Genomic DNA, 144,179 nt, shown 5'->3' on the forward strand with positions numbered 1-144,179 from the left:
ATATACATATATTATCTAAACATCTCGCGACATTTTTTTTTTTTTTTTAAATATATGAAGAAACAATTTCAAAGGGGGGAAATGAGACGAAAGAGATACATATACAGCAATTACCTACACATGAACAACTGAATTTAGTGAATTTCTAAAGCTTTACCAGTGGGAAATAGCATACAGCTCAGTAGTGACTTTTATTATGGTGTGTATTCTACGACCAACCGGAACAAGCTTACTGTGATCAGACTTTAAGTAGCCTACCTTAACAAAACAAATAAGTATCAGTCCCGTTTAAAATGAACCGAATTTTCGGTCGGAGCAAACAAACGCCTACTCCTAACCTTTCTGACTGCGTAGGCAATGTAAGTGGTGTAATGTTGTGACTGTCTCAGGGAACATGGGTGCAGCATCCTAACTGGTGTTTGCATGTCAGACATGAATGTACTGTGGATGCTGTGTGCTGTTCCCGTTATAGGTGGATACGAGGATCGAGTCAATCGATAAGAAAATAACGAGAATCGACGCAGAGCTAATGAAGTATAAGGACCAGATGAAAAAGATGAGGGATGGACCCTCAAAAGTGAGCATCTGAGATTGGGGTTGATATAATTTAACATGCAATAATAGAGTCTCTCATTCTATCCACACAGGCTGCTCTACAGTGAGATCCAAAAGTCTGTTTTGCGTTTTCAATACATTTATTTTATTTAATTAAAAGGAACATTATCAGCAACTTGTGAATCATTTTTTATTGACAAGTTAACATGAATGACTTAGTTTTGTAAGTCCTCCCTCTGATAGCAGCACTTTAGTTTGGGTAAATAATATATATATATATATATATATATATATATATATATATATATATATATATATATATATATATATATATACACCCGTATTTTCCGGACTATAAGTCGCACTTTTTTCATAGTTTGGCTGGTCCTGCGACTTATAGTCAGGTGCGACTTATTTATTAAAAATTAATTTGACATGAACCGAGAGAAAACATTATAGTCTACAGCCACGAGAGGGCGCTCTATGTCTTTAGTGTGGACAACAGGAGCACTGAGCAGCAACCTCTGGCGGCTGGAGACGGTAATGTTTTCTATTCTAAATAAATGCGACTTATAGTCCAGTGCGACTTATATGTTTTTTTCCTCATCATGATATATATATATATATATATATATATATATATATATATATATATATATATATATATATATATACAGTATATATCAGCTTAATGAACAACATAAGTTTATGTATAACCTGATGATCCAAAGAGCAACTTGTACATCATCTGACCTTTAGAGTTTCATGAATATTTTTTGGGTATTTTGAATGCCAGATTTTCAGTGTGGTTTAAAATGTTTGGGTCATACACAGTTCTGTAAGTGTGAGATGAACAATCTGTTTACAGAATACAGTAAAACAGAAGGCGATGAGAGTACTGAAACAAAAGAGAATGTGAGTTTTTTCCCTGTACTAATATTCATTTGTAATGAATGAAATGTTTAGTTTAATATCTAAGATTATGTTTCCATTTTAAATTGAAAAAGGATAAAAGTGATGCAAATATTTTATAATATAATGTTATATTCTATTTTTGCTTTTCTTTTCACTGTATTATGCAGGTATGAAGGTCAAAGAGATCAGCTTTCCCAGCAGTCATTTAATATGGAACAAGCCAACTATACAATCCAGTCTTTAAGGGACACCAAAACAACAGTAAACTCTTGTTATTTTTTAACTTTACAGCTGCCCATATTATTCCCAGCACTATTACATTTTGTCATTTTTTAATTCATTACATCTATTTATTTATTTTGATGAGATGCCTCATCTTCTTATATGGTATTTGCCTAATAAAATAAATAAATACAATAACATATAGATCATTTTCTAATAACAGTTTATTTCTTAACTTTCTAAAATGTCATTCTGTTTTGCTGGTGTCCATATTGGCCCAATCATTATTGGATTTTTAATTTAATTTATTATATAGAATATATTAATTCATTTTAACTGTTCGATTCTACAGATGTTTTATATGTTCTGTTGTAGGTGGAGGCTATGAAGATTGGTGCAAAAGAAATGAAGAAAGCATATAAACAAGTGAAGATGGACCAGATTGAAGTATATACACTTATCATATACACTTAGCTGTCAAGCAATATTTTTGATGAATGATCAGTGGTAAATAATGTACACTTTTCATTACCAATCTTTGTGACTGATAGGACCTGCAGGATCAACTGGAGGACATGATGGAAGAGGCCAACGAGGTGCAGGAAGCTCTCAGTCGCTACGGCACACCAGAGATCGATGAGGATGAGTTAGAAGCAGGTGTGTGTGTGTGTGTGTGTTTGTGTGTGTGTGGAGCTGAGAGATTCACTTTTTCTCTCTGTTGCAGAGCTGGATGCTCTGGGAGATGAGTTACTGCTGGATGATGACAGCTCTTACTTAGATGAAGCCTCGTCTGCACCCTCCATTCCTGAAGGAATGCCCAGCGACACTAAAACCAACAAGGTGCAGATTGCATAGATAAAATTTTCACTGACAATATATTCATATTTGTTATTATTTGCCTTTGTGATTTTATTCAGTGCATATTTGAATTTGTATCTTTCAGGATGGCGTTCTGGTCGATGAGTTTGGTCTACCACAGATCCCTGCCACATAAGAATCTGTTCTCTGATCAGTGTTTTGTTCACTGGTGGAGGACGTTTTTCTTGTGCTGATGGTATTTAACATGTTGTGTTGTATTCATTGCAGGTAGCACGTGGTATTGTACATGAAGCGTGATTTGGTCATCTAAACATGTTCGCCTGATTTCCATAACCCCCTAGATTCCGCCGGGATTACAGTTTTTAGATATCCAATTAAAAACTCCTGGCATATCTGTTAGTAATCAGAATTTTGGATCACCTACTGTACTTTCCCTTTTATCTGAACGTACCTTTTTATCAATGCACGTCCAAGCAAAAACAATTTTGGATGATAACCTTGGAGATATAAACGGTTTGGGAAAGTCTAGTTATTGAACTTATTTAAATTTATTTATTTATTTATTTTAACAAAAAATGACAAATATTAAAAAATCTCACTCTTGAGTGTTGTTACATATTGCATATAATCTCATATTATTATAATTATATTTTATATTTGCCAGTTAATATTTATGTCTATGCTCTTGTTAAGACGAAGTGTGATTTGTTTCACTCCAAACTGCTGGTTGAAATGCTGACAGAATTATTGTTGACACTGATCAAGTATTTCAAATCTATCGTTCTGGTTAGCATTAGCATGAATGAAGAACTTGCGTGGAGCGGCCATGAACTAGTCTGAAAAATGGTTTTCTTGATAACAAACATTATTAATGGACATACATCACAATTTTGAAATGCATCACTGGTGTCTGTAAGAGATGCAATAAATGGTGATATTTGAAAAAATGTTTGTGGAAGCACTGGGCTATTCATGCAGCAATAACACTTCAGAAGAAAGACAGATTGAACAAGAGGTATTACAAAGTCACATTATTTACAAGATTACCTACTACAAGCCAAAAAAAAAAAAAAAAAATACATTTTGGTACCTTGAAAACAACACTTTTAGTAGTTTATTTCAAAAGGTTTATGTATAGCCAACTTTTTCCTGCGTATATGGTATTTTCCTAATAAAATTAATAATAATTGCATAATGTAGATTTTTTTTCTTCCAAATAAATAAAATAAAATAATTAGACACACACACACACACACACCGGTTTTCTATTAATATAGGTTTTTAAATCCTTCCGAATGATTTCTGAGTAAATGCAAGGACAAAATACAATGATACAGAAGGACAGATGAGATGAGGCGCAGAAAAGGGGCGTGATGTAAACACTCGCGTCGTTTCCGGTTGCATGTGTACTGTACACACACTGTAAAGTTGTGAAGCGTTAGCTAATACTGTGCTGATATGGCGGAGAACACTATGACAGTAACAGTCGCTTATGGTAAAGAAAACTGACCACCATTTTACATTTTAAAACATTAAGATGTATCGAAAATAATTGTACGTTAGTCGGTACTTTTTTATTGAGGCTTTACGGTTCGACAGTTTTGAAGCTAGCTAACGTTACCTGTAAATGATCCGAACATCCCTCTAAATCCCCAGACGTTTATTTTAATATTCGTTACATATAACGTTAATTACGGTTAGTTAAATGGGAAATGTCAGTGCTGGACTTGCGGATACAGTGCCGGTTAGCTCTGAATAATTTTGAGTATTAAACCTGTCTTGTTGTTCTGTCTGTGATAATGACTGTTCTTGTCTAAGGCTCAACCAAACACAACATCACTCTAACAGCACAGGATGGACATGAAGCACTGTTAAAGGATTTGTGTGAGGCACTTACAGAAGCCACAGGAGTACCAATACCATCCCAGAAAGTCATATTTAAAGGTAATACAGTATATACTCTGCTTCACGCGCAACTGCTTTTCAGCTTCCTGTGTTATTATTACTCAACTGTAAATGGGCATTTGTGTTTAAGGCATAAAAAACAATAATTATCACTAGTTGAACTCAACAGAGCAATGCAGTGTTTGAAATAAAAAGCTTAATTAATCTGTGCCATTGCAACAGTAAAATTGTTGAATACAAGAATATCTGGATCACTAGTATTGTAACGTTGTTATGTTGTTCTGGCTGTAGGGAAATCACTGAAGGAGATGGAGGAGCCGCTGTCCAGCTTTGGAATAAGGCAGGGTTGTAAACTGATGATGATTGGAAAGAGGGTAAGATTTGTCATTCATTCATTTGTACAGATAGAACTGTAATTATTTCTGAGTCTGACAAGCTTCTTTATTTTTATAGAACAGCCCTGAGGAGGAAGGTGAGCTTAAAAAGCTCAAAGACATTGAAAAGTCAGTGGAGCAAACTGCCAAGAAGCTCGAGAAGGTGGATGGTGAACTAACAGGACTGAAGAATGTATGTGTGATATAGATAAAAATAAATCTCTTTATTTTTCTTCTTGAACACTGTACTTGTTATGAGGCTTGGCAATATGGTCATTTCATAATTATTTTCAGGGTTTTCTTGCAAAGGAGTTGCAAGCTGAGGCTCTTAACAAACTGGACCACAGGGTGAAAGTTGCCGCTGAGCAGTTCATGAAAATCCTAGAGGAAATAGATGGAATGGTAATTGATTTTTATTATTGTTATATTGTCTCGTAAAGTTATCATGAAATTAAAATCTATTTTATGCATGTGAACTTTTATGCATGTGAACTTACTATTAAAGATTTGTTCATGCATGTTTCATTTTCAATTTTCATTGTGTAATTTTAATCAAAATATTATAACAGTCTTTTGGTGAAATGACAGTCTTATCTCTTGTGACATACTGTAAGTTGTACTTCTCCAGTCATTTAGTCGATTAAACCCTGCCCCTTCACAACCAACTCCAAACGCACATTCATTTTTGAGTGCAACAGCCACATCTCAAAATCCAATCAACAACTGATGGATAAAATCAAGTTCCGGTCGACCGTCTTTTTTTGATAATCTGTAACACTCAGATGTACAACACAGTAAGGATGATAAGATCTGTTGTTTCATTGTGAACTGATTATTCTTATCATTAGTGTTTAAGTATTTTTGTTCTTAAAATTAAAGTATATTGGATATAGTTAAGGACCATTTTTACAGTAAAGCTTATTCATGCCTTTTTATATTGATTATTTACAGAACTTGCCTGAGACTTATAGTGATTCCAGGATGAAGAAAAAAGGACTTGTGAAAACTGTTCAGGTACGATTATGATTTATAAAAAGAGTAGTTCACCCCAACATTTAAATGTGCTGAAAATGTACACACCCTCAGGCCATCCAAGATGAAGATGAGTTTGTTCACATTGGATCCTCTCGATTGAATCGTTGCCATCAGAACGAGTCCAAACTCCAGTCCATCAGTTTACATGCTGTGAAGTGAAAAGCTGCGTTTTTGTTAGAAACAAATCCTTCAAGGCATTTTCATTTTGAACCGTCACTTCTAGCCAAAATTCTAGTCTATAATCCATCCCAGTTTTCACTTGTAACACAGTTATTTATATGTGCATATTTCTCTTCTGATTTAGACTAATTTTTCACTGGCGAATGCAAGATTATTTGTATTTTAGCAGCAAGCAATGGTTTCAAGTTGCAAACTTTCTAATAATAGTTTTTTTTTGTTTTTGCGTCAGCATTTTGCTTCACAAAATGTGGATTACCTTGTGGATCATTGTGATGTTTTTATCAGCTGTTTGGACTTTTATTCTGACGGCACACATTCACTATAGAAGACCAGTTGTGAGCAAGTGATGTAATGGCAAATTTCTCCAAACAATTCCGATGATGAAATAAAATTACGTCTTTGATGGCCTGAGGGTGAGTAAATGTAAATTATTGGGTAAACACTTCCTTTAGTATTGGGATATAATAAAGCACCTTAGACTTAAGCATACCCATGACCATTATTATTCAAAAATATTGTTCTCTTTATTTTCCTCATACTCAGGGTTTCATATCACAGTGTGACAAAATTGAAGCTGGAATATCAGACCACTTGGCTAAGATTCAGACAAAAAACTTAGCCTTAGCAGAATGATCATGAATTAAGACTCCTGATCTCAGTAGTTACTGGTGCTGCAAATGAAGAACCTCACTGAAAGCTTTGGCACTGGAGGCGGTCCTGCAGTTCAACTACACTCCACAACCTACACATGCACCTGTTCTACAGAGAAGAACAGGCAGCACTCCAAACATTTTGAAATGGTTTTCTTATGAGTTTAGATTTTTCATGCTAATTATTGGAAATACTTATGGCTAGGTGTAGGGAGTTTTGACCATCTGGACCACACTGTTCACTATTTAAACATCATCTAGTCTGACAGATGTTGGATTCAGTCTTATTTTAATCAAAGAAGGGGGGGGGGGTTAACGATGCTGGAGGAAAACCCTTTAAGGATCTAACGTAAATTATAAAATTCAATAAATCGTTTATTTATTTATTTTTGCAGTAAATTTTGGATATTTTTTGTTCTATTTGTGAGAAGATTGTAGAATTGATAGTCCTTGTTTTGTTTTTATTATGATTAAATCTCTAAACCACTGGTGGTTTTCCTTATCAATTTCTGTTTCAAATGTTGTTGTCAAGTTATTGACAGAAATTAAACATTTGAAGACAACTTTTGTGTCATCTCAGTAAATCTTTGCCAATTTGTCTTGTTCTGTACAATTCTAAATCTACTTGGTTTCAATTATATTATGTATTAAAATACTAAAATCTTGTTTTTCATAAAATGTTCCACATTCTTTAATGAAAATTTGCTGACTTATTTCAAATAGTTTATTACAAGTGTAAACATCCAGCAACTGCAGGCTACACTGAATAATTCCAGAATTTATTTCCCAACATTTACATACCAGAACAGCATTCATTCACTTTGAGGTTTACCACAGATTACATGTCTATATATTTCATAGTTATGTACAAGCCTACATAGACTGTTTAAGAGTACAGTCAAATGACTTTGCCTTGCTGATTAATGTATCCCTTTGCACGATCCCAAGAATGTGGGGAAAAGAAGGAAGTTAAATATGTTGTAGTGTTACAGTAGAGTTTTCATTAGTTTCAGTAATGCTGGGCCTTGTCCTAATCATCCTTATCCTTAGCACCATGTTTCAGGATGCGAGTGAATTCTACGTAGTTGAAGTTCCCTTTCTTGTCAATGGGGGCCTCTCTGAACAACTCATCTACTTCTTCATCTGTGAACCTGTCTCCCATAGTGGTCAACAGCTCCCTTAGGTAGTCCTCCTGAATAAAACCTAGTACAAAGAAGGCAAACTGGTTATCAACTTTGAAAATAACTTAAATGTTTATCAAATTAAGCATACATTCCTCTTATTTTGGTCATTAAGACTAATTTTACAGATCACCAGTCTTAATTGCGATTTTATTTCAGTGGTTTGATCATGCTTACCAGTCCCCTCCTCATCAAAACAAGCAAATGCATTTTTGATAACATCTTCAGGATCTGTGCCATTAAGTTTCTCTCCAAACATTGTGAGGAACATGGTGAAGTTAATGGGACCAGGGGCTTCATTCATCATTGCCTCCAGGTATTCATCTGTGGGGTTCTTACCTGCCAGTGAAATAACCTTTCTGTCAAAAGAAGTTCTTACCCAATTAAATGTAGCTTTTAAAGAGACAGTTCACCCAAAAATAACTATTCATTCATCATCACCAAACCTGTAGGAGTTTATTTATTCTGTTGAGCACAAAGTTGGCAATCAAACAGTTAACAGTAGCTATTGAATTCCATAGAAAACAGTACCACAGAAGTCAAAGGGGACCAGCAACCGTTCAAAGCCTATTCTTTTGTGTTTATCAACCGTTCAAAGGATAATCTTTTGTGTTCAGCAGAAGAAACTCATACAGATGAAAAAGGAATGCCATAAAACTAAAATGACAATATACAGATTTTCTAAAGATAAAAAAGCTTATAGTGAATTCTACGTAGTTGACGTAGATTATATGTCATTCTACGTAGATTAAGACTTCTCAACCTTTCCACTATATGTATTTCATCTATTTATTTGTAAATATTATTTAAAAAATAATGTGTCTAAAAACTGACTTTTATTTAGAGTTTAGTTTAAGTTAATATTTTTAAAAGTATTTGAGAAAAAAAGTGATGTGCTTTTTTCTCAGAAAATGGGCCAAGGACAGAAGAGAAAACCTTTCTGCTTTGCCAGTTCTATATTGTCCTTACCTAATGAGGCCAACATATCATGCAGATCTTCCTTATCAATGAAGCCATCACGGTTCTGATCGATCATGTTAAAGGCCTCCTTGAACTCTTGGATCTGGGACTGGTCGAACATCGCAAACACGTTGGACGTGGCCCGCTGGGGGCGCTTTTTGGTGGTTTTCCCCTTAGCCCTTTTGCTAGACATTTTGGCAATTCTTTCCTATTGAAACTAAAACAATAAAAGACATAGTGCTTGTTAGGCTTGCACATTAGTGAAAACCTTTCAGCAAAGATACGAATAACGTTACATGAGCGATTAAAAAGAACGACGAAAACCACATGAAGTAGTTTTCACGTAGTACACAACCACAATGAAGTTTTGCTAAATTTTGTACAACATACTTTTGAGACAAACAGACCACTGTGTATATAAAACTGAAGTTATGAGTTTGTTAAGCTAGCTGCGTTAATATTAGGTGAGCAGCCCACCAACGCTAGCTAACTATGTCAACAATTATATAAAGCCGACGTTGTGTATATTTTGATACACAATTTCATTTCCTTCGTACACATTCAAACATACTGTTTTTGTAAGAGCACCAAGTTAATGGTCAACAATAAAGCTTGTTGTGTTGACAGGAAGCAGCTTAACAATTATAAATAACGTTAACTTAGCTAGCAACGGAGATGGCTTGTTTGTAGTCTGTGTCATGTCTAATACAAATATAAAACTATAACGTCAGATAAAACGCATACGGAGATTCTGATGCTGTAAATTTAGTAAAATTGTACATACCTATTCCGGTAAATAAAAAGGCAACAAAGACCTAAACAACAGCTGCCACGCTTGTTATTAAAGCCCCACAGGACCCCCCTGTAGATAAGTGCAATGGGAAAGTCCCGTCGACAGGTCATTACATCATCGACTGGAATAGACCATGACTTATCCTGTAGGGGTAGGTTTAAATGATCAAACAGGAAGAATGCCAGTGACTGCTAATTGCTAAAACGAGTCAATTGTTACAGTAAGGTAAATGGGTGTGTTTATTGTATTTTGGTTTCTATATATTAGCTGAGGTCTATTTAATTCTAATTTACTTTGATTAAATTAATTAAGCTAAATAAAAATTATCAATGTAATTAAAATGCCTATATATATATTCTTTTGGGATTTTTCTTTGCCGGAAAAATGACAGTATTTATGAGATAAATTACCAACTGTGGTAAAATAGCAAGATTATCATATTGTTTAATGGAATGTAAAAAAAAATAAAATAAAATAATAATATCACACTCAAACACTTCTGTTCTTCTAGAGTTGATTACGTTCTGCACGAGGCCTATAACAGTACCTAGTCTTGTGATATTAATTTAATAAAAGATTGTTGCGTTGCCTTTGTTGTCTAATTGTGAGGAATTGAATTACGCGCGTTGCGAGTTTGTCCCTTCTTCTTTTTGCAAAAGCAACTTTAACTTGGTAAGTTACTTTGTATTTCTAATCGAGGCTAGCCCCGAAAATAATGTGTTACTCATCCAATTGTCTGTAACAGCTTGGTTTAAATGTATGAATAAGTTACCATCACAACAGACAAAAGAAGTTGCTTATATAATTGTATGGTGTCTGATATTATACTTTGAATTGCTGCTAGGAACAGTGTTGTAGGACCATGTTGCCTATTTAATTTTTGTTGTTGTTGTGATATTAAGTCATTTATGTCATTTTCACTTGAACAATAATTTGTCTATTACCATTTTGGAACAGTAAACAAAGATACATAGACAACTGTTTTGGATATGTGTGTTGGCCCATACAGTATTCGTGAAAAAACTTGAATTTACACTCTTAAAAAGAACACAAAGGTGCATAAAAAGTATGCATTTGGGCGTATAGCTTTTGACTGGGGGACCAGAAAGGGACATCAATGTACCTCAGTGTTTTTTTTTTTCTCCCGGTGTACATTCATGATTAAAGTTGTAAGTGTTTGGAGTCATGTGCATTTGAATTAACATTCATTGGGAATTGTACTTGAGACTGCAAGCGGAGAGAGAAAGGGGTCCTTGGGGTGATCCAAAAACCACTTCAGGAGGTCAGAATCCTTTAAATTACAAAAGGTACAGCAGCAGCGGGACCTCGAGATGAACTATGAGAGCACCTATCACCAAGGCTCCATGTCATCTGTTAGCCGCCAGTCTTATGCTGCTTATGTGAGCAGCCATGGGTAAAAAGACATAGGGGACCTTGTCCCTGTGCTCATGCAGCCCTAAAGAGCAACCCACTCACCCACAAGTGCTGCTTTTTATATACCAGTGCTTTTATAATACATTCCATGCTGCTTACTTGAAAATGTGTGCATCATATGAAGTACCTACCATAACCCTTTCATTATAACCGTATGATGTTTGTTTGCTTTAAAAACAGATCAACAAAGTACACTAATGAACGCTAATGCATTTTCTTTCATTATCTGTTATCAGTTTCAGTTTGTGATGAGCACAAATGACGTCAGAGCTTAGCGGTCGCAATTACAAAACAATAGCTATAACCAATGACAACATAGATTCTAAAATCAAGTCATCTACATAACTTTTTTTCTTTTGTGGCAAATGCAAAGATATGTATTTTCATTTTTGTTATTTGGATATTTTTGTGTAAATAAGCACTGGTGTTGTATGCAGACGCTGTTGTGTGCTGCAGTTTCAAAAATGTCATTTTCGTTATAGAGAATTTTTTAATGATCACGTACAAACCTTTTAAACCATGATATGTGCTTTTGTAGAAACCTTAAGTCACTGTCATTTAAGTTTAGTTTTTTAAGGTGTTTAATAGCCAAATTCCTGTTGAATAACTTAAATTCAGCATCACTTCACCAATCAGAGAAGTTACGGTTGCCATGGGAATGAATATTGCTTCTAAAGTGCTCAGCAGCGAACACCCACTCACTCAAACCTCGTATATATTTAAATATTGTATATATCTGTATCTAACTGTACAAACAGATGCACTGCCTCACACTCACTTCATTGGTTGGGCAAATGTAGCTGTCTGACTGATTCACCCTTTGTTCACTATAATTGGTTTGTAATGTTGTGATTTACCTCTTTTTTTTTTTTTTTTTTTTTTTTTTTTTTTGTAATCCTTATGGAAAGCATCCATGGAAAAAAGAAATAAGCCAGCTGAGTTTGCAGTGGCTTTTGTGCTTCATTGATGCTCATATGCAATGGTACTATGTTTATAAATGTTTAGGTCAGAATACATTGTTATAGAGGAACATATGTGCTTTTGAGGACTGCATGATGCCATGAACCTGTGGCTGGAAGAACTTGAGCTTCTGTGGGAGTGAGCCAAAGTTATTAATGGTTTAAGAGATTATTTATGGTCACTGAAACTTGAAATCACAGTTGAGCTGCACTGTAACTATACAAAAACTGTACAAGTTCATTCAGATATGAATATTCTGCCATCATATACTCACCCTAGTTTCGTTACAAGTCTGTATGATTTTCTTTATATTGTGAGGCATAAAAGGAGACACTTTTGAAAGTCATATAGGCTTGTAACGACATAATGCTAAATTATTAAACAATTTTCATTTTTGTTGAGGTATCAATTTAAGGCAGAACAGTAATGGTGCTCTCAGAAATCTAATATTGTCATATTATTTACCAGTTATGTCAAGTTATTAGTATTTCTGATGGTTGTTATTTGTGCAGAAATTGCCACATGTACTCTTTGAATGCGGCAAACCAAACCCTAATATGGTTAATATAATTTGTTGTAAAATATGTTCCTGACATTGTTTGCCTATAATTGTTCAAGGAAACAATTTGCAAAATATGCACTTTGTATTGTTGTATTACTTTTGGAACAGTCCACAGATGAATTGGAAGCTGCTGTAATCCCAAAATATTTTGTTACAGTATAAGACATAAAAGGATCATCCTCTCAAATAGCAGACAGAGCTCTATGTTTTATCTATAAATCAGTCCAAAGCTCATAATGCCAGTGGCAGTTGTGACTGAGTGTCAGGAGGATCATATGCATACTAAATAGTTTATCTCTGGCTGACATGGCATTTCAAGTAATGTTTGTTTCCAGCTGGTCATGATCTTTCTTGATCAAAATTTACATTAAAAAAATAAATAATAATAGGCCTAATGTAGTATTACTTTTTTGGAATATTTTTGGTGTGCTAAAGAGGAACGTTGTGACATTGATGATGTGTGCATACACAGGAACAATATCCAGGAGTAATTTATATTGATTTAATTGCTTCAATAATCTACAGTGCTGCTTATCTCAGGCTTTTTGAGTTAGTTTTTTTTAAATAAATTCGTAATATAGTGGATGTCTCTGCTAATATTTACTTTTCAATAACACACTGAGATTGACTTTTTAAAGCAACTCTATTTCATCCTGTTTCATTAACCTTGCTGAAATATTGAACATTTTGTTCCATTTGCATTAGGAAGATTTAAGGAAATAAAAAATAATTAACATGAACTTTTTTTTTGATGGAATAATGGAAAACAAGTATTTTCAGTCATATGCAAAATCTTTGCTGCATCTTGCCATACAATCCAGCTGTTTGTTTTTTGGTGTTGGTGGTGTTCACTGTTTTTTAGGCACAAAATTACTAAGAAAGAGAAGAAACTGAGCGCTCGTATCTGGCTGTGGACAAAGAAGACGAAATCATTGGATATGTTGTGCCAGTCTTCAGAAGCAGGTTATTGGATAGTTTACTCAGGAAATCTGTAACAATGGAGTTTACATTTTATAATTCCAGTTGATGTGTAATGTCTGTTTGTGAATGTTCTGTTAATTAAAAATGTAATAAATTAGTTTTGGCACATGGAAGAAAACATGCCTTTTTAAATATGTTTAAATAGTTTTTTATTCATTTTTATTTTATTTTTATTCATTTTAGTACATCAACTAAAGGAAGATGAGAAATGTTGCCTTGGCAACTAGTTAAATATATATTTTAATTTAATTTAAGTTAATGTAATGAATTTTATCTATTTTGTTAGGTTTTTATCTTAATTAGCTATATTAACTCTGACTGAAAGTTCTGTCATCGTCTATCCTTCATGTTTATAAAAACTCGTTGGACCTTTTTTAAATTAAGGCAGGAGTTGAGCACAGGTCCCTTTGCTGACTAATTAAAAACTGTACGTCTAGACAAACATGGATCTCATATGTCAAACAGTATTAGTCAATATTGGGTCAGGAGGCTGCTCATTAACTTAATCTTCTCGATTAGTCCTTTGGCTACCCAGGATCTGATGGAGACTTTTTATATGAGTACAGCTGTAATATTTTGGTCTTACCAATAATTTGTAAAGGTAATTATAACAGTTTTTTTCATCTGAATGTGTATAATAGAAATGATTTGACCTTGCGATATTCTGCTCAGATGGTTACAGCCTTGAATATGGTGTGACCTTCAACACTACCATCATTGATAAGTTTGACGTTTCTTTCGGACGTGAGGGAGAGACCATGAGTTTGGGCTGTACAGTCATTGTCTACCACACTGTGAAGCGCTACCAGCCAGAGATAGTGTGGTACAGAAATGGTAAGTATGAGTGCTAAGTGCACCATGAAGTTATTGTGCATTTTATAAAGCTACTTGCGAATTAACTGAAGCATAAATCACCATCTCCTAACAATTGTCCTCCTCTGTGCTCTTTATATGCAGGAGCTATTAATTAAAATGCAGTTTATAGTCTATAATAATGCCTTTTCTTTATCAGGTGTTGTCTTGTCTCCTTCTAAGTGGGTGCACATGCACTGGAGTGGTGAGCGAGCCACTTTGACACTTGTGCATCTGAACAAAGAGGATGAGGGTCTTTACACGCTGTGTGTCAACACCAAGTCGGTCATCATATTAAGAAACAAATCAGAATATTAGCAACAAATCAGCATATTACACAACTGTTCAAAAGTTTGGAGTTGGAAAGATGTTTAATCATATTTTTAAAAAGTTTCTTCTTGCTCAACAAGGCTGCATTTATTTGCCAATAAATACAGTAAAAATTTTAATATTGTAAATTAGTATTACAATTTTAAATAACTGTCTTCCATTTGAAAAATATTTTAAAGCGCAAAATATTCTTGTGATAACAAAGCTGAATTTTCAGTAGCCATTGCTCCAGTCTTCAGTGTCATGATCCTTCAGAAAAACCAGTCAGTATCTGGTGTGAACACCATTTTCTTCACGCAGTGCAACACATCTCCATCGCATGGAGTGTTGGTCCACTCCTCTTCAATGGCTGTGTGAAGTTGCTGGATAGTGCCAAGAACTGGACACGCTGTCGTATACACTGATCCAGAGCATCCCAAACATGTTCAGTGGGTGACTTGTCCGGTGAGTATGCTGGCCATGCAAGAACTGGGACGTTTTCAGCTTCCAGGAATTGTGTACAGATCCTTGCAACATTAGGTCGTGCATTATCATGCTGGAACATGAGGTGATGGTAGTGGATAAATGACAAAACAATGGGCCTCGGGATCAAATCACGGTGTCTCTGTGTATTCAAAATGCCATCAATAAAATTCACACATGTTCATTGTCCATAACATACGCCTGCTCATACCATAACCCCACCGCCACCATGGGCCACTCGATCCACAACGTTGACATCAGCAAACTGCTCACCTACCGACGCCAAACACGCTGTATGCCATCTGGCCTGTATAGTGAAAACCATGATTTATCCGTGAAGAGAACACCTCTCCAAAGTGCCAGATGCCACCGAATGTGAGCATTTGCCCACTCAAATTGGTTACGACGATGAACTGCAGTCAGGACGAGACCCCAATGAGGACGACGAGCATGCAGATGAGCTTCCCTGAGATGGTTTCTGTCTCTTTGGTTATGCAAACGATTGTTGCAGCAGCTGTCAGAGCAGCTAATCTCAAAAGATCTGTGAGGTGAAGATGCTGGATGTGGAGGTCATGGACTGGTGTGGTTACACATGGTCTGTGGTTGTAAGGCCAGTTGGATGTACTGCTCAATTCTCTACAATGCCTTGGGAGACGGCTTATGGTAGAGAAATGAACATTCAATTCACCGGCAACAGCTCTGGTGGACATTCCTGCAGTCATCCCAATTGCAAGCTCCCTCAAATCTGCGACATCTGTGTCATTGTGCTGTGTGATTAAATTGCACATTTTAGAGTGGCCTTTTATTGTTGCCAGCTTAAGGAACACCTGTGCAATAAGTGTGTTGTCTAATCATCATCTTGATATGCCACACCTGTGAGGTGGATGGATTATCTTAGTAAAGGAGAAGTGCTCACTAAAACAGATTTAGACAAATTTGTGAACAATATTTGAGAGAAATAGGCCTTTTTTGTACAGAGAAAATGTCTTAAATCTTTTAATTTAGCTCATGAATAATGGGGGCAAAAACAAAAGTGTTGAATTTATAATTTTGTTCAGTGTAATATTCGTTTATAGATTTTCTACATCAGATTTAACAGTGGTATTCAATTATTAACTAAAGAGTAACTTTAAGTAAGTGTTAGATGACAACAAAGATAATCAAAATGTAAAAAGAGAGGAGAAATTATGTATAGAAGTAACTGCAGCAATATTTCTCTGGTCTCTTTCAGTGGGGGTTGTCCCTGGTTCACCCACTGACCTGGCTGTCACTGAGGCTACTAAGAGTCATGTGGTACTGAGCTGGATGCCACCCATCCAGAGAGCACATGAGGGTGTCATGTATTATGTGGAGAAGGTGAGGTACTGTAGATATTAGATTTTTACCTTGAATTGAGTTTTGCACATTTTCAGACTATTGAATCTTTTCCCAGTGTTTGGCAGGTACAGAAACATGGCAGAGGGTGAACACCGGGATGCCAGTGAAGTCTCCCAGCTTTGCCCTGTTTGACCTTGCTGAGGGCAAATCTTACAGCTTCCATGTCCCTAGCTGCAGCTCTGCTGGAGTTGGAGAACCGTCAGAAGAAACTGGGGCGACTATTGTGGGAGACAGATTAGGTTAGTATTAGCACTTGATACAAAAAAAGAAAAAGGGTTAGTGGCACATGTTCTGAATTGCATGATAGAGAGTATGTTTCAAGACCTCTCAAAGGGGTCATATTGCACATTTTCTAATCCTATGTGGCATGAATTTGGGATGAGACCCACAGTGCCAGTTCAGGAAATATTAAAGTATCCTGAAAAAAACATGTATCATGGTTTCCACAAAAATATTAGAATAGAATAGTTTCTTGAGCAGCAAATCTGCATATTTGAATGATTTTTGAAGCATCATGTGAAACTGAAGACCAAAGTAATGATGCTGAAAATTCAGATTTTCCCTCACAGGAAAACATTTTTATTTTTTATATATTAAAATAGAAAACCGTTCTTTTAAATTATAATAATATTTCACAATATCAATGTTCTTACTGAAGTTTGATAAGAAATATATTCTGATAATAAATAAATACAGATTTAGTGAGCATAAAAGACACATTTCGAACATATAAATCTTACCGCCCCCAAACTTTGAACGGTAGTTTATATCCAAAATGGCAGAAATGTTTTATAAAAATAAAAAAAAAAGTGTGATGGGTATGATCCTGTAAATGAAAGTGTGAGTATGACTTGCCTTGAAATCAAATGAAAACCATTCTCTGTCTTTTATTTTATAAATTCTTTTTTTTAGACCTGCCCTCTGTCCCAGGGCCTGTTATTCCCATAAGAAACACTGACACATCTGTGGTTGTGTTCTGGGGGGCATCTGCGTTCCCTGCCCTGCTATCTAAACTCTTTTAATTCCCTCAAAAACACACAGTAAGTACTTGAGTGTATCCTAAGTGACACAAACATCCAGGTACTAAGATTAACAAAGCAGTCATGTGAAAGAGACAATAGAGGAGTCTCATTATCCAAGACTGCAAAATGCACGTTGACTGAAAATCAGACATTGTTCCTCTGTTGTCATGCAGGTATGTCTATGATGTATGTCTGTTTGGTGCATAACTGCTGGGTGTGTGATGCAAACCCATGCATGAGCAGGGTGGGTGGTAGAACAAGTTGAGCGAAGGTCATCCTACGTCCTGAGCACTGTAAGTATAGACCTGTTCAGATTGTGGATGATCCCTGTATAATTATGTGTCATGGGCAGGTGGATGAATCTTGGGCTCAAGTTTTGAATTAGTTTATTTTTCAAAACAATAAGCACACCCAATCTCATTCATTCACTAAATTACTGTACTGTATTTCAGTTACTAAAATGGACACGTTGTATAATATATTAAATAATAAATAATATTTTTGTACTCCAGTTTATGGAATGAAGTTAAGATATTTTTGTATTACAATTTAAAACACTGTCACACTTAAAACACTGTTGTTTTTTTAAGTCTTAAAGAGCTTTTAGTAGTAGACTTCATTTTTAAATCCAAAATATAACTTTTCTTTCCTACTGATTTTGTGGTTAAATTTAACTTAGCCAACATATGATATAACAGGATTTGTTATATAACAAGAGCAGCATGCTTACTGTCTGTTTGTTTGCAGTCTGAACAGCATGAACATAATTATTGTTATTTTGACTCTGCATTGTTCACATAAAATGCAGAATGTGTGTATAAAATAACATGAATTAGTATTAAGAGAACATGACAGCTAAATTTCAGGTCATCAGGCTTTGATTTTCTATGCTGATGCCCTAATATGTCCTACATTAGTTCTTTGTTTGGATAACAAAAGCATGTAGCCCATGTTTGAATGTTTTGTTGGGCTAAACTAAGTCCTGTCCTTCTGCAGCCATCCCAAGTCCCAAAATTAATTTGACATGAACCAAGAGAAATGAACCGAGAAAACATTACCGTCTAGAGCCAGGAGAGGGCGCTCTATGCTGCTCAGTGCTCCTGTAGTTTACACTGAGCAGCATAGATCGCCCTCTCGTAGTGGCGCAATGTGAATGTGAATGCGACTTATAGTGCAGTGCGACTTATATATGTTTTTTTTCCTCATCATGGCGTATTTTTGGACTGATGCGACTTAGGTGCGACTTATAGTCCGAAAAATATGGTATTTGTATTATTTGTGTTATTTATTATTGTTAAGTGAACCATGCATTTTCTTTATGCAGGTCCAGAGCCATCTTTAATGACCCATCGTTAGAAGACCTGGGCACTTACTCCTGTGTTGTGACCAACACTGATGGCGTCTCTGCCAGCTACACGCTCACTGAGGAACATAAGTCATTTTCCGGTTGCAGACGGTGATATTCCATCCATTACATTTCTTTGAGAGACATTCATGCATAAGAAGGAAGCACAAGGAGATCACTACTTCTTAAGGTCAGCTGAGAGCACAGCAGCTGCTGATTTCTTTTCCATAAACAATAAATAAATAAATGATTCTACACAACAAATAATTATTGTCAATTTTTTTCCTCATAGTCGAGTAAAAAAGCACATGACATAGGCTTTGTTGATTACATGCAATGTTGTTCACTTTTTGTAGGACTTAACCGCTTGTTGGATATCAGCCGTGACCACCAGTTCCCCAGTAAGTACTTTTTTATTATATTCATTATTCATACTTAATATGCATTTACCAGTCAGTGTGTTGTTGTATGTTAATTGTGAGCAATTTTCTGCAGTAATTCCATTTAAAAGTGAAATGGCCATTGAGCTGCAGGAGAAGGGCCGTGTGCGTCTCTGGTCCGAAGTTGCCAAGTTCACTTCTAACTGCCAAGTGGAGTATGTATTCAATGATAATATCATCCATGAATGAAAGATAAGTCATATCACTACATTTTAGCTCCAGTGGACTTCAAAAGCTAATATTAATTATCATGCAAACTTAGACTTTTTCAGAAGTACACATTGAACTTTAACAAAACCACTGGCATTATTGAGATGTTCATGGACTCACTGGAGGTTTCTGATGAGGGAACCTTCACATTAAACCTTGTTGATGGTAAAGCCACTGGTCGCACCAGCTTAGTGCTTATTGGATAAGGTGAAGTTATGTTTTAATTTGTTTATTTTTTAGTAACATAATCTTTAGTATCCCTACAACTTATAAGTACAAACTAATATATGTATATACAACATATATTTGTGTTCAACCCATTATGCAAACCAGTGAACCACAGTACATCTAAAAAAGCTTTTTATCAGTATGTCCTGTGGAGGGCAGGAGAGTACCGTTTATAACCCCAAATCCAAATGAACTAGACCTGTGGGGTGACAAGAAATGTGTTTTAGCTTTAAGGAATGCTTATGAATGGACTCTAAACAGAATTCAACGCTCAAAATAAGCTGTATTCTGCATGCTTTGATAATTTTCTTCCATTTATAATGCTGTTTTACAGAGTTTGCGGAGCTTCAGAAGAAATCTGAGTTTGAGAGAGCAGAGTGGGTCAGAAGGCAAGGTACGCTGTCTTCACACTGTATTTTTGGTGTTAAATCTCATTTTAGTTGTTGAATGACTAAAAATATTCTCCCACACACAGGTCCGCACTTCGTGGAGTATCTCAGTTTCGAGGTCACCCCAGAATGTGATGCGCATCTGAAATGCAAGGTAAGGCTCTAGGAATCAAATATGGGAACATGAAACTGTCTGTCAATGCCTCAGGTTGAAAAGATACTTGTTAAAATCCCCTTTTCCATCTTTCTCCTGCTATAGGTTGGAAACATCAAACCTGCCACTGAGATTGCCTGGTTTCAGGATGGAATTGAGATTGAAGAGGATGATGAGGATGCTAAGAAGATCAGAAAATCAGATGAAGTGTTGACCTTTGGCATTGGCAAGGTCAGACTTGGTTGGGCAAAGCTGGGACAGTTTTCATGCTGGGATTTCAGCATCCATTTGATTTTTATAATGAATGCATTTTTGCTTGATGCAGTATTATACATATGCTACAAGCTTTGCTACGCTAAAAGCCACTCTCCTCTCACACACGGATTCATAAATGATGAGATATTTGCATAGTACTGAAGAATACATTTCTTTTCTTTATTCCTTTAGACATGAGGAGATATAAGTCATTTTATTACATCTCAAAAGCCTTCCTGAAAAGTAATAGTCAGTGTTTAAAATCAGCATAAAATGAAAAAGTACTTTCTTAATACATGTTCCCGATTCATCTGTATTTTTCAGTGAGAAAAAAAGGTCTCCGTAATCTTTTATCCACATTTAATAACTTGCTCTGCCTTTAAAATTCCTTAAATTTTCGTCCGACATCACCTACATTATTAACTAACAGCCAAATAGCTACTTAGCTACTTAAGCTTAGGTTTAGGCTTGTTTTAGGCTACTTTTTACGTAATGCATCCCTTCAAAAATCTTCACCATAGTTAATGCAGCAAATGTGATGTTAATGTAATGAAGGATACAGCAATCTTAGTTATAAAGTAAGTAAAATAGCCCTTAAAGAAATATATAATGGCATATGCACCTATGATGGATTCTATATTTATCATGCTTATCATACCCTGTACTTTTAACAGACAGGTTGCAAAACCTATTCAATTATTTATGACTTTTAAACATTTATGTCCATATATCATAAATATATGGTCCTTCTGTTTGTGAACCTTGTTTTCTAAAGGAAGCCATTTCCTGAATTCAGTCAGATTTGGATGGCAGTTTTGTAAAGTAATGCAAACTATTATATTATGTGCAATCTGGCTTTCATTTTGTAATATTAATGTGTTATACAGTATTAAAAGCCATCTTAGTTTGACTGAATTCAACTACCAATAAGATGCCAGTCCTGTTGGACTGATAGAAGGGTGGATTTAATGCATGCTGCAGAAGAGAGGCAAACTCCCTTGCCACTCCTGTAGGGGGCGCTGGCACAGTTTATTAAGAGCGAAAAGGCACAATGGAAACCTGCAACTGAAGAAAGTCCAAGCAAGCCAAAAGTCTGGAGCTTTGATTTTATAAGTTGCCATCAGTGTCAGTGTGTTGTTATTTGTGATGGTGCAGTCTTTTCCTCTCTTAGCGTGTTGGCCTGCAGAATCCTCTGCAGCAGAAAAGCTTTGCTTTTCAGTCTTTAGGTGAAAGTGACGTGACATCCAGCCAAGAATGGTGACCCATACCCATAGTATTTGTGCTCTGCATTTAACCCAGCCAAAGTGCGCACACACACAGCAGTGAACAAACGCACACCGTGAGTAGCTATTTATGCTGCGGCACCCGGGGAGCAGTGCCTTGCTCAAGGGCACTGAAGTTGTGGTATTGCCGGCCCAAGACTCGAACCCACAACCCTAGGGCTAGGAGTCAAACACTCTTATCACTAGGCCACAACTTCCCATTTAAATGTTGTTTAAAAATGTTTTAACTTTAGATTCGTATTGATAACACTAGTGTCCAGTGTCTGTCCCTCACTGTTCCCACAATTCCCCAACAGATTTCAAAGAAAGGTGCAGGAGTATATGAGGTCAAACTGAAGGATGAAAGAGGAAAGGACAAAACTTTGCTGAACCTGACAGATGCAGGTAGGAGCCACTTTGTCACCGGGCCTGATCAAAATTCTGAATTTAAGGATTGGCATCCTTTCAGTTTAAATGGAATTTGCATTGAACTGGCCCCATGATGTTGATTTGAATTGCAATGACTGGTTGTGGAATTCCCTGATTTGCAATTCAAAGAAATTTAGCAAAGACATACAACGGAATTTCATTAGTCAAGCACTAAAACAAAACCAGAAAAACGACTCCTTTAGGTGTTTTGCTTGTCTCTCTTCATATTATAATTAAATATTAATAATAATTGATTTAATACATATTTACAGTTGTGGTGAAAATTTTACATTCACTTTGCAGTTTCTGCAAAAAATGTTAATTATTTTTTATTTAGCACTGACCTGAATTAGACCCTGTTCAAAACTTTACATCAGCACAAATCCGGTCCTGGAGGGCCACTGCCCTGCAGAGTTTAGCTCAAACTCGCTTACTTGTGATTTTCTAGGGATCCTGAAGACCTTAATGAACTTGATCAGGTTTGATTGATTAGGGTTGGAGCTAAACTCTGCTGGGCAAGATCTGAGAAACACTGCTTAATACTGTGTTGTTACCTGGATGATCCACAGCTGTTTTTAGTTTTGTTTTGTGATCTGTCCCTTTGTCCTGAGCAGTTAAACTGCCCGCTGTTCTTTAGAAAAATCCCAGACCAAATTAATTGTTTTTTCAACATCTTTTGCATATTTGAATCCTTTCCAACAATGACTGTGTGATTTTAAGATCCATCAACTGAGGGACTCATACACAAAGGTACAAACACTCGCTGATGCTCCAGAAGGAAAAAGAACGCATTAAGAGCCAGGGGTGTAAACTTTTGAACAGAATGAAGATGTGTACATGTATATCCCTTTTTTTTTTTTTTTTTTTTTTTTTTTTGTATACTGTCCTTTAGAAGCTACATAAGATACTGACATGTTTCCCAAAATACAAAATAAGTTAAATCTTCAAATTCAAAAAGTGTTCACTTCCAGGCCCTTAATGCATTTTTTAAAGGATTTTTCTGAAAAACAGCAGGTAGTTTAACTGTTCAGGACAAACAAGGGACGCATAAACAACTATCGCATAAAAAAAAAGCTGTGGATCATCAAGGTAACAACACAGTATTAAGAATCAAGTGTACAGTATGTATACTTTTGAACAGGGTCATTTTTATAAATTCGACTTATTTTCTTTTGTAGACTATGTAAACATATTTGATGTGAAATATCTATTCAGGTCAGTACAAAAAAAATAAAAATAACATGCATTTTGTATGATCCCTCTTATATTGATAAAATATTTAACATTTTGACAATACTGCAAAGTGTAGAATTCTGACCACAACTATAGTATATAATTCTATAATATAGGTTTCATATTGAAAGATGAAATATATAATGTTTATTCTTTAAATTACTGTGTCATTTCATTCCAATTTCAGTCACCCATCAGTATCATTATTTTTACTTTTTTTTTCTGTCTCCTTAAATGTGATTATTATCTTTTTTCCCTCATATCAGGTTATCAAGCAGTGCTGAATTAAGTATTTAGAGTTATTGGTGAGTGTCTTTCCATCAGTCCTCCACCACTCAGCATTATTGAATGTACAGTAACATGACACTCCATTAGGAATGTGCTCTCAAACACTTAAATCGGATCAGTGCATGTCATGTAATTTTCATGCATTTCTTTCTTTGTTCTTGAAGCCAATTCTTCAACCGAGCTCAAGGTTATGAGCACAGAACATGGAATCATTCTCTACTCATTCGTTGTGCACTATAGTGAAGATCTCCGCATTGGCTGGCTTCACAAGTAGGCTTCCTGCCGCCCTTCTCTATCTACCAGTGTGTGTGGGCTGTTTTAATGTGACTTCAGTGTCACGTTAGCCACATGAAAGAGTATATTGAAACAGTTTCAAACAAAATTTCTTCCCAGGACTAATACAATCCAAAGTTTTGCCAATTTGTTTGCTCACTGTACCGTATCACCTCAAGAGACCATGGCCAATGACCTTGTGTGTTTTCCCTTTGTTTCTAACTGGTTCCAGAGAATCAAAGATCTCCCACTCAGACAGAGTGCAGTGTGGAGTCACCAGAGAACAGCTGTGGCTCAAAATTAACGAGCCCACCGAGAAGGATAAGGGCAAATATGCCATTGATGTCTTCAATGTCCAAGGCAGTGTCGAAAGTTCTTGACCTGTCAGGGCAAGGTAAGAGCTCAGGTGTTCCAACACAAGCAACCTCGCGGTACTTCTGCATTCATTATAGGATATCGTGAACGTATTTTGTTATAGTTTACTGTAATTTCTTGCATTTGTTTTTATTATATATTATATATATATATATATTTTAATATACAATTTCATTTTTATTACCTTTTTATATTATTCTGTTTTAACGATTTGTTCCCCTGTTATTCCATTACATAGTGTGGATTTGCTAATTTTCTACTTTTTTATGGTCAAGACCTCCTTGCATAAGCTGTGAGAATAACACTAAAATAGACTGCCCATGAGTGCGTCACAGGAGGCTTGCAATGAAGCATTTCCTGATATTGAAAAGTGTGAGAAGCATGTATCAACTTTAAAGTCACTATTTAAAGTCACTATTTAAAGACTTATATACAGTAACTGCATGCTTATCTGTCTTTCCTTCCTCAGGGCAGCGGCCATAGCAGAGAGAAGTAAGTGATTGTCTCTGCTGTTATTATTGTGCTCTGACATTTTGTACAGATTCACAATGTCACTCCATTAAAGCAATCCAATTTAAATGTTTCAGTTGCAGCATTATTATTATGTGTTCAGTAGATGAAATTAAATGTTTGTTCAGGCATTTTAATCACAATTCATTTCTTTAGAGAGAACAAGTATTGATTTGGTTCATTGCTTATTAAAACTTCTTGAACAGCTTATTCAATGGTTTGTTTATCTGCAGATCGTGCCCGTGTGGTGGGCGGCCTACCTGATGTAGTTACCATTCAGGAGGGCCAGGTAATACAATCAATCATATATGTGCATCATATTTCGTAAAGAGTTTATTTATATTTTTTCACCCTTTTCAGTCCCTTAACCTCACTGGCAATGTATGGGGTGATCTAGTTCCCGAGGTCAGCTGGGTGAAGGATGACTAACCGCTGTCACCTGACAATCACTACACGCTGAAGTTTGAGCACGGAAAGTTTGCCAGCATCACCATCACTGCTGTTGCAACCATTGACTTGGGCAAATACGCTCTGCAGGTAAAGAAAAAGTATGGCACAGAGATGGCAGAGTTTACCGTCAGTGTCTACATCCCCGAGGATGAAGCGGAAAAGAAGGAGTAAAGACACACACAGAGGAAGAGGGGGGTTTAACAGATGACCAGTATACCTTCCAAAGCATTTGAATTCAAAGCATGCCCGCCCACAGTGCAGTATTGAATGGTTTTCCCTTAGATAAACAGTGGTGATTAAAAAATTAATAATCATATTAAATAATTTTCCTGAATAATTTGACTGATATATGCAATGCTTCTAGGCTTTTCACACTATACTTAACCCAAAAAAAAAATATTTTGAAGAATGCTGGTTACCAGTTGGCCATAATCATTGACTTCCATAGTTTTTTTTTTAATATACTGTCAATGTCAGTAGCTACTGTCGACTCTTGTCTGTGCCACGGTATGGACAGGCCTGGCCACTTTGGTCTTTGAGCCCCCCACCTTACTGTTTTCTACAGGGGGACAACCCCACCAGGCATGTGATTTCTACCACGACTGAGGCGTGATTTTTGGGTGAACTATCCCTTTAACATTTTTTTAATTATGAGTTAAGTTTACTCTAAATCATTAAAAGCAGGGTTTCACATTTGGAATTTGGAGAGTTAGGTCATGAAGCCTCGCTGCCATTCTGGCTTCAAAAGTGTACAGTCAGTGTGAATTTCTAACCCAGACTAATGTATAAACTGTATGGAAGAGTAAACATATTGAGGTGTTAACCTTACAATTGTTGTATGAGGATTTCTAATGTATAAGCCTACTGAAATATGGGCATTTTCTAATCTTGGGTTATTTTTTTATTTTTTTTGCAAATCCCATTTAACAGTTTATAATAAATCCATCTCATTGCTTTATGTAATTGCAGTGTACCTGCAGGTAATAAAGACATTTGGGTAAGACACTATTAAGTATAAATATATAATTTTTAATGAAAAAGCTTTGGGTGTTGCTTATTTCTAAGCATAAACTGGAACACAGTGCAACATTAGCATGCATCTCAATTGTCTGATTTTAATTCAAATTGGTTGTGTAGTTTCCTACTGCTTTGTGGAAAATTATCATTTAACAGTAGACAACAGAATGTTAAAGGGTACTAAACCAGAATTGTGATTTGGTAATGATATCAAAGAAAAATAAAATAAAATATATATATATATGATTTATTGTTGTATATCTGCCAAATCTTGATTTGTGCATTTTGTATCTTTAAAATATGTAAACATATAAACAGTAAGTCAGTTGGCACTGTTGCAAGGTGTGTTGTAATGTGTGGTGTAATCTGTGTTGATCCTTTGGATAACACAGGCACAACTATTGTTAAGGTTTTATGTTTTCTGCTCATATCAGTTGAAACATCTTAATTACAAAAGCAACAGTCAGTGCTAAGCAATAAATGTAACCAGTTGCGGAGCAGAAAATGTGTTTGACTTGAAAACCCGCCAAACCTAGGGTGTAAAATCCTGCACTGTGAACATAAGCTATGTAACTTCATCAAATGGATAAATATGAGCACAAATAAGTCAGGATTAGAAAAGGAACTCGGTTATTTACTGACAAGGAACTGAACAAAACGATCACAAACAAACTTCTTAAAGGAAGTGGTTGTGGTGGTTATCTCGCGAATTCTAGACTGCTTTCGGCGGAATTCTACTTTAGCGTGTCACGTGTGAGGCCTCTTTTTGAAGTTCCTCAGTCGCGTCACGCCACGGCCAGCCTCCGCCGCTGCGTGTCAACCACTGCCTGACCGGTTCGCGGTGAAATGACCCTCTGAAGAACTCCCCACTGTTATGACACTCGAGACAACCAGGAGGCACCCGTTTGGCGCTGAGAGGCGTAAATATACACTGCCGTCAGCGGTGTTTGTTCAGAAATGAATGAATAGCATCGTTGCGAGAGAGCAGCGGACGAGCAGACGGCGACAGAACGTCCATTTCTCAACAACAACAGCATCTGAAAGGTAAACATTACACAAGACCTTTTCTAAATTGTCAGTTTTGGCCGTATAAACGTGTACAATAACCATTTTAATGACACAAACATGTCGTAATTTGACAGCGTAGAGATGTAAATGTCAGTTTAGCTGGTCTGCTAACGTTAGTCGAGCTAACCAGAATGCTGATTCTGTGACAGGAACATTTCCCTAAAACCAAACATGACGTCACTATTTTATCTATTTATTCTTTTAGAGGTGGCGAATGCTATATTTTGTCAAAAAAATAAATATAAATGAAACGTTTAGTTGCTGTTGTGTGTATCCAAAACACTAGAGTTTAACTTAACAGCAGCGTAATGTCATTGCAATGGCCAACAGGAGTTTTGCACACTGACCATTAGTGTGTGAATGGTTGCTTTTTGAAAAAGAACATTTTATTTTGTTTAAATACAGTTATTTTCGACTCCTTAATAAGACAACTCTCAATAGTCATCACTTGCTTTCTGTCAAATAATCTGTTTTGCTGTAATAACTGCTAGCAATGAGGGGTGTTTAGCAATAACAGGCTTATACTGTGCAGTATTAGTGAGCATTAGTGTTGATAAAGACAGCTGTACTGAAGCTTGTCTGAACTTGTTTACCACTGTGAGCCAAAGCACTTTTGATTTTAACTATTAGTGTGTCAAGACATGCACGTGACCAAGTTTTTACTTTTCCTTGCAGCCATATTGAGTTACCTTTATACCCTTCAGTTATGTAACATGACCATTTGGAATATAGTACCGGTAGTATGAAGCTGCTGTTACCATTTATGCTTGATGTGTCTCTTCTGGTTTACAGCTATCATGTTTTTTTACTACTGAATGTGAAAGAACTGAAAATGAAACCTCAAGGGTGTCTGAAAGATTCAAGAAACTGAATTCTTATAGTGCGTATTTTGACGTTTGTGATTTGCTTTGGCTTTGATTTAAATCTACAACTCTTTTACAGTAGGAGGAGATGATGTGTAAGACTGTCTATTTCCACTGGCTTTGTTTGCCCTTTGTAACTGAACTTGAACTGAATCACCTTTTTGTTACGCAAGTGAACGACTTCTTGCTGGGCATGTTGCCTGTCTCACACCTTATGACACAGCAAAGTACAAGAAATCGAAAGCAAAGTGGGTGGTTGAACACAAGAGTTAGCTGCCATTTAGTAAATGCTCCATTCAAAATGACTCCCATTACATAATAAGAAATAGAATAAGCTTTATTGCCAGGTATGTTTACACATAGGAATTAGATTTAGTGACAGAATGACAGTGACAAGACAGGACACAGATAAAAAGACTATAAAAAAAATAGAGTAAACTGGAGTAAAACGCACTAAAGGCATTTCAAGATGTAGACGAGTTTGTTTGTTTGTATATTGGAGAAATGTAGCCTTTTTTAACTTCAATCCATTGAAAATTTGAGTCTATTTTTCTGTAATATTGCTTTCCACAGCGAAAAATTGAAATATGCACAGATGAAGCCCTGCATTTACTTGCAAAAACAGTTCTAAAATATGTCAGTGGATTTTGATATGAGCGGACAAAATGAGATGGACTTTTTCACTTGAGGAAGCGTATTATTATGGGTTCTTTATTTGTATTTTGGCTAGAATGCCTTAAAGATCAAATGTCTTAATGGTGGATTTGTTTCTTACAAACACACAGCTTTTCACTTTATAATGCATTACTTGATGGACTGGAGGCACGTGGATTACTTATGAATTATTTGATGTTTTCATCAGCTGTTTGGACTGAGGAAGTGATGTAACGTTAAATTTCTCCAAATCTGTTTCGATGTAGAAACCAACTCTTCTACTTCTTGGTTTTCCTGTGTATAAGAAAAATGTAAGCAAATTTTGTTGGAGCTATTCCTTTAACTGACTCCGTTTCCTTAGTCACGTATTAGGACTTAACATACAACTTTGTGTGAGCAACACAGTACAATATTAATTTGGAAATCCCCACAGTAGCCTTAAGTTCCTGCAGGTTTTTTAATGTTTATTGTAAAGAAGTCATAATTAGTCTAGTTTAAAAATAACAATTAGTGGCATTTCTGTGTACAGCTTGTAATGACTTTGCAATAGTAATGTAGCCTTTAAGGTTGATATACTTTGCAACCTGGTCTGCTGTCACGGCAAATAACAGCCATTTTGTACTACACCCAACTAATATTTTCATTATGTACAGCAGGACTGATAACATGAACCTGACAAATACACGTGCCCTCTGTAATTAGAGGCATTCCTAGAGAGACCACAGGTACACAGACCAATTTGCTTCTACACTAGGTCTTGTTTGTCAGTTAAACAGAGCAGGTGAAAATGCAAACCTTTCAACATCTTGAATTAGAGTGCTGGGCATTATGTGTGTGTGTGTTGTGCGTATATATGATGTTGGTTATTCAGTTTTAGATTTTGATTACTTGTATCATCATTACTTCATACATTTGCACAGCAGAAATTTGTGTAATTAATTTTTATTAAAAAAATGGTTTGTTTATCCATGTTTTTGCATTTCACATGTAGGTGTAAAAATGACATTTAACTCTTTAAAATTCAATATTAATATTTTTGTTTTGATGCAATCAGTATTTAAATTTTTTTTTGATGCAGTGTTCATCACATTCTGTCCTAAGGTGACATAGTTATTATTTGCAATGTAATCATTATTTATTTCTAATAATGTTTACCCAGCAGTAACCTGTTTGTTTAATACCTAACTAATTATTCAAATCCATTATGACAGTGTGCTATATTCTCTAACCAGAGGTTTTTTTAAAGACTAACTAACTCTGTTTATAATAATGACTTTTTTATGCCTTGTTATATTTTATGCCATATTTTATTCTAAATTGCTTTATTTTATTTTTTTTACAAAATTGATGCATTTATAATATTGCACATTTAATTAATTATTTGCTGTAACATGAAAATAGTGTCATGAAAATAGACTAAGAGTTGATGTGAAATAAACTTCACTGTTGTGTCTCTGTGGGCTCCTAAGAAATGATTTATTTTTTTGTTTTGTTGAATCCTTAACTAAAGTAAGTTAGAATTAGCATTGAGAACGTTCTCCACGTGATGCCCCAGATGGGTGGAATACAACTACTGTTTTCCTCCAGCCCCCTTTTTCAAGGCCCTTATCAGCAGGCAACCTCACTGGCCTCCTCTTATCTGTGTTTAGAACTGCTTACCCCTTACTTTTGCCTTATTGGTTACAGAGAGTATATTCTTAGACCCAGTTGGTTGATTTGTTAGGTCTTCTTTAATATAACGTGATTTGACGAAACTAAAAAGCAGTTTATGCAGTGTCAGAAAGGTAAAATACAGTAGTTTATAGTTATGCCCTGCCAGGTCATTGTGCCAGACCAGGTAGGCGGACCACCTGACATAGTGTTTAGGATGACACAGGTAAAGAGATTATTTCTAAGGGAGGAAAGACTAGAGGTAAACAGTGATGAAACGACTCCATCCTAGGGCAGAACCAGAAGCCACTGGCAGCTACACTGAGGAGGACAACAGTGAACAAGATGAGTCCTCATCCCTTAGGGCATCGTGGTCTTGGGTGAGTGAGAAATGCAAATGAGATAGTTCATTGGGATCTACGCCTAGAGTTAAGAGTCCAGTACAGTTAAGCATTAATTAAATGCTATTATTTTTAGCAAGTAACTCCATAAATGACCGCACAAACTTTCATTGAGTATGCCTAATGAAATGACAATGTGTTAGGTCATGTAAATGTTTTAAAACAGTAGTTTTATCAGGTAAAGCTCATAAATAGTTTATGAAAAATAGACTGTCACACCTGTTTTTATCTAATTTTGCATTGCATGACTTTTTACTGTTTACATTTTGAGTTTGAAGGGGTCATATGACGTTGCTAAAAACCATTATTTTGTGTATTTGGTGTAATGCAGTGTGTTTATGCGGTTTAAGTAAAAAAAATAAAATAAAAAAAAAAAACATTATTTTCCATATAGTGTACATTTTTATTATTTTATTGTTGCTCCTTTATACCCCGCTTTTCTGAAATGTGTCGATTTTTTACAAAGCTCATCGTTCTTAAAAAAGTGAGGTGTACACTGATTGGCCATCCATCCAGTGCATTGTGATTGGCCGAATACCTCGAGCGTGTGACAGAAATGTTACGCCCCTTAACATACTGTGATACCGTTGTCTCCCAGCACAACGAGACAAAACCAATAAAACCCATTAAAAACGAGGCATTTGTTTCATCCAGTGGGGACATAATTACTGATTATAGTGACTTATACTGTATTTTTATGGGTTGCATTATGTATCGTGCTGTGTAAACATAAAACCATGTCTGCATTTGTGAGTGCCAAATTATTTAAATATTAAAAACGTATTTACAGGCTGTGAGTCCGAAGCACCAGACTGTACTTGCAAATTAGATCTGCCCCACTTTACTGAAACAGCCTTCATGTGTAGACGCATTGTAGGTTACTGGTTCAGGAAACGGTCCTCATCTTCCATAAAATGTTGCACACATCGGAATATTTGGGTTGAACTGTTCTGGAACGGTGTTGTAAATACAACTTAACCACTTGATTTCCAACTGATTAATATTAGGCAAAGATTAATATTATTTCTTAGCATTACGCTGAATGCTAGTGGCTGAAGATTGCATTGAAGTGGATTTTACAAATGAAGATGTTTAGTCAATAAAATTATTGAATGATTTGCTTGTGTTAAGAGGCCTTAATTAGACTGAACTAAGATGTCATTATTGGGATTGGGATGTGATTTGCAAGCTTTTTATTTGCTTAATTGCTAAGACATTTTCAGCCTTCAAAAACTTCTGGATTCAACATTGGAAGATGAAAAATATTACATTTTTCAAAATGAAGCTATAAAAAGATATTGGCACTACATAATTCAGTTCAGGGGCTTTTTAAGAATTTGAAATGACAAGTTATGCACGTATCAAGCTCTGGTTGATTGTGGATGTCATATGTTTGTTGTTCTGTCCAGGCTGTTTTCTGATAATCAAATATTTAACTTTGTGGAGATTGCTGATATGAGTGTCACGATGACCCATGCTCACAGTGTCCTTTATAAATTGTGCTACAGATAGTTATGCGAGGCTGAGGTTAATTGTTCAGTTTTGCAGAATAACACTATTTGATAGGATATAATGCAGTAACCAAAGTTACAATGTCAATTTGCAACAAGTGTCCAGTCTTTATATATATATTACTGTTCAAATGTATAGTGTTAATAAGATTTTTTTTTTAAATAAACAAATACTTTTATTCAGCAAGGATGCATTAAATCGATAGTGAAAACACTTATATTTTTACAAAGAATATATATTTCAAATAAATACTAATCTTTTGAACTTTATCTGTTAATCAAAAAAAAAATCTTGAAAATAAAGTACAGAATTGTTCACTAAAATATTAAACAGCACTGCTGATTTCAACATTTTTAGCAAGAAATGTTTCTTGTCCACCAAATCTGCATATTAGAAAGATTTCTGAAGTATCATGTGGCACTAAAGTTATGATTTAAAATGCACTAAAGTTATTTTAACTAAAATGTATCTAAAATGTATCTTTGCGATCACAGGAATTACATTTTTAAATATATTACACACAAGGTACTGTTGTGAATGTAAAACGTACATTTTTATGATAATGTGCAGCATGATATAAATTATACTTTAAATGCACTTCCTGTTAGGTCAAGTGTTGTTATGCTTTGCTCAGCTTTTTGCACATCCCTTTTTTTTCTCTTCTTAAAGGCAATTGCATGTTTAAATGGTTCAAAGAAAATAGTTGATGTAAATAGTGACTCTTGTGCTGGAGAAAATGTAGGTTGGCCATGGCTGCAAGGTCTGTTAAGACCTTTAATGGCTGCCACTATGGTTAGAGAGAATGCTCTACTTTATTTATTTGCCTTTTACTCCCAGGCATTTATACAAGCTGTGATAGTATTTATTCATGTGGTTTCCTTGATCTGATGTTTAAAAATAACTGAACTATTTTCACATTGTTGGCTCTCATAAATACTCAAATAAGTAATAAAATGTATATAATTTTTTTGTTTATCCTGTGTCCTTTTTTGTTATTACTTTGTTCTCTTTGCTCACCTATTTGACTATGGTTTTGGAGCACATTCAGACCACTTGTGAAACAACATTAAGCCGTCTGCAGGTCTGCTGATAACAGTTTCAAAAAGGCAGGCAGCCAAAGAGAACTAAGAATTTTGCTTTTATAGTGCCACATTTGCTATGTACATATACAGTATTGGGAAAGATTTGCTGTGTTTACTGATGACTTAAGGTTAAGTTTTTTGCTTTCTGTTCCTCATTTTAGGTGGACACCATGAATTACGTGGGGCAGTTGGCGGGTCAGGTGCTGGTTACCATGAAGGAGCTATATAAGGGCATTAACCAGGCCACGCTCTCAGGATGCATTGATGTGGTGGTGGTCCGGCAGAAGGACGGCACCTACCAGTGCTCCCCTTTCCATGTGCGCTTTGGAAAACTGGGTGTGCTGCGCTCAAAAGAGAAAGTGGTGAGTGTTGAAGTGCAAATAGTATGTTAAAGGGGTCCTATTATGCTTTTTCCCTTTTTCAACTTTAGTTAGTCTTTAATGTTGTTGTTTTATCATACAAAAAGCTCAAAGTCCACTTTAAAATGAGATATTTTATATAACAGATATCACTTTTCAAAAACTGCAACGAATGACTCATTTGGACTACAATGCATATTTTCTTGGATTTGTGATATCACTATGTCAGAGACACACTAGCTTTCCCAAGGCAGATGAACTTCGAGTGGTTACAATCATCTGGGTTTAAAGGGGTCATGACATGAGTTTTTTTTTATTTTATTATTATGGTCCCCTAGGTGCAATTATAGTATTACTATAGTTAAAAAACTTTTAAAATGTAGTGGATTATGACATTTTCCCACCCTGTTTCTCATCCTTTGATTCAAACAGTCTGTTTTGGGTTGTTTCCCCTTTAAGAGTTCAGTGTTAACGCCCACTGTTATGATTGGCTAACGACATTTGACGGAACATTTGCAGATTGAGCGTAACTGTTTAGTAGCGAGTGATGCATTCGAAGCGATGGCTCTTGCAATGATAAAACCTTATATGTTTGAGCCGGAATCAGATGAGGAATCTGATTAAAGTTTTATTCTATCAATTGTAATTGCAGTATCATAAAAATATGGACTATAAATACTTCATTTTAGGCAATAAAGCTTTTAAGCTTCTTATAAATATAATTATGATGACACAGGTTAGGATTAAATAAATAATACCTTTGCTACGACACTTGTGTCATCGTTAAAATGTATAGAACAAACACTTAAATTAGCACTGCCGTGACTGGGACGTCCGCAAAAAATAAACTGCATCCATTTTTCCCTGACGTCAGGATCTTTCGGCAGCGTATTCAAAGATGTTGTTTGTCCACAGCCAGGAACAGCACATCTGCGTGGCATTGTAATTTTCCTGTACACAGACCCACTCGCTGTCCGTCGACTGAACACTTGTGAGGCGTGCGGCTCGACAACGATCCGATATGAGCGTAGTTGTCTTGTGCTGGAGGCAGTCATATGCAAATGGTTGGAACGTTACTTCGCACCGTGACGTCACTTCTTACCATGGATCCAGAACGAGCTGTATTTAGAGCTTGATTAAATAAATGGCTCGTTTATAATGGGGAGGACGTCTTAAGCTATGAAACTTGCAGGACGTTTTAATGGTACAAAGACCTCTTATATTCCAAAAGATCAAGGCAAATTTGGTTTCTCATTTCATGACCCCTTTAAATCATGTTCAAATTGATTTGATTTTGATGCAATATTTACACTGAAGTTCACAGCAGGTGACTATGATAAGTGGCGTAACATTTCCACACCAGGCGTTGAGTGCTGCCAATCACTACACACGTTTGCCCAGCTAACCAATCACAGCACATTTTGTATTTCAGAAGGCGGGCCTTCGTTTGATACAGGAACTATTCGAGCCATTCATGCCAGACTGGGGAGAGAATTGTTGTTATAATGTAAAATATGTGAAAAAAAATTGTTTTTCGAAGAACCTAGTATGCGAGCCTGTTGTAGTACACCTCCAAAACAAAATCAAGACTTTGTAAAAAAGCATAATAGGGCCCCTTTAAAACGAAAAGTTTCTGAAAACTTTTCAGAACACAGACAGAAAAATCCACAGACTGTCAATTAAAGGCGACCGAGAGTGTATTTTACCAATACCGATAGCTAGGTTGGACCACACTGGCCGATACAGATTAATCAACCGTATTAATATTAAATAATAATTAGATATTGAGCATTAAATTTCAAAATTGAAAAATGTACAAATTTTCCGATTATTCGGCAAAACCGATACATCAGTCGACCTTTGCTGTCAATATAATTGATCTGAGCTTTGGACAATATTTGATTTTCTGCTTTCCAGTCTTGAATGTATGACAGTATTAATCTCTGTTGTCTTGCACAAAGATGGCTGGATGAAATAGCAAACACAAGATTGATCAAAGAAGCTTAGCTTTAATCCACCAATGTCCTCATGATTCTGCTATCTCTAAATATGCCTTCATCTGTGCATGTCTGTGATGGTTCAATTGAAAATACTCAGCAATGGGTAAAAAGGACTGTGCCTTTGTAGCAGCTCTGTCAGGGTGTCTGCTGGTCCTTAAAGTCTTAAATAACGTTTTCCTAATATAAAGCCTTAAAAAGTCTTAAAATGTCTGAAATTCAGATTTGATTGGTCTTAAATATTTTTGGTCACATTACCGCTAAAATATCTTCAGTCGGACGGACCTAATGACTGTTTACAATCATTGGACAGACCGAAAAAAAAATTCTTCCCTGCTGTAAGTTACTGCATCATCAGAGAGAATTGCGATAAGTTAGCAGACTACAAGTTTGCGCTGAGGCTCACTCTGCTTGTGTCTTTGTGAGAGTCTTTAGAACAAATGAGCGCAACAGCACACATAAACTTGGAAGAAACACAATGAAGTAAAAATTCAAAATGTTTAGTTTATTCGTAACATGATATAGTTAAGTAACACTACGACAAGTGAGCTATTTGCTCAATATTCTCACAATGCAACAAAACAACAAAAGATACATTCAAAACGCCTACACATTAGTGCACGCATTACATGATGTCTAGTGAGTGTGCGCATTTACAGTGCACTCTTTCACTGCATGATTCAATCTATTAAAATTCATTCAGAATGATCACAAGTTCAAGACATGGGGGCAGAACGTGTGTATTTATGCAAAGTCATATTGTTAAATCAATTTCCGCCAATTTCTCACAGAAGAGTGCCTTTTTTTCTCCAAAAACAGCCCTTTACAAATGTAATATTGATTTTATAAACTTGTTTCTGTGCTGGCATGTTCATGACTTAAGATTCCAGCAAAGGGTACTACATGTAAACAGATGTAGTTTTCTATGTGTAATAGGCTCTATGAGCATTGATCGAACAGGCTAAAGAAATGCTTGAATTGAAAGACCTGAAAATCATTATCTATTACCTTGTGAGAGAGGAAGTGGTATGCTCAATTCCTCTAAGTTAAACAGTGAAATGTTGTAGTTGTTGAGGAAATGGGCTGTAGACATGATTAGTGAGAATTGTTCCTTTGAAATTGCGTATTCTGTGATATTCTGTTTATCTCCAGCAGTCAATATATGCAATAAATAACACATTTGAAAGCATTCTGGTCATATTGAAGCCATTCTGATGTTTTCTGATCTTTTTGCACAAACAGAATGTGTTAGTGTTTAGTATGAAACATTTACCAGTATGCATGAGAAAAAACAGTAGATGGATGATTCTCACTATCTACAGGATGCGTGAAGAGGTTTAGAGAAAAGTGGTCGCTATGGCAACAGGTTTCTCTGAGTAAAAAGAGATAGGAATGGAGGCAGAAGAGTGAGAGTTTTGTCAAGGTTGCCTCTGTGATTGGGAGATGGTCGTAGACTCGCTTCAACAACCTTTGGAAATTATCTCAAGCTCAGTTTAGCCATTTTAATCCCAGTTTCTCACTGGAGTGTCTGTCAGAGTGTGGTGTAACACACTCGCCCACAGTACAGATGAGAGACCGTTGACCTCGCTCTCTCACCACCATTATGAAATAGATCTGAATTATTAAAGTAAGCAAATTAGAGTCATTAAGAGTCAGAACAACATTCCTCCCTCTCTTCTTGCTATGCCGTGAAATGAAATCCAGATCTTTTTGTCCATGCACATGCAACTATGAGAGCTCTCTGTTCGAGGGTCATGATTTATACCAACATTAAAATTCTGGCCCATTACTCTGCAGCATAAATCACCCAACAACCCTGAAGCTGAGGCTCAGAAGCCCCTGGAGAGACAAAACGGTATGGTATGAGAGCAGTCTTAAGAAACCTTGTGAGAAAAAATAAAAAAAAAAAACACAGGGGATTAAATGTGTATTTCCTTGGAGGTCTAACTGAAGGGTAATGTTTCTGTGGATGTCATCTGAGAATCAAACGGCTCAATATCAGGCTGGTGTTGTGCTGGGTCGTGGTATCAGGTGTGTGATGCGATCCTTATTGCGGGTCAGCTGGCTGCAGTGCTTTCAGAGCGGCACAAATTCACTAATTATGTTTGGTGGCTAGATCCCCCTCCAAGGGTATTGTGTCTCCTGTGAACAAATGATTCAAACCGCATCGGTAGACAGCCGAGTAAACCTGCTTGCTTGTCTGAGTTTGGATGAGCACCGGTGGCAGGGTGAAAAGCAATGAGTTCAGATGGGAATCGCAGGGTAAATGTCAACAGATATTGTATTTTTAAGGTCATCTAACACATATGGTGTTCATAGAACATTTTTAATAAGATATAAAGGGACAGGATCTTACAACAAGTTATGGAGTTGAACTCTTATTGAAAGTTTGAAGCTACATCTGTTGGTGGCTTCTATATTAAGGTTGTGTTTTAAAATAATCCTCTACAACTCCTTCAGATTGACATAGAGATCAACGGGGAGCCTGTGGATCTCCATATGAAGCTGGGAGATAATGGAGAAGCCTTCTTTGTGCAGGAAACTGAGGAACAAAATGTAAGTGTCCTCTAGTTCACATAAAAGATAGCTGCATTACTAGTGTACATTACTGGCTGCACCAAACATCCTCATATTTAATTATGAAAATGACATTTTGTTTGAAAAACATTTGCATTGCACTCAATCTTCCATGCTTTAATTGTCTTAATTATCTTAAACTGGTGGTGGATGAGGAGATACCATGAGTGACAATGTAAAGCGCTTTTAGTGCCTAGAAAAGCGCTATATGAATGTAAGGAATTATTATTATTAATTATTAATTGGAAGTTTTTTTTTCTTTGTAGGAGATTGTACCAGCTCACCTGGCAACCTCACCCATCCCCACTGAGAGTCACCTATTTTGGATCGCAGGAGATCACAGGCCAAGTCAGAAGCTGGATGATGATCCACTGGACCCGGAGGACCCTCCTGATCCCCCTGTTGCCAGCACAGGGTCAGCCAAGAAGAAGAAGAAACGGAGAAAGAAGCATAAAGGCGACCCACGCAGAGAGGAGCTGACCCCTCCTGCCGTCATTAGCTCGACCCCTTCAGCAGATGACATATTTGAGATGGACCTGAGTTCTGACGAGGACGCTGCTTCTAACACCAGGTACTAACAGATACTTGCACATCGGACATTTTATATCGGATGGAGTGGACATGTGGGATGTGATTTCAAGGAAAATCTTTCTTTCAGATCATCTTCAATCAGTACAGTTCGAGAAATTGAACCCAAGTTACCAACAGTTCGTCATTCTTTGGATAACTACCCATACTCAGACGGAGACTGGTCTCCATCAGATAGGTTTGTATCTGTCTCTCTCGGACACACTTCAAACTATGTTTTTGATACTTATCAAAGAGATTTGAAGACTTTTTGAAGATTTTCTCTTTAAGTTTTTATCAGTTTCTGTGTGTTTCTGTTTGTTATTGTATTTTGAGCAGTCATGCTATGTCAGGGGCCTGTTCTCCCAAGAGTGACTCTGAACTGGTCATTCGGCCCTCAGAGAGCCTACTCAAAATGGAGTCACACATGCAGTGGACATGGGGAGCGTTTCCAGAATCTACCAGGGTAAATTACGTCTGAAACATTTTTTGTGTGTGTGAATTCCTTGTCATACATTTCTGCTTATTTAATTCACATTGGGCCTAGTAATAAGTGAATATAGAATGCAAAAGTATTTTCTGTTTTATGCTATGACTTCGAGTTAACTGGTATGATAAAAGTTCAGCTTATCACCACCAAAAATGTAATTCCCAGGTGTCTAAGAAAGAAAAGGTGGAGCTGCCGAAGACCGTGACCATAACGCCTTCAGAGAACACTCACTTCAGAGTAATCCTGAGCTCAGAGGCCATGGAGACAGATGAAAGAGAACTGGCCTCAGGGACTCCTGGCTGTACCATAGTCAAGCCTGAACCCCGTACCCCTGTGACCCCCAAAACTCCCACTGAGTCCGAGCTGGAGACGGTGCCTAGTGGAGTGCTGACCTCCACTCCTTCAAACAGCCTTCCTGCTGCTCCAGCTGCTTCCTCTGCAGCTCATATCGGTGGGGACTTGGGAGATGTTGGCCCCAAGACTGACTCGCCATCCAAGAAAAAAGGTGGGCCTCTTTAGCACCACATTCTAGGAAATTCTGTATTGTAGTTGGTTTGATTGATTGGCATGCCATGCCAGTGCCCATTATCTTTATTCTATAGTGGGGAGTGTGGGAGTAGATCAAGTTGAAAAAGTTGTGGTTGATTCATGTTTAACAAAGTTATGTGAACGTGTTCTAGAAATAAAAATCATGCACATAAATTAATTTAGTGCTGTCAAGGTAAAGCACCTCAGTGCGGAGAGATTGTTGTAGAACCTTAGATATTGCTGTTCTGGTATGATTACTGTTTGCTGACTGTAAATTTGTTCAGGCGTGCCAAAAAGGAGTCAGCACCAGGGTCCAGAGGACATCTATCTGGATGACCTGAATGTGCTGGAGCCTGATGTTGCTGCTCGCTACTTCCCTAAGAGGTAGAAAAAGAAACCAACACCTGTCTTATATTGAGTTTAAGATTAGATTAATGCACTTGGAAAGCAGTTCATAACAAGTTTATCGGGCATCAGGTGACCTTGATGTGTTGTGTGTATTTGCAGTGATTCAGACTCGAGCACCAAGCACTGGATGGATTCTGGGATGCACTCAGGCTCTCAATCCCCACAGTCTGTGGGCAGTGCTGCGGCCGACAGTGGCACTGAGTGCCTGTCTGACTCTGCCAGTGACCTCCCTGATGTCACTCTGTCTCTGTGTGGAGGACTCGGTGAGAACGGAGAGATTTCCAAAGGTATGTGAATCTTTCTGGTGTGTTCACTTAATTATTATGGCGTGGAAATCACAGCTGTAGATGTGGAAACAAGAAACTGTGGTTAGGACATAGTGGATTCTGTCCATTTATAATACGTTCATGGTTTTAGTAGATGGTTTTATTTAAAGAGAAATGCAAACGAGAATAACACAGATGATTTGAATGTCTCTTTCTGCTTGTTTCTAGAAAAATTTATGGAGCATATCATTACGTACCATGAATTTGCAGAGAATCTAGCTGTCATAGACAATCCGAATTTAGTTGTTAAAATAGGAAACAGGTGGGTTTGAATATTTAAATAAAACAAATATATTCTAAATATAATTGTAAAAAGTTGACGAAATGCTGTGATTATTAAATAAATGGCCTTTTTGTTATTTTAGGTATTACAATTGGACATTGGCTGCCCCTTTGATCCTAAGCTTACAAGCATTTCAGAAGAATTTACCCAAGGTATTTTATTCTCCGATAGGATGTTTTACGTCATATTTTAAGTCCTTTAAAATTTGTTTTGCAGTGCTGTGGTGTGCTCTAGTAGGTCTGTTCTGTTCTGTTCTGTTCAGGCTACAGAGGAAGCTTGGGTGAAAGAGAGGATGCCAAAGAAATCAGGCCGCTGGTGGTTCTGGAGAAAGAGAGCGGACAGCACTATTAAACAGGTAAGACCAGAGTGGTGTGACCTTCAGATTTCTATAACACTCTGCAAAGAAAAAACTTTCTGGTTAAACGTAAAGGTCTCTACTGAGCTGTAATCGGGGAGTAGGAACAAAACCTTTAAGCGGTTATTGGTATTTTAATCCTACTGCATTCCAGTACGTCTTTAGACTTCTGTGGGCAGATCTGATTACACAAGCTTCAACATTCACGTAATTGCCAGAACAAAAGGACGAGGCAAGTCTTTGTTGTAAAGAAGATGAAACACGCTGCCTCTGAAGTTCTTTCTTCTCTCTGGAGCTTCTGCCGTCATTCAGACATCATATACATCAGGCTCCTTCGTTGCCCTCATCTGGCACGTCTGTAATTAGCACCACTCTGCGGTGTGGAATTTTACAGCCCAGAAATAGGCTAGGCAGCTCATCAGACTTTTTAGTAATAGCCTGACAGCATGTGAGGATGAAAGGGTTGTGTAGTCAGTCGTAACACGTTTGAGAGCAACAAAATCAAATGATGACAAATTTGTTGTTGTTACAGTTTTTAGATATGTATGATCTGATGTACTGATGTTCTTTTTTTGTTATTTCAGTCAGAAAGCACTGGAAAGCTGGAGATAAAGCAGTCCCAAATGGAGGAAGGCAGCTCGTCTTTGTCAATGGAAAGTCATGCCCGCAAGTGAGTCAGAACCTCTGACAGACAAGCAGATGCAGCATCATTTCCTGCCTGTCACTTTTGGAAGATGAGTGGATAATAACACTGGTTGTTATCCTTGAATGAAACTAATGAAATGCAACCAAATGTTATAGATGGAAGCATAAACTAACTATGTCTGCTGGCTTGGTTGTAAAAAATGAGTAAAAGATACAAGCATTAGTTTTACCCTTGACCATTCCTCTTATCACTGACTACTGTTTATTTCTCCTGTTAAAGTAGATGAAGTGAATCAGGGCGATCCAGCCTACTTTCTGTTTTCTCTCATTCTCTGTGGTGCTGTTGTAGTCTAAATTAGGAATCTGGATGTAGTTGCAAATTTAGTTCACTGATTCCCTGTTTGCTCCAAACGCAGAGTGGACACCAGGGACTCGTCCAGCGATGACGAGGGGAAGGAATTAAGTGCCGCCGCAGCATCAATGGAGCGCAAGGTCCAGTCTGAGCCCCACACGACCACTCATTCCTACCGCAAGTCCCTGCGCCTCTCCTCCGACCAGATTGTGAGTCTACGCATTTGTTAGGAGACAGAACTATTTAGTTCTGTAAACATAATCTATGCTAAACCACACAGTGACTATTATTTACATAAGCAGCTCCAACACTTGCTCAGTGGTTTTGACTTAAAGATCCAGAGCTCTGTTGCCTGTAGTGTAACAGCTTTGTAAAAGGCAGTTTTTTTTTTAAGCTGTCCCTCAAGCTTTCTCCAGGAAATTATGTAAAAGCTCTGTGACTCATTCTGAAAGGGTAGTATCTTGCAATTGATTTGCACTAGACTGTCCCCTATTGGCAGCTTCAGATGCAGTTGTGCAACAGAAAATCTTCCATTTAAAAAATTGTGTGGTGTAGATGAACTGATTGCATTGCATGAATTAAAATGTTAATGTCATTAATCATTTAATTATTTAATAATTAAAGCTGATGGAGTTTATTTAGTTTGGTTTTTTTAGTTTATTTATGATGCAGGATTCAGCCGTCAAGTGTGTAATGCAAAGGATTACAAATCAGTTAGTCAATTAATATTAGTTAACTATTCAGATATTAGCCTCTTCCACACATTAAGCCATAATTAACCTGCTAAATTACTGTAAAATTACTGGAATGACTTTTCTGGTAAATGCAGAAATGTGCTGTTCATACAAGCAACGAGGTTCCAAGGTTACCGGTAAAGATACTATTCACACATCAGTACTAAAATGCAGGTAAACTCATGTCAGTCAACTGAAATTACCTTTAAAAGCTGCATTATTTTCTTTCATCCACCTTGATTTGGAGGATCTGTCCAATCTTAGGGTTTTTAAACTTCTTAGAGACAGCCGTTAGTGCAATAGTAACTGCAGAGCTGTGGCGCTGATGAATAGAAAAAAAGGCAGGATCTCGGGCACGGAATGTTGCGTTATGGTCAGTGCGTGTCTAGCGCATGATTACACAGAAAAACAAAAGTAGCAAGTTTGGAACTTATTTTACTGGTATTTGTGAAAATCAGTTGATACAATACTGATAAAATCTAAATAATACAGATAAAGTTAAATTTAATGTTATGTAGTGGTCAAGAGATGTATTGATTAGATGGTATTGACTTACAGGCTAGTCTGAAACTGAAGGAAGGACCCAACGATGTGACCTTCAGCATTACGACGCAGTACCAGGGCACGTGCCGTTGTCAAGGCTCCATCTACCTTTGGAACTGGGATGACAAAGTCATCATCTCAGACATCGATGGAACCATCACCAAGTATGTATTTCAAAGACACGCATCACGTGTTTCCTTTAATGAAAATCATGTGCTGGGTAGTTTATGTGCAAAAAATTGTTCTTCATTTGAAAAATTTACTGTAGTCACGAAAGAGGGGGAAAGGCTTAGGTGTGCATAAACATTTCCATTAGTTACTGCAAAAGGACTCTCTCACAGTCAGTTTTTTTCACTGCCGGAACTGAAAGAGGTTTATAGATCAAGGCAGAGTCTGCTTCATCAAAACAAGCACTCTGAGTATGTGTCAAATAAGGAATCACTAATAATGATCTCGCATCGCATCCCTCTCCACTAACGCTTAAAATGATGAAGACAATGCACCATTTAACAGACAATGTCTCCCTGAGTTTTATTGGCTGTTTGGAGTTCACCGCTCCAATATTAGTGTGATATCGTTCCACCATCTTTGTTTTTTAATTACTGCAAAGCCGGCTGTTATATCAATGCGTCTATGCAAACGAATGCTCTCCGCCTCCAGACTCGTGCCCTCAATGGCAGGTGGGTGGCAAACATCAAACGGGCAGATTGACTGCCGCTTATTATTTCTCTGATCCGTTTGCCTGACATATCTCTCTGCGGCTGTGAAGCAGGGCGGCTGACTGTGGGTTGCGCCTAGACCAGAGCTGGACTAGGAGGAGGATGTCACCATAATGAGCCAATTTAAATTTTGCTCTCTCATAATGCCATTCTGAAAGAGCCGGAGATAAAACTGGGAGAGGATCCTCATTAATAGATGACACCGAGTTTTGCCCAAGCTGAGAAAAAAAATATCTCTCCTTCACAAGTCTATTAGTTCTAAGAATAAAAAGAATGTTAGAAGCTATATTTAGGAACCTGGTTGAATGGGTTTTGGACTTCCTTCTAAGTAGAACAAATATGCACAATGGGATTGTGTGCCTTTCGTTTTCTAGTACATGCTATGTTCTCTCCTATGTTTATATGCTTTCAGATCAGATGTGTTCGGGCAAATTTTGCCTCAGTTTGGAAAGGACTGGACGCATCAGGGTATTGCTAAACTCTACCACTCCGTGGCTGAGTGAGTTTGCATTCTTAATCATTTTCTTCACTAAAAGGGCACAAACAGGCTTTAAACAATGTTTTGATGGAAGGACTATTTTTTTTTTTTCAGAAATGGATATAAATTCCTGTACTGCTCCGCAAGGGCAATTGGCATGGCAGACATGACGCGAGGATATCTGCAATGGGTAAATGACAGAGGCATTATCCTGCCCTGTGGACCACTCATGCTTTCTCCCAGTAGCCTCTTCTCTGCATTTCACAGGTATTACATAAACGTCTTTGAGAAATTATTCTGTCACCATTTACTGTTTCTTATGTCATTTCAAAACTGTATTTCTTTCTTCTGTGGAACACCAAAGAAAATATTTTAAGAAATGTATTAAAGCAATAAGTCCCAAAAAGCAGTGCTTTACAGTGAATTTATAACAGCTTAGGGGCGTTGTTAGGCACAACATGAAACAGAGTTTACACAGTCAGGTTTCACAGAATAAAACAGAGCTAATAAAGTGTAATGATATAAATAAAAAGAATATTCTTCCACCAAACAATGTAGTTCCTCAGAAACAGTTGTGGTTCCAATAAAGTGAATGCCGAGCAACACACAGAAGTAAAAAAAGATGTATGTTTGTAGTGTAATTTACAACAGCTTTGGACGTGGCTCAACCAATCAGAATCAAAGACTCTTTATCTGTTTTATAAATTTTGTCCATACAGTAGAAGTCAGTTATAACAAAAACTGTCTGGTTACCAACATTCTCCAAAATATCTTCAGTTGTTCCGCAGAAGTAAGTCATATAAATTTGGACATGAAGGTGAGTAAATGATGATTCAACAATAATAAGCTGATTTAATTATTAAATCCCAATAAAGGTGAATACATATAATAGTACCAAGCAGTTGATTTAATCTACTCAAAATGTTTTCTTTGTCTGAAAGGGAGGTGATTGAGAAGAAGCCAGAAGTCTTCAAAATTGAATGCCTTACTGACATTAAGAATCTTTTCCTGCCCAACAAACATCCCTTTTATGCCGCATTTGGAAACCGACCAAATGTGAGTTGGACTGCAGTTAACTTTCTTTTCAATGAACACTGACCTCAGCAGCAGACTTGAGAGTTCGCCGTGAAGATTCATGTTTGAGGCTCAGAACTTAAAGCGCTGTCCCCTTAGGCTACACGCACAGTCACGGACTGCATGATCAGCTGCTATGAACCAGCCTGCTGATAGTTACCAGCTGAATAAATTATATTGTTTCATTGGAGTAAGACATTTGATGTTTATACAGGCACGGATGCATCTATTCCATCATAAAACCTTTGCTAATGTCACGAACTAACATAGAATGATATTTCTGTTTGTGGACTCCAGGCATCAACTGAAGTTGTTTTGAGTTGACGCCTGAAGTCTGATCTCGTGACTCTCTTCTAGGACGCCTTTGCCTACAAGGAGGTAGGAGTGCCACTCTGCAGAATCTTTACGGTTAACCCCAAAGGAGAGCTCATACAGGAGCAAACCAAGGGCAACAAGTCCTCGTAAGTGGGCACATTGATCTGCAGCATTACACACATCTCTGAAGTCAACTTCAGCTCTCAAAGATTATGTTGAATCAAAGGTGGAGAGCTGATTCTTGATCTTTGTTCAAGGTCTTCTTGAGAGTTGAAGGACACCTTTGTCTGTTTTCGATTAGCTGTCTTACACTCTTTCTCTGTTTGTGTGTAGGTACAGTAGATTGAGTGAGCTGGTGGATCATGTCTTTCCCTTGCTGAGTAAAGAACAAAGTTCAGCTTTCAGTTTCCCAGAGTTCAGTACATTCTGTTTCTGGCGTCAGCCTATCCCTGAGATCTGTCTGGAAGATCTGATATTATAAACCATCCCAGAAGGGCCATCTATTACACGATCAGAGTCATCTGTGCCATCAGGACCATTAACCGATACCTTTCCACATCTCACATCTCGGGCTTAAAGACAAATAAAGGGGCCGTCCTATCCCACCTAGGAAAAATGAACTGCACAAAAGCACCTCTAAGATGAACCATCTTAAGAGACAACAATAAAAAACACCCCAGTATCACATTAATTAGATGTAAGCAGAACGTCCACAAACTGAAACACCTGGTGCTGCTCTGTAATAATATTTGTAATCTGTATGATTTTGATTAGCTGCTATGAGTTCGGCTGCTTCAGCTCTGAAGGAAATTATTGCTAATGGCTAATGTTTACAGTATTAGTTAGACTAACAATGGCCTGTTGGTCAGCGGAATGAATGCACAGCTGTTTGTTTGGGTATGTGTATGGCCAAAGGTAGCATACAAATCTGCTCGTAATCGTAAGTAATTAACGAAGATACCACTAATTTACATTTTTAGAGCATAGATTATTTATATACAAAGGCATTAGTTAATATATATATATATTAAAATATATTATTAACTAATTAACATGCACTGCCTCTAACGTGGTGACGGTATGACAGTTTGAATATGCATTTCCAGATAGTGTGAAATGAGCTGAATCTCGTACCGGATACTGAAAAGTATGCACAGAATGAGCCGTGCCACGTGAGGACTCAGCTCATAATTTACAGTTCAGCAGATTTAGCCCGCAAAACCTTGTATAGTCGACTGGATTTCTATGAAAAGTACACCAAGGAGTTCATCGTAATTGGGCTTTCTTGTTATTTTCCAACTGTTGACATTTTCATCATCTCGTTGCTGCAGAACGCCTTACCGATCGCACTTTTTCAGCTGCAGCTAAGAAAGAAAAAATATCAGATGGTCTTGAACTTAACTCACGACAGAAATGCAATAACGTTTGAAGCTTTTCAGCCGCCTTTTGTGCACTATACAAGGATTTAAGCACTTTTAGATCCCTTATGTAAACCTCAGCAAGAGATCTGTATTAAGTTAAGAAGCGTGTAGTATATATTTGCTTTTAAAATGAAGACATGTTATACTTAAAGTATAAAGAGAGTATCAAGTGGTCTTTTACGTTTTGTGTTTTTCCATTAACCAGGCCTTTGCATGTTTAGCTAGAAATAGAGATAGGACCATTTGTGTTTACACATGCATTGATGCTTTCTCTTGGGTTAGACAGTTTGAAGGGTCTTGACTAGATCACTATTAGTGGATGATCTTTAACAGCGGAAAGCTGAAGTTGTTTATTATTTGAATATATTGAAGCTGATGTGCAAGTGAAGGATGAAAGCAATCAGATCATTCCACTTGATCACCATCGATTGAAGTAACATGCCCTCTTTTCTGCTAGCTGATCTCTATTGTTCCCTGCCTTTGGGCTTTGGTTTAGTTGATTTAGAATCTCGTAAAGGTAAGTTTTAGAGCACTGTGTGCCGGATGTTAAAATAGATGTACTGTACAGAATTAGAGTACAATTAAATCATATAAGTCAAATCATTTAGGGGAAATTTGGGGCATTTCAAGGTTCAGTTGACTGTTGTGGTTTAATGTGTGTGTGTGTGCATGTGCGTGTGCGTGCGCGTGTGTGTGTTGCACTTTGCGTCTGCAGTTAATATGATGTTTTGAAGTGAAATCTGTTAATTGTTAACAAAGGAATCCCATTCTTTCTATGAAAGTAATAACTTTTGTGTGGGATGAACACACTCATCTTGTATGAAACTAACGTTAATGTTAAAAAGACGGGGGAACAAATGTTAACAAAAAACCCCTCTATTCTTTTTGTTGAAACTGCTATTGTAAGTGCTGAATATGTTTTGTCATTCCTCTTGATCTTTGATGATTTTTGTTTTACCTGCTTTTGTTTGTAGTTGTATCTGAGTGGGATGGTGCATTTCTTGGTTTTGCTTTATAGGTTCACATTGCGTTTGACTAGAATAAAAACCTTTAAATGGATAATTGTACTATAAATTTACAAAAACTATGGTTTGGACAATGTTTATGAATATATTAAAGATGTATTTAATAGCTGTGTGGACAAGTTATTGCACTGATAAGTTGTGTATTACAGTATGTCACAATCATATGTAAATTAAATTGCTTCACATAATAAGAAAAGTCTTCGGGGTGTGTTTAGTGCAAGTTTAATATGTGGCACCAAAAAAAAAAAGCCTATTTATGGCGAAAGTTTTTGTTTTTACATTTAAAAAATGTTTCTCATTTAAAAAAAATAATACTTACATGTGAAATAATATAGGCTTATTGCAGAAGACAGCAGATCCGTTTTTAATTTACAAACCCAAATGTGTCTTTTACAGTAGGCATATCTATTATTTTTTTTAATTATCATCTCACCCATTTGGAAAAAACATCCTATGCCATGAAATCACGGTAGTTCATTTATTTAATTATTTTATAGATAAAAATATTGGCTGTAAAAGAAGTGATATTCAAACTAACTGTTGAACCAAAAAAATATGCATTTAATGTTATATAAGCAAAAATATATAAACTTTTACAATTCAAAGATATTTTTTTAAATCATAATTTAAAAAATGATATAGACTGGAGGAAATATACTACTAAAATCTAATGGTAAACTATGCTCTGTTTCTTTGGCAACAAATTGAAGGCACATTTGTGTTTGATATTTTACCATCTCAAACACATTCCACCTTTAAAAATTGAAGTAACTCAGTATTGTGTTTTTGATAAATAACAAAAGCCAAACTATTGCACAGTCTTAAGGTGTGGTCACATATACAGTTGGTCAGCAAATCTTTGCAATAAAATTAATTCCAGAGATTTCAATAGGATTCCACGTGGTTGTGAAGTCATTCCTGCCCAGATTTCGCAGTGGATTCAAGCTGGCCACACCAAAATGCCTTTTGAAAAAAGAAATTTTGAAAATATGACCACACCTTTCTAAATGAGGCAGCATTGTGAATGGTTAGACTTGCGTCAAGTCAGGTTAGCACCCCTCTCAGTAGCGGGGTTATCTCTTGGCTTGAGGGGAGTAGAGGAATATAGCGCTGAAGGTGGAGAGGATCTCTCTAGAATCAGAGATTGCCAACTTCCCGGCGGTGCGGACCAAAGCCACGGTGTCGCCTTGCCGTAGTGGTAGGATGAGGCTGAAGGACGCAGACCCCCCACATGCACACTGATCTCGGGACAGCCGTGGGTGGCCACTCCAGTAACCTGCTGTGTCCAACTTCTGCACGCTGCGATTGGACACTGAGAGCACGGCTTCTGCATGCTCACCCTGTGGAGCTGTTAGAACGGCAGTCACAAGATAACGTCCATCCGTGGGCACCCTGAAGATCCCTACGGAGAAGGTGGAGCAACATCGTGACCAAATAATATATGGGATATATACTGAAAGCCCATATGGGGAACCTCTAAAAACTGTTAATAAATCTGTTTCTTGAAGTAAAACTTATTGGGAACCACTCAACATTAGTAAAAAGAGTTTGAGGGTTTTGTTTTACCTGTCTGAGGGTTATAGTGGCCTCCATCATTGACCAGCACTCTATCAAAGTGAATGATACCGAAGTCCCCTGAGAATATCTGCCGTGTGAGGCCAGCAGAGAAAGAAAATGGATCCGTCAAGGAGTTCTGCTGCTGGGACACTATTGTGATGAAGAGACATCACGTTTGAAAAGTATGATTTGATCATTACACACAGAGTCCAAAATTAACTTTGCCACACCTGCCAATGGGGAGTGATTTGAGAAAATGTATTTGTTGGTAAATATTTTCCTTGGCCATGAAAATTTAATTTGCAGTGTTTTTTTTTAAATGAAAAGATTTATCTTTTTTTTCCAAACCGCACAACAACAACAAAAAAAGAGGTTTAGAGTTTTAATTTGGATGATATTCATCTTTAGTCTGCTTCGTCAGCATATCGGCAATTCAAGAGTTATCTATATCCCATAGTGAGATATCAAACGAATGTTAGAAAGAGAACTTTAGGTTACTAGTGAGATATCTCATTATTGCCCTCATTGCCTTACAGGGAGGCGGGACTCCATTACCACTGCATGGTGTCACTGTTGTTTCCACAGTCGGTCATGCCTGGGGCGTTCCCAAAGTGACATACCTCACTCACTTCATGTTATCAGAGAATTGGAGATATGTTAGTAACCTAAAGTATTCTTGACTGTAAAGTATTCTGACCTTTCATCAGTGAAGGTCAGACTTATCCACTTTCCCATATGTTATGTTGCAGTTCCTAATAAAGTTACGAGACCATGAGAAGGAACTCTCCAAAGCCATTTTAACTTGCAGTTTGCACTTGGCAAGTGTTAATTTTGGACTCGTTTCATATGTGGTGAATTGTACAATATAATTTTTAAATTAATTTGAAATTACTTCGTTAGACTTTAACTTGTTACCTGGAGTTGCAATGGGTCTTTGATATGCAGGATTCCATGGAACATGGGCAGCTGTGATGAGAATTAATAGTCATTATTCTATAAATGATAATCTCATTAAAAATATGTTATTAAGCAAACACTGAAAATAAAGAAAAAGCTACCTTCTGGATTAGATTGTTTGGTATTATATGATACAGGATTGACAGGAGAATAACCTATGGAAGAGAAAAAAAAATCAAATAGTTCTGACAATTCAAGCATGAGCTTCCTAAAATTAATATTTTTAATTCCACTTCATACCTGGAGCACCGGCAAATCCTTTCAAAGGTGTTTTTGAGTTCTCAGAGCTTTGATCCCGTCTGACTGTGACCCTGCGTCCATACCCAGGTGGGCCGGCTTGCCCTGAGACCACCACTGGCTGGTTTACGACAGGTTGGTGGGGTTGTACAGGGTGGATGGGATGCCTGGGGCTGCCTGGTGGCTGAGGGAAGTAGGGCTGGTGTGGGACGTGTGGCTGGTGCACATGAGAACGAGGGACTTGCACTGTTCTGTGTGGTATGATCAAAGGTATGTTGATGTGAGGAACGTATGGTCTCATGGGTTGTGTAGGAGGTCGAATGTAAGGGGCAGACACGGGACTCTTCTGCTGAACAGGCAGTCCTGCAAAAATGAAAGAGATTCAGGATAAAAGACCCATTTTTTATGTTTTTAAAGAGGTCTCTTATGCTCACAAATGCTGAATTTATTTGACCAAATACTTGCTACGTGCTTTAGATATTTTTAAAAAGGTTTTTCATTTTCTTTATTGTGGATATTCTTACAGTACAAATAAATTGAGAAAGATTGGTAAACGTCACATTTACTACAATTCTAGTGCTTAATCGCATCAATTTGATCAAAGTATTGTGTTTACATGAGGTAAACTTCGTAATCTGAATATTGTCTAAATCTCATTATCTGGTGCGAGGTAAATGTTGAGATGGAGTGAGTCAAGTATAGGTGATACTGCGCATGTGCCGAGCTCCTCCGTGGCTGACTATACTTTAAAAGCTGTCTGGACACGGTTCTGCGTGAGATGGAAAGGAACGCAGACAGGGAAATGTTCCTGACCCTTTAGTGTTTTTAAATAAGTAGATGAACTACATGACCTCCCCCAAATAAATAGTTTTAAAAAGAATGTCATCATTTACTTGCTGGTGTAACCCTTCTCTCCCGGTCCCTCACCGCCACACCTCGCACTCGCTCCAAGCGGGCCTCAAACCCGGGTCTCCGGCATGGGAGGCAGACGCACTAACAAGGAGGCTAAATGAGGTTTATCTGCACAGCACTTACTCGCTGGCCTCCGTTACACTGGCATGTCATTCAAAAGCTGTACGACTTTCTTTCATAAATACACATAATAGCATGTATTTTGAAGTAATTGATGACAGACCTCGTGGGTCAACTGTCCTTTCAGTAGACAGTGATCATTGACCCAAACACAAAAATCTAAGGTTATAGGAATGTCAGCTTGCCAGCACTCTTTTTGAAAGCATCTATAAAGCATTTTAATGGCATTTAAGCCATAGTGTAAAACCTGTTAGCCTTTGATTTCAGCCAAACTTTGCCAAAGTGCTCACGCCAATGCTTCTAAATAAAACCCCACAAAGAGCTTTAATGTTCAATTCAAGTGTTTCAAGTCTTTCGCAGTGTAGCTTATTTACAAATGCTTTCGGTCTTTATGAGCTACTGTCAGCTTTGATTCTAATGAGGAAAAAAAAAATCAGCTAATACTTCCAGGCCTAAAGATCTTGCACATCTCGCACTCTTTAACAAAACCTCACATTTTCTCTTTTTAATCCCTTTTTGCTGTCAGTGGGTTACAAGCTTTTCAACAGCGATGTGAGAAAAAACCTTTCTTTTCTTACCAGATGATGCTGTCTTAACTGAGAACTGTAATGTGTCATTCTTGACATTAGGGTCTATTTGGACTCTGAATGCGACTGGCTGTAGTAGGACGTGACCGAAAAGAGGGGTGGAGCTTGAGTCTCATGGACTCATTTCTAAGCTAATTAACTCTTACTGGCAAAATGGACACAGCTAAAATCCTGCGTCAGTACTGTTTGTCTACATTTACGTTGCTTTCCAAATCATACACTACATCTCCCAAAGGATAATGGGCAACTATCTGTGTTTTTCCCACAAGTCTGTTTGCCATTCTGAGCAAATAACAGACTCATCACATGCATAATGCCTAAAGGCAGCAACACAAATCAAGTAAATCAAGGACATGCTGATTATAAATACTGGATGTACAGACTCAGAGTTGTGGGTTTAATAAGTCAGAAACACTCAACTGAAGTGGAGAGCAATATTTAAAAACATATTTAGCTTATGAATGGTAGACCGGATCCGAATGGTCTTTGTGTTGACAATTTCGAGAGTGGAGAGCAAAAAGCTCTGTGGGGTGTGGTGATATTGTGCATGGAAACATGAACACAAAGACGAAAATGAAACCACTAAAAGCTGGAAGAAAATTAAAAGAAAACGAAACCACTGAAGCTGGACCCTGCTGTAATGACCACACCTCTCAATTTTAGCCTAATCCAATCAGAGCGCTTCCACATGGGTTCCCGGACCCAGAGAGAGAAACTTTAACCCGAAACCAGCTGGGAATACCTTCAAGTTCGGGGCTTAAAAGCCTGTTTATGTCTTCACACGATGTTACATAAAGTAAATCAAGAGTAGAAACACATTTGGTGAGAGCAGGAAAGAGCTTCCTTGACATCCTCTGACTCAGTGATATCAATAGAGAGAAAGAAGCGAGGACACTGCTGATAAGAGTGTGGGGAGGAAAGGGACACTATTCAAAGTTCTGATCCAATTTTGAGGGTATCAGTAGAACACCAAACAACAACGTCATTGTCCTGCAACTGTTTCCACAGAACATGGAAATGGATCCAGATGAATTCAAGAACTGAAATTAAGTCTCCATAGCTATTGTCTCCAGCAAACAGAGGAGTTTTCTGAAGATGCCTGATTCGCGGCATAGAAAAATGAATCAACACAAGTTGAGGGTGTTTTTATTAAGCCGTCAAACATTCCCAGGCTTAACTGAAGCCCTGAAAGCTGGAAAATATGGAAAAACTATGGTGGTCGCTTTGTCACAGAGCTAGATGGGCCATTCCAGTATTGTGCAATGTGCCTCTGCCATAATCAGCAGCCAAAGAGTTTGAGCAATACTGAAGCTATTCAGGGATAAGGTCTATTGTGTTTGTGACTTGAAAGTTTTAACTGCATCATGTCCTAAAAGTAGTGATAGAAATCGAGAATAAATCAGATTCCTTTTAATGATCCCAGTTCATTAATGGTTGAATAATTATTTATTTTATTACTTGAATGCAGTCCAGTAATTGTCCTTAATATTATACTAAATATTAAACCACAACACGAAACAAACACAATCTGAGATAACATTTCATTCATTTGAATCATTTGTTCAGGAGTGGGACTATGCGGGTTGAGCTGTATGCTTTTGATTCACTGCAAAGAACCGACTGAAAAGAGTAATTTGTAAGAAGTCGGTCTACATGTTGTGCAATATGCTTTTAATTCACAAAAAATAAATTAACTTCATTATAAGATTAATCTGTTTGGGAATTAAACCACACTGGTTGCACAATCTGTTTCACACTGTATGTATATCCTATGACGTGGTTACTGCACTGCAAAATAATTAATGCTTTTTACTACAGTCTTCTGTCCAGAAGTTTTAATTTTTTTTATTTACTGCAACACTTTTTTTATTCTTTGTTAAACGACATATCTATTGTGCATTAACACTGCATAAATGTCAAAGTCCCTATAAATAGGCCTATCTTAGGCCTCTTCACTTTAGGACAGTTACTGTTTAGCCATAGTACTTAGGAAAATGATTTTTGTTTCTGCAAGAGATGGACCTCCACCCTTATCAGGAATGGTGACATCACCCTTTAACAGTAGTTTAAGAGAATGTGCGTTCTCTAGTGACGTCAGAGCTGTCTCATAGCCGAACATCTGCAGAGGGGTGTGGGAATTCATCACCTCCTGAGGCCCGTAAGTTGCCTTTGGAGCTTAATGGGCTACCAGATATGCCTACAAATGTACTCACATTTATCAGTTCTAAATGATATAGGTGGAGTAAGCTGGGCAAAAAAGACCACACAACTCCTCCACTTATAAAACCACCGAACACTAAAGACAACATATGTACTGTGATATTTTTTTTAAAAGGGTTAAAATGTACAGATAGAGACCAAAGTAATGTGAATTACACATTTTAGCATTTCAGTTAATTAATAATATATCACTCATGACTCATCATGAGTATGTATCCCCTTATTGGTTCAGTATACTGACTTTCAGTTACTTCAGTTTCTATTTTCCAACACTAACTAGTATAAAACATAAAAACATGTTTCTGTGGCTCCCTCAATCTGCCATTAACATCTGAAAGCTTACCTTGTACTTTTCTTGTATGGTCCTTATGAATTTGGCTAGCCATTCCTGCTAGCTGACTCTGAAAATTCAGAAGGGAGTTTTGAAGAGCTGCGATTGCTCCTGAATGACTGCCCAGAGTGCTGTTCATCTGTGCCACCTTCCTCTCCAATTCCCCTGAATGACCCTGGATATTGTTCCTCTCACTGTCAAGCCTCCCACAGATCTTCTCAAGAGCAGTCACCCTGTCGTCCACTGCTGAGACACCTTCAGCTACTCCAGCTGTGTTGAACTTACACACGCTCAATTCCGTGGTCACCCGAGCCTTCAGTTCATCCACTTGGTCTTTTATCTCCTCAATCTGGTTGAGGCTTGGTTTACCAGTTTCTACCCAAAGGGGGGAACCGCTTACCTGCTGGCAACACGTGGAGTTCAAAGTGAGAAGGTCTTGGTTAAATTTGCTAACTGTGTCTCCCAATCCCGTTACAGCTCCAGTCAACCCATTGACATTGTCAGTCAAAGCATAAATTCTTTTGTTGGTGTCCTGTATATGTGCATTAACGAACTGTTTCTCAGGTGACATTCTAACAGTATCCTCTAATGCATGAAGCCTTGCTGTGTTGTTCACAAAATCAGAACGTAAGACATCCAGATCATTTCTGCAGAGTCTAACGTCCTTTACAAGACTATCCAGACCTTCTGGCTTTTTGGAATCAGTGGGTAGGTTGGTTTTGCAGTCGGCTGAGCATATCTGCCCAATTGCATTATACTTGTCCTCCAAGCCATTTATAAGATGCCTGTTAGCATTAACTTGAATTTGCAGTGCATTGACAGAACCGCTAGACATCCCTGGGAAGGAGTTGTTGTTCATTTCGATAAACATGGAAGAGAACGAATCCTGCACAGCATTGAGTTTCTGGTCCAGGAGTTGACGCAACATGGCTACTTCATCCGTAATTTCCTTGGTAAGTTTTTCATCCACATAGAAGCAATAAGTCTCTGCGTTCCTCTCTGTGACATTCATCCTGTCCTCCAGGTCCTCTAAGCGTGACCCGAGCACATCTTCTATCTTCAGTGAGGACAGGTGCTCTATCTCATTGTCCACTCTGGCATTAAGGACACGATGGGCATCCGCCACTCGAAAAAGTTCCTTCCTCAAGTCATCATAGTCATTATCATCTATTCCAATGGTTGTTGTCCGGTTTGTGCGCAATAAACCATCTGACATGGACAAATCCAATCTGATCTCACGTATCTCCTTTCTAAGCTCCTCTTCCTTGTTGTGCACTAGATCAGTAAGGCTCACATAGCTGTTGTCCTTTGTGTCTTCACATGCTTTTTGAAGAGACTGAATCTTTTCATCACATGCATTTTTCAGCTTGGCCATCTCTTCTTCCATGTTTACAACAAGCTCCTTCTTGAGCTTCTCAAATTTCCCATCAATATAAGTCTGAAGGATGTCTATATCTGGAGCTGCAGCACCCGTGACTGGCAGGCCTTGAGAGGAACTATCCATAAGCATTCGTATCTGACCGTCATGCCCTGTCACTGTTCCCCGCAGTTCCTCAAGAGCTTCGTCTTTGCTTTTGAGAGCATCTGTCATATCGTTGAGCTTGGCCAACAATGTCTCCATTTCTCTTTCCCCATGAGTGCGGCCTCTCATTGCCTGGTGGCCATCCAGATGCACCACACTCTCCTCCGTGCCTCCTGTTCTTGCGCTGTCAGGTGAGGTCCTGTCATTGAGGAGAGTAATGAGCATCTTTCTTGTGTCCTCCTGTAAGTCTGTCCTCAGGTTCTCAGCCATACCTGTCATAGCTGCTTGAAGACCCAGAACTGTCTGTGAGAGGCGCTGCATTCCTTCCTCTAATATGCGTGTTTTGTCAGCTGTTTGTCTGATATCATATTGTCCAGTTTCTCGTCGTTCAGGCCCTGTGGTAACAAAATATAAATAAAGATATATTTTTTATTAATTAAAAAATTAATACACTTTTTATTTTTTTATTAAATATGTGTAGATTATATATATATATATATATATATATATATATATATATATATATGAAAAGAATCCTCAAAAAAAAAAAACATGTCTGGAACATATCCTATTGACATACTTTGTGCAGGTCGACTTTGTCCATGCTGAGCTTGCTGTGGATTTGATTGTGAATATGCTGTCTGTCCATTTGGAGAGCCTTTCAGTTCCCGGCAGTCTGGGCCTTGATATCCTGGGCAGCACCTCCATTCTAGCTCAGTCACAGTCTTGTATGCTATCTTGTAAGCCGGGCGAAACCGAGTACGGTATCTGAAGAACAAACAACTTGTCTCCACAATCTTATTTTAAAAATTGATTTGATCACACCATCTTTTACAAGGCTTAAGCCACTTATGTGAGTAATGGATCATGAAGCTTCGCCCCATTGTAGGATGAAAGCAAAGGTTTAGGCTTTGGCTAGCATTAACTTGTGCACACTGAGAGGGATTAATAAGAAGAGTCTTCTGCCCCTACTAGTCTGTTCAGCTTCACTTAATGATGTTGATAGTGTTACTTCTAATGGATAATCCTGCTATTAGAAGTGCAATCATTGTAGTTATTACGCAACAGCAAGTTGAACGATTAATATCACATTAGCTTCAGATGACAGCAAAAGAGCTCTTGGTGAAATGCTTCAATTACAAAAGTGAGTATTTGAACAAAGCCATATATGGAAGCCTTAAATTCTTCACACCAGTTTACAAGCATGAAATACAACATTTATTAATGAAGTATAATCTTTATTAAACCGGCTACTCGGCTTTAAAAGCTTTGAGTGTATGTACTGTATATGTTGCAATGCCATTATAATTATTTCATCTTGATGCTTAATTTAATGTATATACTGTGATTCCTCCCAGTTCATTCCATTATTTAAACACTAGTCTAACTCAATGGCCTTTTAGAGCAAACAACAGCTTACATAAATTCTTGTGGCAGCAGTGGTACAGGAATGAACTTTAGTTTGTGAAATAGTGTGAGTGAGATTTTATATAAAACATCACAATTCTGTCATAACAATCCAGACTAGGACTTTCAATGGACTAAGCAAATATCTTCAATGTGCCTTTTAATATAAATATTTACTACATTATAAGCGAAACTGATCTTCTGTCAGTGATATCTGAAACAAACATTTAGCCAGCCCACTAAACTGAACTACTTGAGGATATCTTGAACCTCACTCTTGGCACTGACACAGAATCAAGAAAAAAAAATGTATATATAGTAAAGCACTAAAAGGTAATTAAAAAAAGGGTTCCAGTTAAGAGTGCTGATATTTAGTATTGAACACTAATATAGTTTACTATAACTTTCCTTGTGTTTGAGTCATTCCAGAGTAGGAGCAGGGCACGTGCTTTCTATGAAAAACATAAACAAAAACATGTTCTGGAAAATCCAGCGTTATTGCAGAACGTTAGGATCAGGACGGGTAAGTCTTTGTCACTACGTTCCAGAAAGCTTTTCCTTGTTTGTTTTTTAACTGGGCAAATGTAAATTAGTCGATGTTAACACCTTGTTTTTTTTCTTCTTGCATCTTATGTCGTAAAAGCGAAATAACACTCAATTATTGTGGCCATTTAACACCCTATGTGCAACTCTAGTTAACGTGAATCATGTATTTGGTGTAGTGTCTTCGAGTGAGTCCATAAGGAGCATGAAACATCAGTAGTTCCACACGCCCCTCCTGGTCTCTCGAGTACTTACATCATTCGTGGCTCACAGTCAGGCTGATGCTGGGGACAGCGCGCGGCTTCACGTTCAACGTGACTTTCCACGCTGCCTTGAACTGCGCAGCTTACGTTCTTTTGGACAATAAAAGCGCACCAGTTTCTATACAATACACAGATTTAAAAATATATAAATAATTACAAAACACACACACACACACACACACACACACACACACACACACACACACATAACCAAACAAAATAGGAATAGTTTCAGTTGGTTATTTTTATCGCAAATTAAAAACTTAAACTATCAAGCTTTTTTCCATATCATATTTTAATCATTGAAGGCTGACAGCAAACTACGAATGTTACAAAACTGTGTTAAAGTGAAAATTATATTCTCTTAAAATGAAAGTTACTGAAAAGAACCACTGAAATGTTAAACACCGCAGAGAAATGTTCAATAAATCGATTGCCCTCTTTCCTTGCACTGCGTTAGCCATGTACGACAATCAGAGAACCAAACAACAGCATTAAAATGTCACTCCTGGAGTTTGTTTTGAGCTGAATAATTTGTCTTGAGATACAGAGAACATCGTACAAGAAGAACGTAGGCTAAGTTACTCATCGAAGATAAGCTGTAAACGTTCAAATCACTTCTGGAGCAACTTACTTATTTCTGTGCCTGTGGACGGATCCTGAATATGCGCTGCCCTGAAACAGACTTGACGGATATCCATGAGCGACAGAAAAGCATATGGTAAATAAAACTGATAATTTTACTCCAGGGGAAGGGGGCTGGAAATTCATTGTCTAAAAACAAAAGAGTCTAAAGCCTGCACAGTGTCAGCGCGAGAAGAGTTGAGCAGTTTCAACCTCTGGAGGCCAGAGAAGTTTGAGAAAGTCCGACAACTGAAGGTGGACTCTAGTCTGCAGGGGACAGGGGTTCAGTTCGCCGCCTATCCGAGAGAAGGGGGTAGATGGAGGTAGGAGAAGTCATCAAAAAACAAAAAACAAAAAAAAAAACACACCCCACCAAGCGTAAATGAACACAGGTTCCGAGCTCAATTGAAAACATCTTTATTTCTGTGAACTATCACAGGAATCCACTATCAGGGAAATTACTTTTTAAACTTGTAACGTAAGGTTCTTATAAAACAGAGAACAAGTAAGGATAAATGCTTTTCGCTGGATTTGTTTACACAGTTGCATAAAAAAAAAAAAAACCTTTAACACAATCAACCACATTGCAAATTGTCTTCATCAGATGATATTCTTTGAATGGATTGGAAAATATGGGTCAAGAAATAAAACGTCTTGGTTTCAAAATGCAGGTCATTTTAGTAACATAGATAAATGTGCAGATGCATGCGTGATAGATCTGAGATTAACAAAACTGTAGGTGGAGAAGACTCACATATTTCCAAAGGAACACACAGATCAAGGCTTTGGGTGGAGGATGAGGCTATGCCTATTTTAATTTCTTTGTGACATAAGCAGTAATAACTAAATAAATGGAAACTTTCATGACCTCACTGAGAAGCGTGAGACTGAGCTACCATTTCAAAGTACAAGGTGTGAAGCACGATTACACATGTAAGTTTAGTGGTGTTAGAATTCTTTTTAAAACCTATAAAGAAAATAAATAAAGAATCTAGTTGAAAGAACATGTTAAATATTTTCAGAGAGTGATAGCCTAATACTTTATTGACTTATTCTATTAACTCAACTTCAAAAATCAAATAGTTACATAAGAGTAAGAGCCTACTGCCTGTTTATAGTCTATGCCTGATTCATCACAGTAAAAATGCAGTCAAGTCCAGATGACAATCTTGAATAACATTCGTGATTAAATCACGACAGATGCGATTAATTACCTATTTTGAGTGAATGTTAATGAGGCAATTACCACAAAATGGGATTAACAAAACTAATCACAGGTTTTTATTTTTTATTATTTATTTTATTTTATTTTTACGTGAAGTGGCAAGCGGCCTGTTGCATTCATGTTGGTTTGGCTGTGTCCATGTGTTCATGCTCCAGCAGAGGGCAGTGTACACCCACGAAATATCGACGCATAACGTCATACAACGCTCAGCGTGAAACGTCTAGGCTTACGAAGTCATGCTGTTGAATATCATGTTTTGCGTAGCTGAAAAATATGACTCAAGACTCATGTGATCATACAGATATTTTATGAGACAAGAACTTTTGTGATAAAATAGAATATATTGCATAGGTTATATGAACTTGACATTATCCAACTGAACAGAAATAGCCAAAACAAAACATAAAAAATACATTTGACTGTTGATTATAGTTTAAAAAGTAAATACAAGTAAAATAACTTTTTTAAATTAGCCAGAAGCTCTGCTACTCTTTTCGGGGCAAATAAATATGCTTTCAAAGCAACTGACAAGGGGAAAGCCTTAGGAGGAACTTTAGACAACTTGCTGGCTAATATCAGGTGTTTTATTTATGCTGTCATTTCTGGGAGTTCATTCTGAAATGCACCTGGCATCTTAATGAGTTTTTGCATAGGCTACTATATATAAATAGACTGAAAATATATCTTGGTTATACTGGGTTAAGACATGTCACACTGATGATGGATTATAGAAGGCGTTCGCGAGTGACCCTTGTTCGCGCATCTGGAACAAAGCACCTTTTTATGGGCTCACTAAACCCGAGACTGTCCAATTTGTACCTGATCAGGTTGTACCGAGGGCGGCAGCATGTGAAGCGTGCCGCTGACAGTGTATGTCACGGTGAAGAAAGTGAGCTGACTTCGGTGTAATTGGCGGGTGTGGTGACTGTTCCACACTCACCGCAGCACAATGCCGCAGCCGCTGTCCTGACAGAGAAGGTGAGTCACCGCGTGAGTCTGCTCCTGCCCTGTCAGGACTCGGCGCTACAGACTGGCCTACAGACCCACCGTGCTCGCACACTTCTGCGGCACCAGTCTGTGCCCACACCGTCACCTCGACGTGTTTTTTTTTTTTGTTTTGTTCCGCGTTGCTTTGTCTTTAGTCTCTGTTGTTTGTGTAAAATCCTGCTCTCAGCACTACGCCCCCTCTCAGGCAGGCGGGTGTCAACGGGAGGCGCTGAGACGGAGAGTCTCACGCTGTTTATCGCTAGGTAATGGATAGCATCTCACTCCATGCGAACAAAGGGCAGAGAAAGCAGCCTCGCGTTCTCTGGGGTTTTGCTCCGTCTTTGTGGAGCGTGAGAGATTCATCTAGCTACTTTAATTAGGATAAAATGCAGAGTTTTTAGCACAAAATCTGCCTGGATGTGTTAAGTTGAATCTAATTAGCACTACACTCCAGGTAACCTTTCTAGTCCTACTTGAGAAAGTATAGGCTACTGTACCGCTTTAGAAGACTTCCAAATGCAAAGTGTGTGAAATTTACTTGCCTTGTTTACCCACTGCGTTTCAGAACTAACAAAGCAATAGTTTCTCATTCCCTCCCTCACACACCTGAAGAGACATACAGAGGACTGTAAATTATTGGCTCTGAAATGTTAATATGGCCATAAGCCTTACTCATGAATTCTTGATAAGGGCCATGGCAGTCTTGTCACCTAAAATGTTAATGAGGTGAGATAACATTGGGGCGGGAAGGTTTCTGTCAGCAACTGAACAAATAGCAACGATGAGCTGAATTCATAAGACTTTCTGACTAGAACTAGACAAGCAATAGGCACCTGCATCTTTTCAGGTTGAGCCAAAATGATGAAGAACCGAGATAATGAATTGCACCAAATGCATTTGCAAAAGGATAATGAATCATTTGTTTAATTTAATATTGTTATTTTTCAAGTCTTTTGCTCCACCTATATGTCACGACTTTCATTCAGCTAATCTCCACCTGTCAGATGTAGTCTGAGCACGTCATCCTACTCTTTTCTTGAGATCTATGTCATCAGAATTGACCGAATGTATAAAACTTTAATCTATATATATAAACCTACCACTAAAACTTGAGGGGTAGTTGTTAGGTAATGACATTTAGGGAACTTTTTTGTTGATTATTCAAATCATTATATTCTTAATGTTCCAGCTCGATGAACTTGAAAAATACATAATTGTTTCAAATGCATTGTTTTAAACCTCCCACGCATTTTCACAGCACTCACAGTTGTCACTCCTCCATGTCTTTAGCACTTTCTTTTTTTTGACAGCATTCATTACTTTATATGTATCCTGTTGAATTAAATAGTTTCATCTTCCATGCTTTGATTTTAACAACTATAATTCAACTATATTACTTGCACGCCATGAGGTGACCTGTTAGAACGTTTCTCATCTTTTAAAATTATTCGTCTCAGGTGTCAAAAAATAAATATATAAATGAATAAAAAAAAAAAAAAAAACTTTTTTCTGCTACTTTCAGATGTTGGATAAAGGGATAACCTTGAGTGTCTGCCTGACGTGACTTTGCTCTCGTCTTTTGTTGCAATTAAATTGAGTGGAAGTCTTTGAAAGAAGCTGCAATCCTTCATACTCAAATACCACCCCACCATCTGTCTATTTAATCAAATATCCAAGCAAATCTGTACAGATGAATTGAGCTTTGAGTGAGAAACACGTGCAAGGCCTTGGAGAACTTGGATCATTCTGGTCAGGTAAGAACAGAGGTGTCAGGTAAGCTTAGATGCCACATACACTTTATGGTGAATAGAATGTGTACTGAATTGAGTCATTAAGTCAAGAACCCCTGGTGCCACTGAATGTAACTTAATCTCATGAGGAAGCATAATTTCCAAGGTGAATGAAGATTATGCCATGAGGTCTAACATCCTTAAAAATGTGGAAGCAGAATGCGGAACACAAAAGAATATACTTACCCGATTTTTTTATTTTTTTTGCCTACACAATGAAAGTGGACCCAATTGACTTTCATTGTATGGACCAATACTGCAGAAAACTTCTGAAAGGGGACATTACACAAAGGGTTTCAATCTCATGTTAATCTTGAGTACCTATAGAGTAGTACTGCATCCTTCATATCTGCAAAAATCTTTAGTTTTATCATATATAAAAAAGAAAGAAACACCTTTACGATTCTCTCCGGAAAAAGCCAAACTCCTGGAGGTGCACCGTGGGTGGAGCTAAAGAGTGACAAGAACTTGACTGCCGAATGCCATCAAAACAGACTTTTGATGCCATTTCTCTTAACGTCTGCAGTTCTGAATCATGACCAGGATCTTTTACAACTGGGACCGCTCCATCTTTCAATATCAAACGATGTGCAAATCCAGCTTCGTCAACAAACACACTGTGAAACTCCGTTGCTGCCCCAGAAAAACAAACCGTATCCACTGTTTACATAATGCTGGGTTCTTTAGGATGCTTAACCAAGTTATCTTTCTCTTACAACCAAAAACACACTTCTTTGGGACATTTTTCTCCAGCAAGTCCCGTGCAGCGCTGCCGCTGGATATAGCTCGGTGAGCCATCTTACATCCAAATGTTTTTTTTTTACTTTGTGCATGCTAAGCATGAGATTACAACTCTTTAACAGTCAACAACAGCATTGTACCTTCCATTTAAAAATATCATCTTTGTTTCACAAAGGAACATTTTTAATGTTTGGAATGACACAAAGATATGTAAATAAACACAAAATTTAACTTTTGGGTGAACCATCCCTTAATATTTTTTGGCAACGTGAATCTAGCTAGCATGAGAACACTGTTGTTTATTAGCGTTAATATGTCTTAGGCACAGACGAAAAGATAATATAGCATTTAATGAAACTCAGAAGCATTTGGGCTTTCTGACTAAATGAGGAGCCAAAAAGAGAACAAAATTAGGCCAAAATGCTTTTTAAATGAAAGTACCGTATAAATAGAATTTTTTTTTCATTTATACTAGGCACTTCTCTAAAATTGGAATATGTCATTGTTTGTTTCAGAGGTGAAAATCTTGTGCCGTACTACTAAAAAAGAAACAATTGTAAAGTGTTCAGCCTTTTAAATGCAAGTACACTATAGGAAAATAAACTTCTTCATAGAAACCTTCAAGTTCTTCAATAAAATCTGAATATGTTTTAAGTTATCTATCATTGTGTATTTTAGAGATGAAAACTGTGACCAGAGTAAAAAAGAGACAATTGCAATGTGTTCTCAAAAGCAACATTCACAGCCAAGACAATGTCTGAATTGTTTTCTAAGCACTTTGTCTGCCAACATTACTATGTGGTTTGTGACACTGGAGACAGTTATTAGGAGAGTGAAAACAATAGTACATGCTAAAGCCTAACTAATGCTCCGTGGAGACTGACACCATTTGTTCATCCTGTGGCTAAAATCCAATCTTAGACACACCGAATGAAAGAAGGATGATGGGAAAGGCAGTGAGGTAGGAGTTGACAAGCAACAGGTTATATCCCATGAACAACATCTAGCAGAGACGCAATGCGTTACGGAAATGAGATCATTCTTTATTTGATTAACGTTCCAAAGAGGAAGCCGCGTGCCGGGCAATATTTCCGAGACTTTCATAGAATAAATTTATTGTATTGACTAGTGGCAAACACACAAAAACAATGGAGCCAGAAGAAGTGAGAAGAGGTAGCAAACAAGCTTATTGCAGCCTTCCCTTGGAGAAACGCTTTCATCCTCATATTGCGGTAATGCTTCAAAAATCAATACTGGGCTGCCAAACAGGTCAAAATGCAATAAGTGTGCAATCTGTCCGGGAAATAACATTGGCAGAAGCCAGCGCCACTGTCCCGTGGGACTGCTCCTCTCCCTCGGCCAGAGAGCGCAGGGTTAATGCATTTCCCACATCACTGATCCCAGAGCAGCACAGTGCTACGTCAGGCCACGCCATTTGAAATGCCAGATAAAACAAAATAAGACAATAGTTTGATTATCTCATTATGTGCTGATCGGTCCAACTGTCTGTTTCCTCTTCTCAGGCTGTTTTCCTGTCTCATTTCCAGGACTGGACTTCTCTGTGTCATGTTCTTTTTAGACCATTAGTCCACAATTAGAGCCATCACACTGCATCACACGCAGCGGAGGAAGTGACAGTGCAGTGGTTTGTTCACAGCTTACAGTAGTATATGTTAGCAGGTCAGAGTGCGATTCTTATGCTTCAAGCAGTGCATTGTGCAACTGTTATCATCTCATTTTGTAAGAAATGTTAGCCTACATGAAAACTCTCCTATGTTCATACCTGACCGAAGAGTTTTCTAGAATTTGATTGGATCAGCTACATTCCACTGTTAATATATAGGCTTTGTTTGTGCCTTTAAGATGTGTAGTGTGCATTATTTGTGAGTATTTTCAGTAACTATTGCTGCAAGTTGCATGTGCCAGGAGGTGGCGACAAGTAACTGTCACTTTATGAGCTTGTCTTTAAAACATTCACCTCAAAACACACATTCATTCAGGAACAAATCAGTTGATTTCATGAGTGATTCCTATAAGCATTCACCAAAACGATTCATTCGAAACAATAATTCATCAAGTGATTCAAACAAGTGACTGGCTGTGTCAGATATCGCATACTCTAGGTAGACTACTTTTTTTGAATAAGTTATCATGACCACAGTTTTTCAGTCTTAACAAAATGTAAATAATAAACAAATACATCATAAATGCAAGTTACTAACCGTGTTTTTGTCTTTCTACGAATCAGTACATGAACCCTACAAGAAGTGATTATTTTAGACTTGTCAGGACATATTTTGTAGGATTTGTCTGTGCTACTCTCGTCATATCAATAAACATAAAGAAATAGCTCCAGCTTCTCTGGCACGTTAAACTTGAAGTTAAGAGCAAGATATCACTGACTGAAAAAAAAACAACAACAATAATAAATAAATAAATTACCGGACAAAAAGATTGGCTTTTCTAGAAGAGCCGATGAGATTAGACAGGATTTAAAAAGAAAAAACCCAGAGAAGGTTTCTTTCTTAATCTTAATATCTAAAGTAAGAGATTTTTTATTGTAGCTCTTTAACAGTGAGGTTATTGTATAGTGTTAGCTATACTGCCCTACAAAGCAAAAAGGCAGTAACTACGCAGAGTGCAGAACTGAGAAAAAGTTATCCTTTCATCTAACTTAAATAGTTACTGTACAATCAACTACCATTTTTCTCCAAAACAACACACATTTCAGATAAGATGTTTTGTCACATAACAAAGGATGCCTTGAATGTCATGAAAATGACAATAACTTATTTTTGACAAAAATGCAGTTACTGCCTTTTTGCTTTGTAGGGCAGTATAGGCCTAGTAAAGGGTGATTTTATTTTTGTTGTATTACTCTCCTGGATTTTAGACTGAAAGATGAACTATGTCATTTATAAAACTAAGGGGTCACCAAAATAACATCTTCAGCTGTCAATGTGTGACCCTTTACATCGAAATTCTCTTGAGCCTGTGTTTCTGGTTACGTTTCATCCACAAAGGTTACACAGTGCACCTTTAAAAAAAGATGTTCTATATACCGTAGTTCTATGAATGTGTGCAGCATGAATGTCATCTGATTTGTTGTCAGTGTCAGCTGCTTCTCTTCACAACCATTTACAAATCCTCTCCCATGGCCTTATGGGACAGTGAAGTGTTCATAGGATCCGCACTTCAGAAACCTGCTGGAATTAGTAGTCATTCTGGCACCTTCCTACTATTGTTTTATACATACAGTGATTTGGGACATACTGTTTTTTTTGTTTGTTTGTTTTTCTTTGATTTATTTTACAGTTCTTTTTGCTAGTGTTGTTTTGTGGGAATTTCAGTTTTAAATAAAATATTTTCCTTTCTAATCCCTCGTCAAAAAAAAAAAAAAAAAAAAAAAGTTCAATTGGATTATGTTATGTTATCTCACCTTATTACAATCTTGATGCTAGGGTCAGTATAAGCCAGATCTGTTTCCAGTGTTTTAACGAGACAGGAGATGCAGGCTTGTTCAGGGAAGAAGATTGTGCTGCCACGCAACAAAAGCAATCAGGAACTCGCTGCTTAGGCAGAAAGAACCATTGAACAGGTTGATTAAGTGTAAAAAAGTGTTCCCAGGGAAACGCAGGTAAAACTATTGAAATGGCTCAACTTGCGACCTTGGGTTTTTCTCATCTGTGAGTCAGGTTGTGAAGAATCACTCTGCCATTTTTTTCTCCTATGCTGTTCCCAAAGACAGCACAAATCATAGGTGGCATTTTTTCTTTGCTTTCGTTGACTTAACTTAAAGGTAAAAGCAATAAATACTGTCACATTCATTTTAAGGTAGTTTTTTTTTATATATATATATATATATTTTTAATGATTTAAAGAAAAAAAAAATATAAATTACAAAGTGAAGCAAAACAACAATGCATCATTTAAATGTTGATGAATACATTTTTAAAGGCAAATCAGTTCAACTGCACCAAGGCAAGTGAGTGAGATCTGAATATTTATTTGGGTTGTTTACACAGTCATCCCTCAAAAATACAAATCTTATTGCTTATTAATCTGCAGCATACAATGAAGGAGCATCTATTACAAAACACTGGCAGTGTCTGTTTCTCTGTTATCATTGTGGAGTCTGAGGTTCACCTATGAGGGGATATTTCACCATCTTAGTGTGGGCTCTGAGCCATCAGCAAACTGCCCGGCTTAGACTGGGATGGCATTTTCATTCGACCTCGGGTGACATCCTCATAATGGAAAGGCATCAAAAAGCTATCTGTAAAACGGAATGGATTTCAATCTCTGATGCCTGCATTGATATGCAAAATCTGTTCATCAACTGCATATAAATCTCTGTTCAATGAATGTTGCCATTTCCACTGAATAGCCCTTTTTTTAGGCCACAAAGGGATGAGACAAATATTTTCACTATTTTGAATGATGGATTTTAGTTCATTCCAAACAGAAAAGGATGCATCTAATCGCGAATCTCATACATTTACTCATTTTCTTAATCTACAGTATATCTGTATTTTCTTTGTTCATTTTCTTATCCTTATCTTTCATCATTTCGCAATAGGATTCTTCATATTCATGTTCCTTCATATTCCTTAGTGGTTCAATTAACAACTCTTTTGGTACTTGTAAGGAATAAATATATTGAAAAGGAAATGTAGTTCCATTGCCAAATGACCAGATTATTTTAAATTAGAATAATTTAAAATCATAATAATAGTAATTAGTTGCCTAAATGTTGAAATTAACCTAGTTTTTAAAACGTTCAAGGAGATTTTTCAATGATAAAATGTCAAACCCAGCAAGCATGAAAAGGAAATGGCCAGTAAAAAAAAAAAAAAAAGTCAGCTAATAACTTCTTGAGAGCCATCAATCATATCATTATTCTCTTAACCCGGCTCTTTTCCTCCACTGCTGCAATTTTCCCTGATGTTTCTCTAAGGATGAGACAACATGAGCCATTTCAGTAAGAGCAATTACAGAGAGGCGTTTCACTAAGAGATTTTCATTGTCCCTCATGCCTCAGATAAAATTACATTTATTGCTGTTTTCTTTCTCCCTCTGAAACCCATAATCAAAGAATATTTCCTAAGGGTGGAAACACTACGCTAGGTTTAACATCTGTAAACTTCATTACACAAATAAAATGTCTGCCTTTTATTGCCTCATATAGCAAAATATACAAGAAACAATTAAAGGCCAGCACATGACAGTCACTTTTTGCTATGTTTATCAAAACTATGTTTCTTACAGCAGATGATGGCTTAGTATTTCAGCAAAAAATCTTTATTGTTTTTATAAAAAGCTGTAGAAAAACATTCAAATGGATTTTTATGAGGTTCTGTGGGAGGATCACATGAATAGTTGTGGCAGAATGATTTATTTGAGTTGAATGTTTTTAGATTATTGCATGTAGTACACTTGGGAGGCAACGTCTGAGTTCCTTGTTACGCGTTTCTCTTTTTAGTTTCATGAAGCAGAAGAAAATGAATGAATGTTTTCCTGGTCATAAGATGTTATGCAGCTGTAAAACACTTTTCCTTTTAAAAAGTAAACCATCCTGACTTTGGAAACAATCAATTTGCTTAAGTAAAAGATAATTTCCCATGATCACCTAAAAACTAAGAACATTCATCACCGTGGCTGAATTCAATATCACTGTAAAAGACACACGGCGGTATACTTCCTCCCAAACACATTTAAACTTATTTTCAAAACATGAACCTGAATACTAAATAATAAATAAATGTTACATTAATATCCAACAGGCCCCTAATTAACTTCTTACTGAAGATTCCACGCAGCAGAGGCATATCACTGTAAGTCTCCTTGTACGTCTTTTCAGTCCATCTGGAGATTTACTATGTTTACAACACATAACTGTGATCAATATTAGGCTGTTCTCCGTGAATATTGCCAATATCTCACGGCATTATTATTTCTCGTTGTTTGAAGATGAAGATTCACTCTAGGGAACAGTAATTGATGTACTTCCTCATGTCACACCTGCTCATAACTTTACCCCTGTCATCCGTCTATTCTACTAAAGTGTTACTATGGAAACCATTTCAGCCTGCGTCATATTCAAACCTCATCTTAAAATGTATATTTTGGCTTAACAAGTAAACAAGACAACAAAAATGTATTGTGAATCCACATAAAAGAAAGCAGATGTTGCAATGAAATATACTCAGGTTGAATATATAAATGCTTTATCTTGCTCATTGAGTCATCTCATTGGTTAGAAAAAGCTTTATGCCATCGAAATACAAAATTACTATAAACCATCAGCAATAGGATCCATGATGCGTATTAAGACTAATTCATTTTTTGGCTCTTACCATTGATCCATTGTATCATATTGGGCTATTAAGCATCACTGTAGAAACTGTGTGCAAGTGTGTGTGTGTTTGTATTTAATTAAGTGTGTGCATGATTTATAGCATCAGGAAATTACAGAAATAGAGCCATATGAAACATATGATTTAAGCTAATGTGGTTGTTTTTTTTAATGTGCATCTCAGTGTAATTGGAATGCTTGGTTCTTATTCAAGGCATAAAAAAAAAAAACCTTCTCAATATCTGAACTTAAATCATTTCTTTGCTTTAATGTGAGTAGCTCCAGTTGTGCCACATTTCACTTAGCTAATTTACAGTAGAGACTATGGCTGAAACATTTCACCATGTTTGAACATCTGTAATACAGACTTTGATAAAAATGTTGAAAAGAGTCAGAATTTTCCATAATTTGTGCAGATTACAAATTAAAGATATATTTAAAAATGACAATTTATCCATATGTGTAAATTAATGTGAAGTACAAAGATTGCTGTTGTTACAACCTCCAACTTACTGCACTGTCAGGGTCAGTTATAGCAGTAGTTGTGATGGAGAATATGGACAACAGTTTAAATAAATATATTAGTAATATATTTGTTATATATAATCTATAACCATTTAACTGATACAAATTATATAGGTGCTTCTTAATGAATTAGAGTGTTGTGAAAAAGTTGGCTGGAGTCAAGGCATCAAGAGCCACCACACTCAGATGTGTCAAGGAATTTGGATACAGTTGTTGTATTCCTCTTGTTAAACCACTCCTGAGGTGTCTTACCTGGGCTCAGGAGAAGAAGAACTGGACTGTTGCCCAGTGGTCCAAAGTCCTCTTTTCAGATGAGAGCAAGTTTTGTATCTCATTTGGAAACCAAGTTCCTAGAGTCTGGAGGAAGGGTGGAGAAGCTCATAGCCCAAGTTGCTTGAAGTCCAGTGTTAAGTTTCCACAGTCTGTGATGATTTGGGTGCAATGTCATCTTCTGGTGTTGGTTCATTGTGCTTTTTTAGAAAGTCTTTTTTACAAAGTCACTGCACCCATTTACCAAGACATTTTGGAGCACTTCATGCTTCCTTCTGCTGACCAGCTTTTTGAAGATGTTGATTTTATTTTCCAGCCAGATTTAGCACCTGCCCACACTGCCAAAAGCACCAAAAATTGGTAAAATGACCATGATGTTGGTGTGCTTGACTGGCCAGCAAACTCATCAGACCTGAACCCCATAGAGAATCTATGGAGTATTGTCAAGAAGAAAATGAGAAACAAGAGACCAAAAAATGCAGATGAGCTGAAGGCCACTGTCAAAGAAACCTGGGCTTCCATACCTGATCACCTCCATGCTGAATTGAGGCAGTAATTAAAGCAAAAGTAGCCCATACTAAGTATTGAGTACATGTACAGTAAATGAACATACTTTCCAGAAGGCCAACAAATCTCTAAGCATTTTTTTTTTTTTTTTTACCGGTTTTATGAAGTATTCTAATTTGTTGAGATTGTGATTTGTTTCACAATTTGAGTTGAATTAATGAAATAAATGAACTTTTTCACAACATTCTAATTCATTGAGAAGCACCTGTATGTGTATATATATATATATATATATATATATATATATATATATATATATAATTTTAACCCATTAACCCCTTTTTCCAACTCCACCCATTTCATTTTAAGCCTTAAATAAAAGACAAATAAAATAAACTGGAAATACTTTATTCAGTGGATGATGGAAAAACAGAAAACAATTAGAAAAATTATTGAGAGATACATTATTTATTTATTTATTTATTTATTTTTTACAGTGAAAGGTTTGTGTAACTTATATTTAATTAAAGGAGAGAATCTGCTGATTCAGATGATATGATTATTTATTAATTATTATGAAAATTATTTTTGTCCTGTAAATTAGATTATTTTAAAGAATTCAGCTGAATTTTGTTTGATATCTGGTACATGCATCATAAAATAAATAATAATAATAACAAAAACTATATTGCTTCAACATCTCTCTATCTGGCTGTATTGAAACTAACCATTTGCTCCTAATGTGTTTTGACTCTTCAAATGTACTTAAATCATTTGTGATGACACAGGTCAGGCATTTTTTATTCAGGCTTAAACATTAGTTGGGATGTTTGGAACAATAGTAAAAAAGATTCCTAAGTAAAAAGAAATCTAAACTGGACAATAAGACAATTGTATTGGACAAATTGCATCAAACTTCAGTTCTCTCACCTGCAGGGTTTTATCATCATCATTCAGGTGGCTGTATTAACATAATAAGACCCGACTGCAGATGTGACCCCTGCTGTCAGTTGCAACATCGAGGTACAGATCTGTGACAAAGGGAACGCTGTGACTGGCAGGCAGCGTTTGGGCGAGACATGCGCCTCAGCGTCACTGTGTGAAGTGTCATATGGGACGAGTGGATGGGGCTGTTCATCATGTCATCAGACAGGATGACGAATTGGCTGACACTGCTCTGAGAGGTGCTGTCATATTTGTCATCTTTATTGAGCCAGACCTTAAGCAGCTCTTGCTTCGCGTCCAAAATAGTACAACCACAAATACTCTAGAATGACGTTGTGTCATCAGTTTTTAACTGAAAAGGGGAAAGCGTAATCTGTTTATCATAGATTTTTCATCTGAAATTTCTTTTAGGGAGCACCAACATTAATTACGTCTATGAGAAGTCAATGGACAGTTCAGTGATCAACCGACTGAAGCAGACAGTCAGATTGACGTATTTGAAAAAAGGAAGCGATTACATTTGCTCCCACTGACCACCCTAAAAATGGCATGCCTAAAACTAGCATGAGGGGTAATGCTGATTTCCAAACCTGAAGGGTAAACATCCCTGAGGATCATAGGCTTTCAGGCTGACTGCTCCACATGATCACCTGCAGAAGAAAATTTCATTAATCCAGGCCCTGATCTCTGTGTTAAGGGCAGAATAGCAACTATGGCTCAAGCTGAATTAAAACACTGACCATGCCTTAATCAAGCACATCAGAGCTGGGGTCAGTGGTGCCTTAGACCCCGCTGGGACCTTTTGAAATGGCCTGACAAATCTCGAGCCAGTTAAGGGCCAGAGACTCGGCTCTGAGCATGCACCGGTTCGTGAGTATGCTCCTCTGTCAACAAATGACACAAGTTGTGGAGTTTCACTTAAACCAAAAGTGATGCGCTCCATCACTCAGTGGACAGTTGCTCAGCAAAATATTAATCATGCCATTGAACTGAAATTCAGAATTGCAGTTTGGGCTCAACAAATCTCTGAAAGTTCTGAAAGTTGAAAAGAAAGTCAAGTTTTTTATGGTCTTCAAAGTTAGGCCTTAAAGATTAGACAGAAAGACATAACAACCGATGATGGATGGATGAATCGATACATTTAAATAAATGATACTCCAGTAAATCAATCAAGTAACATGTCACTTATTAACTCATACATCATGTATGTAACTCATAGGTCATGTTTTCATCTTTAAGGAGATACATGCATCAATTAAGCAAAATCACCCAAGCAAAAGTGCTGTGGAATTTAATATCATGCTCAGCCAATCAGATAAGATATAAAGTTTGAATATTGTTTTTACTCCTTGCCCTTTGTTTTTAATGAAAATCTTTCATACATCTGGGAAATACGTATCAAGCCAAGTGCATTTTTAGAATGTGTTGTTGAATAGGTGGTGAGTGATAATTTCAGTCAGAAGCAGCATGATCCAAAACAACACCCACTGCATTAAAAATGTATTAATGTTACCTCACAGGAATGCTATCGATTTTAGATTAAATATTTCAGAGTGGGAAAAAACATCTACATTTTTAAATCAGATTTCTTTAGGGTAATCTCTCTTAATGCCGTGATCCCAGTGGACAAGGAAATGTCAGTCTTGACACTGTGATCAATCAAATAAAAAAGATCAATATGCTGTACTCATTAAATGTCTTCTTTCTAAGGTCTGGTTATGAGAATGCGAAAACAGAACGAAAGGATGACACCGTGTAGCATGACACTGCAGCAGATTAAAGAAGAGAATAAAAGTTGCATGTTTCAATTCATCACTTAATTGATCAGTGTCACTTTGCGGTTTAGTAGAGTTGATATCAGAGAAGGATTAGATTGATTCAGTTCTTCTACGGTGGAACTGGAGGATCGTGCTGACATTCAAAAAAAAAAAAAAAAAAAACATCAATATCAGAAAAAATATATGCTGTGATATTTAACCTTTCACTATGACTGATTTCCCCAGAGAAATGTACAAAAATCAGTGTGTGGTAAGCAACATTACAATTTACAGTGACAGAGCAAAAACTGAGTGAAAACGTATTATGTTATGTCTCTGAACTTCAAAACACTTTCCACAAATAGGGTATAAAGCAAAGCCTGAAACTTTTTCAACAAATGGTGATTCAAAGTATAGCTTAATAATAATAAAAAAAATAAAAAATAAAAAAAACGTTGTTAAAGTAAATAGTACACAGCCTGATTTTTTTCTAATATTTTCTTTCTACAAATAATTTTGTTTGCGTGTCAACATTACTTTATAGTTATTTATTAAAACACATATTATACTAATTAAAAATTATATTTAATATGTATAATATGTCTAAAATGGATTATGCTACAAATAATGTTATTTTGGCTTTTCACATTTATTTTCTTTTTTGTAGTTTTCGGTTATGGAACAAAAACAGTATAGGAACAATTTATGCTTCTAAGGCTTCTAAGAAATTCATGCACTGCCAAAATGTACCATATTTGCGGAATGTGCTTCAAAATGAAGATGAATCAACAGGTCGTGCTGACTCCAAACAGGATGTACCCGGGTCTTGGCGTAGTGTTTTCTCAATCTGATCCACAAACAGGAAGAGAAAAACAATAAAGGATCATCACATGTTCTTTTCCAAAAGCTTAGTCATTATACAAGCTGTTGAAATCCACTATGCCAGAACTCCATTAGGTTGCTGGGTGAAATAAATAAATAAATCACCTTCTAACCAATAGGAGTCAAGCTGATGAGCTGTTATTACTTTGCTTGAATTATGATACAATGGCAGACATATGTGGTTTTGAAGTGATCATCTTCAGTAATACATTAGACAGGAGCGGAGCTTCCTCGCTTTCCTGCCTCAAAACCCACAGCAAATCTTCTGGGGTCACAATACTATTTTAAAAGACTTCGACCAGGGGTCATGAAATAAACGACAAGGCATTTCCCACTCATGCTGCTCTCAACCAAGGATAATAAGCATGCTCACCCTGGAGAATAGCAGGCTTTGATGGTCAGTGGTTTGATAAGATTCGGTACAGTCACATTCAAAGATAATCACATTTCCCAGAGATGTGTGAATGTTGCCCACACATATTCACACATTTCTGGAAGATGTGTGAAGATCTCTCATAGTTGTGAGAATATCTGCTCCTCTGCCACCCTTTGCTGACCCACTGTGAACTTGAAAATCCTCAAAAACCCAAATGAAACAGACAAACCCGGGTTGTTTTCTCTGTCTAACTGACATCTCCTTCCCTGTAGCCATCTGTGGTTCTCTCTCTCTCTCTCTCTAATGTCATAAAGGATATTCCTAAAAAGAAGCTGGTGACATTTTAGCAGTCATCACAAAGAAAGATGGCTTTCATTAGATCTGATCTCCTCCTCTGAGAGGATTTCATCTGAGCTGCAAATTTACATTGAGGTGTAGCTAGAAGGAAGGCCTCTGGCCGCGGCGGGTCATCAAAAGCTCACTTCTGCTCGAGAGCAGGGGAATCCTGACATCAATCATAATTGCATTGTTTCTCATCCTGCCCAGCTCAATCCAGGCCCCTGGAGACACAGGCGCTCGCTAATCCCCCATCTGATATAATGATGCAAAGTCTCTGATCCTGATTCTCTACACGCGACAGCACACTTCAAAGCCTCATTTACGAAAAACAACACATCTGCAATGTCATTCCATCTAAATGGAAAACACAACAAAAGTGATGCTAGCTCAATCCTTTTTGTTCAGCTCATCAGTGCCTACTTTTCCATTTTGAAACCTGGGAAACATTAGTATTATGTGACAGTAACGGATTTGGGAAGTGTTAATGCACAATTTACAGCATACCTACGGAGCAAGTCAAATAGAACTGAGTTTTGAATTAATAAACCTGATTCCCTTTCAGCTCTTCACACAGGATGTCTAATCCCTAATGACATTATCATTATTATGTTACGACAGCTTTTGTGCCACTATTAGGATTAGAAAAACAAAGTAATAGCCTGCTAAACAGGATTTTCATACTTCAGTTGAATAATTATATCTAATCAGTTTCATATTTGCTCAAGTGCTAGATACTTAAAGTACATTATTTTTCTGCAAAGCTGATAAAATGTGTTAAAATTACATTTATTAAATTTATTTAAATTTTTCTTCTAAGATAGCCCACTGAATTATCAAATGTGCTTCCGTGTAAAGGTCAAGTTGTGTTTCTTCTCCAATAAATAATTTAGCATGCTGTCATTTATCACAGAAACACAGATTATTATAATTACTGCCAAAAAGAACCATTAATTGCGCCGCTCCCGCCCACAAAATTACCCAATTGCTTTTAAAATGCTTCAGGTGTGGGATCGCATGCCATTTATTGTCACCTGCATTATCACAAAAGAACATTTAAATGAAGTAATCTCTGAGCCTGAGCTGAACCAAACTATATATTTTAAAAGGTCTAACTGAACCAACGTTAACCTATTGGAGTTTATCAGTAAGAAACTCACGTTCTTTTATCTTTCTGCCTTTGTTGGGTAACTGGCAGAAAGTTAGATGAGTGTAATGAGTAAGAACAAGCTGTTAGTCCGTCCCAACAGGTGTCTGCATGAGCTAACTGTTCATTTTTAAACTGCCATGTGGTTGCAAATGGCTGATTCATTTCAATTATCAGATGGGACTATAGTGGCCTATAATTCTTATTCAATACTCAGTCACTGCACTCACACAGGTATTAAAACACTTGTGTATTAATACTTCGAAACTGCAATATGAGCTTTTAGAAAGTGAAATGAATAGCTTGCCGGTTTATTCTCATTTTCAACCAAATGTGTTTGCCCATTTGTGAGGCGACGGCAACAATCATTATAATTGTCTAAATGCATCACTGGTTGCTGGTGAAGGAGACGGGTTTGGATGTTGTTGACACCATCATGCTTGTCTGGCTGCCATGAAAACACAGCGCAAATACATTCACTTTAATTAGAGCGATCATTACGCTGGGGGTCTGTGATACTATGAGGCCTACGGAGCAACAACTTGAACTACAGCTTGAGACAGAAGAGATGCAGTGCATGAACAGCATACACATAACAGTGCATAACATTTGATTATATTAATAATCTTATCTTAGCTATTAACTTCATGTGATATCTGAACATTCCTCTCCATTACCTTTACAGGTTGCATACCTATAATAAATGATCATACCACCAATTACAAAAAGTTTTAAGATAAAGCAGAAATGATGATGAATCACCATGAAAAAATATGTTTAATTGTTTAAAGGGCTAGTTTACCCATCAACAAATAAATAAATAATTCTCATTCACTCCACCTTAAGTTGTTGTTCCAAACTTGTGTGACTTGCTTGCTGCTGTTAAAAACAGAAGGAGAACTATCTCTCTGGAGAGTTAGGTGAGTAAATAATGCCTAAAATGCACACAAAGCTAACATATGAATTGCATGGACGCTTTTATGGGGCTTTGGTGTACTTTTAAAAGGTTGCAGGCATCAGTTCTCATTCATTGTAATTGATTTAAAATAAAATGACTGGTACTTTCTTTACTCCATTTGTGTAACTAAGATTTCAGCATTCAGTCATAAAGTCCTGTCCAAGACTCATACCAATGTTTGGCTGATGTTTCTGTGTCATGTTCACGCAAGCAAATGTTTTAATTGCACCATGCACAGTATGTCTGTATGTACATTCAACTGGCTGAAGTATATTTACATCCATTCATTAAAACATGAATAAAATTACCTTTAAAAACAAATGTTGATTTTAAATAGAATTAACATGAGAAATCCATTCAGACGATTATTATGTGGAGCAGTAAAGTAACAGCTCAAGAGACTTGATGGCATGATCATTAACAGAATTTACTTCCAGCGAGAATCACACCGATCCTCTCCTCTCAGCATCGCACTCAGGCTCTTGTTATTTAAAACGGAGACTGCATTTGCATTTAAATCATATTTAAACGTGGAGCATCTTGAATCAATCAGGGATATAAAAAGGAAAAGGAATGTGTGACTAAATAACAAACTTTAAATAAAACGGTTTAAGATTGAGAGCAACCTATTCACATTGTCTGTGTTTGCTGTCTTTTTGTTTACAGATTTTCCCCGAGGATGTCAGTTGAATTTGTGTTTCACAAACTTGCTTCTCTACATTTATTCTGACCTTCGTCAAAACCGGTACCCGATGTTAAAATTCTCCTTGCACCTTCATTATAAATTTATCAACTCTGAGTATTTGCTTCAAGCACAGCCTCTCTATCAAAAGCTGTGGTAGTCAGGTACATTTTTCACCTTGATTAATTGCATATACTGAATATTTTAATCACAGACTATATAACATTTAAGCATCTTATTTCAGTGAGTTTCATCATGCATCTAGAGCACGGTGCACATCTCTGTACAATAAACTGTAGTTAGATTACAGAGATGCATGACCCCTAAAAATTTATTTATGAAATTACAAACATCCAGTATTAATATTTCTAATTTAAATGATGTTTAACTAAATCTTTGTGAATAGTGCATATGACTTTTTCTTGTTTGCTAGTGTATGTGTATATGTAGTAATGTGTGCATGTGGGTGTATAAAATGCTGTGTCTCAGAGGCGCTGAGGATAACAGGCTGTCGCTTTAATGGCCATCCATCAATCACACAGACAGCCATGGGGTTAAGACTTTGAGCCAGCATCTCTCTCACACACTCTTACATGCTATACTGGCCATAACTTCCTTTATATCTGGGCATGACTGCATTCTCTCACACAGAATTACACAGTAAACAGAAATACCCTTCTCACTTCATCAGCCTAATCAGAAAACAAACACTGAAAGTGGGCTTAGAGTTTGTTTGATAATCTTATCAGCTTCCCCCCACTTCCACCCCACTGAATTAGTGGTAAAGAAAATGTGATGACTCTCTTTCAGTGTGTCAATGTTATTGACTTTGTTTGGTAAAGCCAGTGAGAAATGGAAAAACAGCAGATCATACTGTCTAATCTTTCCATCTATATCATGTCTATATCAATGAAAGTCACTTTCTATGGAAGACTTCTCAGAGTAAAAAATGCAATTGTGAGAGAAAATTTAAAATAAGAAATAAAGTCTCAGTATGAGATGTAAAGTCACACTGCGACAGTGAAAATCACAAGAAACTAGTTTGTAATATGAGGTATAAAGTCACATTGTGAGACAAAGTCTTAATTACGAGAAAGTCGCTATTTGGGATACAGTCACATTGCGAGATATAAAGACGCAATTATGAGAAACGACATGGCAATATGAGAAATAATGTCAAAGTGTGAGATCTAAAGTCACAATTATGAGAAACAAGTTTGTAATATGAGATGTAGTCGAATTGTGAGATATAAAGATGCAATTACAGTACGAGAAACAAATCGAAATATGAGATATAGTGATGTTGTGAGATTTTAGGTTTTAATTACAAGGTAGCAATGCGAGATAAAAAGTTGCAACTGTAAGAAAATAAATTGCAACTGAAATATAAAGTCACAGTAAAAGTTATATTCATAAATGTACATTTGTGACAAATTCTCGCATTGCAAGACAAAGTTACAATTCTGTGAACTCGATTGTGAGAAATAAAGATGCAATTGTGATACATAAAGCTAAAATGATGAGGAACAAAGTCACAGTTACTGCTAAGGTGAGTAAGGATTGGGACGTCAGTGCATACTGTGAGATTTTATGTGTCCTCCATGGAGGGATCCCTTAATCTGTTTTTATCAGAAACCTGCGCTGGCATCTTCCTCTTTGTCCTCTTCCTCTCCGCTTCTATGCACACCAAAGGAACCTCTCAGCATCTCAGTCTGCCACTAGAACAGGAAGAGATCTCCCCGAGCAAGCTTCACCAAAAATAGCTCCTATATACAGCCTTTTTATAACTTTGATCACAGAACTTAGTTACACATGCATGGCCTCTTTTGTGTTTTTGAGTATTATGCATTTTTATACATAGTTCTTTAGGCAATACATTTGAAATGACAAATAGTTAAGGTACAATTTTTAAATCTAATTTAAATGTGGAAAAATAAAGTAATAGAAGTCTAAAAATGCTAAACAAATGCATTTTCGTTGTTTTTAGAATTGGATCTCATATATAGATGTGTGTGCAAGTAAGCTTCCACATTATGTAAACCTATATGTGTCCTTGTGTATGTGTGCGTGTGTTATGTGTGTGTGTGTGTGTGTGTGTGTGTGTGTGAGAGAGAGAGAAGTGTGTGGTTTTGTGTACACACATGTCTTGGTCTTTTATTAGAAAGACTAAGAATCGACAGTGACCTTAAAATCTGATGGATGGCTTGCACGGCGGCAGAATACAAAGGCAGACATGACTCCCCTTTGGCTTAGCTTAAGGTCAGCACCACTGGCTCTAGTCTGAGCATAAAAGACAATTCATTTCAGTGCCATTAATTTCAGGAATCCAAGTATCCCTCATCATTGCTAAAGACGTCAAGAGGAATTAGAGGGACTGTGAGTTTAATTAATTTTTAGGGAGGGCAGAGAGTGACATTAGGAGAGGTGATGCAGCTCTGCTAGATTGACAAAGCTGGATCTTTATTTGGGTTTCCGCCGTATAACCTCATCCAACTGCATCCTGATATTTGGCAGAAATGTCACAAGAGTGTTTTTGACCATCACTGTGTGACAACAGTCAACATCATTTCGAAAATAGATACAGGGAATGAGGCTGCATAATCTAATAAACCTGTAAAATGAGTTTCCGTGTTGGAAAGAATCGTTTTATTGTAAGCAGTGCATCACGGACTAAAGAGAGTGCTGAAAGCTAACATCCTGTTTAGTCTTTCTGCCAGACTTGCCTAAGGCCGTTTTGACATGCCACATTTGGAAACTCCTTAAAATATATGAGAATATTCAGCCGAATTCAGCTTTCAGAACAGGAAATAATCACACTAAAAGAAGCATATTACAAAAGCAGCCGAAGCATAAGACAGGTTTCAATGAGCCGATATAAGACATGGTCTCTAACGCAGTCTGAAAACATATGTGAAGGGGGCTCAGTTCAGACCTGTCACCAACTTTTACACCTGTTAAGTGCCTTTTCAGAACTGATGTTTGAACTCCTAGAAAACTCTTCACGCTCAAATGTACGAACAGTCTAAGGCAGGGAGGGAGATCTATCAGTCCCAACCCTGTACCAACACACCTGTCACCTTGACTAGCTGGTTCAGGTGTGTTTTGCTGCATCCCAATTTGAATACTATCAAGCCCCGCTCTCATAATATACTGTGTTTCACTCTGAAATGAGTCACAATACCAAAGTCGGCCACAACTTCAGTTCTCACAGACTTATAATGATGCTTTTTCTGAGGTTCTTTTGAACCAACCTGGGTAGATGTTTCTGCACACTGTAATTATTCATGTTCTAATATTTAAACAAGTCAAATTTCATTTGTTCTCAATCGTCGCATGATCGAACCTCATGGCGTTTGAGTTTTGTGTCACCTTATTTAATGTAGTCAAGGTATGTGTGCGCTGATTAATGTTTTAATATGTGAGTGAATGAATGTTCAAATTTCAAACCCTTAATCCTACCAAGACTTGGCATATTCCAGTCGTATGGATTAATTTCACAATAACTTTATGTCCTTTTTGGAGCTTGAATGCACAAACATCCCTTAAACATTCTTAAATTATCTTCTTTTTTGTTTTGTTTTGCAGAAGACAGAAGGTGATACAGGTTTGAAAAAACACGAGGGTGAGTAAATGATGACAGAATTATCATTTTTTCGGGAGAACTACCTCTTTAATTACGTACTGAGTATTTAGACTATTTCTGTCTACTAATACATGCACACATTTACACCAAACAGCTTCATTTGCATCTTACATTTACATTTACCTTATTCATGCATGCATCTGAATGATTTGTAAGCAACATCACTTTCTTAAAAGGCACTTACTAATGCCTTTTCTTACCAGAACAGACATCATTATACACTCCCATGGGAATTTACTGCTCCATGAATATTCTGCTATGAATGGATCGTCTACCGTACTTATTTACAAATCATCCGGTCTGGATTGGTGCTAAATAATCATTAGTGTGAGTAAGGGTGGGTGGCTGTGCAAGAGAACTGGCCTGCAGCTCTAAAGCTCGGGAGGCTGACAAGGCCAGTGTCAATGCACAAGATCAATAAACAACGGGGATGTATTTAATATCATTTCTCAGCCCCATCAGCCATCTTGTCCCTATAGACTGGATCTCTCTGTTACTTTGACTCAATTTCTCATTTCAGCCACTTCACCCCATGAGAATGCTAGGGGCGGTAGATTTCAAAGCTAATGCTTTCCCAGAGTCTCAAACATTGCACATGTGTGGGAGTATGTCCACTTGCAGTGATGGAAGGGTTACTTTTAAAATAAATTCTACTACAGATTAAAGAATACAGCTTGTGAAATGTCATGTGTAATGTATTCCCTTCATTTTCTCAAGGTAAACAACATAACTGGACTATATGGATTGTGTCTTTAAAACATGCAGATTTTTTTTTTTCTCTTGTTTTGAGTAAACATGAAAAAAAATATTTTTTAATTCTTAAATGCTATGAGAAAACAATCTGATTACATATAAATATATTGTCTGACAGCAATGGTAGATTTTTGTACTTTTTTAAAACTTGTTTATACTTGCAGTAAAACAGATGAATGAAAACCTGTCAGACACAGTAAGCAGAAATACACTTAAGATGCAATCTTAAGTAGTGTTGTTTCGCAAGTAAGTGTCTTTACTTTTAATGTGTTAATTCATAGTTTTTTTCATAGTCATGAAAATAAAGAAAACTCTTTAAATGAGAAGGTGTGTCCAAACTTTTGGTCTGTACTGTATATATATATATATATATAGTCACGGGAGGAGCACAAGACAGACACAGTGGTCGTGGCGTCAGGCCTCGGAGAGGCTTTTATTAACAGAAATCAAATGAAAACAGGGGATAAAAGTGGCCAAAGGGGAAGAGTGTCCAAAATAACAGGGAATCTGGTGTCCTCGTCGTGCTGCAGGGTTCGTGTGGGTCGGGCAGTGTTCATGGAGGAAGGGTCCAGGTAAGGGGCGGAGTCCGGCGGCCGCACGCGCTCCCCTCCTCGGTTCGGGGCGCGAGGGGCGGCGGCTTCCTCTAGTGGCCGCATCTCTCTCGTTGGCCGCGGCGCTGGTAGGGGATGGACGGCCCGGCATCCTGGCCCGTCGGCCGTGTAAACGGGTGCGGTTCTCCTACGGATCGCGGGTCCGGCAGCTCACGTCTCTTGTGGCGTGAGAGTCCCTCAACGCACCCTTCCTGGACCCACGAGGACACCAGCGTGCATATATATATATATATATATATATATATATATATATATATATATATATATATATATATATATATATATATATATATATATGCTGTTTAAAACATGCTTTAATACTCCACAAGCTTTGTATACAATGCTAAACGATTGAGAATTTGGTGTCTGATTACTAAAATTGCAACTTTAATTAAATACATTTTCTCAAATTTATGTTTGAAGCGTAGGCATATTTTCATTACTCCTGAAACCTGTCTACAGGTGAGATTGGGAAAGAACCCAAAAGCCATACCACCTCTTTACAATCCCATGTGAAAATGGGAAAGACAGGAGAAAGAATCCAGCCATGTGAGAGCAAAGCCGTCATGGTCCATGCACACTCCCTGTGATGACTCATCTGCTTGTCCTGCCTGTTATATATGATAGTGAGAAACTTAGTTATGACTGCAGTATGCCGCAGATAGATGCTAGAAAGCGTTTTGAACCATTTCTGTTATGGGCACGATGCTTTCCTGATTAACATTATAAGCAACTACTGTTCTACGATCGAGCTGCATGGCAGCTAACAGATAAACTATCTAAATATGTTAAGTCATCTAATTTGCTACTTAGTTGCCTGTCAAAGATAATTACTTAAACAACATGTCTCAACATCCTTCCATAGCTAAATCGATGTAAATTGTATTGCCAATAAAGCAGTAATTGTTTAAAAACACCTTAAAATAACTTCTTCTGCTAAAGTACCCGTTTAAAGCACTTTACACTCACGGCCAGACGACAGCAAGATAACATCGCTCTCTTTATCAGGAGGTCACCATTAATGGGAAGGAAGTGAAAAACATGTCTCACCCATTTCACACTAATAGTAATTTGCTGGCAAATGAGTTAAATGAGTCCACTGCGACTCTCGGTTGGGAAGGGGGTTGTGGGTTAAAGTATGTACTTGCCTGACCCGAGTAACTGGCAGGGGTGGAGCTGACGATGAACTCTGAGGACCCATGAGAAACTGGGTGACTGAATGACTGACTGATGGGAAACGAATTGATGACAGATGCCGACTTCTCTGGTGACTCCTGCGCCACTGTTAGAACCACTCTGGGATTACGACAGTTCTCACCTCTGTCCCCTGAGGCTGGGCTTCTCAACATGCCGGAGGCAAGTACATTTCAGAGCTGAAAGGTTTGACATCAAGACAGAGGCAGTCCTCGGTCAGGAGGAAGACGGCATATCAAAACTTCAGCATCTCCAGACCCTCTCATTAATAATGTCTTCCTGTGGGGTATTGCATTGTGTTTACCGCTAGTACACTGATAACATGCTAAATATATCATCTTAAAAACATGAGAGAAATGCTGAATTGGAATCTGTAAATGCTGAATTTAAATGATTTTTTTCCTCTTAATTTTCTTATTTTTTGGTTCAGCATCCACTCGATCTGTCATGAACTCAACAGGTTCAGACAGACTGACAGACAGATCTGCATCACCACTGTATGCCTTTAAATAATCATACTTTGTCTATGAGCAATTGGCTGACATTAAAAGAGTACACAAAACAAAACTACAGTACATTAAGATGATGAAAACATTGCTCACATGAAAAAAGTGCTTATGACATCACTCTCCTACATCAAGAAGAGCAACGGTCTCATTGGACTGGAGTATGATGTCAGTTGTTCATTTATTATTTATTTTCAGTCACATCAACTCTTTCCATCCACTTTTTGCAAAACTAGATTTTTGGCGTTTTCACTTTTATGTATCACAAATGAATGGCGTGCAGATACATGTGAATTATATATTGGAAGCAAAGACATTTTTCTTTCAAGAACCTACATTTGAAATCAAGTCACCTGCTGCATTCCAAACAGTTCTCAAGGAGGATTTGGAGGTTTAGGTAAATCTTATGGCAAATCCCCACAGGATAAGAGTGTCCTGAACCACTTTTGTGGGCTCTGTGACTCTTGAGCTTTGATTTGAGTTCAAGTGTCTCAAATGAGTTTACTTAAAGGCCCTCATACTGTATATAATGTGATTCCTTTCCATTGTACATCAGCAGTGGCTGTGAACAATAGACAGTTCATGGCACTGACAATAGACAAAAATAGTTCTGCAAGATTAGGTTTGATCCGCATTATTTGTGCAATCTGTTGTCAGGGTGCTTAATTATTGCTTTTAATGTTTAGCTTTGGCATTATTTATTTTGTGACTGCACCTTGGTGAAGGGATTTGAGGAAAGCTTTTGTGCTTATTATACTTGCACAAAACACTTTGGTGCTTAATTAATTCAGATAAAGAAGGGAAAAAAAAACATAAGGCCAGGAGAATTAGATGTTTTTTTTTTTTTTTTAAAGTTGTGTCTTCTTCATAATTGTCCTTGGTGACATTCTGTACAGAGTGGTTGATAGACGATTCAACAAGCATTTAATATCCTTTATATTCCTTTGTCAGACGGATCACTTGACAGTGGAGTCAGTCCTCAGGGGGAAGTTGGATGCACTGGCAGCAATATGAGGACAACTTCTCCAAGAAAATAATCCAAGGAGATTTGCATGTTTGTGATTTCACAGGCATATATATATATATATATATATATATATATATATATATATATATATATATATATATATGAGGAAAATCTATTGGGACCCCACCCCCAGTATATTAATGTCACTGATTTAGACGGATATCATCCTGTGCTAGTCAGCTGAGAGCACTCAGTGTGGATCATGGAAGATGAAACCTATCATTAGCCAAAATCTTAGCCGGTAATCACTTTCAGATTCTGAGAAATATTAAAAATGATGACCTCCTTCTTACGTCACATTTTTAGTGTTATTAATGGAAAAGACATGGTTATTTTTAAAACCAAATCCTTGAATTAATTCATTATGATGTAATATTAATGCAGACTGCAAATCAAAGCCCAGATCTGACATTTTCTCATTTTTAGCTGGTGATTCTGCTCAAGCTCTACATGAAAAAGAAATTTCAGGTTATAAAATATTGTTGGTGGCAGAACATATATGTTTACGATTCATAAATGTTGCTCATAAATCCCCATATTGAAACTCCAAAGGCTTGCAGATGTTTAGGATGCAATCTCACCAGGATTTCTCATTGTTGTCTCAATATAATAACCTATTAGAGCTTAACTTGCTGCTCATTTGGCACGATCCCACTCTCGCCCTATTCCATGTGGCTTCGTAAATGAATTTCACTCATTAGCAACCTCTTCCCCCTTCACTGAAACTTGCTTTATGAAGAAATTATACATTATAGTGCCAGCGTCTCTGTTTCAGTATTATTCTGAGCCTTCCATCATGAAATGAAAAACTTAATTGTACAACTATTTCAGAATGCTGGGGAGTTAATGGCAATTTATGTTACTATAGTAACATGGAATTAGTGTAATGCGTGTGTGTAACACACCTGTGTGTGTGTGTGTGATTTGTTACGGATATTCTAATTATAGCATTAGACACTTCTCTCCATTATTCCATTCCAGAAATGATGTTGATTCTTTTAAAGCAGCGTGAGCACATTTTGAATGAGCCCCCTAACTGTGTTCAAATGGAAGAATGAAGCCTCCATGTGAAAATTCCCATGTTAGGTCTCACATTCTCACATAAAAAAATATAAATATATCAAGTTGATTCAGACGAAGGAGCTGATGTTTCATGGCAATGCCACTAGAGTTCACTCTAAATCAAAAGTAAAATGAGGCAGGATAACAGATGGATACTCATCCAGTAATACAGAAGCATAAAGAGGCATAAATCTGTCTTTCTCATGCTTTACCAATGCTTTCTGGGAGAAGAATGTTTTAGTTTCTAAGAACTGTCTTTTTCCTAGCAGTAATTGGAGCTTCACCTTCAACACTCAGGTAGTAGAATGCCAATTAGACAAGCTATTTTGTAGCCCATCAGAACTTTATTGACAACAACATTATTCCTTTCTGGCAGACTGTCACTAGTTTTCAGCAAAAGACAGATTGATAGCCGATGTCTGTTTTAACAAGCTCGGCGTGATGAAAATCCTATGCAAACAGTTTCAGATTAGACCCGTATATCCAAATTCTTTTGTCAGCAATTTGGTTCAGTACAGCACCAAGTAAGAGTTCATATGTTGCTTGAGGTGCATTCCAAATGTGACAAATATTCATTATAAGGCATTAATAATTGAATACCCGCTATAGGAACCAACTGCACCAGCAACCACACACACACACATGCTGGTGGCACCAGTGCTCTTGTTTTATTTGAATCTAAGAAATATTAACTAGAACTGACTTGATCTTTTATGCTGCAGCTCCAATTATCACCTTGCATGTCACTGAGACTTTTTCATGTCTGCCAATTAAACTTAAGCAACATTTAATAGGACAGATGGAGAAAGCTTGAAGCCATCCACCACATTTTACTGCAGTGTGAACCTTTATTCACAGCCTCACACCTGTTTTAAAAAACATATTCATACTAAATGACTGCAGATGATTTTTTTATCGAATTGAAAACAACTTTAAGATCTAAACCAACAGTTTTTTGTTTCAATACAATGAGACATCCGAATGCTCCAATAGTGAACGGCTTCTCAGGCAATTTCTTAAAACAGCTCTTTATATTCTGCTCGTTCAAACACTTCTATTTGGTTTTAACAGAGTGCAGTGGTTGTTTTAGACAATGCGGTAAGGGGATAGTGTCACCTCTTGGCTCTGAAGAGACACTCAATCAGAGACCCAATGTAGGATGTTTTTGGTCCAATCAACAAAGGATGAAAATAAGCCCCAAACTCCTGCCTGTTAAGATGAACTGACAGGCCCAGAGGTGCACGTGGGAGATCACTGTGAGAAAACCGAGAGGCTTATGAGTCAACTTATGACCGAGTCAATTAAGTCCGTGCCCTGACCAACACTGCTGACTTTAATAAACTGCCAAGCACACAAAATCCAATAACTCATGGGATAAAATTGACATAATTTTGACAGAAAGGTGAGCCTGGAGATGAATAGATTCCATGGGTGTTGGTGTTCCACACAGCTGAGGGTGGGCTAAGAAAGCAAACAAATGGTATGAAATGGTTTACTCACTTTAGTCATTATAATAAGACATGGTAAGGTGTTAAGCTCGATATTGGAGTGCATGCTGTCATTAAGTTGAGGAAAATCCTGTTTCATGAGTCTCTTTTTCCACTACTTGCAGTCATTGATCTGCAGTGGAAGAAAAAATACACAAGGCGCAATCGATTTATTAAAATTGTCCATAAGAGAGTGACATTCACAAAATATTACATTTGCTCTGCTTTTTGTGCTATTTATTCAGGAATGCTTGAAATACCATAGGACTGCTTTGTTTTTCATAAATCACTGCTAAGTATTAATTCAAGTAGCACAAAGCCAACATTGCATTATTTTCTTCCTTGGTTATTCATGTTAATCAAAGGAAGAGGAGAAGCAGAATAATTTCCCTTGTTGACGAAGCCCTCATCTGACTCTTTCTCAAAATCATAAGCCACATGACTAATTTCCAAGTACACAGCCCTTGAGGTGTTGCATTCATTGGAGGAGAAATAATGTCAGGCATTTATCAAAGCAAAAACAATTTCGGATGTGATATTTCATTGTGAGAGATGAGGGTGTTTGGCAATGACCCAGCCCGGTTCTTCCTCAGTGGCCTTTATACGACTTTGGCCATGTCCACACGTACATGGGTATTTTTTTCCTTCTTCTGCTTTTTAAAAAAATCTCTGTCCCCATGAAAACGCAAAAGCATGCTATGAAGCTCTGTAAAGAGCATGCCAAGCCAACAGGTGGCAATATAATTTCAACCATAAAGCCATGTTGGCCAATCAGAAGCCTTAATAAGTTTCCAGTAGGCAGAGATAACAGCCTATGCTCTGACATCACAAGCCAAAATATCTGGTTTCATTGTCTACATGATAACACTGAAACCAGAGTTTATGGAAATCTTCACCCTGGTGGGAGCTTTCAAAAATGTTCGGTTTCAAAGACCTGGTGCTGCATTTGCGATTGGACGAATGGCCAAACCGCATTGAAAGAACACAGATCGGCTGTCATGCCTTCTGGCTTCTTCCATGACTATTTTATCTCCCATTCTTTAATTAATCATGAAGAGTCTTGGCTTTTCCACCCAATATTGGTTTAACTTGTGTGTTTAGAGAACTCAGTTCATTTAAATTACAAGTTTAAAACAAAACAGCAATGCATTAGAATGGATGGTTTAATCAAGTGAATGACATACAGGTCTAGGATATATCACCATGGTTAGAGGGCAGCTCTGGGTTTCCAACTCTAACATGGATCATATTTTTTAATAGCGCTGTTGCCAGGTTTGTTTTGCCTGCTACAGATAATTAACGAGACCCTACGGCTAGACTTTGCAGGCAAAGCCAACTCTTACAGTTATTCCTTTGATTGAGTAGACAGTTTTTGATGTATGAGACAAAAATTAACTTTGAGATCTTTGTCAAAACGAGACGTGTGCAAAAACTCCCAAGAGACAGTCACTCAAAGAAGCCTCATTTAAAACTAAATTAATTGAACTGCATTCATGTAGTGGACAGAAAGGGTTTAATTGATATGTTCGGACTGTAAATTTTTGTTGTGCTTTTAACCGTCTCTTGACAGACATTGTGAAGATAGCAAGGTTAGTTTAGGACAAAAATACTGACTGACATCAATAACATCATGAAATTGCAATAATACAAATTTGTGTTTACAAAATCTCTTTAAATGATAAAACCTAAACATTAGGGTTTAATGACTACAACAGACCTACAATGCTAAACTACTGTGATTCACTATAGTTTAGCATTCCAAGGATTCTTGTCTTGACTATATCTCGGGTGTTAATGTTTTTGTTAAGTTATATTAAAATGTGTATTTACTGTAGGCCATCATAATTGTAATTTCTACAGAAAAATATCCAAGATGGGAATAAAGTGTCCAAGCAGAAATAGTGTCCAAAATAAACAGGGGATCTGGTGTCCTCGTTGTGCCTTGGAATTGTGAAGGAAGGGCAGTGCTTAGGAAGGAGGGGTCCAGGTATGAGGCAGAGTCCGGCAGCTGCTCGCACTCCCCTTTCTGGTCTGGGGAACGAAGGGCGGCAGCTTCATCACAGCAGCTTCATCACAGCTGCTCATCTTCCATGGCCAGCAGTGCTATAGGGCAATAACGACTCGGTATCACAGGTGTGGTTCCATTCCAGACAGCAGGTCTGACAGCTCAAGTCCCTCTTACGTTTAAGGAAGGTTAAGGAAACCAGTTTGACACCATGGTATATTGAGCATACTCGCCCCCCTAAAGAGAGCAGCCCAAAAAATGGAACGCGGCTGGAGGAAAACAAAACTATAGGCATTTTGTATTGCTTTGCGGGAAAGTAACCTATCCTACTGAAAAGCATTTAAATGTGCTAGATCCGATTACTTTTCTTATCTTTTAGAAGAAAACAAACATTATTCAATACAGTGGCTAAATTAACGAACAATAAAGCCTCAACAAGTGTTGACATTTCCCAACATCACATCAGTAATGACTTCATGAACTACTTTACTTCTAAAATCAATACTATTAGAGATAAAATTGTAACCATTCAGCCGTCAGCTACAGTATCACATCAGACAGTGCACTACAGACCCCCTGAGGAACAGTTCCACTCATTCTCTACTAAAGGAGAGGAAGAATTTTATCAACTTGTTAAGTAATCTAAACCAACAACATGTATGTTAGACCCTATACCATCTAAGCTCCTAAAAGAGGTGCTTCCAGAATTCATTAGGATATGTCCCCAAAACCTTCAAACTGGCTGTTATTAAGCCTCTCAACAAAAAAAACACAACTTGACCCCAAAGAACTAGTTAATTATAGACCGATCTCGAATCTCCCTTTTCTGTCCAAGATACTAGAAAAGGTAGTATCATCACAATTATAATCCTTCTTAGAGAAAAATGGTATCTATGAGGATTTCCAGTCAGGATTTAGAACGTATCATAGTACTGAGATTGCTCTCCTTAGAGTTACAAATGACCTGCTCTTTTCATCTGATCATGGTTGTATCTCTCTATTAGTTCTATTGGATCTTAGTGCTGCGTTTGACACTATTGACCACAACATTCTTTTGCATAGACTTGAACACTTTGTTGGCATTAATGCAAGTGCATAAGCATGGTTTAAATCATACTTATATGACCACCATTAATTCGTAGCAGTGAATGAAGAGGTATCATATCGATCACAAGTGCAGTATGGAGTACCTCAAGGCTCAGTACCAGGGCTGCTACTCTTCATGCTTTATATGTTACCCTTGGGAAATATCATCAGGAAACATGGTGTTAGCGTTCACTGTTATGCTGATGATACTCAGCTCTATATTTCTTAATTATAGGACTTAAAAAACTCTGCATGTATTAACATAGAATACTGTCTAAGACTTTATGGTTGCTCTGTCAATTCTTTCTCATCAGTTAGGAACCTAGGTGTGCTATTTGATAGCAATCTTTCCTTAGAAAGACATGTTTCTAGCATTTGTAAAACTGCGTTTTTCCATCTCAAAAATATATCTAAATTACGGCCCATGCTCTCAATGTCAAATGCAGAAATGTTAATCCATGCATTATGACCTCAAGATTAGATTATTGGAAATATCCTATTTTTAGGCTGCATTAATTAGGTAAACCAGAACTGGGAACACTTCCCATAAAACCCGATGTACTTGCTACATCATTAGAAGAATGGCATCTACATTAATATTAGTCTGTTTCTCTCTTATTCCAAGGTCCAGGAAACAGATGATTCTTCTGCACAATCTGACTTTGAAGCAGCATGGAATTGAACTGCTGGTTTCGTCTGGTCCAAGGAGAACTGGCCCCCCAACTGAGCCTTGTTTCTCCCAAGGTTTTTTTTTCTCCATTCTGTCACCGATGGAGTTTTGGTTCCTTGCCGCTGTCGCCTATGGCTTGCTTAGTTGGGGTCACTTCATCTACAGTGATATCGTTGAATTGATTGCAAATTAATGCACAGACACTATTTAAACTGAACAGACATGACATCACTGAATTCAATGATGAACTGCCTTTAACTGTCATTTTGCATTATTGACACACTGTTTTGCTAATGAATGTTGTTCAGTTGCTTTGACGCAATAAATAAAGGTGACTTGACTTGACTTGTGTAGGGAACGCCACCCACTTCAAGGAGTTTAGTTTCCTTATGGAGGGAACTCTGGAGTGGAGTATGGTCTCAACAACCTCAGTTGAGAGACTGGAGGCTATGAGTTGGGTCACCTCAGAGGCCAAACCCATAATTCCAGGTGGAGATGAATGATTCCATCCCCTGACTGAGTCAGAGGGTCCCTCCTGACAGGAATTTCCTAAGGAGAAATAGACAAACCCCATCCTGATGGACTCTCTCCAGAACTCCCGGGAGCAGAGCAATAATGGAAAAGGCATACAGACGCAGCCTAAACCACCTCTCCAAGGATCCACCACCTGCTCCACCACATTAGGGTGGAGTCTCCATTCCCCAAGCCTCAACCCCTGTCATGACAGGATTTCTGCAACCTGATTCAGGTGCAGGGATGTAAATTGCTCTGAGTGAGAGGAGTTTTCCTTGAGCCCATAGGAGGTTCTGGTGTGCATGAGCACAGACCCCCCCAGTGGTTGATGTAGGGGACTACCAATGTGTAGTCGGTGCGGACAAGCACATAATTGACCCTCAGGTCTGGAAGGTAGTGTTTTAGTGCACGAAACACGGCCAGCATCATCAGGCAATTTAAGTGCCTACAGATGGTGGACTTCCCAAAGACCCTGGGTGAAAACTGAAGACCTCCGTCATTAGCATTACACAACAACAAGGAGCCTGCAACACTGGGCTCCCAACATTTGTAAGATGTAATATATCCCCAAATGCCCAAATGCCTTTTTTTTATCACTGATTGTAAATTACATAGGCACACTAAATTGTCCAGATGTCTGATTGCTAATGATTATTTCGAGTCAGTTCTTGTTAATGATTCAGTCAAACATGTTCACAAATCATTATAAATTATTTGTTAGTGAATTGGTCTGAAATCAAATCACAATACCTATCCAGTAATTGTAAATGATTGGCAAGATCGTGATTCTTTTGAGATGCAGCACAGCATTCTTAATTCATGAATCATGATCATAAAATAACATTTCAAAGGCTGCAATGTTTGTCAAATATTAAAACATTAATATTGACTATGTTATTTTAACAAATACCTCAAGTGTGCATCATTTAATACTTAGATCGAAACATGCCTGTAAGGCATTACAAAATCAAAGACTGCACACAGCTCAAAGCAACTGAAGGGAGACACATATACTATGGGTTGCTGAATATCACTGCAGTCTTGTTAGCTTACTGTTAACATACATTGGACTTTTTGGTCGAGAGCATACTGTAACTATTTTATGGACTTTTTTTGCTCTTCATACTACAAAAATAATAATAGTAACTGAACACATGTTAACGGTCAAAATTTTGGTACAATTAAGTTAATTGTTTTTTTAAAATATTTTAATTATACTATATTCAGCAAGATCACACTTATTTGATCAAAAATACAGTAAAACATGGAAAAAAAATCTATCACAGTGTAATGACAGAGTTGAAAAGCATTGATAATCAGAGCCAATAATTAAGCATCAGTAATAACTGAGCACCAAATCAGCATTAGAATAATTTCTGAAGAATCATGTAACATTGAAGATTGGAGTAATGGTTCGGTTCAGCTTTGCCATTACAGGAATACATTACATTTTAAAATATATTAATGTAGAACACTGTTCTTTTAAATTGTAGTTATCTTTCACAACATTACTGTATTTTGATCAAATTAGCTTTGTTGAGCATAAGAAATGTCTTTCTAAAACAATGATAAAAAAAAAAAAAAAAAACGTAATCATTCAAAATTTTTGACCAATATTGTGGGTGAATTAGACTGAGGGCACAAAATTATTTTACATGACCTTACTCTTAAATTGCAGCTCATGATGTATTTAAGGATAATCATTTGTTTGAAATGTATCTCAAATAATCAATCTGTGTCAGATTTCAAGTGACAGTGAAAAGCCGCTCACTGAATATTCAGGAGTTCTTGCAGGTAATTTCAGTCTAATTAATTTAATAGCCTCCCCATTTAACTTTATATTTAATGCATTATGTATGACCATTTCTCCTGATGCTGAGAATTTATATCAAGCTGCAAAGTTATTTATTTAAGCACAAATGGAGTTTTGCTTGTGCATGGGTTTGTCCACTGTTTGGATTAACAGTACTGGAGTGCCTTATATCCATAATATTAAAGCACCGCGTATTTGTAATTAGGACTGATGAATTTATGTTCTTTTATAGTTGCACTTTTATATTTTAATTTACACTGTGGTGAATTGTTTTCATGGAAGAAAATTCATTGGTTTGTTCAGTAATCTCCCTTGATGAGGTTGTCTGATACTCGCCATTCTCCAGTAAATGAGTTATTTGTCCATCTGCCACGCTGATTCATGTTTTGGTACCATGAGGCGTAAAATAAGAACGACATACAGTTGCTCATTATGCATGCACATAGCCAGATTGACAAACAGACATATGACATAATGCATGCAGGATATAGTGACAGGACTGTGTCATCCGTTGTGGACTAAGGCCACCACTCCACCGGGGGAATTATTATTATTTTTTTTTATAACTGGGAATATTTTGTATTGTTTTTCTAAGGGGATCCTTCAGTTTTCGCCAATTTGATAAATGTATAAAGAGACTATATAGTAGTATAATAGAATACACTGGACTTGGTATTCTATCAGTGCAGTAGTTTTACATAATATGAAAGGGAGTATTTTTTATTTGATTTAATTGTAACACCAGCATATCATATCAACTCTTTTCCATGCAATAAAAATGGAAAAGAGTTGATTTGATATGTTGGTGTTACATAGATAGCTGATGAAATAATTTACATACCCTTATGTGGCTTTAAAAAATTTATTTAAAACAATGTATAAAGGCATTATATAATAGTATAATAGGTTTGGTGTTCTACCAGCGCAGTAATTCAGAACACTATGCAAGGGAGTCTGCATGGAAGGAGCTGCTTTGGTATTTAACATAGATAGATTATCCAGCCCAATTTTCAGATTGATTTTCAGCCCAATTTATGGCTTTCAGGCTTTATTTCAAGTTTCCGTTTTTAAATGTGACTGAAAAATTTTGTATGGATGCCCTGGGAGGCACCATTTGCAAAGCAAACAAGAGCTCATAACACGAGAGAATTAGTCCACAGCACAACAGAACTAATTATGTTGTAGGTTAAGTCAATTGTGTCCGTCACCTTTTGTTTTCACTGTTGGCGTTGAGGCACAGTGGCACATGCTGGTGACACATGAGCTGTTTTTCTCACAGTGATGCGGATTCAGTTCTGGCCAGTTTCATGCGCTGACTCCATTCCCTTTCTTTCCTATCCCCTCTTCATTGTGATGTAGAAGTTGCATTTTCATGTTTTTGTGACACGTCATCACAGTCCAGCTTTTACACATACTATCATTAATCCACATATCATGTAATTCATTTGCATAGTTTTTATTTGATTGACAGCTTTAGTCCATCATATTTTTTCAGCGATTTAAGCCATGAGTCCATGAGCAGTGAAGATGCCTAAAATGGCATGATCAAAACAATCTCTTTGTATACCCGCCCACAGCCCAGCCTCCTTATCCCCCTGACTCACTGCTTAGGCCCACTCCTCCAACGGTGATGTAATTAGAAAGGAGGCTTGTCACACATTGGCATAATTAATAAGAAAAACATACTCGGCCCTAAACAGTCACAACACTATGGTGATTATGAATTCTTGGTAATGCTGAAGCAGACAGTCCATTAACATGTGGAACGCTGTCATTGCACTGGCAGGAAATTAAAGCTGAATCCTAGTGCCCTTTAAATGCAGAAAAGATTACACATGATTTGCATAGACTGCATTCCAGCATACGTTTCAAAGCTAGAAAAAAAAAAAAATTAATAGATAGATAGATAGATTTATTAGGAAATAATATTATTACAATTAAATTGTTTTCTATTTTAATAGATTTAAAAAAAAATTATTAATATATATATATATATATATATATATATATATATATATATATATATATATATATATATATATATATATATATTAATAATTTTTTTTTTAAATCTATTAAAATAGAAAACAATTTGACATTAGTTCTTATAATTTTTGAATAGCGGTGTATACAAACCTTTAATGCAGCATAATTGCACTTATTTGTCTCATCTAGTAGCACCAGGTGTTGATTAAACATATTCCCTGCTTTACATATCTGGGCCCATTCTTCGTACCTCGCTTAATACATCTGATAACTGATATATGGCTAATTAGATCCTTCAAACAAATTTGTGGATTGTAATAAAATATCTGGATTAAATTGTCTAAGATTACTGCGTTCTCATGTTCCCTATAAAAGGGAAGATGTATCGATATTTAAAAAAACCACGATCGATCAGCAACGTAATGACATATAACTGAAAAAGACACCTGACAAAAAAAACTTGACAAACTTCTGGATCTTTTATAAGGAAACAGCCAAGTAAACAAAACTATATAAATGTTATAATAGAAATGCTATAATGAAATGCGCACCGTTTTCAGTTATTATTATTATTTCCAATTACATATATTCATGATTAATATTTGTACAGGCTCTATTATTTCAATGTTGTAATTAGCAATCCATGTAATTTTATCTTTGAAGCAGATTTGTTATGTGACAGCATTAACTGGCTGTGTCTAAACTGTAGTATTATAGATTACCCAACATTATAATATTTTCAAATAGATTTTTAAATTATTCATATTTTAAAAATAATTGTCCCCGGAGTAGTAGGGTGCTCTTCTAATAAGGTAGCAGTGTCTGAGACAGATTTTAAATATCAATTCTGCTTAAAAAGATCAAGCAATCTAATCCTGTTCTCATGAAATAAGCCTGCTCCCGAGCAAGTTTAAGCTTATGGACCTGTTGCTATGACAGCAAGTCTAGGATGAGCATCGAAGAACCAAATAATCCAAGATCATGCCAAATCATGAACAATCAAATTCCCGCTAACGGAGTAAGCGACATATGAAGAACGGGCTTCTGGATTTTTTTATTCTACTTGATTTTCACTCATGGCTGAATCGATTTCTCTCTGAAAGACTTAGTTTTTAAAGACTTTGTGGACTTCTTAGATTGAACAAGCAAGGCTACACAGCAGGAGAAGTCATGCAGCGTCTGAATGCCTCTTCTTTTGTCTGGGAGGAGACTGGCTGTTACCATCGTATAGATACTTTTTTTTTATTTTATTTTTTTTACATTTTTTATTTGCTGAATCGTTTGGAAATAGCTGTGCTGGCTGAGAGAATGGAATGTCCTTGGTGTTGCCTAACAACCAGGTTCCTGTCAGAGGAGGTGGAGATGTGGCTTGCACTAATTGAATTTCATCTATTTCAGACATATTAGCCCTTAGACATTATTAAAAGTGCTGCACTTCTTTGACTAGGTGAAAACAAAACATGAGAGTGACGCTTGCCTCTGTCAAGGTTATCCAGTTTATACCAGACCCTGTCTTTTGTGATTTGTTGAAACTGATAACTTATTTTTCATATTTCAGACCCTGATATAACTTCAGCAATAAAGATGTTTCTTTTCATTGACTCTCAGTACAGCACTCACGCTATGACCGGCGATGTCACATATAATGCCACCAAATCGTCAGCTGACTCATAATTCTACATCATGAGAGTCATAATTTTGATATGTTAAGATTATTGTAGAAAAGTCATGTTTGCTTTACAAAATCAAAATGGACCCTTTTACTTTCTAAATAAACATTTATGGTCTTATCGTGAATGATTCATCAGCCTATGTTATTCCAAAGAAAAACATTTTGTTTTATTGATCTCTAATAAGAACTTGAAATAACTTTTAATTGCCACTGACGTCACTGGTCATGTGGGTTATTGAAATAATGTTAAGCAGTAGCCAAATAGTTATTTAAGCATTGTTTGAGCAAACTCACATAGACTCTGGCTTCACTATTGTATATCAAGCCTATTTTTTACCCTCTAATGAGTTTGCAAAGGACAAAATCAAGTCCTATGCAAGGTTTTTTTTTTTTTTTTTTTTTTTTTTTTTTTTGTCAATGACCGGTTTCATTTGAAAGTACATTATATTACGAATGTTGAGTTTAAAAGTAATAAAACGGTTGATCTGGAAAAGTATTGATGGTCTGGCATCTATAAACTAATGCTAAAGAATGAGCTGTATCATTCAGTTTTCCTTGGAGACAATGTGCCCTGTTTTGTATTCACAGCTTGCCAATCTAAAATGCAAAGGGATCATTGCTTGTCTGTGATCTAGACACTGACTCGCTAACTGCATTTTTACTCGAGAGAGAGTGTGTTTGCCTCGGTGTCTGTTCAGATCTAGAGGGGGAGTTCACACTTGGTGTATTTGACATAAATAAACTGGCACGATTTGATGAGCATAAGGTGTAAAGACATCTCAACCAATCAAGTCTGGACGTGTTGGGAAAAAATTTTCTCATAAATGCATAACTCTGCATGGAAACAGTAGCAGTACATTATATCAAGCAGCTGACATTTTAATATTGGATTAGCTCTCTGTGACAGTTCTTCAATCCAATAAGCAATATGAACGCTGCCATAAGTAATAAGAGTAGCAAGTCATCAACTTCACATTTCCTATTAACATTCCCTCTTGCTAGATGTGCTTAAATACTATATATGCTTTCTTTAATATAACCCTGAGGTTATCAATCTTTTCTCACCCTCCAGACTTGCAGCTAAACCCACTTACATTGAAGTCATAGATTAGTATGATAAGTTTCATTATTAACATTTTTATTAACAAATATTATATTACTGTTACTTCCAGTTCTTTAATTTGATTGGTTGAATGGCGCGCAGTGACTGTGCATATACAGTAGTCCACTTTTCACCCTTTGTGTCACTCGTGTTTCTGTGTTTTGCACATTTATAGATTACTTGTGCATTAATTATAGAGATTATTCAATGACTCTTATTGCACAGATCATTAAGGAAGGTGGCGACTGTCTTTATTACTGAATCCTTCTTTCAGCCTAATTGTTTCAAAACAATGATTCAGGAGATAAACAGTTGATTGTCTGCATCCAAAAATGGCATACTTACATATTATACAATAGGCAAAAGCAGTAAGTGAATGAATAAGTATGTCCGAATCCTTAGTATTCATAAAAGAGTATGCAAGAATTACGTGCATGATGCACAATTCTTGCGAGATTTGGATGTGCATATACTTAAATTGTGAATTTGCCTACTTGGCTACTATATAGTAGGAGAAAAGAAAACATGAGGAGAGTAGTATGTCTGAAACCTCAATATTCATAAAAGAGTAGGCGAGAAATCCCCGGATGTCCTACTGCTTCATCCCAGAATCTGAAGTGCTCAACCGATGGATACTTTTCAATCCCAGGAGGCCATGGGAGAGGATACGTCATAATAGAACAGGGCGGAGAACAGCGACAAGGATGTCTTCAAATGTGACTATTATAAATCAAAAACGGGGTTCCTTGTGTTAAAAGTGAGTTACTTGTTGAACGTGTTAAGACACTAGACAGTATAGTAGGATGTGGGATTTACCGCCTGTAAATATACAGTATGATAGTTTGTTAGAACAATACCTTTGAATAATGTTTTGTTTAATGTTTTGTTCACTTGAAAATTAATTATTTATTATGATGGTTACTTTTATAAATTAATTTACTCGTTTTTATTCATGTTTCCCTTTGTTGTCAGTACATAAAATATAATTATCACAATAATTCATGCATTTATTCACTGACTGAAAATTGATGAATGCAAACCGCCTGCATTTGTCTCGTGTGTATTCTTGCATTGTTATGTCATATGACAACTGTTAAATATAATTTTGCTTGTTTTACTAAAATATCTGTTTTTCGGTAAGAAAATATATAATATAATTAAGTATTGGTCAGCATTTATCATTATTATTGTGGATAAGGGTTGGGTTGGGATAGCTTGCAATTCATTCAGGGGTAATCTTAAAGTTTAAGTAGTTAATACTTACTTTTTCTATAAAATCAACAGTCTTCTTCAAAGATGAGAACTTCGAGCAGCTGCCTGACATCTCCTTTGTGTAGACATTGCAAACTTTGCAAAGGCTACTAGGTAGGGTTGTCGAACTACTGATGATATGATGTGTTAGTGCACCGGTTGCTTGTTGTTGCTTGTTGTTGTTGCACATTACAGCATGAGAATATATACACAGAAAAAAAACAGTTACAAGGTTAAATGTGATATGATGCATCATAATTATTACATAATTATTATCCTGAAGGATGTAACTAGAGTGAAATTCAGCAAGAAAAAAAAAACGGAAAACAATGGAGATTTAAGGCACTTTTGCTTCTGGATAAAACAATTTGCACATAAAATAAAGAAATTAGCATATTCAAGAGATGACGATTTGTGTTTATTTGGGAAATAAAACAATGACATATTTAAAGGCAAATATGTGGTCACATTAGCAGGGTTACAAATAAGTTCAAGAACGTATAAATTGCTTTTAAATTGTTGCGTATGTTATTACGTCATAGGTTACATGATAATGTCAACATGGTGGATGATGTCCTGATTGCATTCAGGCTATAGAGTACTTACTCTTTAAGCACTTGTTAAGTGAGTTCTTCTTGAAATTATGTACATACTCAGAGTATAAAGTTTCGGAATGCTGTCATGGTCTTTAGGAGTGAATCATTCACTCAACCGTTTGTTCAGAACACTTAATCATTTAGGAATGGCACTACTGTGTGTTGCTCACAAATGCAATGATTGATTCTTCTTTGACTTCGTTTCTAAATATTTTTGTTGGTGGGTTAAAAATAGACAAGGTAAATGGCAATGTTGTGGCTTTTTTTTCTTCTCAAACTGTTGAATAGTAATTGGAATCAAATAAAAAATATTTAATGGACTCCCTTTCTGTGATTTCCTTTAAGATCTGCTGCAATGAAGACACCCATTGTGGGCTTGTTTGTCACACAGATCATTGTGCTTTCAATTAACTTGTGGCTAGGCACATTTTCACTGACATATGGCAAAGCTGTGCATGATCAACATGAGATGGCTTGGCACAGAATATAATGAGAGGTCCCTTCTCACCAGAATCAGGACACAGTAAAAGTACATGTATTTTTACTTTCTGGCATTTTAAGGCCCTAAGTGCCCAGGCTAGTATCAGGAGAAGATAAATTATCTGGACACTGTGCATCTAAGTCGAGACTTTTGCACCATTGGGCTTGGATGGATAGCACCAACTTGCTATAATAGATCTTATTACAAATACTGGACTAGAAAAGTCTTAAAATGGATTCTGGGAAAATCAATAAAGTTCAGATACTGCATCCAAAAATAGACAAGTACACTTTTTTTTCTCCCTCTGTGTAGGTGTCCGGAAATGTAGGACCAGAAATTTATTACATTTAAAAATATGTAGCTTTTGCTAAAAAGCATTCATAACGATATTTCTGGGTTAATCAAAATTGTTTTCCCCAGAGAATGTGACACATGGAGAACCTCATTAATAAATTAATCTTGAGGAGACTGTGATCATAGCTGGGGTCATAGGGGGACACTCTTTCAATTATATTTTTACTTGACTTATGCAAATAACATCTCCTTGTGCCCTTTGGCCATTGTACTACTAAAAATATAAGCAACACTGAAAGCATCAGTGGGTGTTGGGTCAATGGCACCTGCTGTTCTCTTGTTAATTGACGGGAAAGTAGCTCCAGTGGTGACCAGATTCAGCAATATGTTTATCCTGGCATGGATTGAGATGTAGAAAGAGTGTTTTCCACGCTGACTTTAGCTCAGCTAATCAGATTGTCGAAGAAAAACATATTTAACGTCCATTAGGACACATTAAGATACAATAACGGCCTGTGGCTTTATATTAACTTGTGGTATTTTTGCCATTTCAAACTGTTTCAGCAGATCCGTCTCTATTTCCCTTTGACTTTTGTGGATTTTCTTGTATGGCATTTGCTAGCTTTGTGTGGATTTGTTTCCATGGTATCAGGAAGCTCATGTGGAATTGTCTAAATGGTGTTCTGCAGCTTTATGCTGCCTTGTGGCACTGCCATTTGATCGGTTCATGTGAATATGTTTCCATGACATCTGGATTCTTTCTCTTCAGATCTATATTTTCCTTGTTGGTAATAGATGCTGAGAACCTAATGAGTTATTTCTAGACATGACCACGTTTATTTCATACATTTATTTCCATATTTATTTTTTAAATGTTTATTTCTACTCATTTCGATGTCTTCACTATGCAGGAGTGTGTATATTTCATGCCAGTTGTGGGTATGGACATAATTGGATGTACACTAATTAGACCTGTCAAACAACAATATAAATTTAGCAATTCCTCTAATAGTGTAATTGTACAAAATTTTACAAAGTAAAGTTGAATATTTCATATGGTACAGGCTTTCAAAAAACATAATATTTAGGCATTAATGATTCAAAATATCAACCTAGGTTCATCTACCTGCCTCCACCTACATTTTTTTGAAGCCCAAATAATGTACCTATACATACAGGGGTGGATTTTGTGATTTGGGGGCCCCAGGCAAAATATAGGAATGGGCCCCTCTACATTTGCACACATTAAGATCAGCCATGAGATTCTCAATGTTTATCATTATCTCAATGTTTAATGAGATACTGCAGACAAATACAAAACTGGAATTCAAACAACGCTGGGATGAAGATACTGTCCAAGGGAAGTGATGAGTCCGGAAGGTGGTGGTGAGCTGGCAGCAGGAGAGGGTGGCACAGGAACTGCGGGGAAGTGAGCCGAAGGTAAAACGTGTTGCTTGATGGTGGTTGCGAAGAGTGGACGGGGTTCCGGGGGAAGACACAGACATCCAAATGCAGAACACCCAAAATCAAGGCACGGTTAACAAACATGAAACAACGCTCTCACAAACACAAGACGTTAGACAAGCCATTATATAGGGATGAGTAATGAGTGACAGCTGCTGCTGATGACAATTAACAGAGACGTCCACAAGCTAATCACAAGCTAACCCCCCCCCCCCCCCACCACCACAAGAACTACCCAGGAGGGCCTACCTGCTGATTGTAATCATCAATAAGGGAGTGATCCAGTATGACCCTAGCAGGTACCAACTCCTCTCCTCCGGACCATAACCTTCCCAGTCCACCAGGTACTGGAATCCTCGCCCCCTCCGTCTCGAGTACAGAATATAATTAACCGAATAGGTCGGTTCCCCATCTACGAGACGCGGCGATGAGGGAACCAGAGTAGACGGATTAATACGTGAATAAAACTCGGGTATAATATTGGACACATGAAAGGCGTTTGAGGGGGACTGTCACCGGACTAAAGATCTTGGTGATACTAAACGGGCCAATAAATTTGGGAGCTAATTTGTTAAAGAAGGAACGCAGAGGAATGTTGTTGGTAGAAAGCAACACTTTTTGACCCACGATGTAAACGGCAGGCTTTGACCGGTGGCGATCGGCCTTGGCCTTAGTACGCTCCCTCACCCGGAGAAGAGTCTCGCGGGCTCTGGTCCAGGTGAAGTGGCACCTCTGGACAAACGCATGAGTGGAGGGGACCGCGACTTCAGATTCCAAACTAGGAAAAACTGGTGGCTGGTAACCTATGCACTGAAACGGAGAAAGGCCCATGGCTGACACTGGTAACAAATAGAGAGTTGTTGGCTCCAGGAAGAAGGATTATTGGAGACCAAACATTGCAACGTCCTCTCCAAATCTTGGTTGGCTCGCTCAGACTGCCCATTACTCTGGGGATGATAACCCGAAGACAGGCTAACCGATGCTCCTAACAACTTACAAAATTATTCCCAAAATTTGGATATAAATTGGGTTCCCCTATCAGAAATTACGTCTAACGGGAGGCCATGTAGCCGAAAGATGTGATCTAAGACAGTGACTGCTGTCTCCTTGGCTGTTGGTAATTTGGGTAAGGGGAAAAAATGTGCCGTCTTCGAGAACCGGTCCACTGTGGTCAAAATGACCGTCATGCCTTTAGAGGGCGGGAGGGTGGTAACAAACTCTAGTGTGATGTGGGACCAGGGTCTCGAAGGGATAGACAGCGGTTGAAGGAGCCCATCAGGAGGCCCATTAGATGACTCACCACCGGCGCAAACTGAGCAAGCCAAAACAAAATTGTGGACGTCACGAGCCATAAGTGGCCACCAGAATCGTTGTTTAACTAACCCATTGGTTCGGCTTATCCCTGGATGACAAGCAACGTTAGAGCAGTGACCCCACTGAATGACTTCGGACCGTAACTCCTCCGGCACAAATAAACGATTCGGTGGGCAACCGGGCGGAGGTGTTACCCCTTCTAAGGCCGTCTTGACCTTCGACTCGACCTCCCATATGAGTGCTGAGACGACAATTTTATTGGGTAAAATACACTCGGGAGTCACCGGGCGGGCAGAGGGATCAAAAAGACGTGACAAAGAATCGGGTTTGACATTTTTGGAACACGGACGGTATGAAAGAGTAAAATCAAAACAACCGAAAAAAAAGTGCCCACCGAGCCTGCATGGAATTGAGTCTTTTGGCAGTTCTAATATATTCTAAATTCTTATGGTCAGTCCAAACAATGAAAGGTACCCCTGAACCTTACAACCAGTGACACCACTCCTATAAAGCTAATTTGAAGGCCAACAATTCTCTGTTACCAATGTCATAATTGTGTTCAGCAGGAGATAACCGATGGGGGAAAAATGCACATGGATGCATCTTATCGTCCAAGACAGCATGTTGGGACAGCACTGCTCCTGCCCCCACCTCTGATGCGTCAACCTCCACCACGAACTGCCATGTGGGATCAGGGGCCATAAGGATGGGAGCCGAAACAAAGCGGCTCTTGAGGTTGGTGAATGCAGTCTCGGCTGCGTCCGACTACCTGAACGGAGTACTGGGGGAGGTCAAGGCCATCAGAGGCGAGGTGGCTGAAATTGCGAATGAAACGCCGATAGAAATTGGCGAACCCCAGAAACCGAAGTAGGGCCTTACGGGAATCTGGAGATGGCCAATCTATCACAGCCTTAACTTTTTCAGAGTCCATACGTATTCCCTCGGACGAGACAATATACCCTAGGAAGGGAACTGACTGTGCATGGAATACGCATTTCTCCACCTTGAAAAAAAGCCCATTCTCAAGTAATCTCTGGAGCACTCGTCTGTCGTGTTCCTGGAGAGATGAAGAAAAATCAGTATGTCATCCAGGTAAACATATATAAACTGATCTACCATGTTTCTCAACATGTCATTAACGAGTACTTGGAAAACCCCTGGCGAGTTGGAGAGCCCGAACGGCATCATCAAGTATTCATAGTGCCCTCTAGGGGTGTTAAAGGCGGTTTTCCATTCATCCTCCTTCCTGATGTGGATAAATTATAAACGTTGCGTAAATCCAATTTTGTGAATACGGATGCTCCCTGTAACCTCTCGAAAGCTGAAGACATCAACGGCAAAGGATAGGTGTTCTTTATCGTGATGTTGTTCAGCTCTCGGTAGTCAATACAAGGTCACAGAGAACCATCCTTCTTACCCACAAAAAAGAATCCCGCCCCCGCTGGAGAAGAGGAAGGGCGGATGAACCTCGATGCCAAGGAATCAGAAATGTATTTCTCCATGGCCTCCCTCTCCGGAATAGAAAGAGAGTATAGTTTGCCTTTAGGCGGAGACTTACCTGGCACTAAGTCTATCGACAGTCATAGGGACGATGCAGAGGAAGAGAAGCAGCACAGGACTTACTGAACACCTCCTTCAGGTCCAAGCACTCTGCAGGCACACTTGATAACACCATGTTCTCTTTCTGAAAGACAGAAACAGGCACCACAGGACAAGCAGATACCAAACAAGACTCATGACAACTTTAACTCCACAATGTGACGGTGTTGGAACCCCAATCCACTCTTGGATTATGTTTGATAAACCAGGGGTGACCTAAAACAATAGTAAAAGGATATGGTTTCGCTGTGGTTGCCTGAGGTGAGCAGAGTGATGGGTTCAGTATAGTGGGTGACGTGTGGCCGTTCCTGGCCGTTGAGTGCGGTGACATGGATGGGCTGAGACACAGGAAGGACAGGAATGTTCAAGTGACGTGAAATGATAGAGTCAATGAAATTACCTTCAGCTCAAGAGTCCAGAAGGGCGTGACAGTCGTGAGTGTGATTCTCCCACCGCAGTTTCACTGGAAGGAGAGTCAATGATGTTGTTGAGGACTTCCCGGCGGAGATCCCACCCGATAGTAGCCTCATCTTTACTACAGGGCTGGCTCTTTTAACCGGGCAGGAATAGATGGAGTGCTCCGAGCCACCGCAGTATAAACACAGTCCTTGGGACATCCGCTGCTCTCTCTCCCTCCGGGACAGCCGAGCTCTACCCACCTGCATGGGTTCGTAGTCGTCGACGGGACAGACCGTGTGCTCTCGACTCGAGCGGCCCCTTTCCGGAGAGAAGGGATGGCGTGTAGGACTGACGTGTCTGCCCAGGCAGTTAATCCGGGCATCTACTCGAAGGGCGGCTTCCCTGTCGGCCGCGGCTCAATCGAAGACCCGTTTCATCTCGTCGGAGAGGGTGTGGAACGAGGATGTTTATTCTCCCAAACCGCTATACCCCATAAGGCGGCTCAGCCAGACAGTAAGGTAAGTGTAAATGCAACCTTGGACTCCTCTGTCGCGAAGGTGCGGGGCTGTAATGCAAAGTGCATGGAACACTTGTTAAGCAAAGTCTTGCAAAAGTTTGGCTCATCACCGGAATAACTCTCTGGCACCGGAAGTCGCGGCTCTGGCCGGAAGTTGCCCTGGGAGGTCTCTCGAGCGAAGGGCGGCGCAGGCGGTGCGATGGGCGCATTGGGAGAGGTGAGTTGATGAATCTGCTGGGTGAGATCGGACACCTGTGTCACCAGCGCTTGGATCGCGCGTCCAATGTTTACGATGCTCTCCTGCTGCTGATCCATGCGGTTGACATTGTGATGAATAAAGTTTGATAGTGAAGTGGTGCTCGCTGCTTCCATGATGGTGAGAGCATTCTGTGACGACTGGGTGAAGGAGGAGCTGGAAGCAAGTGCGAGTTTGCATAATATTTTTACTGGAAGATGATTAAAATATATACACTCATATTTAAGTCTAAAGAAAATATTTTATTACTTTTTACTTGGTTACACCGCATGACATTATTTTGAATTAATTACATTTAAACTTTAGTTGAAAATGGTGTATTTTAAGTACATTAAAAAAAAACTATATATCTGGGACAGCCTTGCTTGTTATTGACCCACAAGTAAAATAATCAAAAACTAGCACTAAGTTCTAAAGAGAGCAAGTACTTGAGGGAAGCATTTGACTAGTTATTAAAGGGCGTCCACGGGTTTTCATGCTTCGAAAATAGTCAGTTAACTTGTTTCTATTATGTACCATGTTAAAAGCAATTCAATAATAAATGCATTAAATATTTATCAAACTTCAAAGCGAAAAGGGTGATGATAGAGGAAAGCCCTCTTATACTGCGATGTGCCATCAAATTTTTGCATTTTTAAAGCCCAACATAAAACATGAATCTCTGCCGGGCAGATTTGTTATTCAGAGTAAACCTTAAGGAAATCAGCTTCAGGATCCTGTGTGTAGTGCTAGAGGGGAAATGACTAAATCTTTAATAGAAACTCTGTGACATCAAAGCCAGAAAGTTGTGTAACGTATGGGCCAACCAGCAACTAGCATAATGGCGTGTGCTTAAATGGGACTTCCTTGCTCACACCTCCACAGAGGTTTGAACTGAGGGCAAAATATTCCCTTATTAGTTGGGCGGCTGGAGATCTAAGCACTTAGTCTTTCATTTCAGCATCCTAATAGCTTAGACTCCTGTAGACTTGCTCCTAAACTATTCACAGTATTTCTTTGTTGGTTGTTGTTGTTGCGGTGCCAGTGACATCCCCGCTGCGGTCGCCCACCTTGCCCTCCAAATGAGATCCCATTTACAAGCTCTCTCAGAGCTCCGGAAACACCAGCCTAGGACTATTTCAGCAGAAATATATGTCAGTAATCCTAGTGCAAGTCACAACTTGGTCAGCATTGTTAAAGCAACAGTTTTGCTATCATTACCGGAGAATGCTGTGACAGATTTGCATTCATTATTCAATGAACAAGACTCACATTTCACTTCCTTCCCATTCATTTCTTATTCTCTTCCTGCTGTGTCATTGAATTAAAACAGATCCTATTTGATAAAAACAGGAAACTATTATTTGATATTATATTTGAATTTGGTTCTACAGTAGGTGAAGTATGTTCTTTATTCACTAAAAAGAACTGACTCATAAGAACCAGTTCTTTCAGTAATCAGGCTACACCATTTGCACTGTATGTTTTTGTATAACTAAGAACTGATTCATAAGATCCAATTGTTTTGTGAATCGGGCTGTGCCAATCGTGCTGTTTTTGATTCACTAAAAATAACTGTCTCACACAGGTGTTTTAGGAAATGGGCTTATTCAATGAACAAAAGTTGCATGATGCTTTCTTCCTATCCCTTTATTATTCTCTTCCTGCTGTGTCATTAAGTTAAAACAGATCATCTTTGATCATTCAACAACAAAATTGTCTCAAAATTATAATTTGCTCCTTGCTATATACCTATGTAGCAGTGCCCAACATGGCACGGTACAGTTTCTTAATGACAACTAGCAGACTGTTATGGAGCATTAACGCTGCAGGACCAGCCCACTGGTGCCAAGGTGGCATAGGGGGGATAAGTGGTGTGACTTTAGTGTCACAGCAGTGCTGGATGGCCTCTGAGATCTAGAACAGGAGACAGGAGGAGTCACACTTCCCTCCAGATTTTCACACCTTTATTTCCTCACCTGTAATGGACACCCCCAAAAAGAGGAAATGGACAGGAAGTGCTGAGCACATTGCAGTGGTCTTTATTATGGCTTCTGTTAGTGGTTGTGTCAATTGTCAAACCTAGGCAAGATTTTTGGTCTAGAGGTATGAAAGGTGAGAGCAAATGTTACTAAAATTATTAAAAACTCCTTCCATCTGGTTAGTGAGGGGAACTGATACAGATTTCCTGTTTTGATTTGATTCTGAGTCATAAGTATTTCAATTCAGTTTAGTTCAGCAGGGGTTTATTTAAGTGAATTTGAATCGCACTCCATTGGTTGAGTTTTATCTTTATGATTCACTAAGAAGAACCAGCCCACAGGAGTCATTTGTTTCAAGAATTTATTGATTTTTTTTTTTCATTTTGTTACTGATTCACTGAAAGAACCATCCCAAAAGAGTGTAGGATATCAGAGCGAATCACACAATTTAAGATTCAATCAGAACAGTGTTGAAACACAAAGAGGCCCAAGATAACCATGTGGATGGCCATAAATCAGAAACAGCTTGTAACATTGAAAAAAAAAAAGAACTCTTAATGATAATTCCAACTCAGGAAAGAGATTGTCAGTTTTGGAGCAAGCAGCCCAGGATTAATGGTCGAAGAGACAACACATCATGATCACAGAGTAAAACTGTGAGGAAATCATGAGTTAAGAATACCTTGGATTTGTTTTCCTCCACCCAGGAGAGAGACCAGGCTATTTCTAAACCTTTTGACCTTTTGTTCCACACAGAACACATTCTCATACTCACAGAACAGCACAGAAACTGTCTTTAACATATACTGTATATGCATCAAAATGACGCTAAAAGGACTTATGAACAAATATCATTCCATTGCATTACTCCACATCATGTATGTAACCCACAAATTTGACTAACATGTTTTAATTACTCATAGTGTATGTCCTTTTGAATAGTTTTTAAATTCATATTCATGTGTCAGGTATTGAAAAGTCCTGCTTGAAAAGTTTCTATCAGTCAGTTCTTTGTAAAATGATTCTTGTAAAGGTAATACGATTTTTGTTATAGAAAGCATTGTGTAATTTATACTCTGCAAGAGTGGAAAAATTCGGACTAATAAGAAAACAGAGATTTATGTATTGGAAAGATAAATGTAGTAACACCCCGTGTTAAGACAATATCTAAATGGTTTTTGCCTTTCTGCTGCTGCTTTTGCTTTTAAGCTTTGTGTTCGTTGAAAGTTTTTTTTTAGTGCGCTCTGGCTTGCATGCCAGCTGCTCCTCTACCCTCATGAGGAGATAAGCCATGTAGTCTTGCAAAGCCTTGTCTCTGAGTTCGACCTCATCTGTGCCCACCACCAAAACTCCAACCGGCCTACAACTCTGCACTATTCTTCAGAAAACACCCAATGATTGGCTCCCAAGATACCACTTCAGTGCTACTAGACTTCCAGCAAATAAACAACCTCGGGAAACCCCCTTTTTGCAAAGATGCGAAAACAAAGGGAATCCCTAACACAGGACACTCAAGTAAACCTCAAGACTCCATCTGAACTGATGCATTTAATATAAAGTTTAATAGCCTCATCTAGAAACTCAATTTAATGGTTGATTAAATGATTGATGGTTGTCTAAGTAATTGCATATGTTGCGATAGACTGGGGATTTCACATTTCCACTCTCTTAAACTCATTATTTTTTTCATTTTCTCTCTTTCTGCAACTTGTGTGAGTGTGTGTTAGATTAGTTTATGTCTTAGATTTACACAGTAAATAGATAACACAGTTATCTATTGATAACACAGTTAGGCATACAATCCAATAGCAGACACATCACTTTTCACTTGCTTCACAGCAAATTAAGTCAAACCAGTAGAGTGTGGGAAAGTTTTACAAATCTGCAAACAAAAATGCTGTCATGTGTAAAGGCCGCCATATATTCATGCAAAGTACTTTTTGGGGAATGTACGTCTGGATTACATGCATAGAACATACTTTTAGAAGTTATTACTTATTCAAAAGTTGTACCAACTTTGAGAGTGTGTGATTTTGGACACTGTTTTTGATTCACACACAAAAGAAAACACCTCATTTGTTTCAAAAACTGGGCTGCAGTGGTATGTTTTTGATTAACTAAAATGAACAAGCACATAAAAGTCATTTGTTTTGAAAATCAGGCTACACTGGTCATGCTACACTCACCTAAAGGATTATTAGGAACACCATACTAATACTGTGTTTGACCCGCTTTTGGCTTTAGAACTGCCTTAATTATACATGGCATTGATTCAACAAGGTGCTGAAAGCATTCTTTAGAAATGTTGGCCCATATTGATAGGATAGCATCTTGCAGTTGATGGAGATTTGTGGGATGCACATCCAGGGCACGAAGCTCCCGTTCCACCACATCCCAAAGATGCTTTATTGGGTTGAGATCTGGTGACTGTGGGGGCCATTTTAGTACAGTGAACTCATTATCATGTTCAAGAAACCAATTTGAAATGATTCAAACTTTGTGACATGGTGCATTATCCTCCTGGAAGTAGCCATCAGAGGATGGGTACATGGTGGTCATAAAGGGATGGACATGGTCAGAAACAATGCTCAGGTCGGCCGTGGCTTAATTGGATTTACACAGCCATATCACAGGTATGTGCATTTATGTATTGATGGCATAGCTAGCTAGCAAACTGTAGGCTGTAGAAACTACTGTAACAGTAATGATGGTAACGGTAATGCTCAGTGGTTCCAGTGCATCATCAATACATGATTTCAGTCCTGCCCCAAAAATCCTGAAGACAAAAATGGTGATAAACTGTTTAACTGTCAAAATCCACAATGCATCAACAATAGTTCACAGTCTTTACATTTCAGCAATTCATTTCTAACATTTTAGAAACAGTTCTCTGAATTGCCTTTACGTGGAATTTAATTATTTAATGTGCATAGAAGTTATGTACGCTACTGTTCAAAAGTTTTGGGTCTATAAGATTTGATATTTTTGAAAGACAAAAGAATGCCAAGCAAGGCTGCATTTATTTAAATTAAGAAATTATTATTCATTTAAATTACATTTAAATCATTGTGAATTGCTGTGAACAATGTAAAATAACCAAAAACGAATAATTTGAAACAGAAATCTTTCATAACATTATATATGTGTTTATTGTCGTAGTTGTAATATGTCATTGCTAAATGATTAGTACTCATTTCTTAAAAATAAAAATAAAAATTAAGAAAGAAAAAGGAAAATCGTAATAACCCCAAACATTTTGACCTCTTGTGTATGTATACAGTACAAAGAACCGTTATAGAACACATGCACAACATTAAATTCAATTTACTGTTTGCTATTTTTGATTGTTAATGCATCACTTTAGGTTTATCGAAATGTTCGGTAACTAGTCTTAAATAACTATTTGATAATGTAATAATAATGATTTCTAATGGACACAATTTAAGTAAAATCTCATTCAGGTCTTAATTTTGGTGTAACACCTATAATTTTCACAATCCAGTTAATTGCAGATGGAAAATTCCTATCTTGCATTTTTCGGAAATGCAAATGTTCTTCTCCCAAACTGACCACTTTTAGAGAAGAAATGTTCAGGGCTTTTGAGTTTAGTCCTCAAGACAATTAAAATAGCTGAAATTCCTGTTCATTCTTCAGTCTTAGTCTGAGTAAGGCAAAGGTTGTTTGAGAGCCGACTCTCAAAGCAAGTGAAGTATTTGCTTTTCAGGCAACGGCTAAAAAAACTGAATACTTTTGAAAGGTTACTTTTTATCATCGAAGCTGTTTTTGCATTATTCTACAGATGAGATGCAACACAAATCAAGGCCGCAGATTGTCCAAGGCTAGCTCTGTACAGATGGCTTTCACATTGTGAGCTCTATGATTAAAATTTGAATACCTGTTCTTGGCGGGCAGACTACAACAGACGCTGGCCTTTGAGATTTTCATGGTCAGTCTGATGGAGACATGACTCTGCAAGCAGACTTAGCTGAAAAATTCTTCCTCGCTGATTGTGCCGAAGCCCCACATTTCTGCCAGATAAATTACATATACAATTCAGACTGTCATTGTAAGAATTAGATTACACAAACTAATAATTTGTTTGTTTGAGGGATGAGACGGCACATCTGTTGCATAGCCTACGTTATGAAAGTGTATTGTATTTCAAAGGTTATACATACAGTAATTAAATTTTTGTGCGTCACATGTTGTTGTCTGCATCTGCTTTAAATAAGTAGTTTGTGTTTCTCAAGTGTTTGTTCCATCATCACAAGACTTGCTCTGCTACAAACACTTGTGATCTGTTTTCTCTTTGAAAGCAATTTAACAGCCTCTTTTTGGGCTAAAAAAAAAACAGATTTGTCAAAAGCTATTCATTTTAAATGTACTCAATGTCATGCTGTGTTAGTGACTCACTGTGTGTAACGTCACAGGAATGGGCATACTTTTTTTATTAGTGTTCTAAATGTTTGTTATAATGATTATAGAACCTTGTTTTAATTATTGAATTATTTAATTGGTTTCATGCTGAGATGATGGCATTTATAAATGAATATTCAAATATTCTATATCTTCTAAATGAATATTCAAACTCTAAATCTACAAATTTGATATTCAAAGTTTTTGTTTTATAAGAATATTTGTGTACAAGACTATCTTAGGTTAAGAACAAGTTAAACTCAGCATTTGTGACGATGTTGATAAACAAAAATTTTACTACATTTGCCACTCATTAATCATTTTTTCAGAGTTTTAAAGTAACTTAGATTTTCAAGTCAGTTATTTTTACATTATGTGACAAATGCTGTTGACTGAGCTTAACTTTGAACCCTATATCCATTATCCTTATGAGTGAATACAGAATACATGATGCAGTTCTGAAATGAATACGATAATTGAAGTTATGGTAACCATTGCAAGACTGCCAACAATTTAACCTGTTTGGTGGAGTTGTTTTGCACAAAATAATATGAGTGTATGGAAATTTTGTTTTTACATAGATGCAGTTTGTATAATGTGGCCCATAAATTACTAAATGTTGTGTGTGTGTGTGTGTGTGTGGTGTTAGCATGGCCTTCTATAGATTGTCTTTTAGGAACAATATCCTTTACATACTGATTTTTCTTGTAACAAAAATTGACTTTCAGAATTTTTTTTAAATTATTATTATTAAGTTGGCTTGAGAAAGCCAACTTACTGAAATCCGTCTTAAACTTATTATTATTATTCTTCCTTTTCTGAGACTAAAACTTCTGACTCTAACTCCTCCTAGAGCTTTAACTCTACAGACTCCAAACTCGGCCCAGCTCTTCAGACTGATCTCCCCGGGTGTGCTATATCTTTTCTAACTGATCGGACTTACGGTTTTCATAAAAATGAAGATTAAAAATCATAAAAACTCCCATAGACTTACATTGAAAAGCCTCTGCTCATCTGAACATTCCGTCAAACTCCAACTGTCAAAAATTCAAATCTAAACACACTGAAGCCCATTAAACTCATAGTCTATGTACTATGTACATATTCTATGTACTATTACTAACCCATTCAAACTCATTCAAACTCATCTATCATATCATATCTATCTATCTATCTATCTATCTATCTATCTATCTATAATCTGACTGTTTCTAATCTATCTATCTATCTATCTATCTATCTATCTATCTATCTATCTATCTATCTATCTATAATCTGACTGTTTCTAATCTATCTATCTATCTAACTACAATCTATCTGTTTCTAATCTATCTATCTATCTATCTATCTATCTATCTATCTATCTATCTATCTAAAAAATCTATCTATCTACAATTTGACTGTTTCTAATCTATCTATCTATCTATCTATCTATCTATCTATCTATCTATCTATCTATCTATAATCTGACTGTTTCTAATCTATCTATCTATCTATCTATCTATCTATCTATCTAACTACAATCTATCTGTTTCTAATCTATCTATCTATCTATCTATCTATCTATCTATCTATCTATCTATCTATCTATCTATCTATCTATCTATCTATCTATCTATCTATCTAAAAAATCTATCTATCTACAATCTATCTGTTTCTAATCTATCTATCTATCTATCTATCTATCTATCTATCTATCTATCTATCTATCTATCTATCTATCTTATCTATCTATCTATCTATCTATCTATCTATCTATCTATCTATCTATAATCTGACTGTTTTTAATCTATCTATCTATCTATCTATCTTCATAGCAACACTCTAGCAGCTATCCAAACTAACGTAGAAACCACCCAGGGTATCCTAGCAACCTCATTACAAAACCCTAGCAACCGCATAGCAACACCCTAGCAACTATCCCAGATACCATAGCAACCGCATAGCAACACCTTAGCAACCACTCAGGGTACCCTAGCAACCGCATAGCAACACCCTAGCAACCTTCCCAGAAACCCTAGCAACCGCATAGCAACACCTTAGTAACCACTCAGGGTACCCTAGCAACCGCATAGCAACACCCTAGCAACCATCCCAGATACCCTAGCAACCGCATAGCAACACCTTAGCAACCACTCAGGGTACCCTAGCAACCGCATAGCAACACCCTAACAACCATCCCAGGTACCCTAGCAACCGCATAGCAACACCTTAGCAACCACTCAGGGTACCCTAGCAACCGCATAGCAACACCCTAGCAACCATCCCAGGTACCCTAGCAACCGCATAGCAACACCTTAGCAACCACTCAGAGTACCCTAGCAACCGCATAGCAACACCCTAGCAACCATCCCAGATACCCTAGCAACCGCATAGCAACATCCTAGAAACCACTCAGGGTACCTTAGCAACCGCATAGCAACACCTTAGCAACCACTAAGTGTTCCGTAGCAACCGCATAGCAACACCTTAGCAACCACTCAGGGTACCCTAGCAACCGCATAGCAACACCCTAGCAACCATCCCAGATACCCTAGCAACCGCATAGCAACACCTTAGCAACCTCTCCGGGTACCCTAGCAACCGCATAGCAACACCTTAGCAACCACTCCGGGTACCCTAGCAACTGCATAGCAATTATCAAACTTTTTAACTTAACTTAAAATTAAATTTTAAACTCTTTAAACTGGCCAGGCTTTCTCAAGCCAACTTAAAGTTTGTCTTGACGAACTTTTTTATCTAGTTATTATTCTTCTTTTTCTGAGACTAAAATTTCTGACTGCTACTCCTCCTAGAGCTTTAACTCTACAGACTCCAAACTCGGCCCAGCTCTTCAGACTGATCTCGCCGGGTGTGCTATATCTTTTCTAACTGATTGGACTTACGGTTTTCATAAAAATGAAGATTAAAAATCATAAAAACTCCCATAGACTTACATTGAAAAGCCTCTGCTCATCTGAACATTCCGTCAAACTCCAACTGTCAAAAATTCAAATCTAAACACACTGAAGCCCATTAGACTCAATCAGACTTACTATGTACTATTACTAACCCATTCAAACCAATTCAAACTCATCTATCTATATATCCATCTATATAATCTGACTATATCTATCTATCTATCTATCTATCTATCTATCTATCTATCTATCTATCTATCTATCTATCTATCTATCTATCTATATTAAAACTAATCTATCTATCTATCTATCTATCTATCTATCTATCTATCTATCTATCTATCTATCTATTTTCAAACTCATCTATCTATATTAAAACTCATCTAGCTATATTAAAACTTATCTATCTATCTATCTATCTATCTATCTATCTATCTATCTATCTATCTATCTATCTATCTATCTATCTATCTAATCTATCTATCTATCTATCTAATACTTCTAATCTATCTATCTATCTATCTATCTATCTATCTATCTATCTATCTATCTATCTATCTATCTATCTATCTATCTTCTGACTGTTTCTATCTATCTATCTATCTTCTGACTGTTTCTATCTATCTATCTATAATCTGACTTTCTTATCTATCTATCTATCTATCTATCTATCTATCTATCTATCTATCTATCTATCTATCTATCTATCTATCTATCTATCTATCTATCTATCTTCTGACTGTTTGTATCCATCCATCTATCTATCTATCTATCTATCTATCTATCTATCTATCTATCTATCTATCTATCTATCTATCTATAATCTGACTGTTTCTTATCTATCTATCTATCTATCTATCTATCTATCTATCTATCTATCTAAAATCTGACTGTTTATATCTATCTATCTATCTATATATCTATCTATCTATCTTCTGACTGTATCTATCTATCTATCTATCTATCTATCTATCTATCTATCTATCTATCTATCTATCTATAATCTGACTTTCTTATCTATCTATCTATCTATCTATCTATAATCTGACTGTTTCTTATCTATCTATCTATCTATCTATCTATCTATCTATCTATCTATCTATCTAATACTTCTAATCTATCTATCTATCTATCTATCTTCATAGCAACACTCTAGCAACTATCCAAACCAACCTAGAAACCACACAGGGTATCCTAGCAACCTCATACCATAAACTTAGCAACCACCCCGGGTACCCTAGCAACCGCATAGCAACACCTTAGCAACCACTCAGGGTACACTAGCAACCGCATAGCAACACCCTAGCAACCATCCCAGATACCCTAGCAACCGCATAGCAACACCTTAGCAACCACTCAGGGTACCCTAGCAACCGCATAGCAACACCCTAGCAACCATCCCAGGTACCCTAGCAACCGCATAGCAACACCTTAGCAACCACTCAGGGTACCCTAGCAACCGCATAGCAACACCCTAGCAACCATCCCGGATACCCTAGCAACCGCATAGCAACACCTTAGCAACCACTCAGGGTACCCTAGCAACCGCATAGCAACACCCTAGCAACCATCCCAGGTACCCTAGCAACCGCATAGCAATACCTTAGCAACCACTCAGGGTACCCTAGCAACCGCATAGCAACACCCTAGCAACCATCCCAGGTACCCTAGCAACCACATAGCAACACCCTAGCAACCATCCCAGATACCATAGCAACCGCATAGCAACACCTTAGCAACCACTCAGGGTACCCTAGCAACCGCATAGCAACACCCTAGCAACCATCCCAGATACCCTAGCAACCGCATAGCAACACCTTAGCAACCACTCAGGGTACCCTAGCAACCGCATAGCAACACCCTAGCAACCATCCCAGATACCCTAGCAACCGCATAGCAACACCTTAGCAACCACTCAGGGTACCCTAGCAACCGCATAGCAACACCCTAGCAACCATTCCAGGTACCCTAGCAACCGCATAGCAACACCTTAGCAACCACTCAGGGTACCCTAGCAACCACATAGCAACACCCTAGCAACCATCCCAGATACCATAGCAACCGCATAGCAACACCTTAGCAACCACTCAGGGTACCCTAGCAACCGCATAGCAACACCTTAGCAACCACTCCTGGGGACCCTAGATCTATCTATCTATCTTCTGACTGTGTCTATCTATCTATCTATCTATCTATCTATCTATCTATCTATCTATCTTATCTATCTCAGACTGAAAACCATCAAACTTAAAACTTTTTAAACTTCTTAAACTTTTCAAACTTTTCAATCTTTTCAAACTTTTCAAACTTTTTCAGACTTTCTGGTCAGGCTTTCTCAAGCCAACTTAAAGTTTGTCTTGACGAACTTTTTTATCTAGTTATTATTCTTCCTTTTCTGAGACTAAAACTTCTGACTCTAACTCCTCCTAGAGCTTTAACTCTACAGACTCCAAACTCGGCCCAGCTCTTCAGACTGATCTCCCCGGGTGTGCTATATCTTTTCTAACTGATCGGACTTACGGTTTTCATAAAAATGAAGATTAAAAATCATAAAAACTCCCATAGACTTACATTGAAAAGCCTCTCATCAACTGAACATTCCGTCAAACTCCAACTGTCAAAAATTCAAATCTAAACACACTGAAGCCCATTAAACTCATAGTCTATGTACTATGTACATATTGTATGTACTATTACTAACCCATTCAAACTCATTCAAACTCATCTATCATGTCATATATATTTATCTATCTATCTATCTATCTATCTATCTATCTATCTATCTATCTATCTATCTATCTAGCTAGCTAGCTAGCTAGCTATTTCTAATCTATCTATCTATCTATCTATCTATCTATAATCTGTCTGTTTCTAATCTATCTATCTATCTATAATCTGTCTGTTTCTAAACTATCTATCTATCTATCTATCTATCTATCTATCTATCTATCTATCTATAATCTGTCTGTTTCTAATCTATCTATCTATCTATCTATCTATAATCTGTCTGTTTCTAATCTATCTATCTATCTATCTATAATATGTCTGTTTCTAAACTATCTATCTATCTATAATCTGTCTGTTTCTAATCTATCTATGTTTCTAATCTATCTATCTATCTATCTATCTATCTATCTATCTATCTATCTATCTATCTATCTATCTATCTATCTATAATCTGACTGTTTCTAATCTATCTATCTATCTATCTATCTATCTATCTATAATCTGTCTGTTTCTAATCTATCTATCTATCTATCTATCTATCTATCTATCTATCTATCTATCTATCTATCTATCTATCTATCTATCTATCTATCTATAATCTGTCTGTTTCTAATCTATCTATCTATCTATCTATCTATCTATAATCTGTCTGTTTCTAAACTATCTATCTATCTATCTATCTATCTATCTATCTATCTATCTATCTATCTATCTATCTATCTATCATCTGTCTGTTTCTAATCTATCTATCTATCTATCTATCTATCTATCTATCTATCTATCTATCTATCTATCTATCTATAATCTGTCTGTTTCTAATCTATCTATCTATCTATAATCTGACTGTTTCTAATCTATCTATCTATCTATCTATCTATCTATCTATCTATCTATCTATCTATCTATCTATCTATCTATCTATCTATCTTCATAGCAACACTCTAGCAACTATCCAAACCAACCTAGAAACCACCCAGGGTATCCTAGTAACCACATAGCAACACCTTAGCAACCACTCGGGGTACCCTAGCAACCGCATAGCAACACCCTAGCAACCATCCCAGATACCCTAGCAACCGCATAGCAACACCTTAGCAACCACTCGGGGTACCCTAGCAACCGCATAGCAACACCCTAGCAACCATCCCAGATACCCTAGCAACCGCATAGCAACACCTTAGCAACCACTCGGGGTACCCTAGCAACCGCATAGCAACACCCTAGCAACCATCCCACATACCCTAGCAACCGCATAGCAACACCTTAGCAACAACTCAGGGTACCCTAGCAACCGCATAGCAACACCTTAGCAACAACTCAGGGTACCCTAGCAACCGCATAGCAACACCCTAGCAACCATCCCAGATACCCTAGCAACCGCATAGCAACACCTTAGCAACCACTCAGGGTACCCTAGCAACCGCATAGCAACACCCTAGCAACCATCCCAGGTACCCTAGCAACCGCATAGCAACACCCTAGCAACCACTCCGGGTACCCTAGCAACCGCATAGCAACACCTTAGCAACCACTCCGGGTACCCTAGCAACTGCATAGCAATTATCAAACTTTTTAACTTAACTTAAAATTTAATTTTAAACTCTTTAAACTGGCCAGGCTTTCTCAAGCCAACTTAAAGTTTGTCTTGACGAACTTTTTTATCTAGTTATTATTATTATTGCATTTTGATCGAATGTTTTTACTCTTGCAGAGCTCCAGTTTTTCTATCTCTGCTGCACATAAGAGACATCTGTACTGAACAGATGACTGCTTAGTGAATAGTCTGATCGATCCCTCATAGCTTTGCAAGAGTGCTAACTTGGAGGCTGTGCTCATACAAGTGATGTTGAAATGCATTTGATGATGTGTCAAAATGCACTGAAATGTGCACTTCATAAAAATGTATCCCTGTGAGTGCCTAGGGAAGGGCCTCATGATCCATTTGATCCTCCTTCATTTAAAATTCCTCCTTCATTCCTCCTTCATTTGAAGCTGGAATGGACACATAGCAGCTTAACTCATATGTATATATAGGAATAGTTCACACAAAAATTTACTCACCATCAGGCCATCCAAGTTTGTTTCTTCACCAGAACAGATTTGTAGAAATTTGGCATTAGAGCATTTGCTAACCAATGGATCATCTGCAGTGAAGCAAAGCAAAAAGCTGTGTTTTTAAGAAATAAATCCATCAGGACATTTTTAACGATTCCCTTGATGTCCAATTGTTATTGGGGTCAATGACAAATAAAAGTGAATAACATTTTTCTTGAATACATATTTATCATTATTTAACAAAAAGGTTTTTAAATGTGCTTTTCAATGTGTTTACTTTACAAGTATCATTATTTAAAGGTGCTGTGATTGACACCTAGTCATTGAACTAATATTGGAGAGGGGTTTTTTCATCCGGTCCCTCCTCCTCAGACTTGATTTTTTTCAGTTTTTCAGATAAACATGTATGTTAACTAAGCCTGTTTCTTTAATATCTGCAAATATATTATGGCATTTTTATGCTTTAGTATAGTCAAAAATAAAGCATGTTTAAATCAGAAATAAAAAATTTTGAGAAGACATTTGAGAACCATGCCTTGTCATTAAAACTGTAAAATGATATGGTGTTTTTAAAAATTAGTTGACTTTGACACAGTCATGAGGGTCTGCAGGGGTCGACTTTATATTGTTTTATAGTATTTACCTGTTTTATTGTATTTTTATTTTCTTAATATTGGCTGCACCACACAGTTTTGATTTGGCAGACTAAAGTTTTTTTTTTTTCTCAAATATTAATAAGCACTGAAGCATTTGTGAAAATATTATTTCTAAGAAAATATGCCATGTTTTATTTCAATAATTTTTGTTCTTTTAAATTCAACTTTTTTTTCTTTATGATATCAATAGATTAGTATTACCCTGATATTTTTGACTTTATGCCTTTAAATTGCTTTAAATAAAGTTACGTTATATAGAACTTGCTTATCAAAAAAATATTTACTTCAAGTTAATATCCAAACAGAAACATTTTTAAAACACTAATTCAAACTTACCAAATAAAGCAAAGCACACTGAAAAATAAGTCGTAAATAAAACAAAGTATGTCTTGTAAGAATGTTATTTTATAAAATATAAAATGTGATTTTAGTTTTTCTACTCAGTGTGCTATCTGCAGTCTGTTTGGAATTTGTGAAATTTACTAGCAATTTCTGGATGAAGAATTTTTTTTTCACAATTTTTTTCAGTGCAGCTACTGCAGAGAGACTACTGAACATTGTGGACTACAAAACACATTTGTGACATTCAGCCCTAACGCTTTAACATCTCTGCATACCTAATCATTAAAGGAATCATTACTTAGGACCTGCTAATGAGAAGACACCGGTGTTTACTCTTTGATGTGCAAGACTGATAGGATGACATACACCACAAGCCCTCCCAGCATGCAACAGACTGCACAGAGCAGAGACTGCGCCCTTGAACTTTGTTTACTCCGTAGTGCAGATCAAAATCCAGGTCGGAACTGTCCAAAAGTGTTAAAAGACGATTATTCAGCAGCCAGCATTAGATATGCAACATTTTAGCTCTGTTTCCAGTATATATTTGCTGATTTAGTGGTTATGATTATGTGCGGTGATGAAAGTCAGCTTTAAAAAAGTCTGCAAGTGCTTTTTTTATGTTTTGCAGACGGGAAGAATCGTCATCACATTTTGCTGCCTTGCTTTTGTCTGTACCATTTATAGCCAGTCTATTCTCTTGTGTAAAATGAGACATATGCTGTTCCCCACATGAAGAACCAAACTTTCTATTAGGAGAGGCTACTTAGGTACATTAGAAACAAGGCTGGAAGTACGGGGTAGGAGGTGTGGGTAATGTATCTCAAACTGTTCTGTGCCCTTCACCAGAGTTTCTCACTCCATCACAAATCTCTCCCTCCTCCATCGCAACCCATGAATACTGCTCCTCTGCCCCATTCAGAACTCAAAGCACATATTCGTTTACACAACTAGGCTATTAAATGCCCACTCTTTCTTTCTCGAATTCTTTCTAGTCACTTCCTCCTCCTCTGTCAAAAGATGAAGGGATAATCTCACCAGGACAGGGATATTTGTATTACATCCATCACTGTGTCCTCTGAGGGTGCAGCATAGAAACCACAACAAATTTTAACAACAGGTCTAATCGCTATACACAGCCTTTGATATACCTGAGAGAGGGGCTCTGTGTTAGATAAGAATGCAGAATCACACACATCCTGTATACACTAGGGTTTGAAAGTTTGGGATTGTTTTTTTTATTTTTTATTAAGCTTTCTAGACCCCCACTCACCCAAATCAAAGGATATAATGCATCATTGCTGAATAAACGTATATATTATCCCCAAACAAACAAACAAACAAACACACAAACACACACACACACACACACACACACACACACACACACACATAAAAAAATAAAACATCTTACTGACTCTGTTGAATGGCATACTGTCTCGCCCATATGTGTTTCCCTCATGTTTGAATGTATTGTTTGGTCCAAGAGTGTTTCATTAATTATCTTGAGTGTACTTGTGTGTGTGTGCACTTGTCTGTCTCGTTCAGGTCTACTTGTTGGATGTCGTGTGTTTCCTGTTGTGGATTTTCCTCTGTGATTCACGTATTAAAGAAAGACTGTTGAATGTCTTCCTTGTGTTCTGTGTCTCCTTGTTGGATTATTAAAGACTCTTGTTCTGTGAAATCTCTGTGTCTCCTCATTCCCTTGCTCCATCGAATCGTGACACACACATGTTTTGACAAAAAGAAAAAAAAAATAAGAGAGAAAAAAAGATTTTATGTGTAATATTTGTGCATCTTCCTTTCTGCCAAATCTCTGATCAACATTCAAAGAGTGCGGCCTCAAGAATCAAAACACCAAACACGTCATTCAGAACAACAAAACAGCTGTCACCCCGCTTCAACTTTAACACATGAAATATTAATATTTACCATTTGTAGATATAAACACATAATATTATATAATATGAAGTCAGAGATCGTGCAAATAAATGTAGATGGTTTCAATCAGCAGGAGCCTTGTATACCGAAAAGCCCCCCACCCAAATACTTTCTTAACTAAAGGAGTAAGAAAAGAAAACTAATGTGCAGAATGTCTTAATTGATATGAAGAAGAATATAACATCCAATACTGCCACAAATATTTAGAATAATTAAAATGTATACATTTGAAAATAAATTGCAACCAGTGAAGATGCCTTCTAATATTGTTAAATCATATATAATATAATGGTGTGTATTATATAAATGAACATCCAATAACAAATCTACACAATTTATTTAAGGGTGTAGTAAGAGGCAAAATATTAGTTTTAGTTGTATTCTGATAAACTACATCAAGATAGAAAAAAAAATACAGTAATATAAGTTGCAAAGCAATTTTGTTTTTCAACATTAAAAGTAAAACAGTTTTAATTTATACAATACAATGATTCAGAAATTAGTCAGTTGGGAGGTTTAAAAGAAAGTGCAGGATCCAGTCATGAGCTCAGATATTTAATTAGATCCACTCTGTCCAATTACGTGCCATCATTGCACATTATTGTTAGATTATTCTATTTTAATTTAAAGATATGCTTTGTACCAAAGACCATGGCATGAGATTTATCTTTATTAATTAGTAAATTATTGGAATGGAGCCTATCTTGCTAAACATTAAAATCTTGCATATTTTGAATTGAGTTAGGTGGGGATTTGGAATAAATTATGGTATCATCTGCATGAAGATGAACAGAAGAGTGCAAAGAACTAAGGAACTGGCATGGAATATTCAAACATGTACTGGCTCCTATTGCATTGAGCCAGTTTGTAAATAGCACCAACTGGTCACAGATTAACAAAAAAAAAAAAAAAGCAGTAAGAGGTGATTGCATAGTCCCATTAAGAACACGTGCATTCAGTCAAACAGCTTTTTCAGTTAGGGCTGCTCATGAGTGGAACTCCATCCCAATTTACATTACACATTTTAATGCTTATGCGTCTTTTAAGTTTAACTTAAATTAGTGGGTAATAGAGAATCAACATTGTCAACATTATTTTTACTGCCATTTTATCTTTTCTGCTCCACCAGTTTGAGATTTCTTTTTAAGTTTATGAGGTTGTTTGGTGTAGCACTGATTAAATGATTAAGGCTATAAACTACTGCTACTAGTTTCTATGCTAACTTTATACTTGCCTTTATATCAATATTATTTATACATTGCTTGTCATATTGTCTGACAGTCGGATTGTGTGTGTATGAACGTATTTGTTTGTATGTTTTTTTTATTGTATTGGGATAGAACTATATGTATTATATATAGCGTAAATTTCATATGGCTTTTGGAGCATGTGTAAGAGCATATATTTAGGGTGAAAATTTTACCATGAGTGCAGGGACTGCAGATGCAAAATAGACTTTGGGCTATTTCTGGCACATTGTAACTGATGTATTATTGATGTGAATTCTCCTGACAAATAAAAAAATAAAAATAATAATTAAATAAAAATAATTGATTAATTATTTAAATTAATAAAAATAGAAAAAGGAAGAGGACCCAATATTGAGCCTTGTGGTACGCCTTATTTTTGAGTAAATAAATCAGATGCTTTGTTATATTGTTGTACAGTGGTTATACTGTATATCTATATATAACAAGAATGTAACTGCACTGATATATCCATTATATAAAACTAATAAGGTGATTCAAATCACATTTTCTATTTACTACACATACTCTACACTGTTAAAAAAAAATTGTTGTAGTATATTTCATAAATTTATGAATCAGTTTTCCATCAAAGCCAGCCTCTTTAGGGGACATATTTGCCCCCAAACTATAGTGTTAACATATCCTTTGAATATTCTACTTTACATTTTTCACAAACACAACTGGTTCCTTACCTGAATATGTCTCATATCTCATTTATTTCATGTTCACCACAAGCATGAATGCATCTTATTGGCAAATGCAAATTTGAAAGCAGATATTTTATTCAGCCATATGTCTGAGACAGATGTGTGCAATATTTTAGTGACGGCGTAACTCTATGTGCACATTCATTACTCATCAGTCAGTCACATGGCCAACATCAAGGTGGTCAGGATTATCTAATACAAAACTGTAATTTTCTACTATTCTATCCCAACACAGATGTCCAGAGTCTTCAGGAAAAAAAAAAAACAGCAGTATTGATTACAGCATCTTCAGTCCAAACCCCCATGGTCTTCTACCGGCTTCATGCTAAGCATTAAAATAGGCAGTGTGCATTTTGCACTCGATCCTCAGCGTGCTATTCTAAGACCAGCCTTTCTTCCTGACCTGAACAGAGTAGAGAGGGCCTACAAATTAGCATCTGTCCAACAAAATGCACACTGAGTCTAGATCAATATTGACTTTTCTTCAATCTTGCAACTTGAATACCCTTTAAAGTGAGGATGCCAATCTTATACAGACGATATACAGAAGATATATTTTCCAGCCCACACAAAAACATCCTCTTCCCAGTCTGAAATGTATCTCTGTATTAGTGTTTGTCATTTAGATCCGTTATTTGGAGAGATAATTGTCAGGATGGGCCATGTGCTTCCGGACACTGTGACTCACCAATAAAAGTGACAGTTTCATTTTTGAAGGCTTGTCAGAGTGAAATGGCTTTTAAGGTACAGAAAGTGTGTGGAAATCGGAAGTAACCCTTCTGAAATATTTCTAAAGATTATTTCCGTATTTGAGACATTTTAATACAAAATTCAAGAGGAGATTCAGGAGGTAAGGAAATAGAACAGACAAGCTACTTATGTGGCTAATTTTCTGATATGGTTAATGATACCAGGCTTGCAGCAAAACCAAAATAAATTAGCAACCAAAATAAATAAATAAATAAATCTACCTTAGTCCCCCCACTCACCCAAATCAGCTAAGCAAGATTTATACAGCTGCTTTATATTATAGCACAGAACAGACCTGGAAGGCAGGACTTGTATTACGTTGACTGTAAATCCATAGCACAAATTACATCCCTCTAATAAAACGATGATATTGAAGTCATCCAACACACATAATTGGCAGGGGTGTCAGACTGAAACTCATGACTGCTCTGTAATGCATGCTGCGAATGGGGTTAACGAAAACAAAATAAACATCCCATTTTCAGCCCAGTTGTCTAGAGGAAGCAGAGGCAGTATGTTGGATGAAATCCCGCCCTGCTGTTGCACCCTAGACATGCTTCTGACCCTCACACATTTATAATGCACTCAAAAGATGAATTCAACTCCAGCTGAATCGAACTGCAAATGTATTGATCATCCGCCACTATCTTAATTGTTCTTATTGCCATCAGATACCTAGACAATACAAATATCTCTCTAATAGTTTGATGAAAAATGTATTGTTGAATTGTTTGTTTGCTGCTGTCACAGTTTGCTCGCCGATATTTTCTGGCTCATTAGGCAATGATTCATGCTGGTTCATAAGCTAAATGAGACCCTCTACTGTTACAGATAAGGCTGCTTATGACTGTTGAGACCCTCACCGCCCTGGTATCAATGCCCTGTTGAACTGGATCAGCTGTCAGAAGTCTTTCCACCAATTAACACAATAGAATGATCCTGGGGCCTAATTAGGAACCCTGACATTTGACTTCACTTTAAAATGGTGTACTGAAGGGAGCGGGGACATTTAGCATGTCCTGCTGTGGTACTTTTTCAACTCGCGGTGTAATACTTCCCAGGTGAAATTTAATAAGATTGAGCAAAATGTCTGAGCAAAAATATATAGCATCAGTTCTCAAGCTAATTGTTAAAACTCTGGATAGATTAAATTCTCAATTCAGATCCATTATAAGGATTTTAGGCAGCACTATTCAATTATATATATGCATACATATTGTGGCTGCAGTACTGAAATTAAAGTGCCTTTTATTTTTATAGTAGTTCATTCACAGCATTATGAAAAATAAAATAGGCAGGGTATGTAATACACAACTGTAATAAACAATTCTAATCAGCAAATTCTAATGTTTATTGAACACCAAATCACATTAGCTTAATTCCTGAAGGATCATGTGACATTGGAGACTAGTGTGATGTCTGCAGAAAATTCAGCCTTGCAATCACAGGAATAAGATACATTTTAAAATGTTTTAAAATAGTAAACCGTTATTTCACAGTGTTTGTCAGGATATTCACAGGAGACGAAGGTAGGTAAATTCAAAGCACAGTGTTTATTTGTAATTCAAGTGCACGGTGAATACTAGGGTTTTCAAGTGCGGGCTATGTGATGATTCCAGGGTACTGGATCGTAGACAGGTGAGTACTTTCGTTGCAGGAATGTCACAGCCACAGTCACAGATTTCTCATACTCTTTCCCTTTTCTTACAGATGCCAAAATTGCCAACTCAGGTAAACACAGGAGACTAGAGGGATCGTTGGATTACAGGCAGCAAGAGAATGCTCAGGTTTCCTGGAGGGAGTAGAACAATGTCACAGGTTAATATTTCAAAGGTGAGTATACTTTATGTCTAGTCATTCGTGATTCATCAGAGGATCAGGAGACAACAGTGTATGGTCTGTTCCTGTTGGAGGCTCGACCTAGAAATGGAAGCTTTCGCATAAGTTCTGCCAGGAAGACTCAATTGTTAGCGTCACCTATTACCTTTTCAATTGTCCAATCACGTTCTAATAATAGAAGTATAAAAGAACCTGAGTTTGCAGATGCTGAACGCTTCACTCACCACCACCCACCCCTCCATCACCAAGATGGGCTCCTCCCTCACCAATAACAAGCATCTTCTCTCCATCTCCCTTACCACCACAGGATGTTCTTCCCCTCCAACCATCCCACCACCACAAGGATGGTCCCTCCTAAAATTTCACGGGGTCGGCTGCACCCTGCCTTCATCTTCAGGCAGGAAATACTGAATCCGTACCCTCGGACAGCTATTTATGGATGGGGCCTACACCAAATACAAACATACAGCTTGCTGGGTTATAAATAAATGGATGAATTGTTACAATATCTTCTCAGAGTCTTTCTGGTAGAACTGGGGCTGAGGGGACTACTTTATAGTTCCATTTGATGAGGTCGCTGATAAGGAAAAGGTGTGGGTGCTCATTTTAGCAGGTTCCTGACCCCTCCAGGGTCCATGCCAGAGGTGCATGACGGAACCAGTGGAGCAGAGTGCTCGACGGACCAGGTCGACATCGCCGGTCTGGAAGCCCAAGGCGGAGCTGCTGGCTCGTGTGCCTGAGGTGCAGCCGAAGACTCGGCTGACCAGGACGACGATGGGACGAGTGAGGATGACAGGGAAACCCAAGGAAGGGAGGAGCCAGGTTAAGCCAAAGGGGTGGAGGGTCAAAGTGAAGCCGGAGACCCGGAAGTCCATGGCGGAAGCTTAGTGATGACCGACCGAGGTTTATCTGGATGGACGAGGGAGCCTCTTTATCTGGATGGACGAGGTGGAGACATGGGTCTGGAGGGCCAAAGTGCAGCAGGGGACTCCGCGCAATCCTGAGCTGGTGAAAGGGAAACCTCTTCGGGGCCTGATGGGACATCGGAAGCCTCTTAGAAGCCTAACAGGAGATCAGGAGCCTCTTCGGGACTTGAAAGGAGATCGGGAACCTCTTCGGAGCCTGACAGGATATCGGGAACCTCTTCGGGGCCTGACGGGAGATTGGGAACCTCTTCGGGGCCTAATGGGAGATCGGGAACCTCTTCGGGGCTTAACTGGGGATCAGGAACCACTTCTGGGTCCAAATGGGGTTCAGGAGCCACTTCTAGGCTTAATGGGGGATCGGGAACCCATCCTGGGTTTAACTGGGAATCGGGAGCCCATCCTTGGCTTAACTGGGAATCTATCGTGCGAAGATCTGTCGATGGGATCAGAGGCTCTTGACACATTTGTTGGTCACTGTCCGAGTCATCTATAGGTTCCCCAAACACTTCTCTAAAATGGCAAATGAAATTCTGTAGGGACGAGGTGACAGCAGTCTCCTGAAACCACAACGCTTCGGCCCATCTCAACGCAGCCCCGGATAATTGCAGGATAATGAACAAGATTTTTGACCTTGAATTTGGAATAAATTAAAAACATGATTTTTTTTTAATGAAATAAAAATTAACTTAAAATGGCTTGTTTATAAGAAACATATTCTGTTTTTCTTTGTAAACTGTGCTTGATTTGTCCATATTTCTCTCCAGATTTGGACAAGACAAATTTTCACTGGATAAGGCATTACAGATAAAGGACTCATATTTTACCCAGAATCAACAATTTGAAGTCTAAAAATGTCATGATGATAGATTTGTCTATTATAAACACAGCTTTTTGCTTCAAAACAATTATTGGTAGACTGGAGTCTTTCCTTTATCAGCATTTTGAAATCTGATGGCACCCATTCACTGCAGAGGATCCATTACTGAGCAAGTGACATAATGCAACATTTTCCAAATCTGTTACAATGGAGAAACAAACTCATCTACATCTTAGATGGCCTGAAAGTGAGTACATTTTCAGCAAATATTAATTTATTATTTTGAGTTGAATCTTTTTTGAGGGTTATTCCATACAAAAAGGATTTGAATAGAGTTCAAAGAATGTTCAATAAAATCTCATTTCCAGTGTGCAACCACTGTCCACAATTAATTGAAATATAGCCAATACAGCTTTTTTTAAATGATGAAACAATTTTTTTCCAACTTAAAATGTGTCTTTTGATATATATTTCGGAACTACTTTTCTTCTCTTGTATTACAAGGTCAGTTCCATGTAGCACTCCCTGCACTGTGAGTACGATCACACTATGACCCAATCCCTATATTTGTTGTAAGGCAAATACGCCACACTGCATGTGTCCCAGGTTTGTTTAGTATGCCTTGAGCAGCCTTCAGCTTGCAAAGGATCTCAGTGGAGGCTGGGGCCACTCGTAACCACTGACCTTTCACAGAACTCTCAGCATTTTCCCCACACTGTTATTTCTTTGTCTTGCTTGTGTTCGCCTGAAAGGGAATCTATTATTTATTTAACTCTGGTGTGAGCAGAATGTTTTATACATTAGTCTTTGCTGACTGCACACACAGGGTGAAGGATCAATCTGAAATGCAGTCCATCTCAGCTGAGCTGTCTTACACACAACCATATGAGTCATTTAACATCAGCTGCTGTTTTAAATCAAAGTAAAAATTTTAATAAACTGATTTGGGTGTTGTATTGACCATTTTGTCCCCTTGGAATTATAACGTTCTATCAGACATTTTTGTCAAAACCTAGTTATTCACATATTCTGTGACAACTTATTTATATTATGTGACAGATTTTTTAATGTTGTGTACATTTTGGGACTTTTTATTTAAATAAACAAAAAAGTTTTATCTTTACAGTCGAACGGAATGCAAAAACTTTGAAGCTCAAAAATCTCAAACCTACTCGGAATGCAGATAGAACCTTGGAAAAATGTGATCGGCTTAATGAGGTAAAGTAAATATGTACAGTTGCAGGCATAAAACTGTTTATTATGTGAATGCTTTGTGTATGAATAATTGCTGACAGTGTTCGTGGTCAGAGATAAGATGTATATATAAATGTACACAGTATATATATATATTGTGTATGTTCTGTGTCTTACACACACACACACACAAACTCCATGGAGAAAGAAATTCATTTTGCAGCAGAAATATTGAAAATGTTTAACCGTTTATGAAGATATCAAATTGTCCAATAGTGTATAGTGGTTCTCCTTCAGCCAAACACAAATTGCATGTCTGTCAGAGATTTTTGCTCGCTTCCTGCCCTACCATGACTGATGCCACTAAAGTCAGATGGCTTGTCCTCCTTGAATTAATCTTGCTTTAAGGCGTTCAGCTTAGTGACAGGCCAGATTGTGAAAAATGTCTACCACAAGCCAGTCTGACTTTCTTCCTACCAGGGCTCTCGAGTTCTTTCTAGATGTAAAGGACTGAGTGTTATTTACTGGCCCAGGCTGTGCGTGGGGTATCTGGATATTTGTGGGCTGATTTGGCCGTATGCACTCATCAGTACTGCGGACAATGGAGCTGGAAATGTGGCATGAATGTGAGTGTAAACACAATTCGTGCCTATAACTAGAGGCCTTGCCTCATTAGACTGTGCAAATGAAGGCTTCTTCATTCTCAGGTCAGGAGGCCGGACACGTTGAGCGAGCCACTGAGACGCTGGTACATGCACCCATGCGGAATAGCAATGATATCCTAACTCAGACCTCATTTGTATGTTGCTAAAACACCATAAATAAGTACAAGGTGACTTTTGGTAAATTTTAGGAAAGCCGGACTTTAACCCTCATGTGGTGTTCAAAACCCAATAACACCTGTGGTGTTCCCGGTCAAAAATGACCGGCCCATTAAAAAAAGCTTATAAATCACTCATTATACCATATTTTCACCCAATCTTGGATTCAATCTTTTTGTCAACTTGTTCTCTTTCAATTAGGACTGGTTTTATATTTCTGTTTGCATCTGATTAATCATGGGCCTCATTTATCTGAGAGTAGGCATCTAATTTTTTGAGTAAAAAACAAATAATTTATGAGTAAATTTGGAAATATGAAAAAAAATTATGAAAAAAATGGCTACTGTTGATCACACTAGTCTACTCTAATGTTTCACCAGGAATTTTGTTTTGAAACTTTTGTTTTGTAAAAAATATGGCACATAGTCACACTTGTGGTGTTCCCGGTCAAAAATGACCGGCCTGTAAACAATAGCTTAGAAATCACTCATTATACCATATTTTCACCCAATCTTGGATTCAATCTTTTTGTCAACTTGTTCTCTTTCAATTAGGACTGGTTTTGCATTTAATTGTCAAACTATTTAATTGTAGGAGTCATTTATCCGAGCTTATGCACCTCAGTTTTTGAGTGATAAAAGCATTATTTGTTAATAATTTTGTCAATATTGTGAAAAAGGTGAAAAAAAAGGTTCATCTGTTGATCACACTAGCCTACTTTAATGTTTAACCAGGAATTTTTTTTTTGAAATGCTTTTATTTTGTACAAAATGGCACAAAGTCACACTTGTGATGTTCCCGGTCAAAAATGGCCGGCCATTGAAAGTGAATGTAGAAGATTACAAAACACAGGGCTTGTATTTTGAAATGCTTTAATTTTCAGAAAAGGGGTGCACAGTAACACTTGTGCTGTTCCCTGACAAATCTGACCATTGTGACATACAAAAAATAAACACATTAACGCTGTCATATAGAGAACACAAATCAAACACTGTTCATTTTCTTTCAGTTTTCCATATTATGAACTAACCAAAATAAGAAACTGTGACGGTCTCTGTGTGAACTCATGCAAGTGACTAACAAAAGCATTTTTAAAGTAACTTGCAATTGGTCATTTTGTGTCACTTATGCACATGACTGACAACAGTATAATGTATGTGCCTTGCAAATGTGCACTCTGCATTTGAAACAGACAGTGCCTGTTTTCACATCTTTTGGGGCACACAAACTGCCTCTCTTTTGTTTCTCTCCTTTGCCTGTGCCAGCTGAAGTACCTGGTTCTGGTGTTTGTATGTCTCTCACCAATGTAGCAGAGGGCAGTGCTCTGGGTATATCTTGGCGCCTCTGTATCAGGGGGGTCACCATGGATTTCCCCAGCTCTTCTAGGAACAGCCTCCTCCTGAAGGTTTTCCTTGTGTAATGCTCAAAAAAGTGTGTTTTAACGTGTGTGTGTCTGGGTAGCGTGTGTATAAATGTATCGATACATGCACAGGTCCAAGGGCTCGATGTTTGCAAGTACATGTGCTCATATGTGTACATGAAAATAATGAACATGCTCCTGAAAACTAAATTGTTCTGTTATTTTCAGTCTCTCCCATTCACTTTCAATGGTCGGCCATTGTGACCATTTTTGACCATGCCTACTCTCAGATAAATGAGGCCCAAGATTAATAAGATGCAAACAGAAATATAAAACCAGTCCTAATTGAAAGAGAACAAGTTGACAAAAAGATTGAATCCAAGATTGGGTGAAAATATGGTATAATGAGTGATTTCTAAGCTATTGTTTACAGGCCGGTCATTTTTGACCGGGAACACCACAAGTGTGACTATGTGCCATATTTTTTACAAAACAAAAGTTTCAAAACAAAATTCCTGGTGAAACATTAGAGTAGACTAGTGTGATCAACAGTAGCCATTTTTTTCATAATTTTTTTTCATATTTCCAAATTTACTCATAAATTATTTGTTTTTTACTCAAAAAATGAGATACCTACTCTCAGATAAATGAGGCCCATGATTAATCAGATGCAAACAGAAATATAAAACCAGTCCTAATTGAAAGAGAACAAGTTGACAAAAAGATTGAATCCAAGATTGGGTGAAAATATGGTATAATGAGTGATTTATGAGCTATTTTTTATAGGCCGGTCATTTTTGACCGGGAACACCACAAGTGTAACAAGGTAACAAAACCCCCACAAAAAAGTAAGAAAATTTCCCACATTTTTTTAAACTTTAGTTATACCCTTTGGGAACAAAGTCACTAAGTTTCAGTCCAAAGCGATAACATTAACTATTATTTTCGGGAAAAAGAAAATCTTCTCCGGGTCAAATTGACCCGAACACCACATGAGGGTTAATCACCCTTCTCTGCTGGAGTATTACAATAAAAAAAAGGCAGAAAAAAAACCCCAAAAGCTTAAATGCTTTACATGTACTTTTTAATTAAATATGCTGTTAATTAGTTTGAAATGTTTGCCAACAAAGCATTCAGGTTTAAAGTGTCAGGAATTGGTGGTTTAAGGGAGGGGTCTGCGGTAGAGTTTGATAGCTAATTACTGGCATTTAAAACAGGATGAAATGTCTGCTTTGATATCTTCACACCAGTGGGGCAGCAGTGTGGGTCTTAGCCCCGGCACGGGGAGTCACTCAGAGTATCAGGGGTCTGGTTCTGTCACACTGTTTATACCAGTGCTTCAGTGTCTGTCTTCACATCGTAACAATTCTGTGCCAAGTCTTGTGCAGGGAAAAGACCATGTGAGCCCAGAGACTGTCAGTACCACGGACAGTTCCCTCAGTGCCTGTGTGCCTTCCCATCAGACTGTACATTACACAGTGAGTTACGAGATGGAAATTGTCCAGGTAAATTGCAATTATATATGCGTTTAAATATAAACATGTTTATTTATATTTATGTATGTGTACAGGGTATGTGTGTGTGTGCATCTGTGTGATCTGTACATACTTACAGTATATGTAATTAATAGTTTGAGTGAATTATATATTATATTATTTAATATATAATTATATTAAATATAATAAAATAAAAAACTATAAATATATGTACGCACACACACACACACTAACACACACACACACACACACACACACACATATATATATATATATATATATAGGAGATGGCATATATACAATTATATTTTACATATGGATTGCAAAATATGAAATTGTTATATATATATATATATATATATATATATATATATATTATATATTATATTATATAAATGAATATAATGATTGAATAGTTCTGTTCTATATATAGTTCTGACTATAAAATTGTACATTGGAATATACATTTATAAATCCTGAATATATAAGTGCAAATCTGAAAATATATTGTCAATTTCAGTTTAAATATATCTTTATTAACAAGCAGGCAACTGGAAATTAAAATTAGTCTGTGATTTATATTTGTGCATGATTTAAAGGGGGAAAAAATAGTTAGATTTGATTTTATCTGAATCAAGAGATACAATAAAACAGTTAAAGTGACACCTAAATTATTCAAACTAAATTACCTTTATCAATAGCTGTCTTAAATGTCACATTTCTCTGTGAGGTTTGTGATGTGTGGTTACTCACCTGCACATTGTGAAATACTGGTTTGGAATAGTGAATCTGGGCATCACATGGTCAGGGCAATTTGGATGGCCTTTATGTCACCAGGCTGTGCCTGGTCTTTGCTGGAAACCTGTGATGACACTGCTGCTTTGTGGAGATCCACCAGTGCTGTGCCAGATTACTCTGGGCTTGCAATGAGATCAGACATTACTCACTGACATCCTGACAAGGTCAGCCAGAATGGCCTGTGCCAAACTGGACACCACAGTGAGAATTCTCAACACACTCGAACATTTGTCATGCTGTAGTCATCCTGCTCTTCATGGAGATTCACGGTAACCAGAAATTGTGATGCAGACATTATTGGTGGCTTATAAAAATTTGCAGATGGGCCAGCTGTTTTCGGTCACACTCTATCCCTGCAGTTATATTACATATTGCAACTGAAAATCTTATCATCTCAAAGTAGAGACACTATTGAATCGCCTTGCAGAGATAAAAAAAGAAGAAAAAAAAAAGAAAAGAAATGCAAGACCTGCTTATAGCGTCAGAGGAGTCCAATAAAAAAGATATCCACCTACTGTTTTTAAAGTAAAACAAAGCCTCACTTGAACCATCAACATGACTCCAGCACAATAAGAAGCACTCAGACATGAAAGAACCAAAGAACAGAGGAGAAAAAAAAAATCTTCAGAGAGGGAAGTTCACCTTGGCTCTATACGTGCATTCTGTGTCCCAAAGCACAAATACGGACGAGGTCAGTTATAACTGAATCTAAAATTCATGACCAACAGTGAAATGAAAATGAGTAAGAGAGAGTGAAAAACATGTCAACTAGAAAGCATAGTATAATGTCTGGTCTGTTCTTTGTCTGCAAGATTTAATAAAAATGTTGCGGCAGCAGAGAATATATTTAGAATAAATTTACATAATTCTACACCAATGGGGAAACTGCAAGACATTGAAGTCACTAGATTATCAAAATTCAATTTATATATATATATATATATATATATATATATATATATATATATATATATATGTATGTATATATATATATATATATATATATATATATATATATATATGTATATATATATATATATATATATATATATATATATATATGTATATATATATATATATATATGTATATATATATATGTATATATATATATATATATATATATATATATATATATATATATATATGTATATATATATATATATATATATATATATATATTGCACACATGAGTGCTAATTGTTTGCTTTTGTTGTAGTATTTATTATTTTGCAGTTGTGTTAAAGTATAAGCATGTGAGGCAAACTGTGGTGTTTTAATTCATTTCATAACCTCAGGCTGTGCTCAAGAAATGTACTCTTTTGAGGAATATTTTGTTTTGCATCTTAACTCAGACAGTGTTTGTACATAGTGGTGCTTGTTAATGGGCTCACTGACATCATGGATCTCAAAGGCAGAAGAAACTCCTGTTTTAGTACTAATTAAAATAGTTGACTGCACACGCTTCTAACAATGTGCATGCCACCCCACATCAAAAGTAATTGTTCCCTGTACATCACTCTATGCTCACACAACAGGCTAATTATTGTTTAGCTCAATGGTAACAATGTATCATATCTCCGTTGAGATCCCACCAATTTTGTCAGCCAACTTATTATTATTATTTTTTTCAGAATATTTTATTTATTTATTTATTTATCCTCTATTGAGATCCCACAAATTTTGTCTGCCAACTTCTCTTTTCGGAATATTTATTTATTTATTGGAATAGCATACACTAATTGTACAAAGTAACACCTAGAATGTGCAATAAGACAGTAACTACTGACTACAGTTCATTTTGATTTCATGATGATTTTAGTTTTGATGTTGTAAGTGATGGGTACAGATCTTTTGGCATTTAAAACAACTCAGATTTGTGTGCAGTAAGTCATGAAATAAATATCCTTCAGTGTTTGTGGTGGCAATAACGGGTATTAGCACATTAAATTTCACCTTGGAGAAGTGGGACTAATATCCATCATTAGCATATGTGCAGGATCAGCCATGGGAATGACTTCCTGCCAAGTCAGGCAGATGCACGCAGATTCTCTGTACATTTCAATGACTTCTTTCTCTGGCACAATGCTGCCAATGGCCCTGAGCTCTGGCTCCAAGCTTCAGAAGAGTGAGTCACAATACCCCAGCAAACAGTCATCTCCCTGCGCTCCACTGTGACAGCAGGCCCATACTGCAAGGTGAACGGTCTGGACCAAAATGAAGAGAAACATTATTGTCTGTCTTTTAATTACTCTCAAGATAAAAAATGGGAGGAGGAGGAGAGAGTTTCCAGGCAATTTGTCCATCTGTTCATCTATGAATTGGACGACAGTTCTACAGTTTGTGAATTCTAATTTGTGAGTTATTTATTACACTAACAATATCCATATACTTATATTTTTATACCAAAAGTTTGATCTACATGAACTTCCGATTGTCTTTGTTATATAACTACCATATAACACTAGTTGTATATATTCACAATACAGCATGGCTTTGAGTACCTTATTAATTTCAGAAACAGGAGCATCTTAATAAAAATGTTAAAGACACAAATTTTCATTAAAACAATATTTTAATGAACTCTACAAAGTGGCAGAGATGTTCATTTAAAACATATTTTTTATGTTTTTGCTCATAAAAAAATGTGCAAAACTTATACTTGTTTAAAAAGTGTTATTCTTTCACCATGTCTTTAATAATTATTATTTTTATTATTTTTTGGTTCAGATTTTAAGGGCTTTTTCAGATTAAAAATTTGATTTTTTTATTACAGTAAAAACTCTTGACTTGATATTAACAATATTTTATAACAAAGTCTGTTATTGTGCAGTTTAATTCTGCATATGGGTTTGTTGAAGATTATTAATTAGTCATTAAAAGACACGTTGATTATTATTTTTATTTAAAATTATTAACAGGAATTATTTAGCATAGAAATAGGAAATAATGTATAGATGCTATTTTAATAATCTGCTTTGGCTTTAGAACAATGACAATATGAAACAACAATTATTGAATTTTGTAAGCAATGTGTTGCTTTTTAATATCGTTGCTTAGTATCGTTCTCAAATAGTAGGTTTCTGTAGACATTAACATGTTTTCATACATTAGAATCATTTTCATATTTGAGAGTCCTGTGCAATCAAAGTTTAAAACCCAATGTGCCAGAAAATACAGTGCAATATAGCAACAAAAAAAAAAAAAAAAAAAGAAGAAAAAAGTAAAGAAATCAATAATGACAAAATAGTCAAGTTTTATGCTACATATCCTATTCTGGATTCACTTCACTGACATTTTATTATGAAGTGATATTCCGACAATATTACAATGTGACACTTGACGAGAGTTTTCAATATTGTATCTCTCGATTCTAATATTGAACTATCTAGTACAGTATATTAGATGAGCTTAACAAGCCGAGGCATTACATCCATGCATAGGTGTAATACTTTGATGAATGTGTGCGCTCTGGAATGTTCCACGGGAATAATAACCATCACACCAATCCAGTTCCATCACCCAGCTTGTGTTGTGCGGTTTCCCTGGAAACAAGTTATTGCTACCAGAAACAAAGATACTCTCCAAGGGCAAATGCAAGGACTTCAACTGGTTTCATGCATCCATTTCTTTCCAAGACCTCACCAGAAAGAGAAAAGAAAAGATTAATGGAGTCATTTTGTCTAAAGCACATTTATTGCCCCTTTGCCCGAAGATAATGGTCATATGGTTGCACCTGCCCCGTTTTCTACACCTCAGATCCTTTTCATTGCCTGGTGTCATTTCTTGTCAGTTGGTTTGTGCTACTAGATTTGCAAATTAGCAGAGATGTCCATTAAATGTAATTCTGGGGAATTGTACTGTATAATAACAGTTTTTGACCATTACTATAACATGAATTGCCATAACATTTAATAAATGTGTGTTCTTGCAAATAGCAAGATTAAAATTAACTGGGGGAAAAAACAAGTCAATATGTTTATTTCTGAATTTCTCTCTGCAGTCCCAGGTGCTGTACTTGCTCAGCATGAGGTGAGCAGTTTGTCGGCTCTGACTGTGGTTCTCATCGCTTGGCTCAGAGTAATTTCAGTCTGTTCGACAGCTTTATCATCCGGCTTGTGTTAACATGAGGAGTGATTTGTGCATTGTAGGGTTCTGTCTGGGCTGCGTGTCTGGACTACATGGATGATTTCATATAAAAACAAGAACTTGCTTCTTTATTGATTTTTGAAATGTCAGATTTTTTTTTTTTTTTTTAGAAAAAAACATGTGTGCACATAATGTTTCAAACAAGGAAGATGTGTAATTATACTAAAAAGTTTATTGTAATGAGAAAATTCTGTTTCTTGCAGTGTAAATGAAAATGAAATTCATTAAACAATTTGCACAAACATCACTGTGCAGCATTTTGTCTTTTTTATATATATACGTATATGTGTATATTATATATAATATTTAGCATACAGAGCATATGCAGTTACATAGTGATTGAAAATTTATTTTGAATTCATCTGCTGTGCTGTTAAGATAGTTGAGCTTGTGTTTGTGCTGGATGAATACTGCTCTGATTACAGAATTAAATAATAATTAAAAAAAAATTGGATTAATTATATTTCGTCCCTTTGGAATTATAAGGTTATACCTGACATTTTTGTCAAATTTGAGTTATTCACATATTCTTATTATGTGTCAACGCATTTATATTATGTGATAGATTTTTTAATGTTGTGTACATTATGGGATTTTTATTTGAACGACAATAAGGTTCTATCACACAGTCGAATGGAACACAAAAAATTTGAAGCTGCATATCTCTAAACTACTCAGAATGCAGATAGAACCTTATAATTCCAAGGGCACATTTTTTTCACTCAAAATAGCTTTGGTGTACATGTTAGGTTTTTTTTTTTTTTTTTTTAAAGGGAAGTTTAACTACTTTAAAAGTATGTTTAGCTTGGCAATCTACAGTTTTAAAATTGTAATAAAACAGAAGTACAGTAGCAACAGATTTTTCTTCTGTATTGTGAAGTGTAACAGGTTATTGAAAAAACAAATCAAATGTTCAGAGTGGAAACTTGATTTTATCCATCATTGTTGATTGGATTTTGAGAAGTGGGTGTTGGATTTAAAACTGAATGCAAGCTTGCAGGCAGTTGTGAAGAGGTTTAAGCCTACAACATGATTGGACTAACAGAAGGTGCAATTGTAGCTAAACCTGGCCCTTGTGCTTAGTTTATTTATGATTGTAGCAGTTTCATCAGTGTATAATGGATGGAAGTATTAGAGGTTTTTTTTTTTTTTATGCCCATAAATACAACAGGTTTGTTTGAACCCAGTCAGTGTAGAACCTGCACTTTTTTTTTACTTCAAAACCACAAGTCTAGCTTTACTCCAAATATTACGAGTCGTGATTTTTGTGCTGGGATGAGTGGGTGTGAGAGAAGGAGAGAGAGAGAGCCTTAGTGCAGGTGGGGTGGGGGGTGTTCAGTTTTCTCTGATGTAAAGTGTCACACGCAAACTCTCGGCGAAGGATTCCCGTTAGATTAGTCATGAAGTGAGAGGTGGATCAGAGCCAGACGTGACGTTATGAAGCCATGGAAGTGACCACGTGGAGAGGGCCAGAGTTATTGATAACTATGCCTTTTGTTCCTTCACCTACAAAACTGGACTTTGTTTGATGATTGCATCTTGCCTTCAGTTGGAGAATTTTGTGCATTAAATTTATCCCATACAGCAAGCTGAGAATGATACAGACATTGTAGATTTGTGACATTACACAAAATCGATTCAACTCTATGTGTTAGTGACCTTTGTTGCTGCAGTACTTTATGTCAAACCTGTCAAAAGTTACACACTCATTTGAGCGGCTAACCTCTGCCACGGCTATAGACACATCGTCTCTGGGCACCACAAATGAAGCATCCGCAGGGTGTGATGCATTTGGAAATTATAATATTTCACAGTCTTTATGGATGACAACAGGAGCAGGTGTCATATTTTACTTGAAAAGCTTTCTTTAGCAAGTGCTTCATCTTCTACATGCCCTCATACATTTTTAGAGTTGCTGTTTCATTCATCCCTCTTATCTCTGTGTAAACCGACCATCAAAGGACTGATATTATCAGCGGCTGTGGGTGCCGTGGCCATTATCCATTAATGTGGTCTTTTGACTTTTGGCTTTTGGACAAAGAACAGTCATATGAGATTGTGAGATTGAATGTGTGCTGTTCTATTTGGACGTGTGGGTCAATGACATGACATTTATTTTGTTCTATCTTGATCAATTTATTTAAAAATACATAAAAAATGTA

At 37.2% G+C, this 144,179-nt stretch overlaps 5 protein-coding genes, 1 long non-coding RNA gene and 1 pseudogene across 11 annotated transcripts; 4 read left to right on the forward strand and 3 right to left on the reverse strand.

Moving 5' to 3' along the window:
• Positions 1-210: 210 nt before the first annotated feature.
• LOC128030058 (charged multivesicular body protein 5) lies at positions 211-3,458 on the forward strand. Of its 2 annotated transcripts, none has more exons than XM_052617538.1 (8): positions 211-359; positions 473-577; positions 1,424-1,470; positions 1,638-1,731; positions 2,068-2,139; positions 2,244-2,349; positions 2,417-2,532; positions 2,636-3,458. In XM_052617538.1, the coding sequence occupies exons 1-8, from the start codon at positions 294-296 to the stop codon at positions 2,684-2,686; spliced, it is 657 nt and encodes a 218-aa protein (XP_052473498.1). In that variant the 5' UTR covers positions 211-293; the 3' UTR covers positions 2,687-3,458. The 2 variants fall into 2 exon arrangements, with proteins under 2 accessions (XP_052473498.1, XP_052473508.1); XM_052617548.1 differs by having other exon boundaries at positions 218-359; positions 431-577.
• A 410-nt stretch (positions 3,459-3,868) lies between these two features.
• LOC128030069 (BAG family molecular chaperone regulator 1-like) lies at positions 3,869-7,327 on the forward strand. 2 transcript variants are annotated; one of them, XM_052617561.1, is made up of 7 exons: positions 3,869-4,006; positions 4,330-4,455; positions 4,708-4,790; positions 4,870-4,983; positions 5,085-5,192; positions 5,742-5,804; positions 6,549-7,327. In XM_052617561.1, the coding sequence occupies exons 1-7, from the start codon at positions 3,970-3,972 to the stop codon at positions 6,636-6,638; spliced, it is 621 nt and encodes a 206-aa protein (XP_052473521.1). In that variant the 5' UTR covers positions 3,869-3,969; the 3' UTR covers positions 6,639-7,327. The 2 variants fall into 2 exon arrangements, with proteins under 2 accessions (XP_052473521.1, XP_052473525.1); XM_052617565.1 differs by lacking the exon at positions 6,549-7,327 and adding an exon at positions 6,291-6,499.
• Positions 7,328-7,365: 38 nt separating this feature from the next.
• On the reverse strand, positions 7,366-9,729 carry LOC128030081 (myosin regulatory light chain 2, smooth muscle minor isoform). The gene is made up of 4 exons (XM_052617568.1): positions 9,581-9,729; positions 8,806-9,013; positions 8,014-8,175; positions 7,366-7,858 (listed from the first exon to the last, which is right to left on the reverse strand). Exons 2-4 carry the CDS (start codon positions 8,987-8,989, stop codon positions 7,686-7,688), a joined length of 519 nt encoding a protein of 172 aa, XP_052473528.1. The 5' UTR covers positions 8,990-9,013; positions 9,581-9,729; the 3' UTR covers positions 7,366-7,685.
• A 4,353-nt stretch (positions 9,730-14,082) lies between these two features.
• Positions 14,083-26,669, forward strand: LOC128022710 (myomesin-1-like; annotated as a pseudogene).
• Positions 26,670-27,195: 526 nt separating this feature from the next.
• Positions 27,196-48,959, forward strand: LOC128030091 (phosphatidate phosphatase LPIN2). Of its 2 annotated transcripts, none has more exons than XM_052617593.1 (20): positions 27,196-27,471; positions 33,819-34,019; positions 38,474-38,569; positions 38,857-39,161; positions 39,249-39,356; positions 39,497-39,623; positions 39,813-40,152; positions 40,460-40,559; positions 40,683-40,870; positions 41,078-41,171; positions 41,275-41,344; positions 41,455-41,547; positions 42,132-42,217; positions 42,609-42,753; positions 43,837-43,985; positions 44,953-45,039; positions 45,133-45,285; positions 45,960-46,074; positions 46,450-46,553; positions 46,741-48,959. In XM_052617593.1, the coding sequence occupies exons 2-20, from the start codon at positions 33,828-33,830 to the stop codon at positions 46,886-46,888; spliced, it is 2,700 nt and encodes an 899-aa protein (XP_052473553.1). In that variant the 5' UTR covers positions 27,196-27,471; positions 33,819-33,827; the 3' UTR covers positions 46,889-48,959. The 2 variants fall into 2 exon arrangements, with proteins under 2 accessions (XP_052473553.1, XP_052473551.1); XM_052617591.1 differs by lacking the exon at positions 27,196-27,471 and adding an exon at positions 30,667-31,042.
• A 100-nt stretch (positions 48,960-49,059) lies between these two features.
• On the reverse strand, positions 49,060-60,468 carry LOC128030086 (EMILIN-2-like). The gene is made up of 9 exons (XM_052617582.1): positions 60,144-60,468; positions 59,502-59,627; positions 57,877-58,064; positions 55,787-57,691; positions 51,608-51,967; positions 51,469-51,522; positions 51,326-51,376; positions 50,420-50,560; positions 49,060-50,255 (listed from the first exon to the last, which is right to left on the reverse strand). The coding sequence occupies exons 1-9, from the start codon at positions 60,278-60,280 to the stop codon at positions 49,927-49,929; spliced, it is 3,291 nt and encodes a 1,096-aa protein (XP_052473542.1). The 5' UTR covers positions 60,281-60,468; the 3' UTR covers positions 49,060-49,926.
• Positions 60,469-117,351: 56,883 nt separating this feature from the next.
• On the reverse strand, positions 117,352-122,331 carry LOC128023531 (uncharacterized). 3 transcript variants are annotated; one of them, XR_008186026.1, is made up of 4 exons: positions 122,227-122,331; positions 121,926-122,097; positions 119,926-120,097; positions 119,367-119,538 (listed from the first exon to the last, which is right to left on the reverse strand). It is a non-coding gene; the product is annotated as an uncharacterized LOC128023531 (long non-coding RNA). The 3 variants fall into 3 exon arrangements; XR_008186027.1 differs by lacking the exons at positions 119,367-119,538; positions 122,227-122,331 and adding an exon at positions 117,352-117,418 and having other exon boundaries at positions 121,926-122,149; XR_008186025.1 differs by lacking the exon at positions 122,227-122,331 and having other exon boundaries at positions 121,926-122,149.
• Between the last annotated feature and the right edge of the window lie 21,848 nt (positions 122,332-144,179).

This window comes from Carassius gibelio, chromosome A2 (genome assembly GCF_023724105.1).
Source record: "Carassius gibelio isolate Cgi1373 ecotype wild population from Czech Republic chromosome A2, carGib1.2-hapl.c, whole genome shotgun sequence".
Lineage (NCBI taxonomy): Eukaryota > Metazoa > Chordata > Actinopteri > Cypriniformes > Cyprinidae > Carassius > Carassius gibelio.

Excerpts from the sequence above, each read along its gene's own strand:
- LOC128030081 (XM_052617568.1), bottom strand. The coding sequence starts at position 8,989 with ATGTCTAGCAAAAGGGCTAAGGGGAAAACCACCAAAAAGCGCCCCCAG. Across the intron at positions 8,176-8,805 it reads TGATATGTTGGCCTCATTAG|GTAAGAACCCCACAGATGAA; the intron begins GTAAGGACAATA and ends TTTCACTGGCAG. Across the intron at positions 7,859-8,013 it reads TTTTGATGAGGAGGGGACTG|GTTTTATTCAGGAGGACTAC; the intron begins GTAAGCATGATC and ends TCTTTGTACTAG.
- LOC128030091 (XM_052617591.1), top strand. The coding sequence starts at position 30,935 with ATGAAACGACTCCATCCTAGGGCAGAACCAGAAGCCACTGGCAGCTAC. Across the intron at positions 34,020-38,473 it reads TGCGCTCAAAAGAGAAAGTG|ATTGACATAGAGATCAACGG; the intron begins GTGAGTGTTGAA and ends CAACTCCTTCAG. Across the intron at positions 40,153-40,459 it reads CTCGCCATCCAAGAAAAAAG|GCGTGCCAAAAAGGAGTCAG; the intron begins GTGGGCCTCTTT and ends AAATTTGTTCAG.
- LOC128030058 (XM_052617538.1), top strand. The coding sequence starts at position 294 with ATGAACCGAATTTTCGGTCGGAGCAAACAAACGCCTACTCCTAACCTT. Across the intron at positions 1,732-2,067 it reads TAAGGGACACCAAAACAACA|GTGGAGGCTATGAAGATTGG; the intron begins GTAAACTCTTGT and ends GTTCTGTTGTAG. Across the intron at positions 2,533-2,635 it reads GCGACACTAAAACCAACAAG|GATGGCGTTCTGGTCGATGA; the intron begins GTGCAGATTGCA and ends TGTATCTTTCAG.
- LOC128030086 (XM_052617582.1), bottom strand. The coding sequence starts at position 60,280 with ATGAATTTCCAGCCCCCTTCCCCTGGAGTAAAATTATCAGTTTTATTT. Across the intron at positions 58,065-59,501 it reads GACTGTGAGCCACGAATGAT|ATACCGTACTCGGTTTCGCC; the intron begins GTAAGTACTCGA and ends TTTGTTCTTCAG. Across the intron at positions 50,256-50,419 it reads CCACTATAACCCTCAGACAG|GGATCTTCAGGGTGCCCACG; the intron begins GTAAAACAAAAC and ends CCTTCTCCGTAG.
- LOC128030069 (XM_052617561.1), top strand. The coding sequence starts at position 3,970 with ATGGCGGAGAACACTATGACAGTAACAGTCGCTTATG. Across the intron at positions 4,984-5,084 it reads AACTAACAGGACTGAAGAAT|GGTTTTCTTGCAAAGGAGTT; the intron begins GTATGTGTGATA and ends AATTATTTTCAG. Across the intron at positions 5,805-6,548 it reads GACTTGTGAAAACTGTTCAG|GGTTTCATATCACAGTGTGA; the intron begins GTACGATTATGA and ends CCTCATACTCAG.